The sequence below is a fragment of the Salminus brasiliensis genome, chromosome 19 (genome assembly GCF_030463535.1).
Source record: "Salminus brasiliensis chromosome 19, fSalBra1.hap2, whole genome shotgun sequence".
Classification (NCBI taxonomy): Eukaryota; Metazoa; Chordata; class Actinopteri; order Characiformes; family Bryconidae; genus Salminus; species Salminus brasiliensis.
This window is the reverse complement of record NC_132896.1, coordinates 12,400,868-12,545,046: the sequence shown is the minus strand read 5'-3', so window position 1 is coordinate 12,545,046 and position 144,179 is coordinate 12,400,868. Positions and strand designations below refer to the sequence as shown.

The 144,179-nt window shown below is 40.8% G+C and overlaps 5 protein-coding genes across 7 annotated transcripts; 3 read left to right on the top strand and 2 right to left on the bottom strand.

Moving 5' to 3' along the window:
* Positions 1 to 52,804: 52,804 nt before the first annotated feature.
* On the bottom strand, positions 52,805 to 59,039 carry kazald2 (Kazal-type serine peptidase inhibitor domain 2). Its single transcript, XM_072664076.1, has 4 exons — positions 58,553 to 59,039; positions 57,041 to 57,201; positions 55,605 to 55,752; positions 52,805 to 52,929 (listed from the first exon to the last, which is right to left on the bottom strand). Exons 1-4 carry the CDS (start codon positions 59,037 to 59,039, stop codon positions 52,805 to 52,807), a joined length of 921 nt encoding a protein of 306 aa, XP_072520177.1.
* Positions 59,040 to 68,610: 9,571 nt separating this feature from the next.
* aup1 (AUP1 lipid droplet regulating VLDL assembly factor) lies at positions 68,611 to 79,417 on the top strand. 2 transcript variants are annotated; one of them, XM_072663961.1, is made up of 12 exons: positions 68,611 to 68,812; positions 70,342 to 70,479; positions 71,312 to 71,462; positions 72,982 to 73,172; positions 74,782 to 74,854; positions 75,494 to 75,567; positions 75,832 to 75,898; positions 76,385 to 76,490; positions 76,929 to 77,072; positions 77,649 to 77,800; positions 78,074 to 78,162; positions 78,933 to 79,417. In XM_072663961.1, exons 1-12 carry the CDS (start codon positions 68,772 to 68,774, stop codon positions 78,970 to 78,972), a joined length of 1,266 nt encoding a protein of 421 aa, XP_072520062.1. In that variant the 5' UTR covers positions 68,611 to 68,771; the 3' UTR covers positions 78,973 to 79,417. The 2 variants fall into 2 exon arrangements, with proteins under 2 accessions (XP_072520062.1, XP_072520061.1); XM_072663960.1 differs by having other exon boundaries at positions 71,312 to 71,468.
* A 1,137-nt stretch (positions 79,418 to 80,554) lies between these two features.
* On the top strand, positions 80,555 to 83,249 carry tubb4b (tubulin, beta 4B class IVb). The gene is made up of 4 exons (XM_072663959.1): positions 80,555 to 80,692; positions 81,549 to 81,657; positions 81,754 to 81,864; positions 82,062 to 83,249. Exons 1-4 carry the CDS (start codon positions 80,636 to 80,638, stop codon positions 83,120 to 83,122), a joined length of 1,338 nt encoding a protein of 445 aa, XP_072520060.1. The 5' UTR covers positions 80,555 to 80,635; the 3' UTR covers positions 83,123 to 83,249.
* Positions 83,250 to 83,671: 422 nt separating this feature from the next.
* On the bottom strand, positions 83,672 to 105,228 carry loxl3a (lysyl oxidase-like 3a). Of its 2 annotated transcripts, XM_072663958.1 has the most exons (15): positions 105,026 to 105,228; positions 104,106 to 104,388; positions 102,994 to 103,157; positions 99,226 to 99,443; positions 93,995 to 94,184; positions 93,594 to 93,774; positions 93,164 to 93,318; positions 91,482 to 91,652; positions 89,851 to 90,006; positions 89,291 to 89,450; positions 88,273 to 88,516; positions 86,512 to 86,627; positions 85,317 to 85,453; positions 84,713 to 84,824; positions 83,672 to 84,211 (listed from the first exon to the last, which is right to left on the bottom strand). In XM_072663958.1, exons 2-15 carry the CDS (start codon positions 104,383 to 104,385, stop codon positions 84,138 to 84,140), a joined length of 2,358 nt encoding a protein of 785 aa, XP_072520059.1. In that variant the 5' UTR covers positions 104,386 to 104,388; positions 105,026 to 105,228; the 3' UTR covers positions 83,672 to 84,137. The 2 variants fall into 2 exon arrangements, with proteins under 2 accessions (XP_072520059.1, XP_072520058.1); XM_072663957.1 differs by lacking the exon at positions 89,851 to 90,006.
* A 6,530-nt stretch (positions 105,229 to 111,758) lies between these two features.
* kctd8 (potassium channel tetramerization domain containing 8) lies at positions 111,759 to 143,624 on the top strand. Its single transcript, XM_072663379.1, has 2 exons — positions 111,759 to 113,008; positions 141,754 to 143,624. The coding sequence occupies exons 1-2, from the start codon at positions 112,162 to 112,164 to the stop codon at positions 142,278 to 142,280; spliced, it is 1,374 nt and encodes a 457-aa protein (XP_072519480.1). The 5' UTR covers positions 111,759 to 112,161; the 3' UTR covers positions 142,281 to 143,624.
* The last annotated feature ends 555 nt before the right edge of the window (positions 143,625 to 144,179 follow it).

Sequence of the window (144,179 nt, the reverse complement as noted above, 5' to 3'; positions counted from 1 at the left end):
GTGTGTGTGTGTGTGTGTGAATGTGAGAATGTAAGGTGGCCATCAGTCAGGTAAAAGATGTCAGCATAAATATCTAGCTGCAAGTGAACCTTGAAAAACTGTAGTTATGTTGCAAGCTTCTGATGAGTGATGATCAAGAGACGTTTCAACAGAACCCAGAATCAAATGCAGTTAAAGGATGAGCTTGAGTCATCCAGCTCAACGCTTCACTTCTCAACACAAATATTCATTACGCAGAAATGTGCGCTGCCAGAAGATCTCAAGTCAACACACTGGCCTGGGTCAACGTGAGAAGGCCAAATACCAGCTACGCCTCTGGAGTTACCAGACTTCTGTATGTATGCTTAATGAATCAAATATCCAGTTCAAATAGCCTTTCATACTATGAACCAACACAGCAATTCAATGTTGCATTTAGCGACAAAAGTGTTAGTTAGGTCAAGATATTGGATGATCACCACCCCACAAAAGGTTCATGTTTATGTGCTCCAGAGAGTCCTATTGTATTGGCAATATTTCTGTGTTTGTGTGTGTGTATATTAACACATTTGTGTCAGCAGTGGGTGCAGCTCAAAGTAGCTGAATGCATTCATTAGAAGGGGTGTCCACAAACATTTGGACATTTGGAAAATTACACTGAATCCTCAGCAGCTCCAAAGTTCAGTAATGGCAAGGTCTGGACTCTGGGATGGTCGGTCCCTTGTTCTGAGAACCTAGTGTTTTTCTCTTCCTATACAAGAGTGGTCTACACAACAGAATTCCTGTGAGCTCAATTAAAAATGGCTTGGTGAAACCACTCTCCATAAGTAGCTTCACTCCAAGAGCTGAGGGGCAGTGCTTAGCTCCTTAGTAACAATGCAGGAACTTGGGAAGAACTGGCTACTGTTAGCCAATGAGTAGAGGTTGGTTTTTCAAATGGGAATGTGGTAGATAAGGACGAAATAGGCGTCTCTAAGTAAAAGGCACTTAGTGGAAGCTACAAGATGAGTAGATTCCACGGGTCTTAGCTTAGGAAGATTGTATGGCTGCCTAAAAACGAGTCAGCTACAACAGTGCAATTGATAGGGCATTAGTGTTAGGGCCAGGAGGAGGTATTCTCTTGCTGTCGTAAAGTACACTATTGCCAGTGCAGTTAGAGAACATTTGCTGTATATGGTCCATATATTATGATAACAAGGCAGACTTTCTCAGTATTTATCGCTTCATGTAGTGCTGGGAACTATGCACTTCTTGGCTCCTAAACCTGGGTCTAGATATCATTATACAATGTTTAAGGTGACTTTAGATAATCTTTTGTTATTACCAGTAACTTATTATATTACCAAAGAATAGCCCAGGAGTCCCTGTAGTTAAATAATATGCCTGAAATGTGCCTTGTCCCTTGTTGTAGGCAGGGGAATTGTCAGGGATTTTGGGCATCATGAAAATATATTACACTGGGCCACAGAACTCTAACAATTCTGCCAGAATCCTAACTTTCCCTACCATATGGCACACTGGCTTTAAGTTTAGATGGTTCTTGTAGCTACCAGTAGAGCTTAGAGGTAGTTAGCTTTCAAGCTACCGTAAAAAAGACTAGAGAAAATCGGACATCACTATGTGAAACTCAGTAGATTGAGTAACTACTGCTAGATCTGCAGGATAGCAATCAGGTCTTGGCTAAAGGCTGATATATCAGTATACAGTCAATTCAATGGCTAGCCCTGTATTTGTGGCCTACAATTCGTTTTGTTGATAGTCACTTGACATGGACGGACAAGAATGATGGTCAGTTGTAGTTAACCGTCAGTATATGAGCAGGGGTAAAGGTCCGGGGAGCAAGCAGTAGTTGTATGAGCTTGTAGTTGGCCCAGCAGCAGGGGTGCTAATCTGAGGTAAGTTGCTATATCAAGGCACGAAGGACAGAGCCCCTGGAGGACAGTTCCTCAACCTTTTCAACTGGTAGTGTGAAAGAGCACCAAGTCGTTAAGCTATATCCTTTCAAGAGGAGAGCTAGGACGTCTTCCATGTTATTCAGGTATTGCTAATACTGGATACAACACATATCGTGTCACCATAAGACTTTGTTCATATTAGAGGTCGGTTTAAGTGCAGAGACTCTTGCTAATGCTGCTAATGCTGCCTCTGGGAATAAAACAGGACTGGGAGAGCTACAAGAAAAAACAAATAGTAAACACAAATGATTTCCAAATCCAGAAGCTATTATTACACAAATTCCAAATTTTATCATTATTTTACACAGTGACCACTTGTAAGCCATGTAAATCTCCTAAACTGAAGGCAGTCCAAACAACCTCACTCACTGTTATGTTATTGGCTAGTGTTTATACCTGCACTCTCCCTCAGCAAATGAATGACAGCCAATGAACCCTTTGAGGCACTCGTGATGAAAGGTTTTGACTATGGAGATGAAAGTTTGTGAATTCCACACTACAGCACCGTCTCCCATTACAAAAAGAGGTCAATCCACTTGTCCTGAGTACACCGGAGTGGCGAGACCTAGGCTGTGAGATCACACTGGCCAAAGGGATTGTCGGCTTGCTCTGTTATGGCATTCATCAGCCATGTTTAAACACAGAATTGAAAAGGGCCACATTACAATCCCCGCAATCCAAGTCTAGTCTATGTGATTAACCGTTGGCACTGCTACCCACACTGAAGGCAGAGGAGTATGTGTCATCGTGGCCTACCGTGGCCTTTGGCTCATGGAAAGTTTTGGTGCCTTCTTCCACTCAGAACATTTGTAAAGACTTGCAGCCAGTGTAGCGTCAGCCTCACCTGAAACTCGATCTGCCACATCTGTGCTTTTACTCCATGCTCAGATTCCTGGCTACTGTAGCAAGAGGTCTGTTTTGTTCCACTGTAATGCAACTTCAATACTCTTCTGCCCAGCCCTTCCATAAAAATGTCAAGGAAGAAATATCTGGATTAAGCTCGAGTGCAGTGGCGTCCGTTTTCAACACGTTTGCGTGAAGGTGCCTGCTCCGCCAGCCATAGTTTGGCCCAGGAGGAAAATGCATTAGTTGTCAAAAGCAGAAAGGCTCAGAGCATGCTCCGGTAACCAGATACAGAATGAAGGCAGTGGTTTCGATATAAAGCTACTAGATTTATGTGTGGGTTTAAATTTGGCAAGTTCATTAGTCTCATGTTGTTGAAAGAGATGTCACAAATCCTCACAGGTGTTGTTGGACACTACCAGCATTCTCTTGCTAGAGTCCTTTCTCCCATACAGCTGCCACAGAACGTCACGGTGAGGGGATTAGTCATTCAAACTTTCTAACGTTAGTGCTGATTTCTTTTGGCTGAAACACATCACAAATATCCTAACATAGCACAAAATAGCACAACTGATATACAAATATTGACAAATATTACTCTACCAAACATTTGATTCATCAGATATGTATGTTATTAGCTCAGTTTTCACTGGTTGTCTCACTCAGTTTTCAATATAGTTCCTATATAGTTCAACTGCTGTGCATATCGCTGCTGTCCAAACGAAAAACCATCTCCATTTTTGTTCATTTTTACATGCAGTAGCTGGAGTTTCAAGATTTAGAGTAGGAATGACAGAGACTCCACCCTCCTTATTGCAGTCTGTTACTGTCAACTGGTAATGTCAAAGGACAACATGTGACATAATGTATAATGTTGCTTTAAAGTTGGCCTTTGTAAGTCATGACCATGTTTATAAACAGTAAAACAAACAAAAAACAAAAAGTATGTGAATAGACAGTACATCTTCATATGATGAAAACTGAATAGGAAAGGAAAATCATACAAAGGTCAGTATTTTCTTGACCTTTGTAGTACATTCTGCTCTGACTGCCATGAATGGACCCTTTAGTTAGAGTGGTCTGCATAGTGTCACGTGCTTGGCTCTGTCAGCCAACTCACCATTTGAATTTGTTACGTCGCCATGTCATCTCAGCCCCACCATTTTTCTTCCATCCCTCCAACCTCTTTGCATCTCTGCTTCCACCTGTCATGCCAGTGTGTGTCCCAGGCTTTACTGATGACAACCCACACAAACATGGCAGCTCTGCAGCTCTGAGAGACTGGTCTTTTTATTCAGGATAAGGGCCAATCTTGCTTCTGTGTGATGAATGAATAAAGTCAAAGTGACCATTAGTAGCCAAGTACTGAATTGCTTTCTTCCCTTATGATTAAAACTAGCTATGAAGAAACTCTTTCAGCTTTTTAAAGATGCATTGCTTTGTTCAATATTACTAGCCAGTGATCGATCCATCTTCTTTCTGCTCTTTCCTGGTCAGGATCGCAGTGGTCCGGATTCTATCTGGAATCATTTAGCTCAAAGCAGGAATATGCCCTAGACAAGGCGCCAGTCCATTCTAGGGTACCACACACATACATTTACTTACACAATTTAGCATAGCCAATTTACCTACCATGTGTGTTTATAGGAGATTTGTGATGCTAATTAGTGCACACACCTTGATTTAACATATCCCTTTGGTCACATTATTTTCAGGGGTACCATCACTTTTATCCAGGCCTGATTAATAAGTTTACTTTTTTATATAATTCTGTTAAAGCATGGTTCAAAATCAATGTCATTTTTCATTTTCAATTTTCATTTTTCCTTTTTATAGAATGTTTATTTATTATTACTTTTGTCAGAATCAAGTTATTTCTGTGACCAAGTTTACAAGGCCTAGCACGCTCAAAATAATGAAATGGCAATAATTGGAAAAGACAACAGGTGGTGACATGACTAAACCCCCACTTCTTCTTGATGTTAGTCACTTATGTCTTGGCTGAAAAATTCTGTGTAGAGCTGTGTAATTCATTGTAGAGTTGACACCCTTATCTAAAGCAACCTGAGTCATCGAACAGATTAAGAGTCGTTGAACATTTGGCTGACTGCTTGCAGGTGTGTCAGGAATAAAAGACTAAAAGTGGAAAAGTGCCAGAAATTCCTGAAAGAGATTGCCAAAATAAGCATATACTGTCTCCAAAATAAGGATGTGGAACAATAATGGTATGCTGATGCCCAGGCTGAAGAATTGAGAGATCATCAGTTGGAATTACGGTGCCAAGTGGTATCAACATGAAATCGAAGGCAATGTGAGGAAAAACAAAGTGAAGCTATACAAAGTGGAACTCCTAGGAGAACAAAAGAGGAACTTTGACCTAACCTAGATAGAACATATGTGCCAATATGCCAATATGTGGGAGAATTTACGTTTACATTTAGATTTATGGGATTTACAGAAGTGCTTATAGTTGTCCTGAAAATAGCCCTAGCTAGGCTACAGTGCAAAGATACCTCTGAGCTTAGATACATACAAATACAAAAGTCGGTACTGATACAAAGGTTCACAATACCACTAGATACATATCCACTATGCCAGATTCCTAAAAAAATTTAGTTTTGGCTTTCTCAGCCAACGTCAGGGTTTTAAGTCTGATGTCCGCAGCCTTATAGCTACAAAAAAAACACAGTAAAGATGTGGTTCTGCGTTCTGGATCAGTTGCAAGGGCTGGATGGTATGCAATAGGAAGACCGACCAGGAGAGATTTGCAGCAGTAGTCAAACCTTAAGATGACACAGGACTGAACAAGAACCTGGGAGACCTTCTTAAAGTGAGAGAGAGGGTCTAATTCTTCAGACAAGTCAGGTTCGCAACATGTTAAATGGTCATCCACAACTACCACAGCAAGGTGTATCGCACGTTTACTGGGATAAAGTGGATTAGTTGAATGACGCCCAACATTTAATGACACAAATGTTCAAAAGGCATAACACAGTTCCAACAGACGGGAATAATTAGAACATTAAGATTTTTAATTGAGTAATGTTAGGGTCAGATACCCAGACAGGGATTAAGCCTAGTCCTGGACCGCCTAGTCCTTTCAATGGGGAACTCCTTACTCAGCATGCTGCTAGGTTTAATCCCTGTCTGGGAAACCAACCCTGAGTCTTCTGAGATAAGGGGCATAGACACATACACACACACACTGTTTTTGAGTCATTTTAGCAGTTAATATGAGCCATGTACAAGAATGTAAACATGCTTTGATGCTTGACAGTGATTTCTGACAGTCTTTGAATTTGTCTCTTATGACTTTTCACTCAAGACTTGGCTTTTCATCAACGTTTAACCTGTAAGATACTGTATCAAATGCCCTGTTTTAGTACAAACACCTCCAACTACTTCTCTGAAAGTGTGGTCTTCTCTTAAAAGGAGCAATTACTTGCCATAGACCCTAAATCAAGGACATTGTTGTGTGACAGGAGCGGGTCACTGTCTCACAGTTCCTCAAGCACTCGAGCGTGAAGTCTTTCTTCACAGGTTTAATCAGGTCTCACCTCGATTGTACTCACTCCAAACCATTAAGCAATAATGAATTCAAAGACATTTCAACACAGCACAAGAGAGTGAGACACAACCAAAGTGCTGCAGTTCCACTGAAGTGAGAATCTTTGTCCTTCCCTCATTAGTTACTTAGGAAATGGCTCGATACTCATCTCCGCATCATCTCACAGGATGTGAGCAACCCTCATCCACCATCAGGACTTAGTTGATAGATGAGGCCTCACTTGTGCTGTGTTTTTAACTCTACATGCAACTTCACACGCCTGAGCCTGAGGGCTGTTAAGAGACATCTAAATACTACCATCATGGCTCTGTTTCACTGTGCTGGTTCTTAGCCACTCCAGTGTTGTTGTATCTCACTGCCATCTTCAGCTGTTTGCTAAGGTTGAGTTAGATTACCTGCAACCCCCTTTGATGCTATTAAAGATATCGCGTTTAAACAGATCGCTGCCGCTGATCCATTATGATCCTCTTTCCTGTTCATTAATCCAGAGTAACACCCCGGAAAAGGAGGTAACAATGAGAAAGCTGTGTGACTTGTGGGCAGAATGGAGAGCAAGTCACAGATAAGAACAAAGTACACTATGTCTGAAAGTATCAAAACACCCCAGCTATTCAGTTAATTCAGCCACTTCAGGGTGCATCCATCGCTGGACACAGTTCAATGGTGTACCCACAGCTTGTATAAGCTCCATAAAAAGGCCTTGCCAGTAGAATGAGATACTGTGAAAACCTACATGAGCCTAAGGCCACTCTGCCCAATGCCAGCTTTATGGGTATGAAGTGCTTCCAGCATTGAGCTCTGGAATTGTATTTGGAAATAGTCAGCGTTTGTAATCCAGAATCAATCATCAAACATCAGTACATGACTCCACTATGTTTTGGTGGCTGAAGAGTCAAATCCTCACAGCAATGTTCCAACATCTAGAGTAAAGTTCTCTCAGAAGAACAGAGGACTGATACTGCAGTGCTGATACTGCAGTGAAGGGGGAACAAACCCGAACTGAATACCCTTGCGTTTGCGCATATAGGGCCGATTTTCCAGAAAGGGACTAAATCTCGCCATGGACTAGGGTGAACTGTAGATGTACCAGTAGATGTAGATGTAGATGTGTTGAAATGCCCCATGTCCAAAAACAATGATGCCCAGGCAATGAAGATGTAACTGACGATGCTGAGAGACAAGTATTTGTTGGGTAATTATTTATGATAGATAGTTTGACTGGATTGATTAGAAAGTTAGTTTGATTGGTTCCTGTGACTTAACCAGCCATTTTGGGTTTGAAACCCTACAGATGGTTCAATGTTTTATACTAAATGTGCAAATGTTTGTGGATGTAATATGATTGTTTTTGCCAATAGAATAGGATACTCTGGAGCAGATAAACATGAAACTATTGGCACCATGTTGCCTAATGCCAGACGTGAGCTAGAGAGGTATAAAGCCCTTCAGCATTGAGCTGTGGAGCAGTGGAACTGTGTTCTGTGGAATGATGGTGCTTCATCCAATACTTTTGGGATAGGTTAGGGAGTTGTGGATGAGGTGAAGTAGTGATCATCCTACATCTTGACCTTACTTAATGCTTTTGTTGCTGAGTGCAATCAAATCCTCACAGCAGTGTGCTCCAACATCTAGCAGAAAGCCTTTCTTATGACAGTAGAGACGGTTACTCCAACAAAAGCAGGATGAATGATTTTTAATACCCTTGATTTCAGTAGAAACAATGAATGAGCAGGTGTCCCAATACTTTTGTCTATATAAAATGAATTGTTTAAATGTATGTTAATCATTCCTTTTAAGAATAAATTCAGAATAAAAAATCATGCCTCTTTCATAAATTCATAATTCTAAAAACTGGCTTATTGGTACATATATGGCTGAACAAATGAATTGATATTTGATGAAATGTGCATTATTAACATTGTAATATTGTATGATTATGTTGTTTAGCATCCACTGCCTACTGACTACATATTGTTTGGTGGAAGAATTTTTAATTCTGCTTATTATAATACTAAGTGATTTAATTAACACTGGTATATTTTATTATGTTGACTGTTGCATTATGCCAAGCAACACTTTATACTTATGATAAAATCTGGATTCCTGTAATATTTTGCTTTATTTATTAGCTGGACAGTTTTTAGTATTATTTGGAGTTACATCTCATTCCCTGCTTGGTCAGACATGTGGGCAGGCCATGTTTGGATTGTGAAAGGGAGCAGCTGACTGAGGCTGGGTAATGACGTTGATTTAATGCTGTAGTGTTTGGGAGTAGATTTGCGCTAATTTGTCTGAAATGTGATAGTGCTGCAGCTGCAGTTTTCCTGCACCTAAAGACGGCCCCATAACAGACTCATAAATGGGCATACACACACACACAGACACACACACACAAATACATCCTCCACACCCAACACCCCCCAACACTCATTTCCTACACCATGTAATCCTATGCATGACTGAAAAGGCTTAACCAGAATGCATTCCTCTACTTTAAGTTGCACCCTTTGCTGACACAGATATGCCTGTAGAGAAGTATTACCAATAGAGTAGGACTCTATGGGGCAGATAAACATGAACCTATTGGCTGAACTAATGCCAGGTGTGGGCTAGAGGGGTAAAAAGCATCCCAGCGTTGATCGGTTGAGCAGTGGAACCAGAGAGTGTGCTCTCTGGAATGGGTGGTTGGTGCTCCATCCAATCCTTTTGGGATGAGTTGGGGAGTTGGGGATGAGGTGATGTGGGGTGGTGATCCTCCAACATCCTGACTAATTTCTCACTAATGCCGTTGTTGCTGATAGCAATTAAATCCTCACAGCAACACTCCAAAATCTAGCAGACAGCAGGTTTCCTAATACTTTTGTCCATATAATGTATGACAAAGCCGTGGCAAAGCGCAAACAATAGCCCTTCAAGTCAACACCGAAGACACTCTGCGAAGACTCCCTGACTCACTTCCTCACTTCTCTCTCTTTCTGCTCCACTCATCTGCCAGCTTCTGTTCATTAAAACCTGTCAGTCATCTTGCTCATGCTGGGGTTTTGATTGTGGTTCAGCTGTCAGAAATGAAACACCTCGGCCGAGTGCTAAACGCTTCATCTCACAACATTGCAGCAAAAGTGACAGAGCTCCAATAGCGTTAAGCTATTCTCCCTGACCTGAAATGCATTTTCCAGAGGTTAAGCTGTGGCTCAGTGTTGTGGCACTGCCTGTCAGAGATGTGTTTTGTCTTCTCCTTTTACAGTGAGCTCCTGATATTTAATCACCTCTTAAATGGTCGAAGAAGGCTTCCCTCCAGAACCAGCCCGTTTTGTCGCTGACATTTTGCTGATGTCAAAGCGATCGCGGTCATTCCGCGCATCCAGAATTTAAAATAAACAAGACATTGATTAGGAGCTCCTCAGCAGGCCACGTGATAAAAAAAAACAGCAAAATCCAGATCCACACCATAAACTGATGATAGCTAGTTTGTTCGCTGCATCCATGACAATAAGGTGCTGTTTTTTGGTGAGTCTGCTGCAAGTGGGTTTAAATATAGCACTCTAATTGCCAAATGCAGCCAGAGGATGCACTGCAAGCATTGCGTGCAGCAGGGCTGGGCTAATGAGGCACCAGGTATGTGCAGCGGGAGCTAACGCGATTTAGCCCTGGCGCTCAGCGGATCCTATGGCGCGTAAGTGGCTATGATGGATGAGCCGGTCCTCTCACCCTTCTGATAAACCACACACACACACACACACACACACTTACACACACTACCCAGAACCTCTAGACCCAGGCCCGCCTGAGTGGTGCCGACCCTGGTGTGACATCACCCCGCACTGTGGATTGTTTCTGTTGCCTGTAAGTGCTACCCTTGTCTCCAGCATGAATAATGCAGCGGGCCTGAGCTGTTGGGGCTGGCCAGTTGGGCTAGCATGAGTGCTGCAATTAAGGCGTCACGGCCTCCTAATCGTCTGCAGCTCCGCTCACTGGGCCTTGGGGCAATGGATACTCTAGAGTCTGTCCTCTCAAGGGCAAGAGAAAATGTGGTTTTAAACAGAGAAACCAGGGACCATCTGGCAGGGGTGGGGTGAGGTGGGGGAGTGAGTCCGCTGTGGTAACTTGACCAAACATTGGTGAAGAGGAGATGGTTCCACGCGCACTGTTGTCCATTAGTACAGGGATGTTTTCAGAAAGCAGTACAGCTTTATCCCACTGCAGGATCTCTGACAGGCCTGCTGAAACCTTAGCATGGCGTAAAGGACGGCAATGGAGCAAGCAGAGATGAGGCACATGGTTTGAAGGTTTTTTAAAGCATAAGCTCTCTTCTACTCAAAAAAAATATATGGATGATCAATGCTTATCTCTGAACTTATCTGTCTGAACCTAATCTGGGTCTGGCTAATTGTATTATCCAAAAAACCTGCTCAGGGTACACCAGAATGTGACGCAAAACTTAAAAAAATTAAATCTACACTTCTGCAAATAAGCTAATATCGGAACAAACCTTAAGAGGATTCCTGTAGTATGTTAGCATCAAGCTTACAACAACATTTTCCGACCATTCTAGATAAACGACATCCCATCACCAGCTAGCTTCCAACCTTACCCTGAATGCAACAGTTTTTCAATAACGAGACCAGGCACTTAGCTGACATTGCTTTTCCCCACCATTTCAAACAACTGATTACATCCTGCTTAGATTACCTTTCACTTCCACAGCAAGTAACCTATCTAGAACTTCCAATAGTTACATTTTTTTCATGAAATCTTTTCATGAAATTAGTACACCCAATCATCAAAAACATGGTTAATTGATTTTTTTGGGTACGGCCTAATTGTGTGCTAATTACTAATACTTGTTGAATAGGAAGTATTCTTTACAGATAAAAGTGTCAATGTTGAGTATACTCAAATATCCAAGATACATACTCAGTCGGAGTGTTATGATAATGGCGGATATCAATGCAAGTGCTGCAGCACCTGCTGCTAAAAAACTTCAAAAAAAAATTCAATTAAAAAATTTCATTACTTCTTGTTAGTATAAAAGGGTTAGTATATTAATATTTTGTTTACTAAACTGCCAAACTTGCACAATTTAGATTAGTAATATAATATATACCTTATAGTAATTGGGACACAGTTTCAGTGATAGCACATCACGCCTTCAGTTCTGCTCATGAAGTCCTAGATAATGGGAAAACTCACTTGGCTAAAACAACCCAGATACTAGTTAAATTTCAATGCCGAGCTGCAGTGAAAATACACAAACTGAGCAGTGTCTGTCTGTCATGTGAACACATTTTGGTTCTTGTACTGTATTTTCATTTGTGTAAAAATGTGCACATTTGAACCAAGAAACTTAAATGTATTAAATGCACTTTCTTTGTTTGAACTGTATTAATGTAACATTTTCATCCAGTCTGATGTTGATCTTTTTATGTCTCTTCTTTAGACCTCAAGAGAAATTCAAAGGCAGTTGTGCAGCTTGTTTGTTGTCATCAACAGTGTTGCTCATTTAAAATGGAAATTACCCAAGTGAAATGATTTGCATTGGAACAATTTTGTGTTTCAAATTTCAACATGCAGTTCTGAGCTCGAAACAGTGAAGCCTTGTCAAACAAGGTGTTGTGTACCTCTGTGGAATTCTACGGAACAAACTGGGGCATTTGAGCAGGTGTCGCTTTTGCAAAAGATGTCAACAGTAGCATTCGTCAGTTACGCACGTTACGCACCACTTACATTTCAGAGAGCACAGGTACAGAGGGTGTCAATCATTTCTGTGGGTATAAAGCGGCAGGCTGAACCTTGGCAGGTTGTTCGGCTGTTATGGTTATGGTTTTCCACCATAATTAGATGCTACTTTTATTTTATCTCTTGCTATGCAGATGAAATCAGGAAATCAGGCTTGATGTTTCTTCTTTGATGTACATTAAAAAAAAAAAGAGGCTACAAAGGATTCTTTGAGTGATGTCACTACAGAACCAGTTTTGATTCCATAAAGAATCATGTTTGTAATAGAGACGTGTGAGTGTGAAGAACAACATGTTCCTGCTGAGGTTCCTTAGCAATCTAAAGGTCTTTATACATCTCTATTACAAACTTAGTTCTTTATAGAACCAAAAGTGGGTCTTCTTTAAAATTGCTCAAGGAACCTTTTGAAGCACCATTATTTATAGTGTATAAAGGACTTTTAATACTTGCCTGCAGATTAGTTGTCACTGGGCTGGTTACTGTATTCTAAAAGTCACAGTTCCCCATCAATACTTTCTTCTTGAGTGATAGGCCATGCTCTGCAACCATCTGGTCAATGTATCACTAAACTTGACCCGCTCTGTCCTGGGGCCTGACCTTTGCAATTCACAAATGACCTGTGCAGTGTGGCGAAGGTCACATGAGGAAAGATTATGATATAAATCCCACTATAGGCTGATACTATGTATCTGCGTAGGTGGACATTTGCTTTTACAATATATATAATTTCAATTCAGTGGTTATACATTTTTCTTTACTGAAGAAAAGGGGTTGTTGATCCCTTTGAGAAGTTTGAGAAAGATAGGGTGTTCATTGTGGTAACATCTGCAGGCTTTATCTAAAGTCTTCTAAAGTATGGTGGCTCATTATGACCTTGCTGTGGTTTCAATTTCAGGTAATCCAGTTTCTCAAAACAACAACAAAAAAATTTGTTTACTCACACAAAAGGTGCCATTAAGTGTCAGTGAATCTCAGATACACCCCCTGTCTTTCAACATATTAGCTGTGAAGTTGAGTCTATGCAAGAGGTGGGTAGAGTAACCTAAAGTCACGATGACGTAAAAGTGCTGCCACTTCAATGAAATGATGACTCAAGTAACAAAATACCCTACTTTCTTAAAAGTGAAGATGCTATAATTGGTTCTTTGAGTGATGCCATATAAGAACCACTTTTCCATAAAGAACAATGTTTGAATTAGAAATGTGTGAGTATTAAGGTCTGAAGAACAATTACTTATAAACCATATGGAATAAACCATATTGAAGGTTCTTCACATTCACACATCAAAATATGGTTCTATGGCATCGATTAAAGTAGTGTATGAAGAAAGTTTGCAACTTGACCAAAAATGAAAAGGTATAGTAAAAACCATGTAGTCAAATTCTAAGTAGACAAAATAGACAAAAGTATTGGGACACTTGCTCATTGCTATTTCTTCAGAAATCAAGTGCATTAGTTTATCCTGCTTTTTTTGTTGGAGTAATCACTTCTACTGTCCAGTATAGGCTTTCTTCTAGAATTGTGTTCAGCAACAAGAGCGCTAACGAGCTCAGGATCTTGGATGATTACAACTCCACCTTATCTCCAATTCCCCAGCTCATCCCAAAACTATTGGATGGAGCACCATTATTCTAGAGAACACAGTAGTTCCACAAGGCTCAATGCTGGGGGGCCTTGTACACCTATAGCCCAACCCCAGCATTAAGCATTGTGCCAGTAGGCTCATGTTTATCTGCTCCAGAGAGTCCTATTCTATTGGCAGTACTTCTCTACTTCTACAGGGACTAGAAAAGCTGTGTGTGTGCATTTGCACACCTGTACCTGCAATGGGTGCAGTTTAAAATAGCTGAATACATTCATTAGACAGGATTTACGCAAACATTCGGGCATATAATGTATGTTCAATATTATTATATGATCTTTTTTTGGAATGCCTTTGTTTTAAAATAAGATATTAACAGTAGCTAGAGCAAATTAGTCTAAAAAAGGTGAGTTAGCCCCTTAATAAGTACCTTTACGTACCCGTTTCAAAGGTAAGTGGAAATGAGTAATAGGTAGAATATTTTCGTCAGAGCAAATGGAGACCTCTGATCTCTTCCCAACAGGCATCGGTAGACTAGCCTTAATCAATGCTCAAGAAAAAGTATTAAATCCAGAACTGGGCAGTATAACGGTAATACAGCGTACAAAATGTCCTCCAAATGAGGACAGTGTTTTAAAATGATGGTCTGTCAATGTGTCAAATTTCTGTACATGGCCAAAAAAGCTCATTCATTCATGTATATTTAAGATGGCCACAGGGTTGGGGCGCTGTGGGAGCTCAGTGATGAAAAACAGGTAGGGAAAAAACAAGCCCACTTACAAGTCCCTAAGAGTTTAGGGACGTGCTAGGTGCAATTTAAAGGGAGAGCAAGCAAACCCGTATGAAGCAGTCTAATGAATCTGCCTGAAAAGAGCTGAAAACACTCTTAAGACCATTTGCTCAACCTTGTGTTCTGAGTTATGAGGCTGTATCCCCTGAAATGTGTGTGATTTGAGCCTCGGATAGCTGGAACATGGTCTGTGCTATTTAGCCTGCTAGTAAACTTATATAAGCCTAGCTGGCTGCTGATCCAAACACGGCAACACCAGTCGACTCGACTTTGCTCTTTCAGGCACAAGATTTTATCATCAGCACTTGCGTCAGTTAACAACAGCCGCACTGAGCTACCTGATAGTCGGTGTAGGCGTAGCTGAGCTAGCAAAGCGAAGGCAAGCTTGTAGCAAGAGGGCTACAGATCCAACAAAGATCTAAACGTTTATAAGTGGGGTTTCTGTCAGACAGAATCTGAAGTGTTGTGTGGTAAACATAATGTTATCATTCCAACAAAGCTAAGCAAAGCAGGTGTTGTCAGACTGATGGTTTAACATTTATTCGATGATTTATTTAAAATTGTGCTGCGTTCTCTTAGTTTGTGCTTAGTTGCCCTTTGAACAAACTAAATTTTGTATTTGATCATTTTTAGGTTTTAAAATAATGTAGGATGAGATGGTACTGAAGCCAACTAAAGGTAGAACCATCTGTGCTATTATAGCATCTGGTAATATTATGAGACAGTATGTCGATATGAAAAAAAAAGTGGGTAGGGCAACCTTTAGTAAAATAAAAAAACAGATATAGTAAATAGATATTTGTTCTCACAAATATTTAATTTGCGTTAAAGTGTAACAATGATTTTAAAAAGGGGCAAAGTACAAAATTTTACTAGTTAGGTACCTAGTTACTACCCACCCCAGATGCACAGAACGAATTTTAATAATTCCTTATTCAAAAAACATGATGATTTTTAGTAATTCAGTTTCTTTTTTTTATGACTTCTGAGATGTTCTCTGAGACACTTGAACAAAGCCGAGAGGCTTTTAATTAGACAGGAACACAGAGAGGGTGTGTGTGTTGGAGGGGGGGTATTTTCATCAAAAGCTGAAGAACATTAAAGATGAGACTTTAACCACCTCTTGCCTTATTTTCCTTTATTGGGTATATGTAAATATATGCTTAGAAAATTACAAGGACGGTTTGCATATTTCCCTCTGGCTACCTAATAGGTCCAACAAAATTAATTTGAATGAAATGCTGTGAAATGAATGAGGAAATAGCATGTTGCGTATGAGGATGATACACGGTTACTGCCTTCTTGTATATTATCTCAAGAAACACGCTGACAAGTCATGACTCTAAACAGTGTCTGAAGACGGGAAGCGTAATAGCATTTCATGAGCTTCTTATACAATTCCTCAGAGTGAAATAGATATCCAATAGAAATGTGAAATCATTTTTCGTCTAAAGTCATACGAAAAGAATTTGTCAGAGTTTATTAGTACACATAAAACGAGTTTATCACCATCATCAGCCATTGTTCCGGCCATAATCCGTGAAGCAGCACATCAAAGAGTAAACTACAATAACTCAGTTCTTAACGGTCAGTGCAAACAATGCCGAATCACATTAAATTTCATTGAGATTGCTGCAATAAAGCTTGTCAGACATAAAAAGGGGGCCTCGGCCGCCCCGGAAGAACCATTCAGCAGTGGCAGCAAACATGATCCATGTCTCAATACTGTCCTGAAGAGCATGCTGGGAGTCCAGCGCTTTAGCACCAACTAATTAGACCACCATAATATTAAGAGCTGCTGGAAGCAGTGCATCATGGGAAACGTTTACGCTATTAGTTCTGATGGTTCGTTGGAAATTTAATGGCTCATAGGAGTCACATGGCACAGGTTTCATGGCTGCAATCTCTGTCATTCGACTCCTCTGTTGATTCTTCATAATTTAACTGGGAGGGGGAAAAAAATTCAAATCATATGTAATTGTTACATCACAATAGGGAAATAAAGCAGTGTGCTACAAGGGGCTGCTCCAATTACTGTTCTCATTAAAGCAATTGAAATGACATGATGATATTATAAAACTCTAATGTGAAGGAGCGCTGAGGCCTATGCAGCAGTATGAGAGAGCAAATGGCTGAACGAACACACCATGGCTGTTGAGTGGGTGATATTTATATTCCAATGCTTTCAACAACTTGTATTCTTGCCTGTGGTGTTGAGACTCGGCCTGGTGTTAAAGCAACATTATGTAGAATTTTCAAAAGAATAAAGTTTTGTTATTGTTTTTTACCCACGTGCTGCCCAATTGGGATTGGCAATTACTCAACCCATACATATTCTCCCCCTATCACATGCAATACTCCCGACATTGGGAAGGAGAAGACCAACGCACGCCTCCACCTGTAGGGGGAGCCCATGAGAAAAAACACAAATTTCTGCATAAGGCTGCTTTAAGGTTCGGATATAAAACACTTTACTGTAAACCACTTGCTAGGGCTCTACAGGACCAATTCACAACAGCATCACCATGTATTTGCCTTTTTAAGCCCTGTATTAAAGTAATCTTGTGTGTGTCAGTGTGAGTTGTAGGGATTGCACATCATTTGTGTGCTTGCATGCGTATGTGTGTGTGTGTATTGCCCCTGTCTGCTACCAGGTTTAACGTGTCAATAGCTCCTCGCTTTAGTTTATTGATCTGTCCGATCCCAGCCATGTGAACTTTGGATAGGGGTGCTCATGTTTCCCCTGACAACTGTGGCCAATCTGCCGCTCACCCTAGTTTAGAAACCTCGGACATTAGAGAGGCCAGCCAGTCATCTGGGGAGCAGCAGGGTTTGTGTTTGTGATCTCTGAGGGTCTGAAATGGAAAAGGAGTGTATGTCAATAACATGGAGCCTACACTTTAGAGTCCTCACTCCATCCGGCATTCTGCAAAGCTTAGCTCAGCTCATTATGACTTCTGGAATGTGTAGCCCAGCAGGAGTTAGACAATAATGGTACTTAAAGGGAATATCATGGAAAACTACATTTTTGCACACTTTTTTAGTTCAAAGTGTACTATTCATTTTGGTAAAATAAGCCACAGACAATTTTCCTTGTAAAATGTGAGTGCTGTAGTTCATTTAGTCTATATTTGAAAAAAAAATTAAACCATTGTTTCTGTGAGACCACAAAAATATAATACAGTGACAATGTCTTATTCAGCCTACAGCAGTTTAGCCCTGCCTATTTACCTGTTTTAAGAGGTTCAAGTATGGCTCGGCTCGACCCGCCATCCCTCAAAATCCACGGAAGACAAGTGTCTAGGCTTTTTTCTGTCTTGGCACCAAAGTGGTGGAATGAACTTCCCCTGGGTGTCCGAACGGCCGAGGCGCTCGCTGTCTTGAAACACAGACTGAAGACCCACCTCTTCCAAAAATACCTAGCAGAATAGTAGAGTGGTCGTAGAGTGGTCTTAGAGGTATCTTTGAATTTTTAGCCTATTCAAACTAGCTGAGGTTATTCTTGAGTAAATATAAGATAGGGGATAAGAGTGTCTGCTAAATGCCCTAAAAGTAAATGTAAATACTTTATGATGCAGCCATTACTGACAGGCATTTAGTTGCCCATACACAGCTTACTTAATCACCATAGAAAAGCATTGGCAATAAAACAAGATGCTCTGGAGCAGCCATGCGTGAGTCTAAAGTCACAATGGCCATAGCTATCCAGTAGATCTGTGGAGCAGTGGAACCTAAACTTACTAATGCCCTCATGGCCAAATGCCATCAAATGCCCCACAGCAGTGTTCCAATAATCTTTGCAGGAGATTAGAGGCTTATACTGCAGCAAAGGGAAAATGAACTCCCTGTTATCACCCTTGATTTCAAAAGCAGCTCTGGAGAAACAGGTGCCTACAAACCTTTGCCTGCATAAACAGGCACTATGTGGCCCCTTTAAACTACAATTAGAGGAAGTTCAGCAGATCACTGTTTCTGTCCCATGCGTCAGGATTGACATGTTTTCCAATAAGTAATTGCATGTGTGGAAGAAAGAAGAAAAAAAGGGATTCTAATAGCTTTTATCTCCATATGAATGCATGAACACGTTGTATCACTGACCCGTTATTAACCCTCTTTCTGTATTTTGCAGAAAGAGAAGCATGTTTCAAATGCAAGTGTGTGTTTTTTTCTGGTAAAGAAAATAGGCATGTTGAAGCAAGATCTACTGTGATCTGTCCACACTTGATGAATGACGAAGGCCACCAGTCAGATTCACTTTTCTTGATTTCATTGACAAGCTTACAACATACTTGGAATGGAGATAAGTGTGTATACATATGTGTGTAGGCGTCCAGATCTCAATGTTAATCAACCATGCTGTAAACGTGCCAACAAAGGTTTCCTTGGGGCAGTACCACTGAATTTTGAGTGTATGTAAAGCACTGTTTGTAAGTTTAACCCCTCTTATCACACACTAAGGTGTATTACTCAGTAACTACAGGGACTTCTGTACAATCTTCTCTGATAATAGAACTTTGTAATAACACTTTCAGCCTGCCGGAGGGCCCTAGGCTGTTTAAGGTGTTTAAGAACCTCCACATAATTAAAAGTTCAACACCAATTAAGGCTTTTTTCCTTGAGTTCTACTTCCAAACCATTTAGAAAGGCAATTTTTCAAGCCCATTTTTACAAGTATGCTTCACAGTCACACACCTCAGAATTACATTGTTTCTAGTTGGAGTTAAACCACTGACTTCATTTGAAAACTATTTGGAGTGGCGGAAGATGAAACTGAGTCATTTGAAAAATGAGCCTCTGTGTAGAAGCATATGAGCCTGACAGGGGAGTGTGTGAAGAATATAGACATTAACAAGACGTCACACAGCTGTGGACATCCCTGAGACTGGCTCTTATAGAACACAATGCAGGCAGGAGCTTAGCTTAGGCCTCCTGGCTTAGGCCTGTTGTTCTGGTTCCTTCCTAGTGCCTTGGACCGAGGGATGAGATAGGAAAAGTCAACTGCTAGTTATGACAGAAGTGACCAGTTTATCAAATCAGTTCAGTTTGTGACTACCTTTAATAACCTCTAGCATGAATTATAGTCAGCATTTTATTACACTTTTAAGCAGAGTGAAGAATGGAGGCAGTTACAGTTATAATAGAAACAGTTGTAATCATAACAAAAATGATCAAAAATAAAATTTAAAATAGGTAAAGATAGTCAGAATGGTAATTTTCCTCTCGACCCGTCACACTCATTGTATCCCAGTTTGATCCAGGAATGTCTGCCATGTTTTAAAATACTCATCAAGCTTCCCTACCAGACTGGTTAAGAGTCTTTCATAAGGCCACTCAACTTACCAATAATTAATACCATAACCAATACCAATCACCACCTCTAACATTAATGCAAATGTTATGAAGCCCATAACGCTGCTTCAGAATGGCATAATTATTTATAATAAAATATTACATTGACCTCCAGAACTTGAAGCTTTTTTTGCTCCTCATAAAAAGCTTGCAAAAAATCTTACATTTAAAGGAAAATGATATTTCTGAGCAATATAATAATCTAGTTTCTTGAGTAGTCTTTCAATGGATGGTTACTCCAGCATTTTTCAGCTGATCAGTCTCCACTGGCCACATCGAGACTTATCTATTTGCTTACTATAAACAATAAAAGAACAGAAAATCCAATGACTTAATACAGATTGCCTTTGGAGGCCTGTTATAACTGAGTTGTGAATCAATGAGTTTTCTGTTATTTTACAAGTACAAAGAAATGCATCTTACTTATTGGCTGTATAACTGCATGTACCCAACAGATCTGGCAGTCAGAGACTAGGCTGGAAAATGCTGAAGCATTCTCTGTAAGAGTCATTGACAGATTCTTTAGAGACAGGAAAATAGCTCTTAAAAGCTGCCATAGAATGGAAAACTATATTTACCTTGGCATAGGTTTTTTATTGCATAAAACAATGAGAGCAGTGAAACGGGCCAATTCCAAAAACCAAAACGTACTTAACAGTTGTGACTCGTTAATATGTATGTCCCAAACATTTCCATACACCAGCATTGCTGCCCTAGTCCAAGATTTTATTGCTCCTAGGCTCCCTCTTTAGTTGGTAAGTGGAATTCACAGTTTGAGCCCTCCTTCGAGAAGGACAGGCTGGACTTTTCTGGACAAGCTGAGAGATAAAGAGATGTTAAACTGTGCAGTTGTGTAGCATGCAGAGCCCAGAGTATGCAACAATAGAGATGCTAGCATCCCTATTACACGTCGGTGGAGCATTATAATGATTTTAAATCTGTTATTATAAGGTAATGATGCTACAAAATGCTGCTTTAAATACCTCTCTCATTAAATTAAAGCCTGAAATGCATACAGTGAAACATGCAGTAGAGAGCTGAAGGACTGGGGAGGATCTATCCACGATTATGTCTGTAATTTGCAAATAAGCGTGACCAAAAGAGGATTGAGTGGAAGAAGAGCAGAATCATTTCCCCAAGAAAGACATGATTGATCATGTGGATGATTGCCCCAAAATGGGGCATCCAGTGCGTCTCTTAAAGACGTCCCCAGGGAAACATCATCCCCACCTCTGGCCACTGGCTCCTCTCAGTAACGCTATCCACATCAGAGACGTGGAACCATTGATTTAGCACTTAGCTCTCGCGTCCCATATGAGCGCTTATCATTTCTGGCCCCTGGCCAGAGTGAAGGCGTCAAAGTTACCGATCGATTCACCGAACTTTGAAGCTGCAGAACTGCCAGAAGGAGAGAAGGGAGGGAGGGTCAGATTTGTTTGCTTAAGTGACAGAGTGAAGGGTGTGGGGGTGTGGAGGGGATTAGGGTTCTAGGCAAAAGATTAAAGCAACAGATGGCATTTTCTACATCTTGGTCTCATTCAATGATAGTGACTTGATAGTAATCTCTCAACACTTCTCTGTCAAAAATGGGCTCCAAAAAAAAAAAAAAAAGAAAATCAATGGTAAAGAAATGATGGTAATTGTGTGAAGATATGCATCTGAAATGTTAATCAATGTGTCACAAAGCTGCACGAAGTGTCAAGAAATATGGTGGAAGGAGTTGTTGGCACTAGGGATGTTGGGTTATGAACTTTAGGTATGCTTGTTTTTGCACAGAGAAAGTCTTATTAATCTTTCAAGTACTTTTAAGATGGAGCGATAGTTATATCTATTTATTATTATCATTATATATACTATAAGAATAATTTGACGTGCAAACTACACTGACAATAATTGTAATTGCAAATCCATATATTAAATAGAAATGGTTGTATTTTATTGCATAAAAATTCAGACAGTTTTGTTTTTGTTTTTTTAAGAAACTTTAAATGACCACAACAAATGGGATGTCGCGGTTTTCAAGCATCCCTCCCCAGATTCAGCTCTTTATAATATTATAATATAATATAATAGCATGTGTGTATTTGTCAGTACTAAACTGTACTCCTACAGGAATCCTGTAAATGTTTTGTGGTACTACTGGTTTTGTGGTATCTCAATAGAGAGTAGGGCTAGGGCAGGATCAGGTATCAGTTCTGATGTTTCTCATATTATTTGGATTTAGCACCTCAGCTCAGACAAAAACCTGTTTATTTGTCCTTTGGCCTTACAAAAGACCATTTCATGGAGTTATTTTTGCTGTGAAAATGAAAAGTAGAAAATACACTTGATGCGTCCCATGTGATCTGCCTTACCCAAAGGCCAAACCATTGTGTATTCCCCAACATTGTGTATTGTTACATATTTAGTGAACATGCAGAAACGTTCCTACTGTCTGCTAACCTTGCTGTAATGTACAGTGTGTTGGCATCACTGTATTAGCACCTAAAAACAACATCCACTGCCCTTTTTCACAAAGGAGTACCACAGTGTGTCTGTACTGGAACGAAAACAGCACTTGTTTTAAAATAGCTGGGCGCTGGATAATGGCCTCCTGTTGTGTCTACATAGGGCCTGAGGCAGCAGTTTCTCAAGAGCAGAGATTTGTTCAGGGATTTCATGAAGAATGAGAGTTAATGGATCATGCAAGCCATTTGATGCTAAGCAACAATTCACACAAATAGACAGCGCTTCATTTTGTAGGAAATGCTCAGCCTGTATTTTCCTATAACTGATGTAAACTGACTGGCTTTTTGAGACCACTGTGGCATGTTATGAGCTGGATATGCAGTTGACAATACTGTGGTAAAGTCCTGATACTGTTACAGAAGATATTTATAACACTGCATTAACTCCCATCTATTATTCAAAACCACTTCTGCTAATGCCCTTTCAGAAGGATTCTAATGAAGTTTTAGAAGTTGGATCAAGATGACTTATAATGGAGTATTGTGTCATGTGTCCATCTTTTCATTTCGAAGGGTCTTATGGGCTGTATATTCAAAGCAGTACATGCTTTCTATCATTTTCATTTTAAATATACTACGCAGAAAAAATGTGAAGGCAGGTCAAGTTAAAAAGATAAAATAACTGATTATAAAGGAATAGATGTTTTGTTTTTAGTTTTTGCATGAATTTTGTAATCAGCTATGTATTTTGCGTTGAGCCAACTCAACACCACCAGTAAATGAGCTTCTTTATTTAATCTGTAGGTTAGAACTTCCACTATCACAGAATGTCCCCAGACTGGGAGGCATTTTGCAATGGAGCAATGGCCCTTGCTGGGCTTCTTTCACTTTATAAGCACACAGTTAGACTGATGGGCCAATCTAGAGCTCTGAAATTATGCTACATAAAAACACAGAGTAAATTGAGCAAATTTCCATTCTTTCTTGGACACAGATATGCACATGGTTTCACAGCTCTATAGTGGTGCAACTGTCTAACTGCCTGATTGCCAAGAGACACTGACTGTGTCTGAAACATAAAAGATTGTGCCTACTTGAGCAGTAGGGGCAGTGGTGGCTCAGCGGTTAGAGCTCCGGGCTGTCGATAACAGGGTTGTGGGTTCGATTCCCGGGCTCGGCAAGCTGCCACTGTTGGGCCCTTGAGCAAGGCCCTTTACCCTCTCTGCTCCCCGGGTGCTGGAGTTGGCTGCCCACCGCTCTGGGTGTGTGTGTGTACTCACTGCCCCTAACACGTGTGTGTGTGAGTGTGTGTTCACTACCAGATGGGTTAAATGCGGAGGACACATTTCGCTGTACACTGTACAGTGACAAATACGTGCACCTTTACCTTTATTCAAAGGCAGGATGGAATCAAGTCATGTCCAAATTGTATGTTTATAAAAAAGAAAAAGCTTAGATGTATACTTTGCTATTTTCAATGGTCCTCTTGGTAGTACTGACCTGACCTGTGGACTAGAGAAAGCTGTACAGTAATTTTGCAATTGGAACATGGTGCGTCATGCATTCTGGGATATCTAGAGCTCTGATGACATCCTGATGCATCCTCAATAATAAGGTCAAAACAAGAACACATCCGGGCATTCAGACTGTACTTGGCTAGATTTGAGCTTTTGAATGGAACAGTATTTGGGCTGCAACTGATGATGTTTCACAAGTCCACAGGAACACAAGTACAGACTGGAATGCAGATTGAGAATCAACCAGAGTTTGAGTTAGACAAACTCAATTTACTAAGTTACTAACTCTGTCATCAGTGGCACAATTCGAACAGTCCTTCATAAATATTATGAATAAAGAAAGAGAGAAGGCGAGATCACACGTTCCTCACAAGCAACGATCTTCATGTGACAACATGATAATAAGTTACGTCAATGTGGGCTTGGGATTTACATTTATGAGGGAAGTCATTAACCATGACAATCTCATCAGTGAAATGAATAGCGTGCAGAATGCCAAGAACAACCCCATATCCAATCTGAACATGAGAAAACACATGTGAGAATTTTGCATTGCGTTCGTTCCGAGCTTATGTTTAAAATTTTCACATGCTATTTCTTCTTAAGCGGCCTTACGTTAATTCACACGCAGGCTGCATGCTAGTGGCTCCAGCGTCCTGCCTGCTATCCAGTTCCCCAGCCTCAGCCCACAGCCATTACTCTCCATAAAGGATGATGAATTAAAGGCTGGTACGGAGAGCGGCTGCAGCGCCGCTGTCTCACTCCCGCTCATAAGAATGATAAAGTGCACTGCATCGCCCCAGAGCCCAAACACTGCACACGCCGCAGGGCTAAGGGATACTGGAGGAAATCAGGTTTGAGGAAGACGTGCCTTTAATCGTACAGTGTACGGAGTAAGTGCAGCCTTGAATCCCTCTTCAATTGTCCTGACTGGCTGTAAATTTTAAGGACATTTGCTTCACTGCCAGACTGTAGTGTATATTCTAAAAAAAAAAGTGACAAAAAAGGCTTCCCTGGAGAAATGCTACATAAGTCATGAATGGTTACTTTAAAAACTTGGTTCTTCAAAGGAAAGCTTCAGCATTGTTTTAACGTAATCTCTGTCTATATATCTATACATGAATTCCTACTGTACTTAGTAAAATCATAGAAAAGAGTACATCCAGTAATACTTGATGACTGGATAACTCTGGCCTTAATTATTACTTAATAATAATTGGCCTTTGTCAGGTTTATAAAAACTACAGAAAACCCATGTAAACATTTTACCCAAATTATTGTCCATGGTAAGTTATCACATGTTATAGATAAAGTTGGACAAAATACCAGAAACAGATAGAAATGCCTGAATATATTGAACACAATATACACAATACAATCAGTCACATATTTGGTCGCAATGCATAAAAGTAACATATTCCAAATACATCTATAATACATCATGATCAGGCAAAAGGGGAAAATTCCAATATTGCAACTTTAACATAACTCACCATTCCTCACTTTTAGTGGTGATTTTCAGTTAATAACACATACAGTATTATACGAGATTATAATGCCATGCACTGTAGGTGTAATCTCCCGGGGAGATAGTGGGGTTACAACCCCTACAGCAATGGCAAATCAGCTATACAACCTCTCAATAATTCATTTTGATAATAAGTATTTGGTAATAAAACATGATATATAGTCATGCACAGTATAATAAATGCTACTGTAGGTAATTTAGCAGTATTACTCATATAATAATTGTTGATTAAAATAATTCTGTTTCTCGTCCCTCCGGTTCTAAAAACTTAGGTTGAGCCCAGAGTGGAAACCTGGAGCTTAAACATTCTTTGGATTCAGAATGAAGTTCCTCCAACTGGCATGTCATATTAAGCTAGAATAAGAGAATAATCTGTGGTTGGCTAGCACTTATAGTTGATATTTACGTAGTAAAAACATATGCATAGATGCTGTGTCGACTGCAAGCTCTGACATGGTCGACCATATTGGAAAGGTCAGGATGCACTTGTAAACCAATTCACATGCATTGAGATACCATTAGTTCTCATGTTTAAATCAGCCCTACAGCCTCACATTTTTTGTTATATGTTCTGTATGTTACTGATTATTTCAACATCCAGTTTACACAGCATAACATTTGTAAAAACACCAACAGTTAGCTTTACACAAGCAAAATTCAAGTGAGGAGCCTAATCACAGTCATAAGAAGTGAAGTAATAATAAGACATACTTAGATTACATCTTTCTTCTCTTCAAAGTTTCTTTATGGACTAAAGGTTAAGGTTTTAAAGGTTCTCCTTTGACATTGTATGCATTTTACTTTTCTAGGCCATGTTGAGCAGTGAAGTACATCATCAACATGTACAGCAGATGTAGGTCACAAATAATCAGTTACCTGCCTCTTCATCCTTGGCATATCAGCTCTTTTAAATGTCTGTGTGTTTAAATCCTTATCTGGTGATTGGCACGTTCACAAGTCATTCATAATGGTCGCCCTCAACTGTTTTTACTGTCAAAGCTCTTTATAATAAATGATCTCAGACTCATCTTCTAACCATCCATCACCAGCTGAACAGTGCTTCCCTTCCACTAAATAGCTGCTTTATGCTATTATTTGTCACTCACATGATTAATCACTTACGATGTAATTGTCAGGCAAGCTGATACAGCTCCTATTAGCAAACGGATAGAGGTTCGTACCCTGGAGGAAACCTGGAGGAGACCACAAATGAAAAGTCTGTCATAGTATGGTGCAGTTTTTGGCGGTTTAGCACTAGTCTGTACAATCTAAATATGGAAGCGCTTTATTTTTTACTTTTTTCGCTCATCCCCATCCTCATTGCAGGAATCAGTATCCATTTACCTTTAAATGCTGGCAGTGATCTAATAGCTCAAACTGGTCTTAGTGGCTTGCCGTACTGCTCTTTCAAACCAGTAGTATCACCAGGCCACTACAGTGGAATAAAACCCTCTCTCCACCATTAGTGTCTCTTTGAAGCATTGCATCCACCATAAGCCTCATTCATCTTTGTCACCAACTGGAAACGTTTCATAACCTTGGAACTTGCCCCCTTTTTCACATTCAGCATTTTTTTTTTCATGAAAGGCTACGTTGCACACATGCTTTCAACCTCTGTCCAAGTGTGACAGTAACGACTGTCAAACTGTGACACAAGGAAGGTGGGTGACATTCTCAATTGGAGACAAATGATCTCTGCAGGTTTAAGTCAACACGAGCTAATCACGGCACCTCTTTGTTTGTTTTTCTTTTCATGCAAGGTTGATGTTCTATGCATGGTTATAAATAGCTGCGTGCTTGAACTTATATCCCTTTCGGCATCTAGTGAATTTCGACAAACCGAATACCTTTCTGTTCTTCTGCAGGTTAAATTCTTTTGGTCTTGGAATCGTAAAAGGTAGCACTTTACTTGGATGGTCCATTGTAGATGCCTCGTAAATGTTCACCTGCCATTCAACTTTGTCTCTTAAAGAATGTCTCTTAAATGAAACTGAACTCTAAGTTAAATGTAAATGATTGTCTATTGAATATAATCCTACATATAACTTTAACCCTTTAACCCTTCAACTTTAACCCTAAGATTTAGATTTAAGGTTTAGGTTAGGGTTTAGGGTTGAATCAAGGGCAAGATTAAGGTTAGGGTTTAGGGATGATTCAACGGTGAGGTTAGGGTGAGGATTTATAGTTGATTCAAGGGTAAGGTTAATATTAGGTTTAGGATTAAGGGTTAGATTAAGGGTTTAGGTGAATGTTAGGGTTAGGATTTAGGGTTAAGGTTAGATTTAGGGTTTAGGTGAAAGTTAGGGTTAGGATTTAGGGTTAAAGTTAGATTTTAGGCTTTGGTTAAAGTAAGGGTTAGGATTTAGGGTTGATTCAAGGGCAAGGTGAATGTTATGGTTAGGATTTAGGGTTAAGGTTAGATTTAGGGTTTAGGTGAATGTTAGGGTTAGGATTTAGGGTTAAAGTTAGATTTTAGGTTTAGGTTAAGGTTAGGATTTAGAGTTGATTCAAAGGTAAGGTTAAGGTTAGGGTTAGAGTTAGGTGTAGAGTTGCATTTAATAGACAGTCAAAGTACAGTTCAGTTGCATTTAAAAGGCATTCAGTGGGATGTTCATCTATGTATCAGGTGAGCATCTAGAACACATCTATAATGGACCATCCAAGTGAAGTAATACCTCAGAACGTCGATATGTCATATCAAAATGTTGTTGTGTGCCAAAATCAGCCACCTTTAAAAATAGGGGTTCTTAAATTGGTTGTGGCACGGATGTGCAGTTCAACAATGAAAGTAAATCACTTTTACTTGTGTAGAACCTTTCTTTGAACATTAAAACAGGTTAACACACCTTAATTACAAGAATGTATTTCTAAATAACCACCCACTGCAATGTTTTTTACAGGACAAAATGCAGTTCTTCCATGGCATCACTCCAAAATACCTTTCTATTCAAAAGAAGCTTTCACAATTTCAGCGTAAATCATTGGAACTTCTATAATACCCTCATGGTATGGGTGCTTATTAAGTATATCTTGAGTATTTTGTTCATTTTATGCCAAATGTTCACACAGCAGGTAAAATGGACCATATTTTCTTAACAAATCTGATGTTTTTTTAGGCTGTTCACACAACCTACACGCAAGTGTAAACGCACCCAAGACACATTTAAAACAAATCCAAATCTGATCACTTAAACCACTTCATGTCATAGCCATCCATGGTTGGGAATCTCAGCCAGCATAATTGGCCTCATGCTCTCTCTGAGTGTGTAGGATGGCCCTGTGTGCATCTGTTAGTGACATGGCATAGCTACTTACTATCATATCAATAACACTGGTACTGCTCTGCCATGCGTTGCTACTTCAGTGGTAACACACTGAGAGTAAGCTAGAGTGGCGTTGGCAACGCTGACACCCCAGTATCGCAAATGCTGCTTCACAAGCCATGTTCATGAGGCCCTGGGCCCTTCACATCTAAAAACTAGCAAATATTTGGTCTGCATCTTGAGGCTCTGATGGGAATGCTTGAGTCCTTTACCAGGCAGCGTGGTGTTGTATTGCAGTAGGCTACATGTAGTCATCCACCTTAAAAGTTCTCCAGAACAGCACAAGTTCTTTTAGGATACTAAAATCTATCAACAGTACATGAACCAGAAGAATGTTAGCCATGACATGAAGACAGAGAGTCATGTTTATTACTATCAATTACGAGTGAGTTTCCGTACAAAGAAAATGTGACACTTATAGCCCACTTATTAATCTTCATCAACTAATCTCTCTTTCTCACACACACGCTCACGTACTCTCGGGTATCCTGCGTATATACCGCATACCATTCTGAACATCCTCAATCAGCTAGAGAGACGAAGATGATGGATGAGTGTTTGGCCGCTTACTCAGTGTTGTGCATGTGTTTGCTTAAGCCTTAACTTGCAAATTCATACATCAAATGTCTTCAGGCGCTCTGGGGCGCTTTAACCTCTACCTTACCAAAACTGCTTAGCTGGCGTCTAATCCGACTGGAAGTGACTTATTTCCCCCAGCTAACAGACAGGAAGGAGCAAACGTACATTTAGATATCTACACGCAACAGAGTCACCCTAAGAGACCTACTGAGTGATGTTCCTCAGAGCTCGGAAAGTCTTTTTCATATCTGTTTAGACTGTGTCTGTGACCGCTCGCATCTTAAATACTTATCCTAAGTTAAATACTCAAGTTAAGTGGTGTACTTAAGTGCATTAAATGTAAGTGGCCGTCTTCATTAAGGATTACAGATGAGTGTTTTACAGCCATGTCAAAGTAATGAATTTTCTCTAAGATGTGCTCGTCAAGGTTACTATAGCAACAGTGATAAACTCATAAACTCATCAGGATAGTTCTGAGCTTGGGCTGTGCTTACAAAAACATTGGATAGTAACTGGCTATATCTGTGTACTTACATGTAGGTAGAACTCTTCCCAGTGCATCTGAAACACCAGTAATGATTGCTGTGGAACAGGTCATTATTCATATTCCATCCCACACAGCAACTGGACTTCAGTCTGACTACCCAGAGGCGCATTTGACTACCAAGTGTAAAAACAATCTAATCAGGATACAGTCCAAATACTATTTAAGTGAAGTGACAAGGTGTAAACATTTGCCTCATTATCTGGATTTCATTCAGGCTCCATCCCTGATGATGTCACTGCCATCCGTTATTGGGAATCCCAGGTAACAATTCAAAAGAGAGAATAATGCCTTCTGTATCGATTGTAGATTAAATAAATAGAGGATGTGCACTTGTGGCAATTTGCCCCATTAGTAGTACACCAGATTTTTCAACACACACCAAATATGAGTATTGTTTGCTTATGTGTAAAAACTCGAAATGAGAGACAACTTATTCAAAGAACCACTCGGGTCAGATCTGGAAGGAGTTCGGGCATTGCACTCCAGTGTTTACTTCCCCCTCAACAATTTTCATGACTTTCTGTGTGTGTAGACACACTCGATTCATTCACTAGACCACTGGACCACTAGTCCACAACACTCCCACAAATGTATTTGTCATTGCATATTGCAGAAAACCTTTGAACCACCTAGAATACCATGACAACCCCCCCCCCCCCCCCCCTCCATATTAACAACCCAGGGATGCTATAGATGCTAAACAACACCAAGTAAACCACTTGGAACAACCACTTGTTTTACTTTGCTCATTTCAAAAATGTATATTGCCTTAAAATCATGGTACCCTCTTTTAGATGGGACTAGACACACATGTATTCAGTAAATATATGAAATAGGTGGTAATATCAATACTGTGCTGTACATAATATAGAATTATAAATTATAAAAAAAGAATAACAATACTATTCAATATTGTTGTCATAAAGCCAACAGATAATTATACAGTTTTGCAATGATCATCAATCTTCAATTTCAGTGTAAATTTGCTAGTTAATGTTAGATATATTTTCAACAGAACTGCAGCTAAATCATTACTTTGTTTTTACTCAGTATTTACGTATGATTTACTTTTAAAGATACCACATATACAAATTGAGAAGTTGACCTCAGAACATGACGACACACCTACACCACATCACATAAAACTGTCTTAGTCTGGAGAGTGTTTAATGTGATTCTCACTCTACTATTAGGCAATTATCTTTGTGCTAAAAAGCTTTTGGGAAACCCAGTCATTTTCACTCAGTGTCCCTAGTGTCAACTTAGCCATGTAAGTCCTAAGCACCCCACGCAAGCAAAATGCTAACAGATTTGTACTTTTCAGTTCTGTACTGTATTTTGATATGATGTTACTGATATTTTAGGGATAAACAATCTTCATTTTACACTGATGACACCATCTGTTCTGCCCCCTGATTGACCATCCCTCTGACTTTTAAGGGGAATTTGCATTAGACCAAGTATACATCATATGTCTAAAGGTTTAGAGGCAACCCTTCTAATGAATGCATTGAGCTACTTTAAGTACTTTAAGTACACAGATGTGCTAATGCACACACACACACACATCTTGTCTAGTACCTGTTGAGAGGTATTGTCTATAGAATAGGACTCTCAGGAACAGATAAACATACCAGGTGTGGGCTAAAACAGTAAATAAAAACCCAGCATTGAGTTGTGGAGCAGAATGGCGCTCCATTCAATACCTTTGGGATTTGGGAAGTTGGGGATAAGGTGGGGTGGTGATCATCCAACATCCTGACTTCACTAACACGCTTGTCACTGAATGCTCACAGCAATGCTTCAAAATATGCTTCTATGCTTCTAGTAGAGGTGATTTAATACTTTTGTCCATATAGTATGCATACAAAAATAGTATCTAACAGACTTAATAGATGTTGGATGTACTCTAAGTCCCACTGCAGTTCTATTAGTTTAAGCAAAAAGTCAAAATATTATAAAATATCAATAGAATGGCCACTGCTGTACTTCGGAGAATGGTTATTTATGATAACTGTCATGCAAAGACCTTCTCCATTTCTGCCATTTTCACCTTTTTTAGCAGAATGTGATTCTGGAAGTTCTTCTTTACGTTGTGTCAAGCATTTCTATTGTGACCAACAAAAATGCTCCAAAAATGCTTTTTCCTCCTTTTCTAGTCGCCATTTTGGAGATACAAGTTTTAAAATGTTAACTCCAGTGCTATCACTTTTCCCTGCAGGCTGAAAAATGATTGATTCTATGTTGATGTGATATCTATAATCAACCCTGATTCCTGAAATGGAAATGAGCAGGACTCAGATCTTGTCAGTAGTATACAGCCCTGATGTACTGCTTGTTTTTGGCTGTGCTACACAAGCCCTATAGCCATCCCTTCTGTCTCTAGTTTGGCATGTGTTAATAATCAGTGGAGTGATGAGACTCAGGACTGTAGAGACAAGCAGAGTTCGTTTAGTCTACAGACTTCCTGATGACAGCGGCCTCTACCTCCACTCTCTTCTCGACGACAGATGCAAAGCCTCTCGGGATGCGGCTGTCTGTGGCTCATGGCGAATGAATCGGAAAGGGAAGTCACTAGCCATATTGTGAGGGACAGTGTCCGCATGGGCACTGACAGCACGTCAGTGATAACGACTGAGGAATGAGGATAGCATCGCTATCCACACAGGCGGGACGTAACCTTGGCTGTCGGTGGACAAACTGAGCTGGCAGTCAAAATAACAGGAGCAGCCTTTCACAAGCATTCCACTCAAAGCAATACACAGTGCTTGAAGACGTAGCCTGGCCTGATTTAACACCGGAAGAATGCTAATATCCTAGCTTTTTCAAAAACGGATTTCATTTAAATGATTGGCTGTCTCGTGCTTTTGGCTGTTAAGGTGAGCCGCCGTTCAGCCAATGAAGTTTCGAGATGTGATGTGTCGTAATTGGTTGTCTGCATGTGTCTGTTTTCCGTACCTGTTTTCCTTCCACCAGGCTCTCCTAGCATCCACACTGTCACAACACAGTGCATGTCTCCACAATGAAGATGGATTACCCTGCCGACACGACGTTGTGGGGGAAGGGATGGATAGAAAGTGAGAGAGAAAGCCACAGAGGAAGACAAACAGAAAGAGAGGTGTTTACGACATGGAACGCAGGGCAAAATCTCCTTTATATACCTACTAAATCCCTGTTTCTAGAAATGGCTACGAGTAAAAACGGTAACAACTCCGACATCAGGCCAATTATGTGTCTTCTCTGGTGCTTCCTCACTCATTACTCACGACCTGTGCCCCAGCATGTCGTGGTCATGTGATCGGATTACAGTGTGGCCCGAGGCGTCGAGAGGGCATGCTGGGTAAAAGCAAGATGTCCAATATTTCAGAGCTGTAGGAAGAGCTTTCGCTGACATAATCTGGTCATTTCTCATTCAAGCGGTGTCATTCTTCTCCTGAGGATGTTAAGTGATGAAGGGCAGAAGTCTCTGGGGCTTTTGTCCAGATGGACCATTTCGTCGCTGACGTAAAAGAACCTCGTACCTCAGTAATGTTGTCAACTTTATAGTACGAGAAAACCCATAATAGGCTAAAACAGTTTAGTGCAGGACTATTTTAATAGGCCCAGTCATCAAGAAATGGTCGCAAAAATGTGTAATAAAATAAAAACAGGAAATACACCGTAATGACAAAAGTATTGGGACACCTGCTCATTCATTTTTTTCTTCCAAAACCAAGGCTATTGAAAAGTATAACCTGGGTTTTTTTTTAGAGTACCCATCTTTGTTGTCCTGGTTTAAGGCTTTCAACTAGATTTTCAAGCATTGCTGTGAGAATTTGAATACATTCAGCGGCAAGGGCATTAGTGAGGTCAGGTGGTCACCCCACCTCATCCTCAGCTCCCCATCTCCCAAAAGTACTGGAAGGAGCAATGATCATTCCAGAGAACAGAGTTCCACTGATCTGCAGCTCAGTAGAGCTGGGTAGCTTTATACCCCTCTAACCCACGCCTGACATTAAACATGATACCAATAAGTTCATGATTATCTTTTTATCTTCATCTTTTGGTAGTACTTCTCTACAGGGACTAGACAAGCCTTGTGTGTTTGTGAGTGTGTGCATTTTAAGTAACTGAATTCATTCATTAGAAGGAACGTCCACAAACATTTGGACATATAGTGGTTTAATGACTGCATTACATCTTTCTCTGCACTCCTAAAAATAAAGGTGCTTCAGAGTATGATGCCATTAAATAGCCACTTTTTTAATTCTGATAAAACCCACCTTGGTAAATGAGATGTAAGAGCGTGAAGAACCTTTAAAATGGTACAATTTTAACCTTTAAAAGTCCTCCACACTCCCACATCTCTTTACCAAATCAAAAGTGGTTCTGCCATGGAATTTTTCCAGGAACCCTATATAGCTCCCTATATAGCTTTTTAAGAGTAAATGCATCTCACATCTCTGGCTTAATCAAACTGGATATCTTTAGACATTCATTTTATATACTAGTCTAAAAAATGGAAACATCATGTAGCTTATAGGACTGTTGCACAACCATCTTAATAAGCATTATTGAGGTACCATAATGACCACCTTTAATATACAAGCAATTAAGACCTATAGTCCCCAGGGGCTCCATGGGGACGTGCCCATTTTATACAAGGACTGCATCCCCGGTGAACAATTTATATAGTATATCATCAATATACAAAAACCTTACATAAGTCTGGTGGCTGTTCTTTACATTGCGTCAAAATGTCATGATGATTGGACCAATAGAAATGCTCTTTTAACAGTGACCTCTGATGAAACATAACACCTTTTTCCCTTCCCGAGTCGATATTCTGTAGCCGTCATGGAAAAACCTCAGAAATCTCCAAAAATGACAGCTTTCTGAGGTTTTTCCATGACAGCTACAGAATATAGTTTAGTGTGTACAACAGTATACTCAAGATACCTTAGTGTGGTAGATGATGATCGACTCGCCTCTGCCATCGCTCAAGCTAGGAAGTGCAAATCAACAGAGTCACAGTGCTCACAGTGTGCTCACACACGCACTACTTCGAATGCCTGCCATGCTCTTATTTCAAGGCCATAATAAATATGAGACAGGGATTTATCATATCGCTGGACTGTAATGTGATTCAATTCATTTCCTGACTCACTGCTTAATGAAATGGAGTAAACATCTCAGGCAGGGTAGTTTTCAGTTGAAGCGACGAGGAAATTAGGCCCTGATGGACAGCAGTCGGGCCTCGCTCACGATCCAGCCCTTTTATTTACGGCTTACCGGAGTATTTTAGAGGAGTGATGTGGAAGTGTCACGATGCTGTTAATATTTAGTGGACTGCATTTCGAAGCCTCTGCAATGATGTTGGGATCAAACATAACATGACAAGATGCAACTCAGCAATTGCCTTCTCTACGGTTGGGGAGATTGCTGGCGAGGGACGATTGTGATTGTGGCACTGAGAATTTTCTGAGAGAGCAAGAGGGAGATGGCAAGAGAGAAAGAGAATGAGGGAGAGAGAGAGAGAGAGAGAGAGAGAGAGAGCAGCTTTTAAAAGGATTTTGTCGGTTATTGACTGGTTGCACTCTTCTGCTAATAGCCATTTAAAGATTATAGGCCTGCTGGTGGAAATCAAGGCCTCCATTGTTCTCCTTATTGCATTCTGGCAGATGGGGGCTGACACAACAACACTCTGCCTCCCTGCGGGCACGCTCACTCCGCACAGCCCTCCATCAGCACGGCTTCTATTGAACCAGCCCTAATAACTGCCCATGAATTATTAATCTACATGTGATATTGAAGGCCAGGAGGAGGAGAAGAGGACAGGAGGAAGGAGTGTGGAGGGAGGGGGGCAGTAGAGGGGGTGTGCGTTGAGATTGGTGTGCAGGTGCCGTGCCGGAGGATCTGCTGGTCCAGCCCAAAACACTCCCAGGGTGGCTCTTTCTCGGAACACGGCGGGCATTCCGATAACGGAGCCTAGCTGAGATAAAATATATATTCATTAAATGTCAGTGGGTTGATGAAATGAGAGCGATCCATTAGAGGCTGGCCCGGGCAGGAGCGGCAAGGGCTAATGTTTCCCGGTTGTTCGGAGGGGCCGGACCGCTTTTAGTGTGGCCAATGGTGCCGCGGGGAGCAAAGCTCTTCATCTGGGAAGTTGGGCTGCCAGGGACTACTGTTTAACATCAAGCAGGACAGATGATGTGGAGAGAGAAGAAAACAGCCCAGCTTATATTGTGCTCCTACAGTAAATCCATCAAAGGATTTTTGGGACAATTTTACAGTAAGGTTTCAGTTTGCTCCATGAAAGATTGCCACTATAAGACATTATCTGGGTTTGAATTATTCCTGTATTCCTCTAAGGACTTTTGCACTTTTCACATAGTTTCGCAAAGTCATCAGAGAATATTCCTCCTGAATTGCATGGCCAGTGGCAATGCTGTTTTCATATTCCCCACGATTCCAAATTAAATATGCACGCGGTTTGATGAATTTGATTTTCTCTCAGTCCAAATTTAGAGGAAAATAATGAACAACGCCTGAAGAATCCTCCGCAAATATTCATTATAAAAGAGAAGGTTTAATTGCTCGAAAATGCAATTTCCTCTTAATCCCTCTAGTTGAGATGGGCCTATGAAGAAAACATCCACTTACTATCCACTTCCTCTTCTACAGACTTGGGACTAATAACCCACAGTATTTCCACAGTGAACATTAAATAGCGCTGTTTCACTGCACTACACTTTTCCCAGATTCTATTGATCAGTTAAGACCTTAAAATAGAAGAATTTCTACCTTCCTACCAAAGCGATCTCTGGTTGTCAGCCAGTGGAAGACTCCGTGGGTCAGACAGTTCTACTCTGTCAGCAGCCACTCCAGTTTAAAACAGCAGCATGGGCCCCAAAATGTTTCCTCGCTTAGGCTGGCTTTGGGTCAGTGCCCACATCTCACCCTATCCAGAGACAACGCGAGAAAGGAAAACTTTAATAACAGCCTGGAGTTTAGCCAGAGTCAAGACAAATAGCCTTGGCCCCCGTCCAGTGAAAACACGCCAGTGGTTCGCCACCGCTGGCATTGTTGCTCCCTTTTTCACACTTAAAGGGGAATTCCATTGATTTTTCAAAATTCCTGTATCACTCACTCATTTCAATGTTTCTCGGGGTGCTTTGGTGTTAGATGCAGCATTCTAAAGTAGGTGTATAGTGGTGGTGTCAGAAACCAGACCAGTCAGAGTTGTTTAATGGCTAAATGCTACAAATCTACAGTTATTACACTTATGACTTATGGTTGTGACTATGTTGCCTGAAACATTGTTTTTTTTTTATCTGTTCATAGCAGAGAGTTACATTCAGGGTGTTGTTCAGGGTCCCAAAATAAATAATAGCACTATTTTCAGATTTACCATTGTTTGTCCATTATCAAAACTACATATGAGACTTAAAAGGTGAGTATAGGTCCACTGGTCCTTTTTACATGAATAATAGGCCTTTATTTGTGACTCCTCGGTTCTGATCACCACCACAGTTAAGAAATTAGAGTGTGCCCCATTTCAACAACAAACCACTCTAAAATGACCTTACCTACATCTCAGTGATGTAAGTTATGCAGAAAGTGTGGCAAATTAGAGGCGTTCCCCTTTACAGTAAATGTGGCATGGTCATGAGGGGGAACAGAACGAAGGAAGGTGGTGTGAAAAAAAGGTTAGACTAAATGAACACGGCATGTTTGAAAAAGAGCAAGAAAGAGGAGTACATGCAGGTATCTAAGACCTTTTCAAGCGTGCCTGGATGAACACCACTGAAGCAGAGAGAAACCTTGCATGATCTGCCTACTACATGCCTGGCGCCATGTCTTTCTTCCTTCTTGCCATCAGTGAAACATTTGAATGTCCTGACAATAATATAGAAGCACTGAATGCATGATCCGATGCAAAGTACTTCTGTGTAACCTTTTTTTTGTCCATACACATTTGTGTATGTCACTGCAAGAATGAAGGGTCGTGTCATACTAAGCTGTGCATGTTAAGCTTTCGGTGCAACTATTTAAATATGCATCGTGAGCTTCTCTGGAAAGGCAAAAGGTCAAACGTGCTGCAAATGCAAAAGAACACAACAGAAAAACATTTTGAATGGGAGGCTGAGCGAGAAAGGGAGGGATGCCTGCAGGGCAGATGAAAAAAAAAGCACCCCAAATAAGCGTGTAGGGGAGGAACCAGGAACCAGCTTCTTCAAAATGAACCATCTGGGTACATGAAAGAGGGGGAGAAGGACAACAAACAAAAGCATTGGGGATGCCAATGTGTGTCAGAGCCCTCCTCTTGTCCTCTATCAGGGAGCAGGAGGATTGAGGAGAGGGGGCGAAAGGGGTCGAAGAGGGTAGACCAGTGCTTCTGTAAAGAGGGAGAGCAAGAGAGAGAAAAAAATGAGCGAGCGAGAGGAAGAGAGAGAGAGAGAGGGCTGAGTGGTGCTTGTGAAAAGGCTCGTCTCCCCCAAGGCAGTGCTCTCAGTGCCAGAGGAGTCACAGGGCCCTGCAGGCTGACAGTCATCCAGCCTAATGGGCCTGGCTGTTTACTCTGCAGAGCTGGGAGTGGATTAGAGGGGTAATTAAGGTTAATGATCCTGCCGCTACGCTCGGGTGATCTGTGCTCAAGCACCGCAGGCTACATGCTAATGCTAATGTTAAGCCCCAGCCACAGAGCCGCTCACATTGATTTAACACTGTGTCGGGCATTTATTGACCGCTACAGAAAACCGAAGGCCAGCGTCTACGGTTGTTAAAGCGTAACGGTTTATTTGTCTTCTCATCACTGCCTGACCAGCCATGGCTGGTGTCTGACTGGTGTTAGTTTGGGGAGTCATTCAGTTTAATCCCTGCTGCTTAAATTAATTAACAAAAAAGTTTTAAGCTTGTATGGCTAATCGAACAATATGGTTTGCATTATATGTTTTACATCTTTATTTAATTTGTAGATAAGGCCAGAAAGGATATCCTGAAAGAACACGTTTAAAAAATCGTTTCTGAGTGGCCCAGTGTGCACTTGTGTCACCGAGTCCATCGTGATTTATTTAATCAGGCCACATATTTCTGTTCAAGCTCTTTGTAGTGACCGTGCGTAGCTGGGTTTTGCTGACAGAAACTATTTGTGATTCATTCTAGACTTATGCCACGTCTATTCCTTTAAAGCAAACATTTCTGGCTTTCATAACATGTCAAATATCAATCGATGCAAAAGGACGCTGTCAGAATAATTAATGCTTCTTTTATGCAGTTTTAATAGTTTTGTTTGAAGTCTGCATAGCAGACGGCCCATATTCCCCTCCAAGATATATGAGAGCACAATGGGAGCGGGGCCGTCTCCATGGATATAATCTTTGGCATAAATCATCTTTAATGTAACCTCCGTTATCTAATTATGCTGCATTGCATAGTACATGTAACAAAAGGCCTTTTTCCCTCTCTGGAAGGAAACATGGTCGTTTTTCACTGTATAAACTGATCAATTGAATGGGACACCGAAAAAATGAAATCTGAAGCACCCATTTTTTTGCTCTTACTCCTCTTCGGAACGCCACAGTAATAGCAACAAAGTGCTTTTTCGTCAAAAGCCTACTTTCCGCAGATGGAGCGAGGGCTCAGGGCAGCACATTTGAGCGTGTGAATGACAGGACACATCAGACCTAAGTGAATTATGGCCCTGTTAAACTGGGTTTTAGTGCCATCCATGGCAGACACATTTTCCTGACTTTTCCTGTAATTTTTGAAAGCCTTTTTGCTGTAATAAAATATCACTTTTTTCCTGCATTTGTGCATTAAACGTCCATCGTCTTCCTTGCCTTTTTCCGATGATAATCGCATTGCGCCTCGCTTCCCCCTCCAACCTTTGAGCTCCCTACGTTGGATCACTTTTCTCTCCTTCTATGAAGATGACACTAGGACCTGTGAACTCTCTCTCTCTCTATTGCTTTGTCTTTATGTCTCGGAGGCCCTCTGTGATGATGTCATTGTCCTGATGCTTTGGGCGCTCCAAGAGGCTACTGCAAAAAAAAGCAAAAAACAAACAAAACAACCCCAAAAAAACAGTGCTTTAATGTCCCATAATCAAGCTCTCTCCACAATGCCCTGGGACCAGATCCTGCAGCTTATGCCTCACTCTAGGCCCTCAAATGGTCTGTTAGCCCCTTGCAGCTTCTATTATCAGTGGTGATGTTTCGTAAAGCGCTGATGTCCCCTCCAGGTCCTGTTACAGTAAGAACAGAATGTCCTCACCTCTTATAACCCACGGCCTCTCACGGATGCTACCCGCTGTTATTAAGCTGTGCAAATATGACAGCTGGCGAAGAGGCGACTGCTGAGCCATTGAAACCCAACTGTGGATGGCAGCAATCAGACTGGGCCTAATTGTTTGCAAATGAGAACTGGAGATCATTAAAAAAATGGCAGAACTGATGATTACTGCTTGAATGATGCAACTTAATTTCCCTTGCTGTGCGATGAGCAATCAGTATTGCTTAACAACTGGTTAGAGTTTTTACTGATAAGCATTACTTCAGTCGAACACAACCCGCGTCGAATACCCCATTTACCACAGCATCCTGCATTGCACTCGAACACAGAGTGTGCAGTTTTGTTGCCAAAGGCAGCCAAGCATGTCTATCTCTATCCTCAGCTCCATCACCTGCAGTCGCTTCCAGATTCTATTCATCTTGTCAGCATGCTGTTGTCACTGCTCCTGCACTCAACTCAGTCCAAGCGTGCTCTGGGAGAAGGCTTTAATTACTGTTTTTCTGAAAAATGCAGAGCAAACCGTGCTTGTGGCGTCAGGCAGCCCACCATTCATCTCCAGAAACTGAAGGAAAGATGTTGCAGGAAAGGAAAACCTCACCCTTAATGCCTTGGGATAAAGTATGTGTTTCTAAAAGGGCCCATATCATGAAAAAAACACCACATTTTCCTGTTTTTCCAGAATAAGCGTATAATGCAACTCAGTGTACCAGCTAATAAATTGTAAAAGTTTCAAAACCATTGAAAGACTGAATGAAAAACATTCAGTCATGACTGCCCATGCAGTTGCACTCAAAATTAACCAACCGTTCAGCTGTTTGCTATAAACCAATCATACAATACCAATTGAAATCAATTAAAAGCTCAACACAACTAATAGAATATGTACTTTCTTAAAATCCAACACAAAATACCACTTATAATGATGACTGCAATCTTAACCCTTCATGACAAGTGTCTTTAATACTGAGTGGAGCACCCTTTTGCTGTAAGCCTTATGCACAGCCAGATAGCAGCTTATCTTAGCCTATTCCTCGTGGAAAATGGCCTCCAATCCACTAATATTCTTGGGTTTGCGTGCTGTAACCACCTTTTTCAAATTCCTCTGAGGTTCAGGTCAGGTGACTGTGACGGCCACTCGAGAACCTTTGAGGACTTCTTCTGACACCAAGCCTTGGTGGACTTTAAAGTATGATTGGGATCAATGTCCTGTTGGGAGGCCCAACAGGCTTCAGCTTCAGTAGACACAGAAGACAAGACATTTTCTTCTAGGACTTCTAGGACAGAAAGTATCACAAGCCACCACCATGTTTCACTGTAGGCAGGGTGTTATTTTCAGCATATGTTTTTTTTCTTCCTCCTCCAGACATACCACTCCAGATATATAGGCCCAGAAAGTTCCAGTTTTGTTTCATCTCTCCGTGAAACAGAATCCCAAAACTTTTGAGAAACTATAAAACAAAACTGGAACTTTTAGAGTAGATTTGGGTCAGCAGTATGTCTAGAGGAGGAAGAATGAAGCATATGTTGAAAAGAACACCCTGCCTACAGTGAAGCATGGCTGTAGCTCAATGAGGCTCTGGTGGTGGGATTTGAAGAAGGCGGTTACAGTACGGAAACCCAAGAATATTAGTGAACTGGAGGCCATTGGCCATTAGGAAAGGGGCTAAGATTCTTCAGGAATGCTTCCGGTAGCTGGTATATGGCTATGCATCATGTTTGCAGCGGGTCATAACAGCAAAATGGTGCTCTACTAAGTACTAAAGACGCTGGTCATTGAGTAATTCTGAGACGGCAGTCATTAAGAGTGTTATTTTGTGTAGGATTTGGAGAAAATACTTGATGTGATGTGTTAAGCTGTTTAAATGGGTGTTGGTTGATTGGTTTACTGAAAACAGCTGAAAGATTGTACATTTTGCTAATAAACCCAATTTTCAATAGGGGGTTGAATAATTTTGAGTGCAGCTCTATAAAAAACAGACTGGTTTTGTGATGTCACATAAATCTAAGCATTTCCCACCTATTCAGCCAATGGCAGTTCAGTCCTGCCCATTCATATCGAAGTTATAAGGAGTGTTTCAGTCCTGGCAGCTTTTTAAATAAGGTTAAATAAATGGCAGTCAATCCAAATAGAATACATGTAGCAGTCTTAAAGGCACAGTAACAACATGCTTAGGGTACACAAATATGCAAATAAAAATAAATTACAAACTAAAAGTAGACTGAAGGTAGACCTCAGCAGTAAGGTGCAGGGTATGGGCCTTAAATGCACTGTTTAAGCAATTTTAGCTTAAGGGCAGATTCTGTCATGTGGTTCTTTGAGTCAATTTTGAAATGTAGTATCTGTGCAGTATTTCCAAAATTATTGCTGACAGCCTGGATAGCTGAAATGTAGCATTATACAACACACAATACAGCACATGCAATGACAATTACAACACACTACAGGCTATAGGAGTTTGTTTACTTAACAGTTATTACTGCCAGAATGTAAGAAGCATGAATATGCCAGATCTTATTGATAATTACAGAAATTACAGCACCTTTCCAGGTTTTCTAACCTAGCTCAAATTGGGGATTTAAAAGATACACTCCAGCTATAGTCACCTGCATCTGTAGCCAACATTCAATTACTGTAGACAATTAATTTGACAAAGAACAGACAATCCGAGAGCACCAGCTGACTCAAAACATACTTCTAACCAGAGCAGAGAGCGGGTGTTCCTGTGATAAGTGTGTTTTGAGGCCACAGGTATTCTGGTTCTTTTTCTAAGATCAGAGAAACCTGTCAAAACTATCGCATTGAACAATCAACCATATGCAACAGAATGGGTTGGAAAACACTGGAGTATTTAATCACAGGCAGAGGAGTCAGATTTAAAACTTTGGAAGGAAAACTGAAAAGCTCTGAAAAATAAAATTTAGGCCAAATACATAAAAGGTTCATTTCATGAGAAAAGGGTTTTGCTCAAATGGCAGAAACCGCAGGCCGCCTGTGGTGGAACACGCTGGAAGGTTTTGTGTCAGACTGGGCCGATGCTTCATTATGTCAGTGGCAGTTGCTGCAGGTGTGACTGTCAATTGCCTCCCATCTCCAAACCCCCCCCATGGCATCCTCCGACCGCTGACAGCCACATATTGAAGGCTGCAGCATCCCACTCTCGTCACCATGGTCACCGCACCTCTCTTACCTCCAGCACTGCTCACGGGTCTGGCAGCACCACCAGCAGCTGCTGGTTTAGATCAGAGAGAGACAATAAACAATGAAACACACCCACATATCACCCTCCCAGTGCCTCTCTCAGGGGATCAATATGCCTGTCAGTCATCATGCTCCTTCATTTGAGTAAAGCAAATGCATGTGTGATTTTAATAATGGTCTGTCAGGCGAGTAAACAGCATACAAAGTGCCGCCTTTAGACACCAGGGTTGGGTATATATTTCACTAGAACCAGCTAAATATAGCTCCATAGCTGATATAGATGGAAACACTTTCTTTTAGTCATTAGCAGCACTGTAATTAGCAGCACTGTAATTAGCAGCACTGTGAAATTATAGAGCTATCTAAGAACAAATGTTGACATCATATGTGGACACTTGTTTGAATTATTGTATACATCCTTTGGAGCCCTGAAGAACCTTTCCTTGGATGCACTCTTTAAAATAAAGGGTTCCACAATATTCTTGGCTTGAACGTATAGGTTAAGGAAAAGCGTTTAACATCACATTACGTGGAGGTTCTCCAAAGCTGAAAATGGTTCTCGATCCTCAACGTTGCTTCAAAGAACCATCCAATGAAAGGTTATTCAACCCCTTGAACCCTTGACTTTTTGTAGTTTAAAGTTCTATCTATTATTATCAGATCTATTATTCTAGAAATGTAATAAATTATTGGAGCTACATGTGCAAGAATTATGTAATTAAGTAATGCACCCCTTCAAAACAGCGTTCTTCAGGGGTTCTTGTTTTTCAAGTTTGAAAAAAATGTCTTTTCACATAATGAAATCATTCTATACCAATCCAGGCCATTTCCTAGAACCATAAACTCTTGACAATGGGAGTTTTCAAGGGTTCTTTGGTAAAGACAATGGTGCTATGTCAAACCATGTCAACTTGAAGAACCATTTGAATGCTTAATGGTTCTTTGCTAGGTTAAAAAATCCAGAATGGGAGAATACCTTTTGTAGATGTTTCTATACAGAAAATAACTTTTACAAATAGTTCATATACTCTAGCACCCAAAAGGTTTCCACTGTTGTTACAAGCTGAAGAACCCTTTTCAGCACCATACAGTCGTAGTGTACTTCTAACGCTTCAAATAAGACTGGTTAAACTATTTTCATAAAACATTTTTCAAGTTCAAAGAACCTCCACAATGGAATGGAAGCATTTCCCTAGAACCATACACTCATACGTGAAAAGGGTTATTTTGTGGTTCTTTAGTAATGACAGTGGTGGTATAGACCATTAAAAACCATTTTCATGCTTAAGTGATTCTTTGGCTGGTTAAAGGGGTTCTTTGGAATGGAGGGAACCCTCTTGTAGATGGCTGTATGTAGAAAAGAAACATTAAAAGAGTTACAGTGGCACCACAAGGGTCTCACAATTGTTACAAGCCAAAGAATCCCCTTTGAGGGCTATATAAACCCCCTTTAGTTTAAAGTGTATTATTTCTGTGACATTGTTTCAAAGAACCCTTTTTTAAGGCAGTAGGTAAATCATCCTTGTAAAAAAAAAAGGTGAAGAACCTCAACATAATGGAAACATTCTATGATAATTAAAGCTTTTCCCTAAAACCATACACACTTACAAATAGAGTTTTTCGGGGGTTCTTTAGTAAAGAATATGGTGCTATGTAGAAACCCGACAGCTAGAAGAACCATTTGTTCCTTACAGGTTTAATGGCTTCTTCAGGATGATACAAAGGTTCAAAGAACCCTTTTCACTGCTGTACTGGACTCTTTTTGCTTGTGTATGTTAAAAATATGATCAAACATAGGGACAACTGCCTGTAAATGTTCTTGATCTCGAGGTCAGGACTTCCTCACTGTACCTCTAGGAGGTGTTCCATCCAGGTCACGCAAGTGAACAGTCGGAGCTGCAGAGATGATTGCGCTGGAATGAGAACAGGAAGGAGATGTATTGGTGTGGACGATTGCTGAGCAGCCACTGCACACACTGGCAGCCCCTCAGCACCATGTCTATGAGCTGCACAGACAGAGGGAAATACCTGCATCAGCCTGGTAATCAAATCCTGCCCTTCACAGGAAAGGCTAAGTGAAAGATTCCCTCTCAGGGGAGAAGACTACAGGAGATTTCATTCTTAAATGATACAATGCTGCAAATGGAAGTTTGATTGGCTATTTGTACACAAGGCGAGAGGTCTGTGCTCTCCTCGTGTTTTGTGGGAAAAAAATAAATAAATAAGAAATGAAAGGAGAAAGAAGAGAAATGGAGCCAATAAAATGTAATGGCACACAGATGCTCCCAAGAAACTCAAAGCCTATTACAATTAAATGCTTAATTTCCTGTAATATAGTTTGATTATAGTGCATTTCTTTGCATATGATAAACAATGTTCAACAGCCACATCATACATAGTATAGAAATACACAGCATTATTATTATTATTATTATTGTTGTTGTTGTTGTTGTTAAATATTGCTGTTGTGTTATTATTAGCAGCAATGACATTTTACATTTTTTGGGTGTTTTGTTGTTTTGTTGATGATGATGCACTGCTGTGTTATTAGCAGCAGTGGTATTATAATAATAATAATAATAATAATAATAAGTATTATTATTATTATTATTATTATTATTATTATTCGTTGTATTGCTGTCATTATTATTAATATCGTTAGCATTTTTATTATTGATATTGTTGTTTATTGTGTTATTATTAGCGGGTGTGGCATTGTTTTATTATTATTATTATTATTATTATTATCAGGTATATATAAAGTTCCATCACCCTAATCTCCATCACATTAAAGCGCGTGCGTTTTTAAGTGTTGTGTTAATAACATTTAGCCCCTAATGAAGCGACCCTGTGCGTTAAAGCTGGGGGACTCGCTCGTGGCCGAGCTTAAACGCGCTTTCCCCAACTTTAATAGCTGCGTCTGAGCTCGTCCTGGCGCGCGTAAACAAAGCACTACATCATCCTCATCAGCGGCCTAAAGTCATTTGCACCTCACACGCGCGGACAGTAATAACCTCTCATTCTCTCGTTTGTCAATTAGGAGCAGGGCAGGGGAGGCGCGTCCAGCTGAGAGCGCGCAATAACGCGCAGCTGGGCTGGAGCGAGCGCGCGCCTGCTTTATTACTTCGCGACAGAGGGAGACAGAGACATATTTCACTCATTGGGAACTTAATGAGGGCGCCCCGGATCCATAATGGAAATGCCAACCAACGGCGGAGCGGAGCGGAGCAGAGCAGAGCGCGCTTCCCGCCGCTGTCCGTCTGCGAGGGAATCCTAGAGCACCACGCGCCACCTGACGGCCAACACACACACACGCACAAACAAACACACACACACACACCACCAGCATTACTGCGAGCTGCGTGAGCTCGTGGCGGACGCCGAGACTGAAAATAAGACATAGATAACTCTCGGTTACACACCCAGCCTTTATTACACACACACACACACACACACTCACAACCAACACACAGCAGCAGCTCAGCAGGGTTAAACACACTCCCACAGCAGCACTGTAAACACAACACAGCATGCACAAATCAACACCATACACACTACAGTAATGCCTACACTATCATCAGAACAGTGATGGAGAATCTCCACCTGCAAACCAGACTGGGAGGACGCAGACATCTCCACACCGACCTCCACCCTGAAGGAGCCTCCGCGCGAAGACAACAGCCCACAGCTGGGAATAACCCACAGCTGGGAATGTCATTCAGAAATCACCAAGTTATCCATAAAACAACAGAGATAAATGTACAGTTCTGTAAAAGAAAACATCTTAATGATGTTAAAAACGTTTCTGACAGGAAGCTTTTATATTAATTACTTCATTATTAATGAGTGTATATAATGAATTTATTAAAATTGTATTTTTACCAGATAATTATAAAACGATGTATATATTATTCACATAATTAATTATTTTATTAAATATATATTTATAGGTATTTAAATAAATAACTGTAAATGATGATGAAGATATGTGAGTATAAAGAGCCATTAAAATCTTTAAACCTTTAAAAGGCTTTTTACTCAGGATGGTTCTTCACTTGGTTTAAAGTCAAGAATGTTTTGCTTTCTCCTGTAAAATATACAGAATATTTTGGAGATATATTTGACACAGTCATTTGGACAGCAAATATCTGTCCATCTTACCGAATATTAAAATAAATTCAAATAAAGAGTACATGGTAATTTGACGTGATTGTGCTCTAGCCTAACCATTCCCAAAAACTCTCCTTGAGGAAGTTCAGTATTACAGTGCCCGTCCAACATCTAGTTTATTTGATTAGTCTTTCATTAAAGTAAAGCAGTTGGGCTACTGATAGAACTGAAGAAACCCCCACAGTTAGTAATAACAACTTTACTACGACTAACATCCACCCTTATCCTTAAATCCTGAAGCCCAGATGATTCTGGTTATTTGCATTTATCTAATGTTGAAACACTGAAGACTGACTGGAGATAACCACACCCTCACACTCTCATTATCCATTTTACAAATGTATATTAATTAATAGTAATGTTGTAAAACATGGTAGCAACTTTAACACAAATCCAAATTTGGAAGCTGTAATGGACGTTAATTAGAAAAGATTTTCTGATATATATATATATATATATATATATATATATATATATATACCACTCAGCCATAACATTAGTACCACTGAAAAGGTGTTGAAAAACATTGCTTCTCTTTAGCAGGAAAGTCGGGCAAGCATGGACAAGTACAAGCATATGAACCACTCTGGCAAGCGGTAGATTGTGATGGCTAGACATCAGGCTGGTATTGTGAGGTTTTTCTTGTATACAGTGGTCAGTATTTACCACTATATACCAGTGGTCCAAGGAACCTAAGGCTCGTTGATGCATTCCATGGAGGCCCCACCTCATAACTTAGGACAGGACTTAAAGGATCTGCTGCTGACGGCTTGATGCATATACCACAGAACATGTTCAGAGTACATATATATACATATTTATATTTTCCTGTTTGCTGTTTCCTGTTTTTTTGTGTGTGTCTATACACACACACACACACACACACAAAAAAAACACACACCATATACATATATTAATTTTTTAGCCACACTTCCCATACATTTCCTAAATTTTACATATTGGGGGAAAAATACTTTTGCGCACATGACATTTAAAGCTTTGTTTTGCAATATTTTAAATGTGGTTAATAAGCTGTGATTATGCTGTAGAATGTGCAGAAGTGTGCTCTCAGTAGATACTTTTTAGACTTTTTTACACTTTCATTTAGTTGTGATGTAACTTGACCAGGGGTGCCCAAACATTTGCCTGAGACTGTATTTACATATTTAGCTCCCACACTCAAAATCCAACCCTCTACACTATAAATAGTGTTTTTTTATGTTTTTAAAATACCGTTTTGTTATAACGTAAGAGCATAATATAATCGGACATAACAGCAATGAACTTCCCCAAATACTCCAGGCACCTGAATGAACATCAGCTCAGTAAGTAGCAGACTGACAGCTAGCAGCTGTATGTGAGCTTATTTTCCTGTGGAGACTCTCAGGATCAGCAGTCAATATCATCTCTGTCCATCTCTCCTGTGTATATTCACGGTGTAGTCTATCGACCAGTGCATATTAAAATGCCTTTCACAGACTGTCTGGATGGGGTTCATTAAATGGGCTGTTTTTCCAGAGTTCTGTCGCCTACGACATCATTTCCCTCTTACACTGTCCACCCTAGATCCATCATACTGTTGATGGACCATCAGAGGTGGAGAGTCATCAGTTACATGCATTATAATGGATTTAGATTTATTGGACTATTCTGCCAATAAACAGGCTAACACTTTTACTTTCACTCATACAAGTGTGTTTGTGAGGAACGTACTGAGGAACATGCCAAACAGATTGACACCAACTCCTCTTTTGTCTTTCCAGTGGATTTCCACTGATTATTCCAAATTTAGGTGTGAATTTCCTGTTTAACAACAGCATTCAAACTGTTTTTGTGTGAAATACTCCATTCTAGAGAAACTTGCCCAGACGGATTTCCTCACAGATGTCTGAGGAAGCTCTTTATGCTTCCTAAAGCTACATTACTGAAAGCTAATACACAAAAGGGTTACGGATTCACGGACGCATGCCTGAGACGTTGTTTTAGAATAGTCTGGAAATAATGCCCACTATTTTACCAACAGCATGTTGCGTAGCTTCACATAGTGAATAAAGTCAATCATGGTAAAGACATCCAGTCTACAATGAATTATTTCACAGCTAACCACTCTGAATGCTATGACGTGGTTAGTGTAGCATAGGCAGCAACAACATCACCATCCTCATTTCCCACTTCCCCACATTCCTCAATTCCCTAGCCGGCAAAGCCAACCACATCACACCAATACGAGACCCTGGCAAGATTCCTAACATTACATTCAGTTATCTGTGTACCAGTACGTCCCTTGGCCTTTTCCAGGGGTCTCTCATTTTGTCTGTTTTTATGTAAACTACCTTCTTGGATCAAAATTACACTCCTAAAGATCACGGTGTTACAAAAGGGAGCCATAAAATAAGGTTTTGGTTCCATACAGAAGCATTTCTGTAAAGGCGCTGTGAGTGTGAAGAATCTTCATATTGATAAAGAACCTCAAACCTAAAGAGTGGAGCTGGCTTGGTGTGTCTTGGTGTATTTCTGCATTGTTTAAAGCCCATTTTTCCTTCAGTTTCAATGTTTGTTGTCTTTTCCTGCACTCCTCCACAGACTGCCCAGTGGCTGGAAGCACTGGTCTCAGACTGCTCTCACACACTAGGAACATTCTCCTTCTCAGTCTCCAAGAGTCTCTCTCTAGAGTTAAAATAGAGTAGTGTGTGTGTGTGTGTGTGTGTGTGTTACGGGTCGAGCTCAGTAGCCGGTAACCTAACCCTGTACTTTATTGAGATGTCCAATAATAGCAGCTTTCTGACCATGACCTTTGGCCCCGGCTGACCTCTGCACATGGCGTTACCGGGCAAGGGCAGCGGGCTGTGCTGGCCCTCCGCCTCCGATCCCAACAGCGCCAGGGAGGGAGTCATTAAGCTGGCTTTGAGGAAGAGGGCCAGGGGAGAGCTTTAGCTTCAGCCAAACAGTGCCCTGAGAAAGAGTGTCCACTCTAATATCCACAGATACAGTTACATGGAAGTGAGAATGAATCATCTTTTAATTGCATTCTGCCCCTCCCCTCCCCCTTTGGTCTCTCTATCATCCATTACCTCCCTCTGTCTCTCTCTCTCTATAAATATACAGATATACATGCACAGAATCTCTTTCTCTCTCTTGTCCATTCCTTAACAAACATCCTTTGGAGAATAAAAGCACAGCATTTTAGCCCCGGGATTTGTTTTCAATGAACCACTTTGGCAGACAAATTCGAGAAGCACTTATTTTGAAATGATTTGTTTATTTTAAAGGTTTCAGAAGGATCATTTACCTGCTCGCTAGCTCAGCCAGCCACGGAAAAAAGCTCACCTGCCATTCGTTTCTAAAAATAAAAGCCGTGCTGAAATTGTATATAAGCATTTAAGAAGGGCAGCGTTGCTTTCTCACCCTGTATCTCTCTCTCTCTCTCTCTCTCTCTCTCTCTCTCTCTCTTTCTCTCTGAGGAGCCAGCGGTGTTGAAAGCTAACACCGGCCTGCATGGCCGTCTCCATTTTGCTGTTGTCACCTATCCGAGCACTGGTGAGCTATCACCTGCACCGTCAGGATCTCGCCCGAAACAGATTGAATTCTGATTGATTTCTGCCCAGGAAAGAGGGGAGAATTTAAAGGTCTTCCTTCTTAATTGGGTATTTGGTGTGTGCTGATGAGAGGACTGTGTGCGTCCCCGGGGATCCTTTATGGGGCAATAATGGCGCTGTGCTACAGCTTCGGCTGCTCTCTCTCTGCAAGGCCATAACCCCGCATTTGTTCTGAGTGCTTTTCTATTATGCATTGATAGTTGAGTATCAATCAATACGGGAGAGGGAAACAGAAAACCCAGCGAAACCAACTTCTTAAGTGTAAAACGCCTCTTAATACCGGAGCTTTCAAACAGCTTAACCTGGGCTGGGTGCTGGGCTAGGTCTTTTTTTTTTTGTCTCTCGCACGAGATGGAGACAGAGACACTGATGGTTTATTCAGTACAAGGGGAGGTGCTATAGCTATCTGAGCAAATTATGAGCTGGACAGCTATTTTATAACTGTCAGTAAGTTCATGGAATCAATACACAGACCCTGTGGTAAACAAAAAAGCTACATGATTTGTTATCATTTATATAAAAGTATTGGGACACCAATACTCAAGGGTCCCAATTAAGTGTTGTTTTGTGTTGTTCCTTGTCCAGGGAAGGCTTACTACTACATTTTGGAGCACTGCTGTGAGGATTTGCTTGCATTCAGTGACAGTACAGTGTTAGTACGGTCAGGATGGAGCACCAACCATCATTCCCGAGGACAGAGTTCCACTGCTCCGCAGCTCAATGCTGGGGGGCTTTATACCCCTCCAGCCCACGCCTGGCAATAGGCATGGTGCGAAAGTTCATGTTAATGCTCCAGAGAGTCCTATTCTATTGGCAGTACTAGTTTTATTTGGATATATGGCTTATGTAATCAAATGAAAACCTAAACTACCCTTTTCTTAATTAAAAGACTGAGATGTTGTTTTAAAAACATTGCTAGCATTTCAAAAAGTGCCATTCACTCCTCAACCCATACAGTCAACAGTAAAGCATTCTAAAATATAAAGGGAGATCATGATCACATTAAAATTATCTGTGTTTTTTGGTTTTTGGTCCATAAACACACACAAACCACAATAAAATACAAGGAATTCGTTGGATATTGGCACTTCAACACTACTACAGCCAAAGCCAGTTAACTACTACAATTAACAAAGCTTACGCCTTCAAATGGGGCAGTGGCAGCAGTGTTAGCTTGCATGTGTCTCCTAATTGGGGTATATCACCAACTACAAAAGGATGCCCAACCTTACAAATCTCTGGTAATGCCCCAGCCATCTAAGTCTAGGCAGCATAATTGGCCTCTCTCTCTCCCTCTCTCTCTCTCTCTCTCACTCTCTCTCTCTCTCTCCCTCTCTCTCTAGCCATCCGTCTCCCACCTATCACTCAGCACAATGCAAGCATCTACTACTTGACGTGAGAGAACTGGATACTTAGCATTCTCCTCCAAGTACACTGAGCTGTCGAATGACGCTCTGTTAGACACAGTTAAAAAAGATGCGGCAGCTGGCACTGTGTGATGGAGGAGACCTAGCCAGTGGATTGAATTGAATGTGACTGATTTATGAACTATGAAACTATTAGAACTATTTGAGCATTTCATGCTGCAGAACCTGATTTCTGAAATGATTTCTGTCATAAAAATTAAATCAAACTTTAAAACTGAGTATAAAAATTTAAGTATTTATTTACAGTGCTCAAACAATATGTACTTACTCAGATAAGACATCAGAAGTTATAAAAGTGTTTAAAAGTGACGCTATAAAGACTATTTTTCAGACAGGCCTGAAATGCTAACAAAACATCATAAAATGAATTTGTTTTCTCATATTTTCAATTTCTTACAAATACATATATCCACTTGGTTGTCCCTCAAAATCTTCATCATCTTCATTCCCGGCCTCATTGACGGACGTGCGGTGGGCTTCGTTTTTCCTTTTGGGAAGCTCTCTGCCTTGTTGAGATCCTGCGAGAATAGAAAACAAAAGTACTGTATTAGTGTGTGCAGTTGAGCAGATGCTCTAAAGGGGCTTCGATACCCCAATGGACAGCATTTTCAATCGAAAACACTGGAACCATTTAAAGTGTATTCAGCTCGGCCCTACAAGGAAGTGTTTAATTTTGTCTCCTCAGAATTCCTATACTTTGTCCCAAACATCTCCCAGGCCCTATACAAAGCTCAGCCTGCACTGTGTCCAGAGTCACCTTTCTCCACCACCAATCCCAGAGTTCATTGCGAAGGGGACATTCCGGGAAATAGCAAAGGGGAAGGAGGGGTCTGCCTGTGGCTCAGATAAGACAGGGAGACTAGAAGAGCAGACCCCCAAGAGAAAGAGATAACAACCAGACAGTCACAGCAAAGGCCTGCCACATAATACACAACCCCCCCCCCCACTCCTTTCCTCTGCGTCTCCTCGTCCAAATCGCCCCCATCTCCATCCCTTCTCGACCTCCTGTCATCACTAATGCTGCGTTTCTTCAGGAGAAAGCCGGTGACTGGTGTAAAGTTATCTGCTGTTCCGCAGGCCTTCTCGGAAAGCCAAGTTCACCTTTACTGGTGTGGAGATGCTGTGTGCAGATAGTTGTGGGCCGAAATCGATTGGCTCCCACTGTTGGTGCTCATGCATGTCTTTCTCTACTACTGCGCAGACCACAAAGAGTGGACGCAACATGCCATTGATACTGGGGCAAAGGACACTGTGCACTGACATTTTCTTTAAAAGACAAAGAAAGTGCTTAGGGTTTTGCATAGGCCAGGAGTTAGTCAGACGTTCATATGCAGATTTGCAGTAATTTTGTCAGTGTCATAAAAGAGCTTTGGTCTGGAAAATGGTAATCATATGAGAGAAGGAGAAAAATATGGTAAATGTGGTGTGAAGTAAAAACTTAATGTACATTCATGTGACATTCAAGACTTTTCCTTTTTTCCAGACTTTGTATTTTTTTCCGTTTTTATCATAAAAATGTCCACACAGTAAAAAAAATGATAGATGGCATTTTCTCATTGTGGAAAAACAATTTAAATTTTGATCAAGAGGCAAAAACACAAATTCATATGCAACTACAGTACTGCAAAATATCAAAATATACATATAGTCTTAATTGCTTAATTATTTGTGGAGTGTAAATAAGTGAACAAAAAATATATAATGTATATATTACACAATGTGAATGTGCAGAACTATGTGTGTAGAGCGATGGATTGAACTGTAGGTGACTCTGAAATATCTGGAAAGAGTCCAGTGTGAAATAAAAATGAATACTCTGAATAAATGATAAATGAATATTTATCTCAGAAGTACTGGTCATATCTTAATTACAGTATATTGCAGTATATTATGTTTATTGAATAAATATAGACTAAAATATGTGATAATATGTTTTAAAATACTTTTTTGTATTTTACTGAACTGTAAGTTACTGAACTGTAAAAATGTGTTTACACATTTTAATGGCAGAATGTATAGAAAAAAAAGCTCTCAGTAAACATACATACTCTTTGCTACCCACTTGCACTTGTAAATAAAATGACAAAAATTGCTGAAGTAGCTATAAAACTACAAGGCATCTTATCAGGTATTTTGTAGGTAAATTCTGCAAGTAAATTCTGTGGGGTGGACAGTCTGGGCTTACTTAACAGGACATATTCAGAAACCTATGTGTAAATATAATATTCAATAATAGCTCTATTTTTACTGAACTCCCTGCCTGGTGTGTTATTAACATATTATTAATTACATAATATTATATTTAATATAACCAACTTTATTACCAAGTCAAATGTCAATAAAAAATACACACAATCAGCATTTTCTGACTTCTAGTTCTGCTTAATGATACAACATGAGTTGGGTAAATTACAGTCTATTTCCTCTTGCTGTTCACATTGGAAATCATATATAAGAAAAAAGGCCACACTGTTCTAAAGTGTAGTTCATGGCTAATTACTGAATCCTAGAACCTAAAACTTTTCTTTTAGGGTTTCTGGAGCTTTTCTTTTCATGGGATGTACTGCTGATTTTATTTTTATTCCAATTGTTGAGCATGACCTCTACAATCGACCATGACAACACCTTACACACGTACAATTAGTATAGATCATGAATATAATTGTATTGTATTAAAAAAAATATATATATATATATGCTGAAAATGGTTCAATGGTTCCCAGTTTAAACATATTATAACACATTATTTCTGAGTATTTTTGTTGCTTTCTAAGTTTACAAAATACTAATTTTGCATAACATTTTTTTTATCTACAAAGCAAAAAAAACAGCTTACTGGAAACTGGAAAGGTTGCCTTAAAGGTACAGAGGACCCCTTTCACTTAATTTTATTATTTTAATGCTTCATTATGTTTAAAAAAATAAAAGAGATACATTACTAAATATGACATCCATATGAAAAATGGGTTTGTTTGTATTTAGATTGGCTTATTGGGTGAGAGAGAGAGTGTGTGTGTGTGTGTGTGTGTGTGTGTGTGTGTGTGTGTGTGTGTGTGTGTGTGTGTGTTTTGTTCATATTAGTGTGGGAGACCAGTTCGTAAATGTCTGTTTTCTCAGGCAGTTGACCTTTGACACTGCTTGCTAATGGCTGTGTATGCATGGGTGTATGTGTATGTGTGTGTATCAGACATACCTTTGTGCATAACCCGTAATCTGGCGGAGGCAGACACCTCACCGAAGGCGTTCCTGGCGGCGCACGTGTACACCCCCGCATCGTCAGGGCCGACCCCGTGAATCTGGAGCCAGCCGGTGAGCTCAAAACGCCGCGGGCCTCCTCGCGCCTGTAATTACACAGAAAAGCAATCATCCACTGTGTGTATCACTAGCTGTGTGGCTACATGAGTATATATCTCCCTCAACACTCAGTGAAGATACAGCAATGTCAAAACTAATACTTAGCAGCTACTTTTGAGTGATATCTCACCCCTAATTACAACACTTACAGCATGTCCTGTAGAGTTGCACAATATAGACAAGTTTTGTTTTGTGATATACAATATATTAAAGTACAGTGAATATCTCTAGCTATAACATAATTAAAGGGCCCATATGCGACATTTTCTTGTGTTGTATTTCTATATTTCACTATATTTTTAACTTTTTTATGTGGCTTTACATAGCAAAAACAGTCAGGAATCAGTTTTACACAACATTCATTTACATGACATCACGTTGCAGAGCCTTTAAGACTAACATATGTAAATGGCCTCTGTTCTAAAATGCTGCTCAATAGTGTTTCATAGCAGCAGTCTATGCTGAAATACTTCTTCTAATTTTAATGGAAATTGGCCAGAGTAAACTGCTACAGGCTGAATAGGCATACATATGTAAACGCTTTGGTTTTGTGACAAAAGCAATGAATTGGTTGTTTACACAGCTATATAGGACTATATGAACTGAAGTGAACACAAATGTTTTGAAATTTCCACAATATTTACATTCACATTAAACTATATAATTATGGAAAGCAGGAGAAACTCAGCTTGCATGATATGGGCCTTTTAAAGTTTTTTTTTCAAACCTCTGTCCCAGTTACTGATAATTGCTAATCTCAAAGTTTTAAATAAGTTAAAGGGCCCAGATGATGAAAAATGTCCCTTAGTTTACTGAAATAAAGAAGAGTTAAGGAATCTGAAAGCGTTGTTTAAATTTTAAAACCTACCACTCACTTCCTTACTGTTTATATATGGACAACAGGCTATGGAAATGGCTTGCACAAATTCACTGGTTCTCAGATGTAACAAGAATCAACTCATTTATAGATATCAGTCTATTCACACTACTATAGATTAGTTCAACCCATTCATACTGCAATTCTGGAGTGTTTCAGCTATGAGTGTTGATGAGGCACAATACAGGGCAGCCAATCAGAACAGAACTCGTTTGACCTATCTTATAGGTGCAGCAACAAAACCAAAAAAAATCGAATTAATATTGACCATTTCTGGAGAACAAAACTTTACAATCTTTACAAGTGTGACTTCATTAAAAATATAAAACACAAGAAAAAAGGTGGGCTATGGCACCTTTAAAGCATTCTGTTTATTTTGTTTATGTGTATGCACATACCTGTATGGCCCTGCTTGAATCATCAGCGCTAAGGAAGACGCTGTCCCCCTCTTTCCTCCACTGGATGGATGCCAGTGGGTACGATGAAACCTCACAGGAAAGGAGGACATCACTTCCCTCCAGAGTAATAATGTCACGTGGGGCATAGGTGATGATTGGCTCTGCAACAGTTAACAGAAGACAGATATCTGTGGTTAACACTGCTTTATAAATACGCACGGGCGTGCATCAAAATCAGGCTCCCGTCTACTTGGTGTTAAGTGAGCACTCTATCATTTCACAAAAAATCAATGTCTGCAAAGAGGCAGAGTTACACATAGGACCGGGGAAATTTACACACACACACACACAGGGCATGCACATCTACTCTTACAGGCTATATGGCTATATATGGATACATACTATTGAGACAAAATGTGCTTTAAGCATTTACATCCATCAGTATTGCACGATTCACGTACTGGGGTCAGTGTACAGCCTATGTATCTCTATTAAGTTAAGCAGCAAGCTGTACTAAAGCTTTCTTACTGAGGCTTTGTATTGTTTATGAGGTTACAGCTAAAGTTTGGACATGAAACAATGAGGCTACATTATGAAGGGTTGTTTTCAACCCTTACCAACCCATACTGCAGCTTGTTCTTACAGTTACTGACTGGCAGAACAGCCGGTACAGAACCAGCCAGTTATGGAACAGCCTCTTTCCCCAGGCCATCAGGCTGCTGAATAAGCAGTGCCACCCAGAGCATTGGTAGGGTGACACATGCTCACACATCACACCTAGAACTACTGAACTCACATGGACGAGCTCACACTCACCCCCCTAGCACATCCTAAGTCATGCTGTACTTTATTGTACAGTAAGTTTGGCTAATTTCTCACTGTATACTGCATCCCAGCCACTGATTCACTTACCTTTATAGTGAATACGGTAAACTCAGGGTCATGCCTGTTATATAGTCGGTCTGTACTGTACTTTACGTATGTGTAGTGTACACTGTGTGTCGTCATGTATGCATTGGATTATAATTGACCCTGTGTTATAATTGTTGTAAGGGACCTAAAGCACCTATGATTTTCACTCATACATGTGTAAATGTGATGTGACTATAAGTGATTAGAAATTAGTTTTATTTAAATAAATAATGTAACTTTTCTCTCAACTATGTTGCTTGTTCTAATTTTGCGGGTTAAAAGACAGGAAATCCTGACTAAACAAAGGAGGCACTCTTCTTACAGAGACAGCAAAACAGTTACTGCTTTTTTATGTTGCTGTTTAATTTCCAAGAAGGCCCATTTTGATGGCACTAATCTCACTCTTATAACTTGGTAATTAACAATGCTAATATTCATTGATTACTATGTAATTACTGAATAATAAGCCTAAGGATGTGATAGCATAAAGAAAAAATGGAAAAAATAATGATCGCTACTGATTTGCTATAACCTCTTAATGCATTTTAAGCAGTATTTTTAACTGTACAATACACTCTGACTTCAGGTTTATACACTTACTTGCTTTGCAGGGTCCATGGTGCGCCACCGTGACCTTCTGCCGCTCGCCTAGCCTGCGCTGGGCCGCCCGCAGCTGGCACACATTTTCATATGTCTTCCCATCTGAGCCGCACAGCATCTCCTGCTTGCTGCACACACACACCGGCTTAGGCTCTTCCTTGGCTGAAGAGTCCTTCCGTGAGGCTTTACAACGAAGGCCCTCAGCACAGCGCCCAAAGAAGGTGGCCCCGGTCCAGGGTTCAGGGTCACACAGCTGACCCTCTCCATTCCCACACTCCCAACAACACCCGCACGGGTCACGGACTTGCCCCGACACGCAGCTCTGGAGCAGCCTGGTGTCCGGGCACTGTTCGGGCTGGCACTTTGTGGGGCAGCGTTCGCCAGGCCGCATGCCTCTCTGCCAGTCTAAGTGCCTGAGGTGTTCCAGTGGAAGAGGCTCAGAGAGGCAAGCTAGCAGCAGCGTTAGCATTGCTGTCAAGAACACCATTGTCTGCTCCCGGGATCACGCTTGTTGACAAACAAGACGACTCCTTTTGGCTTGAGCAAGTGAGTGATTCGGAGATTCTCCCTGTGCCTCAAACAGCAGGAGAGCCTTTCATCTCTTGGAGAACGCGATCTGTCGGACGAGCTCTTGACAGAGATGAGTGATCCTTAGCAGGCTGTAGGGCCTGCAAGTCCCAGAGTGCCGGTGTCAAGAGTTGGCCAAAGGATTCCTGCAAGCTAAGGTAAAGCAGCTTATCTGCTTTCACTCTTCCAACCTAAACTCTCCCTATAAACAGACCAGAGAGACGTCTGTCGGTAAACGCTGGCCCAGACAAAGAACGTGGGGGGAGAGCTACAGGAAGGTGTGAGGAGAACTGAGAACTGTAAAGGCAAAGACTCCTCTTAAATTGCAGGGTGCTTCTCGAAGAAAGGTGTGATCTGTGACCTCCAATAGCCAATCACAGTCTTCTGTTAGTGGGGGAAGGGGTGGACGGGCACTGGTCCAACCCAAATGTAAAAGTCAGCAGGAAAGGTCATAAATTCAGCCCCTACACACCTGGTCCATGCAATGGCTCGATTACCTGCACGCCCCAGGGGGTTTTCAGGTTCAAATGGGCTAGGAAAACATGACTCTGTTGCACAGTCTTGCCATGACCTGTGCTCTTTTTTGGCTTAGATGAGGGATTCGTTCAAATGGATCATTTGAGCTGTGTAAGCACTGGTGATTTCAAAAAGCAGGCCCAGTAAATTATAACAATCTTCATGATGAATGTTTTCAGCCTAACATCAGTTCTATAGCTCTTGAGGTATTCAAGCAAACAAAGTATAGTCACTAAAAAGTAGCCTGAGACATTTAGCCTCTTTTGAACAGCACTAAATTCTGTCAATAGACTTTATTCAGCCAAGAGTAATTGAGAACGCGTTTAGCCCTCCTCACACTAATCTCTGCATTCTACCTGCAATTCTCACCTCTCCACGTTAGCGCAAAACAAACAATTATGGGGCCATTAAGGGCCCATTGTTAATTGTAAATAATCCATCATTAATATTGATTAGCTGCAGTGAGCACAGCTCATTCAGCGCATGCCTCCTAATGAGTTGGTCTTAGAGGAGCTAATTGCTTCAGGCCATCTCAATGGAGCTCTGGAATGAATGGGTTATTTCAATGCATTGCGAGGGAAAGCGGGAGGTAGCATTACACTGAGCCATGGTTTAATATTATTAGTTTTTGCTAATAATTAGTGTTATTAACTAACAAGATGATGAGATCAGAACAAATTAGCTCATGAGAACATTTAACTCATTTGTAATGTAAAACAAACACACATGGTATCCCCCTCAATGCAAGGATTGCTGCTCTCCTATATCTACAGAAAAGATATGTAGGCACACAAACCACTAATTTATTTGCAGAAACATACAGGGTAAGTGATTAAATGCTTTTGCCCTCAAAATGCTCAAGGACCTCTTAACATTGATCTTTGCTGCTCATAGAGGTTGATTTTGCCTGCCTATTAAACCGGTGTGGCCATGATCTTAAAAAGCTTTCTTCTTATTAAAAGGGACTGCATTATCAGTGACACGAGACAGACTTTCACTTCAGTCTAGGCCTATCTGGCTGTAAAGCAGTGAAACGCTCAAATGCTCAACAGCTGTTTGCAGTTCTCAACATATTCTTGACAAGGAGGCAACAAAAGGCTCATCACCTTCTGCTTTCTGGGCAAGCTGATGGTGTTTTGCTTCCACCGACAAAAGTGGTGCTTTGAACAGACATGATTAAAGTGTGCTATTTGGCTGAATGTGAATAAAATACATCAAAGGGTCAGTTGGTAAGTATTGCATATATATATATATATATATATATATATATATATATATATATATATATATATATATATATATATATATATATATAACCTTCTTAACTTTCAATAGAAGTCCATGTAAAAAGACTTAGATTTAAAGATTTCTAAATAATTTATATATCACTTTGGAGCATTTCTATTGTTTCCACATTGGTGCCACAAAGTAAAGGAAACTGTCTAAAACTGAAAAAACACAAAAATTTGAGATACAGGTTTTTGAACAACAGTGATGATTTTTTACAATTTGTTTCTTTACTTTTGTCGTTTTTACTGGCCAATAGTAATTTGTCAAATTTCAATAGGAATGCTTGACTTAAAATCTTTTTCTCTTGGCTTCAACTGAATGTTAAGCATTCTTAAGAGCAAAATTCTTTTTAAAACCCACTTTTCACCAGTGCTTTTTAATAAGATTTGTTTAATTTACGAGGACAATAGGTTCAGGAGGCTTTAATTTACTAGGACGTTTTGTTCAGACTTATCCTAAGAACAATTTTAAGGTATTGGTGAATGAGGCCAAATGATATCAACAACAATTCACATTTAGAAAACCTAATTTGGCCTCAAGTAATTTAATTGGACATCATATCAGTCACTTTTCATTCAGTTGTCTAAAATGTTTTGTTTATTTATTTTATATTTTTATATATTTTATATAATTTTATATAATTCTTTCTTTACATATTAAAAAAGGGTTTTAGTACAAGGGTTGTAAAAACTCTCTATAGTAGATGGTTGGCTTCTTTTGATTCATTTTTAAATGGCCAGCCAATGTCAGAGCAATGAAGATCTATGGCATCATCTCATCTTCTCCTTCCTCTGTCACCCACCCCCCGCCCCTCTCTCTCTCTCTCTCTCTCTCTCTCTCTCTCTCTCTCTCTCTCGCCTCTTATAAAAGCAATATACAAGGAGGCAAATAGGAGGAGCAGCCTTACAGTCGTCGCGGAGCCTCCACAAATTCAATTCTTCTTTTATAACAATGTCACAGAGGGGAGGTCACAGATGGAGCAAATGCTTGTAAAACCATGAGGGCTAGATGCTGTATAGCACATGAATTGCAAGTGTATTATGGTTAGCACAAACTGGGGAAAAATATACCTAACTCCAGGGATTTTTCACATTGCCCTACAATGACATAAAGGCCTTAAGCACTGTACTGGAAGACAGATGGAGTCTCTACAGGTTTTCTTGTGGCTGATGTGAATTCAATTCTCATTTCCACTAAACATGAACTGACTGTTTTTGATGTTTTCATTGGTCCAACTTTATATGAACTGTGTCTAACAACCGTTTAGTTACATAATAACAATTCATGTAATAACAATGTAGCTACACTCTTAAAAATAAAGACACTATAAATGGTTCATTGATGATATAGGAGAACCACCCTATGTTTATCATAGAGATGCGTGTGATGAGTGTGAAGAACCTTTAAAAGGCTCAAAATACTTTCTCTTGATGCAAAGGTTCTTTAACAATTTAAAGATCACATCTATACTATAACAATGGTTATTTTTGGAACCAAAAGTGGTTCTTAAATGGCATCACTTAAAGAACCTTTTGTTGCACCTTTATTTTTTAGAGTGACAAACATAGCTGTTATGGGGCATTACATATTTACACATGCTTATTACACCAAAAACTTATTATTGTTATTTTGACTTATAATTACACAAGTGTATCCTAAGATCTGTCATATAACTGTAAAAGTAAAAGCAGCAGTTATATAGCAGGACATAAATATAATTATTATTAATCTATAATTATTACACAGCTACAATCACATATGAGTGAATCTGCTGTTACAGCTGTTGAGATACATTTGTGTAAATGCAAGAGTGGCTACTTCAGTGTGTATTTACATAAGCTATACTACTGTAATCCATCTGTAAGAGTAAATCCATCACCAGTGGTTACGTTGTTATTGTCTGGATTATTAATGTGTAACTATACAGTTATTACAGACACTTAATATGAAAAGGGCCCTTATCATTTGATGGACTTCTAAGGAAAATGAGAAATAAATTCAGCTGTGAAGGCCAGCTTTTTCTGGAGGATTTAAAAATGTAAAATCGCTCCACAATGACTGTTATTATCTGGGAATTCCAAACATGAAATGCCATCATTTTCTTTACACCACTTTAAAAAGCCAACTCCCTTTTACAACATGTAAACACTTCATGATGTATGGACCGATATAACTGGCCCAACAGTACTCTGAATAACATCTTGCTACAGTAATATGCATGTGAAATTATCACTGAAAAGATATAGGGCTGGTTTCCTCAACAGGGATAGGGACTAGGCCTATTCTACATTTAGCTCTGAAAGGAGAATTTCCGGAATAGTTGGATTCAGAAAGCCAAGTAGTCCACAACTGGGCATAATCCTAGCCGAGAAACTAGCCCATAAGGTTTTGCTACAGCAGTGATTTATGGCTCACAGAGAATATTGGTAGTTTTGCTATTTCACTGTTTGTTAAATGAGGCCTATCTCTAGACATCAAGCCCATTCACATGTTGTGAGACAGATGTAGTTTAGAAGAACAACACACAACAATTCCAGATGGCACTTCAGGGAGGATACGTTTGCTTCCCATTTTCTTATTCGGCATCGTTTCCTCATCTGAAATAGATCATCATTTCATAGCAACTCTCCCAGCCGCCTCAGCCATTAGTCATTATTATGCACATTGCACATGGCTATATTCCTTCGCAATTGATTTAAACTGCAGCCTTTTCTTGTTATCGACGTTAGCCTCACAGCATTGGCCGAGGTTTAGGGGTTCTGCATGGACCCTTCTCGCAAACTGCACAGTATGGTACCACGGCTAATCTGCAGATAACTGTTGACGCTGGATGTTTTAAGTGCATCATTCATCTTACTGGTCCATTAATCATATCGCTATATAACAGGTAGATCTGGGCGGCGCGTGTGGTATTTCCCAACAGTCACACCTAATGCCTAGCTCGAACTGAATAATTAAAGTGATTGTGTATACAGTAATTCATTTGAAGTGCTCTCTCATTATTTGCCCACCCCAGGGAAGGGTTTGAGCGGGAAACAATGTACCATGAAACACTGTTAAATAAATAAATAAATAAAATAAGCACTCCACTTCATCCTAATGAGGCTTAGGGAAGATCTACAGCTCTTTACAGCCATTATGCAATTCTTAGACGGCATTCCGCTCTCCTAGATAAGGAAATTGTGAGTCTGTCTCTGTGTATATGTGTGTGTGTGTGTGTGTGTGTGTGTGTGCATGTAGGCAATGGTGGAAAGTGCCAGGAAACCCATCTATCTATTTCATGGTTATGTAGCTCTGTGCGGTCATGCTAGTTTACGTCATCTGTTCTGTTTTTGCGACTTTAGCTTCTGCCTAAAGCTGTTTTGACAAAGCAAATACAGCCTTAAAAGTTACACCAATCAGCAATAACATTACAAATATTGACGTTAAGTGAATTATAGTGATTATCTGGTCACTTGCAAAGGGATCAGTGGAACTTGTAAAGGGGTGGGATAAATTAGGCAGCACGTGAACAGTCAGTTCTTGAAAATGTGTTTTGGAAGCAGGAAAAATGGGCAAGAGACAAATTGGTTGGTGAAATGATTGTTAAATGATTGGGTCAAATGACACAAAACAGGAAGATGACAACTGAGGTTACACACAGTGCTCAGCCCATTCCCTTCCCTTAAACTCTACTCACCCTCTACATAGCAAGGTCAAAGCTTCTTCAGAAATGTTACGCAGGTCTTGTGGGGGTTTCTGGTATGCGGCGCTCAGTACCTGCCAAAAGAAGGCCCAAAGAAGGACAACCGGTGAACCGGCAACAGAGTCACGGATGTCCTGTCTGGTCTAATCCCACCAAAGGCCTACTGATCATGCTGGCTATGTCTTGCGGAGTCCATATATATATTTGGTGGCATGATGGGGGGCATACAAAATACTAGTCAGGTGATTTCCCATCAGTTGAATGTCACCATTCTGCAAATGACCCAAGTATGGCCTCATGAGCTGTCTGCTGACTCAAAATGACTGAGCATATAACAATTCATTTCCAAATAAATATGTAATCATTTGCTAAACTCTAAAAACCTTTCTATCATTATTTGAACTGTTTTGCAAAAAAATGCTGGCTATTGCAGTTAGTTTCACATAATGTATTAAACATTTCCAACTGTTGGTAATGAGGAACACACATATGGCTGATGAGAAACTAGACTAAATGAAATTAAGCATTTAATCTAGGAGAGTGAACATGGATGAGCATTATCAAGCCAGAAAAACACCATTATTGGACTCCAAGGGGCTGTTAGATCCTCCTAACTGTCCTGTCAATACATCTGTCCATCTATGTAGGCTACATGTTGATTTATCTACAGTAAATCTGTCACCAGCCATTCATGTTTCCATGCATTTATAATCCACCACTGGTTCCATGTCTCTCTGCCCATCACTTGAAAAAGAGATATTCACTTTTTGTGTGCTGTTCATACCAGGTTAGGTGAAGATCTCAAAGACAAGACAAAAGACAAATACAAGCACCGAACATCCTTGAAACACTGTCTCCCAGGCACGGCTGCGGCCCAGCACCAAAGTTCTACGGTTACACAAACTTTGCTTTCGCCCGCTCTCAATCAAACCCCTTTCTCTTCGCCTGCCATCTGTTCCACAAGAATCTGTTTCACTCTCCGAGCCAAGCCTAGCCTTTATTGGTCTTAATGGCGCTATCAGCTGAGCCGCCAAACCCAATTACTGCTTAAAAAGGGAGGCCACCCCAGCTAATCATGGCCGTCTAACCTGATTTGGCTGTGATGAAGAGACGGGATAAAGAGCAGTTAATGGAGGGAGAATGATCTCACAAATACAAAAAACTCAATTCATTTCTCTGGGAGGGCAATCTGTCCGATTCAGCTCTAATGGAGTGGAGTTTCATTAGACTCAGGGTCTAAGCAGCCGTCCCATCTCCTCTTATCATCCCAATGACAAATACTATCAAATATGTGCGAGTCGTCATTTGAGTTGAGTCTGGAGAAAAAAACAAAAGCTCAGATTTCTTTTTCAACCTGTTTATGTATCAACCAGCCAGAGAGCATGACTACATACAGTTGAAAGACTGGGATTAATAGGGATAAGGTGAAGAAACACAGCTTATGTTGAACAACATGGCCAATTCAGTGTGTTTTCACAAGCAAACCACAAAAATATGAAAAGCACAATAGTGTGTATGTGTGTAAACAAAGATTACCACTGATGTCTGAAGCCTGCACGACCCTTTTCCCATACACAAAGCCTTTCAACCAGAAGGTTTGCACAATTCTACCTTAACCTGATCATGTGTAACTTTTAGAGCACAATGCTTTTGACACACCTATCTCATTCATACAGTGTGTAACGTGTGGATGTGTGCGTTCACCTGAAGACTCAGATGCAGCCAGTTTGTTTCTGTATACCAACGCTGCGGCGTGAGGCAGAAGGGCAGAGGGGCAGCGTTGGCCTAGCGGAGCCGGGCCAGGCCGTACAGACGGACATTAGGCCAAGCTGGAGTTAAAATCCTATTAGTTTGAGTTGGGAATCGGATTATCGTCGTCGAGAATCACTCGTCTGGCAACTAGGGTCTAATTTGCGCCAATCAACGGCAATTATTGAGGGGAAGGGGAGCCTCTATTAGGGAGGCTCATCCACTTAGGCTAATGAATGGGGCAGATTCAATCTCTTGCTGCAGAGACATATTGGGGAGATGCAGCTGGAGGCGAATGCACTGCACTGAAGGAGCACCGCTGTTATTTATCAGTGCGAGAGGAAAAGGGATGGACTTCCTTTGGGGTGCGTGCCCCTTTAAAAGAGTTTGCAGGGGCCTCTTTATGGAGGCTACAACGGGCTGGATATCCACTGCAGTTAGGCCATCATGCACTTCTTTATTACATAACACAATTTTATCCATGTTTACCAATGATGGCTCATGGCCCACCTTTTATGTTCAACAGGGAATTATACCAGGACAGGAATTTGTCCTTGCTTCTAGTTAGGCCTAGAAGAGCTGCCATGGTGTTTTTGATGACAGAGGAACACTTAGTTAAGGGGATATGAAAGATAATTGTGCCCTCTAGTGTGTGAAAACTGTCAGTGTGTTTCAAGTCAAGTCAAGTCAAGTGGGTTTTATTGTCATTTCAACTACATACAGAGTACACAGTGAAACGAAACAACGTTCCTCCAGGACCATGGTGCAATGTAGACAGTGCATACAAAACACAAGTGAAACACAAACAAACAAGTGCGGACAGACAACACAACACAGTACAGACCAGAGAATAATAAATAATTGCAGGTAGTGTGCAAATTGTGCAATGTGTAATAAATAGAGTCCAGTGAGGTAGTAAAGTAAAGTTATTAGTGCAATGCTTTGTGCAAAAATGCTTCCCCTTTTTTCCTGGGGTAAATGGTTGGAGAGAGAGAGAGAGAGAGAGAGAGAGAGAGAGAGGGAGAGTGTACATGTACCAGAAAGATATCAGTTCAGAAGTTGAGTTGTGTTGAGGAGTCTGATGGCTTGGGGGAAGAAGCTGTTGCAGAGTCTGGTCGTGTTGGACCGGATGCTGCGGTACCCAAATCTCAACCAAATCTCAACCCAAATAAGGCACATCATTCACATGAGACACATAAGACAAACAAGCCTTTATTATGCATGTAGGAGTAGTTGTAGACTTCATGGAGTGAAAAGGGAAAGGGTTTCGGTCTTCAGAGTCACATTTGTTAGCAAACCCAAAGCTAAAGCTGACCATACGTAGCTGTGTCTTATCAGCTCCATACTCAATGGATTTGCTTGTCTTGTAACACAAACAACCAAAAAATGTATTGATAGGTTCCAGAAATACATGCTATTTGATGGTTTAGAGACCCCAATTTAAAACATGGCTGCATTCAGTGGGCTTTTGCTGGACATGGAGGCTCTGCGCAGCCTGTTGGGAGACATTTATGTAGGCCGTAATGTGTCCATATGTAAATTCTGTGAGTTTATTAGCTAGCATCTTGTGGAGCTACAGGGCCTTTCTGGGGCATGTAGTATCAGGGTTGAATGTAACATGGGACAATGATGATGTATGGATTTCTTCATATGTACACCTATTTTGTGGTCAAAGAGCTTTTAATGATTTAAGCAAACATCAGATTTTTTCATTATCACCTCTAAAAAGTTTGAAAATCATCATTAACCTTATATTTTTAAGAATTTGACTGTTTTACTATGTTATCACAACCTCAGTGTGGGTGAGGTCTCAGCACTGGCTTCTCTAATAAAGGTACTAGCACTAACGCTAGCGCTAGCTGGGCTACGCCTGCGCTTCAATTGGTTGAATATGGACATTCATCATTAGGTTAAAAAGAATAAATAAATAATACAATTTTTCTTTTTCTCGTATTAATATCCTTCTTCGGCCAACTAGAATATTCGCCATCGTACACAAAGACCTAGCTAGCCACATTTGAAAGTGCAGGGCGCACTCCTCGCCGCTAGATGTCCCTCTACAAAAACAAAGCCGTGCTTCAATAAGCCTGAGCTGTCCTTTCGAAAGCTGGGGTGCAGTGAAATCAGCCCTCCTGAGCTGATCTGAGAACAGTGTCACATTTCTGCCCCTGCGGCTCAAATGGGAGTAGGGCTGTTTGGAGCTGGTCCTGCGTCAGGGTAAAGGGCACACACAGCTATACGGGGAGCTTTTTCAATATCAAGATTTCAATATGGCGACGGAGGGAGTGCAGATAAATAATACAAGCTAACCAGGCGAAGACACGACCTAATAACAAGTGTTAACACCTTGCAGAATAGCATGCAGGAAACTAACCGACCCATACTGACTGAAGCGTACAGAAAACTGGCATAATGGAAACACGGGGCATAGAGCAGATGTTTGACTTCCAGCGGTAAGATTCACTTTTAGCATCGATGCTAGCTAGTTTTGCTTTTAGTGAAGTAGCAGCAGGCTAATCCAGTGAGCTAGTTAGCTAGCAGAGGATTAGGTCAAAGTGAGCGATGCCAACGTGTGTATTTACCTCAGTCTGCTGCAGCGGTGACTGTTTTTACATGCCATGTAGATCTAAGGCCAGTAAAACACTCCTAGGTAAACACCTCACTGGGAGCAGACAGGTGTTGTCAGATTGCTAATGAACGGAAATAGCTAGCTAGCACTAACTAGCTATAGCGAACTTGGCGAACGACCCTTCATTTCGAAAGTAGGTTATCAGTCCAGAGGTTCGGTTAATGGCGAGTTAGTAGTAGTAGTAGCCGTCACCAAACTTGTGGATAAAACCTAGATAGCTAAGTTAGTTAGCACTAGTAACAAGACAGCCTCTGACCATTCAGATGGACAATCATGAGTAATCCTGTAGATTTAATATTGGTCTCTTGTTAACACGTGTCTAGAGCCTGGTTGTTAGCTAGATAGCTCAATTCTGTAGATAACTGGTGCTAGTTTTTTTACTACACATGTAAGCTAGCTAGCTAATATGCTATGTATGTGTCGTTAGACTTTACATTTGATGCGCTGTGAGACTTAGCTAAGTTTCTTCCTAGCCAGCTACGCTATATGTCCCAATGTTTACGGACACCCCTTCTAATGAATGCCTGCAGCTAATTCAAGATGCACCCATTGCTGACACAGATGTGCAAATGTTCATAAACAGCTTGTCCAGTCCCTGTAAAGAAGTACTGCCAGTAGACTAGGCCTCTCTGGAGCAGATAAACATGAACCTTTTGGCACCATGCCTAATGCAAGCGTGGGCTAGAGGAGTATAAAGCCCCCCAGTATTGAGCTGTGGACCTGTGTTCTCTTGATTCATGGTGCTCCATCCAGTAAACACCTGGTGATCATTCAACATCCTGATCTCACTGACGCCCTTGTCGCGGAGTGTGGTCATACTCACAACAGTGCTCCAAAATCAGGTTGAAAGCCTTCCCTAGACAGTAATCACAGATACTCCAAAAGCAGGAAAACCCTGAATGAGCAGGTGTCCCAGTACTTTTGTCCATACAGTTTAGTGGCCCTTTTTTCATGGTTTCATGGTTTGGTTGACAGTCATTGTTGGCTACATGTAATAACATGTCAATAACACACTAGCTCATTTAGATGAGGTTTTCAGGGCAAATCTTTGTGTAACTTCTGCATAACATCAGCGATGCATTACTGCATACTTAATACTATTACTTGTAACAGTTGCAACTCAATGCAGACAATATCCTTAGTAGACAATATGGAGAATTTAAGAAGCAGCTTGACTATCAACACAATCAGAATAAGAACAGTTGCATAATAACAGCACAAAAACACCAATGTGCAATGCTGTGGTCAGGAAGACAATGGCGCTGTTTTTTTCACTCTTTTTACTCATAAAGCGATGTGACTCTAAAACCCACACTGTTTTTAGTTTATAACGGAAGTGTTTGTCTTTTCCAGGTTGCCCAGTGATGGTGTGATCTTGCTGCTGTTGCTGCTGTACTGCCCAGTTGGCCTTTGCTTGATGTTGTTGCGAATATTTATTGGCGTCCATGTATTTCTAGTGAGCTGTGCACTTCCTGACAGTTTTATAAGAAGGTGAGTAGAGAAGAATAAGCAGAATAAGAATAAGTTTTTTTTTTTTCCTCCCTTTTCAAGCTCAGCTAGCGTATTAAGCCTATTGTAGTTATTCGTTTCTGTTTAGGGCTGGGTTTTGGCAAGTACATTATCACAGTTGTATTATTATGTGTAAGCTAACTCACATCATGGTGATTAATTACTGTAGTATTTGGCAGTAATATCATTAGTTAGTTAATGTTTATTTTACAAAAGTTGCCACACATACAGCCCTGCAGCAAATCTGCATGTCACCGAATAACCTACCAAATGGTAGCAAATAAAGCAACAACACCAGTTCTTATTTTTTTGAATTTACAGTAATATTTACAGTAATATTTGTATTTCCAGATTCAGGTACTTCCTTTTTCCACCATTAAACCCTTCTCCCTTAGCCATTCGGCGCTGAAGCAGCTGTGCCAGCCTAGGTTTTCACTTGAGCACATGGATGGGTCATGTACTAAATGCACTGCATCCCTGTAAACTATATATTTTAAGCAGACATTCATATTCATAGTGAATTATGGAAGGTTAGCATAGGGTGAGAATTTGTATAGTTTTTTATTGCATTGAATTCTCGACCCTCACTCTCCTGCTGAAATGCAACAGAAGAGAGTCGCTTACATGCCTGCTGTGGTGAAAAAGACTGCTGAATACAGGGGTTTCAGTGGGTTACACACAAAAGAGGAAACTGAATATTGTTATTTTTGTGATGTAATCATGTTTATCATTTTCATTAAACGCTGTAGGTGCTTTTTCAATCACATTTTACTAATCAAACATGTAACAGACTGTATTTTTCCTTCTGTTTCAGATTCATAGTACGAGTTATGTGCTCTGTATTAGGTCTGCATGTACGACAGAACAGCCCTCGCTTAAGGGACAAAAGCGTCAAGCTGTACGTCTGCAATCATGTCACTCAGTTCGACCACAACATTATTAACCTCCTTACCTCCTGCAATACTGTGAGTGTACGTCTGTGAGAGAGTGTAAACTGTGTGTGCGCATGTATGCTCTTGTATATCCACACTGATTTTTTTTAATTTATTTATTCATTTTTTTGTTTGTTAACGTAGTAGAATCAGTCTCTTCGTTTGCTGTTGTGCGTCCTTGTCTTTTGGGTTTCTGTAGACACAGCATTGATTTACTCAGTTGTTGTCTTCACAAAGAGGCCTGTTAGTAGCTTTGCAGCTGGGTTGACTTAATGTTAGGCTAGAGTCCAGTGATTTTGAATCCCATTGTCTTTGTCTCAGCACATCAGAGAGTTGACTTGGTTGTTGTAGAAGAGACCGCATACTCATCTGTGTGTTTTCTCTGTGCTAATTTTCAGAAGCTTTCTATTTTGCTATTGGTTGTTTAAATGCAAAAATGTTAAGCTTCCTTTTCAGTGCTGTGTGTATAGGTCTTGCATGTCTTTAGGGCAAAGGGGTAGAAGATTACATCATTCCAAAACAACCAGTTATTTCAGTTTGTACAGGACCTGCCAGCAAAAAGCTGTCACCATTGTACATAGTGTGATTATGGCATGCACACTTTGCTTTTTCATGCTAATGGCAGCCATGTCCAGTTGCCTGAGCTGAAATAATATTTACAGAAAAAACATGTTCTTGGAATTCTTGAGTACTTGTCAATGAGCTGCATTTTGTCACTTTTATAGTGGTTGATTTTTTCTTTCTGACAGAAGAGATCCCTGAGAGTCTGGGCCTAAGCAATGACTGAGGCGTTTTAAATGAGTTGATGGTCACTGGTTGAAATATGAATGGGATTTTTTTCGCCATTCTAAACGTGACGCCTGTTTACGGATAAAGTCCTTTATCAAAAAGAGTCCGTCAGCTTGCTGGTTACACCGCAAGCGAAGGAGGTTTAATTATATTCTGCTAGTGGAGAAACACCTGGTCCTGTGTGACTGGAAATGGATACCCGGCAGGGTTCCAGAGATGACTGCTGAGCGAACAGACTTGCCTAAAAGGATTTTGGCTATGATTAGTCAGTAAGTTGACTGGTGGAGGAACAGCCCAAGCCTAAAGGAATGGTTAGGAATAGTCAGATTCATTTGATCACACAAGATCTGATCTTAGACTGTCACCAGTCTTATCTTTTGAAATAAACACATCTGTGTATTTATTTGTTACCCACAAACAAATGGATGTAGTCTTTATCGGGTGGGCGAATTAGTTCAGTCAATTTAAGTCCAGTGTTACCTCAGCACACTGTGTTCTGATTCTGTGCACTAAGATCCAGTTAAAAGGCAGAAAAGTACTACAAATCAGGATGTTTTGGACATACTAATGTTCCATCGTTAGCTTAAATGTTTTTTAAAAAGGCTGTCCAGACCGTTTTACTAAATTTTGTTTTAGCAGCATGAACGTAGCATCTCCTGTTGCAAACCAAGAAACACAGTCAGATATGAAACACTTCTTTCTGCTGTAGAAAATGTAAATGAATTAGTTCTTTTTCTTGATCTCCTACTTCTTGTTTTCCCAGCCATTGTTGGAGGGCCCTTCAGGGTTTGTTTGTTGGGCCCGGGGCTTTATGGAGCTGGGTACTGTAGCGGGCAGAAGGGCTGAGCTGGCAGAGACTCTGCGAGGGTACTGCTCTGCTCCTGAAGCCCCGCCTCTACTGCTCTTCCCAGAGGAGGACACCACCAATGGCCGTGCAGGCCTCCTCAAATTCAGGTAAGTGACCAAGTTGATGATGGTAATATCTATATCTTGTCTTTAAAACAATATAAAAAAACCTTTATTAAATGTACATTCTGTAGTAAGGGTGGGCAATCCGTGTACTCAGTTTGATGATGCTCGATATGCATCTCGATTAGGCATGTTCTTTCTGACTAATTTTGATATGAATTATTTTAAAGTCAACATTAAAAACTTTATTTACTGACATTTACACATACATGCTCCTTACTACAGTAGGGTGATTTCTGTGTGGTGAGCTTGGAGCAGCACACTGGCTAGCACAGTTTACATAAATAGTTGAAAAACCAAAGTAAACATAATCATGCCATATCATTGTATATTCACCACAGAACATGATCTGATCGCCAGGTATAATGCCAGGCTCTGGAGTACTGGAGACTGTCTCATGTTTCTATTAGGGATGTGCAGTGGTACTTGAGTACTCGGTATGGTGCCAGTGTTTGAGTATTTGTCAGACTTCTTTATGGGAACATTTAGAGAATGTTCAGGTTTATGCTTATTGCTAACAGGTCCATAGAATGGGACTGTTTGGCATGAGCACATTGTTAAGGATGTGACTGAGTTTCCGCAGCTGTAAGCCGCACCCTAGTTGATGGTAGCTAGCTGTTAACTGCTCTAGCTCTTGTTAAATGGGTTTACTGAACACTGAAGATATGTTTTTCTGACAAGCTCACATGTTCACACATCATCCACTGAGACAAATTACCTTGCATAGCATATAACGCTGTACTGGGGTTGGGGTAGCTCAGTAGCCCCTCAGGGGAAGTCTCTGTTAGTCATTCGATATAAACACCTACCAATTTTTCTCAGCTTTTTATAAATAATTATCACATTTTCAAATGTTCCTGTGTGCACTGCGAATTTGTTGCACTACTGAATACAGCATCTAAAAGTACTACAAAGTTCTTTTTCAGCACTTTTCATTACCTCTTTACAGTTATTCAAATATTGTCATTAGTCAGAATGCACCGCCCTCGTTTCTTTGCAGTTTATTTCTTACCTCTGTTATATACTGGCTGTTGTTGGTCATTTTTTGGTAAAGTTTTCTGTGGTCTAAGCTTGAGCAAGTACAAAAAAGTATGATTCATTTCAGAATGGCTGTGAAAAGAAGGCTCCATTTGACCATGCTTAGGTAAGGTCCTTGGTGTAAGAGCTCAGGTGATTAGATGCCGAGCTGTCCTGGGATGGCTGCCAGGCCCTTGCTAAGCTGCTCCAAAGCTGCCCACGTCCGCCTGACCACCAATTAATCACACAGTGTGAAGCTGTGACTGGACAGTAATGCAAGCTTGCTCACTGCAGTCTCTGCAGGTGCAAAATGGCTCAAAAGCCATTGAGCTTATAGCCATCTTAGCCCCTCCTCTTTCCAGGGTGGTTTTTGTTAGGACTGTAACATGACAGCCTCAGATCAATGGAAAAACTGATCGTTCTGCAAAACCAAAGACTTTTTTTTTCTCAGATGTTACAAAGGAATGAACGGAGTGTTTTTATAGTATGAACAAAAATTAATATCACAAAGACATTTCTGATCACTGCACATCTACAAGAAATATCTTACATGGTCTGCCTCTTTCTCCTATTCCAGCTCCTGGCCTTTCTCCATGGCCGACTCCGTTCAGCCTGTGGCCTTGGTGGTGAAGAGGCCACTCTTAGCTGTGGTAATTATTAATGTTTTTAGTAGCTTGCCGTTCACTTGGTTATGTGTTCTCCTTCAGCCCTAGTGGAAAGCTGCATGTTCCAAACAACTGTAATCTATCAATTATATATGAAGTAGAAAAAATTTAGCTTAGTTAAATTGATACTCTAAAGTGCAACTGGCTTTACCATTTTACAGTGTGGCTCGTGCTGCAAGTTAGTCGAAAGAAGTTGCTTGTGGGGCTCCCACAATCTAACCCTTTCAACCCCTCTTGCTCCCCATAGCATGCTCACAGAGGGCCCTTTCTGTAAGCACCTGCCTCATTAGGAGGATATTTATAGAAGCCTGCAGAGGCTGTTGATAATAAGTGACACACTGTAGAGTTGCTGAAGGTCATCAGATCAGATGGTGAACCCTTTGCCATTCTGTTCTTTCGTTCTTTTCCACTGCAGCAAATGTTAGCTATCGCTGCTCGTTCTGAAGCATGGTGTCATTAGTGTAGTACAACTGGAAGGTGGTATATACAGTACTGTACAACACAGCTTCACTGGAGCAATACATTGATCGGCACCAGCGGTCAGGGGAAGGGCAGAGAATTTCAGCTGTCTGCCACTAACAAACAACTTCCCTTTGTGCCCATCTCTATTTTCTGTCCTCTTAGAATGTACCAGAGTCTTCATGGCTGGCAGAATTGCTGTGGACGTTTTTTGTCCCATTTACAGTGTATCAAGTAAGGTACTACATATTATTGTCTCTCTTACTACTGGTGGTATTTATTTAAATTATGCTTTTCAAAGTAATGGATGATTATTTATTATTGTTATTTATCTTTGCACACGTTTTCATTCAGACAATGCATCATTTGCAAATCTATTTGCTAGACTTAATCTTGACAGTTTCTTGATTATATGAAGAGACTGTTTTCATTTGAATATGTAAACAATTAGTAGTGCTTATTTTAAACTCCACTTTTTCTGGTTCTTCCTTAAATACCATCAGGTGGCTTCTTCCTGTGTTTAGACAAGATGGAGAATCACATCAAGAATTTGCCAACAGAGTTCAAGAGGTATGGTGTTCACTTGTGTGGTATGCTTGCATGTTTAAAAATGCAGTAGATGAATAAAAATAAGAATAAGTAAACTGTAGACATGCAGTCTGTTTTACAAATTATAGTTCCTCAAAGCAGCACAATGAAGAATTTTTACAAAATCTGATGTTAACTGTAGGCCAAATCCCTGGAAGGGACTTGAATGGATATTAATGCAGTTGATACTTCTTTTGTTTGATTAAATATGATATGTTTAAATGGACCATGATCTTCAAGTAGAGCAGAATTCAACAGTGGTCATGTCTAAACCTCATCTGTGTACTATTTAGATTAGTAGTTTAACCGAAAACTATTTGAAGGCATCCTCTTTTTTGAAGGCATTTCTTTGTTGTTTTTTTGTGCTAACCTTGTATTGTGCAAACATTCAGATCCAGAACTTCAAATGAAGAGTGGCACAAATAGGAGTATGTCTGATCTTGTTTTATCTTTTGTTCCTTTATTCAGCTTCTGGCAACTGAGCTTGGTGTGGTCTCAACACAGATCACCAAGGCAGACAAAGCTGAGCACATCAAAAGGAAAAGGCACACAGTCCCACATGCCACACACTCGAGTAAGTACAGATACAGATTTGATGGTGGGAAGCTGGACGCTGGAGTGTACTGTGCTTTAACGGACTACATATGGGCTCAATGCAGACTGATCTGATTGTTTACTGCTAAACCTCAACTGAAAGTATAAAAGAAGAGCATATTTTACAGGAACCTTCTACACACTTATGGGGAGGGACAGTGCAAACACTTTTATTTGCTGCACTACATCCAGTGAAACCGTAGTAGTTATGCTCTCTTTGTAATTAGAGTGTTAGTGTAATTTAAGTACTGACTGTATCCAAGACATGCTTGTTTTTCATGCTAACAATGTTTTATTGTTATCGTGATAAATTATTATCCACCTCTGATATTTCTATTCACTGATTCTTTGGTGACATTAATGATAAGGGTGTGTGTTTTTGTTTTTGGTTTGTTTTCCTCTTCCTCTTTATGTCTAGATTTGGGTGCCAGACCTCGCACCGTGGCACAGGGTTTCCTAGGTTCAAGCCCAGGGGCAGAGGATCCCAGAGTGGTGCGTATGGCACAGCAGGTGAAGGAAGTGCTACCTGACATCCCCCTTAGTGTCATCACCAGAGACCTGCGTAAGTCATTCTTTGATTTCTCTTACAGCAGCAATTCTCAAAAACTCAAAATTCTCAAACTCAAAGACTTAACTTACCTGCCTGTCTTCATTGTGGGTTAATTATACATTGGTGTATACACTATATGTCCAAATGTTTGTGGACACCCCTTCTAATGAACGCATTCAGCTACTTTAAGTTGCACCCATTGCTGAGACTGTATTGTCAATAGAATAGTACTCTCAGCAAATATACATGAATCTATTGGCATCATGTCTAATGTCAGGCTAGAGGGGTATAAGTCCCCCAGCATTGACCTGTGACGATGTTCCCTGGAATGATGGTGCTCCATTCAGTACTTTTAGGATGTGAGAATGAGGTGGGGTGGTGATCATCCAACATCCCGACCTTGCTAATGCACTTGTTGCTAAATGCAATCAAGTCCTTACAGCACTGGTTCAAAACCTAGTAGAAAGCTTTTCCTGGACAGTAGACACAGTTACTGTTATTGCTCTCATAGTATGGCTCTGTCTGTTTTATGAAATCATCTTTATCTGAATCTTAATATTCTTGCTCTCCTGTGTGGTGTCCATGTAGTGCAAACAAACTGTGTGGATGCAACTATTACCAACCTGCTGGAGAGCACTGAGCAGTATCACACAGAGCCTGCAGAGGGTGCTACATCAGGCCTATCCCGACCTCTAATCACCACCACTCCTTCTGTTGCTGCCTCCCCACCAACTCTAAAGGTGACGACAACCTCGCAACTAACTAATTTAGTCAGGAACATGTCAGATGTTTCATAAATACTAGGGTAGCACTGATTATACGTTTAACTGCATGTTAGTTTTGCTTAGGGCTAAACTCTGTTGTGGATGATCTCATTAGAAACAACATGTCTACAGTGTGTTTGAGCTGAGGCCTGAATGTCTTCAGAACTTTCATGGCATGTGTGTGTATATCCAAGTTGTGTGTATTTGGCAGCCCGCATAGTTCATTTCTCTTGTTTATTCAATCTACAGCCAGCTGCCAAATCTTTTGAAAAATCGCCAGTAGACAGACACATGTCTCTACAGGACAGAAAAGCGGCCTTGTATGAGTATGCACGAAGGTAAGCCCTGAACATCTGATGTTAACAAGGACATATAGTGTGATTCAAAAAAAAAAAACCTGGTGTTCTCTACCAGCTCCTGCTGGTCTTTAGTGTGACTTCACATTGTCGGTTGATTAGCTGATGTTACATTTAATTTATTGAACACTGACACTGTAAAATAAATCATCTAGATTATATTCCATGGTTGAACAGGGCAAAAGTGAGCTAGCAGACATGCTAGAAATTGCACTTTGTCAGCAGTAACAGTTGTGTAAGTAAGCGTAGAGCCATTGGCGCTCTGCCAGTGTTTATTTCCACAACACCATGAACTTGAATAGGTGAGTTTGTCTTATTGGCCAGGTCACGGCATCCAGGTACTGTAGTCCAGGTCTTCAACTGGACTGTATTTTTAGATGGTGTTATTTTAGCACATTGTTGATGATCCGCTACAGCATTTAAAAATAATAAGCTTTTGTACGAAAGCTATCCTTTTGTAAAGCCCACAGTTTCGTGAGATTACTTCCTGCTAGTCATGATCTAGAAGGCAGGCACCAACACATTCTCAGAACTGCAGGTTGGCAGGTCAGCTGTGAGCTTTCATATTTACTGGAACAGAAGGGGGCCTCAGTGAGGAGGGGTGGAATTATCCCGGTATTTTTGAGGAGTGAACACATTAAAATAACTAAAGCTTTAAGAACACACAAGAACATTTATCCAATGATTGAAACCAACAGAGATCAACTGCCAGCTTTCTCACCTGCTGTTTTGTCCTTGCCCCTTCTCCTCAGACGTTACATTGAGAAACATGGACTGGAGGAAGACTCGTGAGCTTGGACAAAGCACCGTCCAAGGACGTGTTTAAGGAGAGACGACCGATTTGACACACAATGTTACCCGAACAAGGCGAAGAGATTGTTGCATTGACTACCTGAAATATTTGTGTTATCCAAACATACAGATTGGGGATAAGTTGGACTTCAGTGGATTTTTTTTAATCCTCTTGCATGGCAATCATGCATGCCTTTTTAATTATTTCTCTCTGCTAAAGAAAAAAAAAAAAGATTATTTTGGTAAACAATTTGTACTACACCCCAGTGACAGTGGAACATCTCATATTATTTTTATAAAGTTCAGAATTCAGAAGCGGGGGGTTGGCATTGTGTGGTTCAACAACAACAACAAATAAAAAAACAGTTTGAGGTTCTGTTGTAAGGATATGTGTTGATTCAGTATCAGCTTTTAAAGACATTAAAGATCATTTATAAATGCAAAAGGTCTGATTGATTGTGTCCCCTACATGTGTAGCTGGGTAAATGTAGTAAATCTATGTAATTAATCTGTCAATTGTGATTTTTATAAGCGACATAATATGCAGAGGACTGATGAATTCCTGCTTAGAATGGTAAACATACAGCCATGTTAAAAACAATAGGCCATCCCAATATTTGTTTTTTTTTTACATATTTAAACATCTGAACATTTTGTCTTCATTTTAGCAAAAATGGGAGATGGTAGCAATATAACATCACAAAAAACATGTTTATGTGTGTGTGTGTGTGTGTGTGTATGTATATATATATATATATATATACACACACAATTATTTTTATTTATTTTAAAACATACTTAACAGAGAAGGTTTCTAATTATTCAAAAAATGATATATTTTTAAATCAGTTCATCCAGACTCCCACACATCCAGTCTTCTTTCTTAAGGAGCTTTTTATATCTGGCCATGGTGACACCACTCTCTTCAACAATCAAGTGTAAATCAAACTAATGGCTGAGGTTTAAATAAGACAGGCTCCTAACCATCTTTTATGTGCTGATGTGCTACGCATGATACTAATTTTGGCCATTTTAAGTATGGATACATTTGGGAGTGTCCTGGCCAGTTCCAATAACATTTTTACAAATTATTATTCAAATTCAGATACATTTGATCTGTCCAGTCATGTTATCTCCATCACTTAGTTTTGTTCAAAGGACAAGCATGTGCTCATATGTTTAAATATGTTGAAATAGAAAACCCTGTGGCCTACATACCTATTTGACACACACTAAACAGACAGGCTCCACACTGCTCTGGCCGTTGTTTTTACCGCGAAATATGAACATGAGTTGGAGTCGGGGGCGGGGGTGGGGGCGGGAGGGGGTCCGAAGAAACGGTCATTGCATGTTGAGCGCTCAGGTAAGATATGAAAAAATTTGAAAACTTTGTTTTGACACTCTTTGCCAATCAGTGACCATATGTGTTTCTTTAGCCAATGGCCGTAAATTGTGTCATGAGGCTCCTGACAAGCGCCCACCAATCAGCTCGGAGCGAGGGCGGGTGCAGGACACGGAGCGACCAATGGGAATCGAGGAAATCTAGGCTATGCCTTCAGACTGAATAAGTAGGAGCACTTCTCATATTACTGTCTCATTGTAGCTGGGCAGTGTAAGACCGGGGGTTTCTTTCAGCTAATTTATTTGTTCTACAGCGAGAAAAATGAGGGAGATCGTTCATTTGCAGGCTGGACAGTGCGGCAACCAAATTGGTGCCAAGGTAAGAAACGAATTGTTGTTGTTTTTTATTCTTTTATCGTTTAATCTGATTTTATTCAGCCTGGCTTTCTGTACTAACGGTGTCTACTGAAATTGGCCCGCCATCCCCAATAAGGCCTTGGTCTATTTTAACTCGTAGGGATTTTAATGTTGGCTATCGATTATAAATTCGACACGTTTAAATATGTCATGTTTTTCTTTTCTTTTTTTAATAAGCTGTAGTCGAATAAAAATAGACTAGCCGTTCAAAAAAAAAATGCAACAAGTTGGCTCCTGAAAACAACCAGCTAGGGTAAAAAAAAAACATTTAAAAATGTTAAACCGTCTGTACAAGCTAAAAACGTGTGAAAAGGCTTTCTTTGAGCCTCTGTAGCTATTTTTGCTCTCCGGAAAGCGGCTTACTGTGCATGAACTAATGGTGAAACAATGCGGGCTGCTGAAGGGTGTTGGCCCTGCGGCGCGCTGTCGTAGCTAACATGGCCGGTTGCATCTGGTTCAGCTCATGGAAAAGGCGCTCAGCCGGCAAGACCGACGCCCTGCGGAGTTGGCGTGTCCTTTAAGCCGTCGTTCATGATGTAAAACCAAGTTTTGGCTCATGTTTTCGTTTTAGATGGTCTTCCGTGAGCTTGCTGCGCAGACAAAAACCAGTCAGAGCCGGTCGTGTAAAATGGCCTCAGTGACTTGGCAAACTCCATTTTGCCTGAGCAGCGCCTCATACCGTTACAAGCGACGACTTGTTGAAAGGTTCTCGTTAACGGGGGCAGCAGCTCGGTTGAGTCTCTAACCTGCTCTGCGTTTATTAAATGTTAATAAATTTATTTCTGGTCTTTAATTTGAGTTTTCTCTTCTGTCCTCAGTTCTGGGAAGTGATTAGTGATGAGCATGGTATTGACCCGACAGGCAGTTACCATGGCGACAGTGATCTTCAGCTGGACCGAATTAATGTCTACTACAATGAGGCCTCTGGTGAGACTTGACTCGGCCCTGATGGTTATTTTATTTTTATTATTTTCAGTATTTAATTCCACATTCCAATGTTTTAATATTTTTACTGGTTTCCAGGTGGCAAGTATGTCCCACGTGCTGTGCTGGTGGATTTGGAGCCGGGTACCATGGACTCGGTGAGGTCTGGACCTTTCGGACAGATCTTCAGGCCTGACAACTTCGTTTTTGGTAATCATCATGGACTTGTTCTGCGTCAACTCATTTTTACTTCCCCGAAATCTAATATGTCTGCAGGGCATTGCAGTCAAATTTAGAATGCCATACTCATTTGAATACCCGAGTGCTAGCTCAGTTTGCATGTAGTTCTATCTTGTGCCTATCATGTTTGCATGAAATAAATAAATGAATGAATGCTTCCTTTGCAGGCCAGAGTGGTGCTGGTAATAACTGGGCTAAGGGCCACTACACAGAAGGAGCAGAGCTGGTGGACTCTGTTCTGGATGTGGTCCGCAAGGAGGCTGAAAGCTGCGACTGCCTGCAGGGCTTCCAGCTCACTCACTCTCTGGGTGGTGGCACTGGCTCTGGCATGGGCACCCTCCTCATCAGCAAGATCCGTGAGGAGTACCCAGACCGCATCATGAACACCTTCAGTGTTGTACCATCTCCCAAAGTCTCCGACACAGTTGTGGAGCCCTACAACGCCACACTGTCGGTCCATCAGTTGGTTGAAAACACAGATGAGACGTACTGCATCGACAACGAAGCCCTGTACGACATCTGCTTCCGCACACTAAAACTCACGACACCTACATATGGTGACCTCAACCATCTCGTCTCCGCCACCATGAGCGGTGTCACGACATGCTTGAGGTTCCCCGGTCAGCTTAATGCTGATCTGCGCAAACTGGCCGTCAACATGGTGCCATTCCCCCGTCTGCACTTCTTCATGCCCGGCTTTGCCCCTCTCACCAGCAGAGGTAGCCAGCAGTACCGTGCCCTCACTGTCCCAGAGCTCACACAGCAGATGTTTGACGCCAAAAACATGATGGCTGCCTGCGATCCACGACATGGCCGCTACCTCACCGTCGCCGCCGTCTTCCGTGGCCGCATGTCCATGAAGGAGGTGGATGAGCAGATGCTGAATGTGCAGAACAAGAACAGCAGCTACTTCGTTGAGTGGATCCCCAACAACGTCAAGACTGCCGTCTGCGACATTCCACCCCGTGGCCTCAAGATGGCTGCCACCTTCATTGGCAACAGCACTGCCATTCAGGAGCTCTTCAAGCGCATTTCTGAGCAGTTCACGGCCATGTTCAGGCGCAAGGCCTTCTTGCACTGGTATACAGGTGAGGGCATGGATGAGATGGAATTCACAGAAGCGGAGAGCAATATGAATGACCTTGTGTCAGAGTACCAGCAATACCAGGATGCTACCGCAGAAGAGGAAGGAGAGTTTGAGGAGGAAGGAGAGGAGGAGCTGGCTTAAATTGATTTGTCAGTCATATTTTTCCATGTTTTTCCTTTCAGAACTTTCCTTTTTGTCACTTTCTCACTGTGTTTGTCACTTGCACTCTAAGATGTACCATTGTAAGATCAATAAAATATGCAGTTGATGACGTCTGAGCTTGTCTTTAATTGTAGTTTAAGCAGGACTCCTGAGGTTTCTTCAGTTAAGTCCCCCACCCAAGTCTAACGACATTCACAGTAGCGAGTTAATTGAGACACTTACATGGCAGCATGTTGTGCTCAAAGAACCAATGGTTACCCTGAAAAATTAATGACTCTAGTTTCAGAGAACTCTTCTCTGAACTTCACTGGGTACTGAAACAGAACTTGCTTAACGCATAACAGAGAATGCACCCATTTGAGCTCTAGTTGTGCATCCAGGTTATATTAGTGGAGGATTGACTTGGGTTTAAATTGAACTAATTGGATTAGAAGACTTAATTGAAATTAAGAATCCAGCTCTGCAAAAAAACAAACTGGAAGCTACTGAACTAGGACTTGAGGACAAAAACTAAACCAAAAGAGCAGGTTGAAAATACAAATTTATCTGCATTTATATTGCAATCAGTACATTGACATTAAGTCTCTTAACAGGGATTTAAGCTGATTTTCTTCCAGTTGGAAACCTGACTGTAGTCTGTTAAAGCTCTTAACTGGCCAGGCCTGTGCATGAGGAAGTGCTGTTCTCTTGTGCATTTCCCTTTAGCTCTTTCCTCTTATTCAAATGAACAAAGGGCTTATCTAAGCTCCTTTCAGCATGGCTCTGGTAGATGTAAGCAATCTTCCTCATCTAACTTTTAAAAAAAAAAAATTTGTTAGTGACTTGACCATGATTAAAAGCACCCAAAGGCCACTGCTATTTAAAGTGGGCAAGGAGACCTTTCAAATCAGGACTTGGTGGTTTACAATGGGAATAAATAAAGTAGTTAAGTATATTATAAAGCTGTTCATTTCCCAGAGTGGCTTAGAGTAGATCCAGGGATTGTCTGTCGGTGTTACGAGATCTGGTTATTTAGCTGCCCAGGATAAAGTTCAAACTGCTTCTCTGCCTCCTCGCTGTAGGAATCACCTGGAAAAAGAATGGGGAAAAATAAGAAACTGGCCTGGCATTCTGTAGAGGATGTTAGATCTTGTTTCCGCCTGGTATCTGGATCGTATCCTGATAAGATTTTAGCCACATGCATTTACACAGGGTAGTCAAATGCCACATCTCCTGTTAGTGAGACTGAAATCCGATGGCTGTGTGGGAAGGAATATGCAGATCCGCTTGTTGTGTGGCAATATTACTTCTATTTCAGTTGAACTGGGAGGGGTTTTGGTTGTGGAATATGTGATGGAGAGACATTGGATGCGTTTACGCTGCTATAACATGGCTCAAATGCGTCTCAGACCTCCTCCTGAAGTGTGATTTTATGTGGTTTGGCCTTATCCAGATACAACCCTGATACTCAAGACGGATAAAGTGATTTGTACAAAAGTATAAATTCTGGAAAGCTTTCGGTTTTACTGGATACTGTACAGTCTATGAAACTGCAGGCATTTGTGTGGAGGTACTGACATTATGACTTACCTAGATGGCATTTGTGCAACCAGACCCTATTGCCATCATATTTGCAGTTGCAGCGCATGGCGTTATTGGTGAAGTCACTCTCTGCTACCTCAAAGTTGGGGTTTATTACAACCTGTGACAGAGAGAAGCCATTATCCAAAGGCAAAGTAAGTAAGTGCTGTAAGTAAGTCTAGGGTCAGCTGAAGGAGAAAGAGCTAAAGGAAATAAATGACTGTGTTCTTGATCAGTTTTAGGTTAATCTTAATCCTGAATCCACCCAACAGCACCCCCTTCCCCTCCCCTTCTGTATACTCAAAGATTCATTACCACAGAAAATCGACTTAATCCTATTAACTGTTTGATCCTTAGATTCTTAAAAGGTTGACTGTACAGTTGCAGTAGCTTGTGTCTACCACAAGAGGACAGTCCATTAACATCATATTTAATACAACATTTTGAGCAAAATGTTTGTCAGTGGGGTCCTATGGGACCAAGTTTGGCATAGTTATGTGGTTCAGCGCTACAAAAGTAGAACCTACAACAGCAAAGAGCGAAGTCTCTGCACGCCGAGACGTCTTGATAAGATTGTCAGTGTAACTCAGTGTGCCTTGAAGTGAACGTTCACCTGAAGTATGTAGTTTCCTGGTTTAACATCACTGATGTCAATCCACTGGCAGTCAATGTCATGTCTGTAGGTGTCCCAACAGCCAACTGTGATGCCCTGCTCACCAAAGTTGGCACACTCGTATCGTTTCGAAATACCTGCTCCAAAGAAAAGAGGACATTATAACATTTGCTTCCCTTTTTATTGTAGACAGCTAACCTGACTAGGCAGATGGAGATAAACATGGTCTGTGACCCAAACGACACTGATGAGTGTGTTGGCAATTTTTCTGAATCGTAAAGTGGAATTCAAACATGATATTGAGGGCACTACAATGTCCCACAATGCAGTCATAATTTATAGTAAACATCATAGCTCGCTACATGAGCTGAATGTGGACTAAAATGCATTTTAAGTCTTGTTACTAAGCAACAGAGTTGATTTGCTCATATAAGCGAAGATGATATAAGGATGCGTCCCAATTGTGTACTATAAGACAAGTGTCAAAGTTGAGCATACTCAAATATCCAAGATACGTACTCAGAACCGGTCAGTTCAGAAAAGGGGGAGGGATCTCCTCACGTCAGGAACAATTATTTGTAATGTATGTTAGCATAGCAACACTTTATCACTTCCTGTTAGAACAAAACTGGTTAGTACTAACCTGCCCACTATGAAGATTATAGTATAGTCTATACCTTATAGTATTAGTGTGTAGTACACAATTAGGACGCAGCCATAATTAGGGGCCACTGAACACTGTGAATTTCAGATATCTTTCTATGTAGTTTGTTAATGGTGGGCTTATGTTTCTAAGCAACATATTGCTCAAAAGGAAGTAGAGATCCCATTTTGGTCACTGCCATGGTCTTGGTGCATTCGCGATTCCCTCCTAATTTTGGAATGGTCCCCAGTTCCCTAAATGTACTCAAGCTTTCATTATGGCAGAAAATCAGTCAAGTCAATGGACTTGATCCGTTTAGTAGGGCTCCTGAGTGGCCCAACTGTCTAAGTGTTGGCCCTATCATCAGCTACAGCCACATAAAGCTCTCCCAGCCGTGGTGGCATTCTGATTTAGAGTTGGAAGGGGGGGAGGCTGCTGGGGTCCACTGAGATCTTTGTATTCATCTTAGCCCAAATAGAACCATAGAAGAATCAGAATAGGATAGAATCACTACTGTATACCACTACAACCATACTGTAACCTTCGCCTTACCCTCATGGCAGTCAGTGTCCTCCAAACAGAAGCTGGCTTTATGACCATCAGCCACTTTAGTGCCGTTGAGATCCAGCAGATCATAGTTGGTAAAAATGTCCATGCTATGATAGTGCCTGTAAGAGAAAACCACACACATACTCAATAAGCACTTAGCAATAGCCTTTATGATCATTTCCAGATATAAATCTAGACCAAATCATTTTTCATGTTAGGCTACAAATGGTCATAAGACATCTAAAATGTCAAAGAACCTAGGGGTACGTAGCTCTGAGCTGCTATGTGTTTTCTAGAAGGAAATTAAGAACACATTATCCTGGTAACATTCAGTGATGTAGGTGGGGAGCCGAACCCACGGAGTAAACACTGGTCTCTCTTTCTCTCTCCCTGGCTTGAGGCAGAAGCTAGGCTCTGTATGTCTCATGACTTCCAGCACACACCAGGTTTTCCCATTAAGAACTGCACAAAGCATAAATTCTGAGTGACCTAATGCATGCTGGGAGACCTGAGTGGATTTTGGAACAGTAGTACCGGTCACCACACACTGTTTTCGGCCCGTTCTGGGCCTGTTTCTCTCAAAGCAGCTCTTTCCAAAAGTAACAGATAGAAAGATGTTGAATAAGGTTCAGAGTACATAAGCACATGGTCAAATCAGTACAACAGCTGCCATCAAAACAAGAGCCGTCCCTGTGGGAAAAGACACCTACTACAAAGAAACAACATTGATGTGTGGTAGCCTAAACAGTTCTTCAGTGGTTGCTTAAACCACAGCAATAGTCCTTTATCAGTAAGTTATTATTATTACTATATTGATATTAGTATCACTGTCTTCAGTATTAGTACCATCTGCATTTCTGCTCATACATTTCCCTGGATTTACATCTGAGCAGTGTGTAAGGAACAGAAATAATGCATTCATGTTTCTGCATGAAGGTCCATGCACTGAATTTGAGCATTGTAACGTCTCAAGCACATTTGCAGGCGTTTGCTTTGAAGTGAGGTAGGATTTAACTGTGACTAAAAGAAACCGCACAGACCCACCACATAGGCAGTAACTATCATTCACCCTATCAGAGGGTCACTCAACACTTTCTCTCTCAAATTCTAGTACATTCACCCCCTCACCCTCTCAAATCCTAGTACATTCATCCCCTTGCCCTCTCAAATTCTAGTACATTCATCCCCTTGCCCTCTCAAATTCTAGTACATTCACCCCCTTGCCCTATCAAATTTTAGTACATTCACGCCTTTTCCTCTCAAATCCTAGTACATTCACCCCTTTCCCTCTCAAATTCTAGTACATTCACCCCTTTCCCTCTCAAATCCTGATACATTTACCCCCTTGCCCTCTCAAATCCTAGTACATTCACCTCTTTCTCTCTCAAATCCTAGTACCAAGCACAAGCCATAATTGTCAAACTGCTACAACAGTCTGAACAGTCCGGAAAACAGAAGGGATTTCAAGCTGTAAGGTCACTACAGTTTTCTTCATGCATTCGTTTCTTTCCCGGTTGCCAGATTTGCGATTATCCCATCAAATTCATGTTGTGTGAAAAAGCATTCATGTGAGACAATGATGAGTTTGTGGGATCACTGATTAATCTCATTCATTATTTAGAGAACTAATATATAAAGTTCTTTTTATCCCCCAATTTTTCTGGTTAGTTTACGAGCAGTCATCATGTCGCATCTGGTAACCATGCACTCATAGGCAGCTAGCTGTGACATCAACCCAAGTCATGGAGAAAGCCATGCGTTTACCTATGGCATTCATGCCACACCCAGGAATGGCGCCCCAAACGGGGCCGGAAGTCGGCTCGTCCCACATTGTGGATCTCAGAGGAGAAGCGAAGGAGGCGGCGGTGGCCATAAGGCCAGTTGGCACTGACAGCAGATTTAGACAGGCAGTTCTCTTCTGCTGCACAATAAAGCAAATGCAGGGGCCGGTCTTCAATGTACACACTCTTCTCCACCAGAGGTGCATTCAAGACCAGGTCCGATGCCGCTGAGAATTTGGGAAAGAAGGGGATGATATGAATGTTTAATAAAAGCAACAGAACATTTACTTAAGACCTAAATACCTGTGTCCTTCTATATCCTCTAATGTGTTGACTGACTGACTGTGTTGTCCCTCCCTTTTACAATTTACCTAATTTAAACTTAACAAAATAGATATTTAATGTTAGTGTGTGTATCTGAACAATTATTTTAATTGCAAGTACACCATTTGGACAAAAGTATTGGGACACCTGCTGATTCATTGTTACCTAAATCAAGGGTATTATAAAAAAAAAGTTGGTCTTGCCTCTGTTTAAATCTCTACTGTCCAGGGACAGCTTTCTGCTAGATTGTGGAGCATTGCTGTGAGGATTTGATTGCATTCAGCAGCAAGAGCCCTGTGGGCTCTGAATGTTGGATGATCACCACCCCACCTCATCTCCCAACTCCCCAACTTATGTCAAAAGTATTGGATGGAGCACCATTATTCCAGAGAACACAGTTCCACTGCTCCACAGCTCAATACTGGGGGCTTTATACCCCTCTAGCCCATGCCTGGCATTAGGCATGATGCCAGTAGGTTCATGTTTATCTGTTTATTCTGTTGACAATACTTCTCTACAGGGACTGGGCAAGCTGTGTGTGCATTTGCAGATCTGTTCCAGCAATGGGGGCAACTTAGTGTAGCTGAATGCATACCTTAGACAGGAATCCAGAAACATTTGGACATCAGTGTATTTGGAATTAGTGTAGGTGTGACTGGCCAGTGTGTGTCACTCACAGTCTGAGCAGATAACCCCAGCAGCAAACTGAGCTCCTGCTCTCTTACAGCTGACCACCTGATGGTGCTGACAGTCGCTCAGAGTCATCTCATCTCCACGACACTTCACCCCACTCATCACCATTTCGGTCACATTACTGCTGTCCCAGTACCACGTTTCCTTAGCAACACAGAAGACATCAAAATACAAAGATTAGGGGTGTTTCCAACAGTAATCTCCAGACAGTGAGAGATGAAACCACCAGGAGAATTTCACAATACTGAATTCCAGAGTTGAGTTAAAAAGTCTAGTTGTGTGCAATTTGAGAAGAGCTAGAGCTAGCTAGGGGATGTTCCTATTCAGCAAACCTTTCTAAGTTTTGTCGTAAATGATCACAATCATTGAGCAATCCGTCTTTGTGAAATATACCCCGGGAGTTATGGAGAACAGATCCATGATTCTTCATCGTTTATGTTGTGTGTTACCTGGTTTTTCTACAATCCCATAGCACTAGTGTTTGTACTGCATTTACAAAATGAACAGTAATCTACTCTACTGATACAGTAGTCCTCTTACTCACTGTGATCGCATGCAGGGCATAGCTGAGGCCTAGCTGTCTGCAGGCCACCATGGCCTCTTTAGTGGTCCATCCATCACTGCACAAAGTGCCCCATCTGGACCCAATCTGAACCTCCAGTCTGCCCTCATAATCCGTCCTGCCCCCGACCATACGGATCTGCACACAGACCCCCACTGCGAGGACTAAGCATGCAAGCTCTCTACTTCACTATCTCAGGATAAGACAGACAGTCCACAGTTTTTTTAGCTCTATCCTAGTGCCACTGGACCATGTATTCCATATTCATGGTTACTTGGTTCAGGTGTGTTAGGAGTTGGGATTAAGCCAAAGCTTGAACAATCTAAAGGGCCTAAGAGACACTGGACTGGGAGACATTAACCATACTGTAGTCGAAAGTCAGGAACCACCCAAATGCACTATGTGGACAAAAGTATTGGGACACCTGCTCATTCCGTGTTTCCTCTGACATCAAGGGTAGTTTATGCTGCTGTTTGAGTAACTGTGTCTACTGTCTAGGGAAGGCTTTTTTAATAGATTGTGAAGAACTGCTGTGAGGATTTCACTGGATTTGGCAACAAGAGTGTTAGTCAGGTCAGGACCCCACCTCATCTCTAAATCCTTAACTCATCCCAAAAGTACTGGATGGAGCACCAACCATCATTCCAGGGAACACAGTTCCACTGCTCCACAGCTTAGTGCTGGGGGGGCTTTATACCCCCCTAGCCCATGCCTGGCATTAGGCATAGTGCCAATTGGAGGTATACTATATTGGCAAAATGTCTCTACAAGAACCAGACAACCTTTGTGTGTGCGCATTTGCACATCTGCACCTGCGATATGTGCAACTTAAAGTAGCTGGATGCATTCATTAGAAGGAGTATCCACAAACATTTGGACACATAGTGGATATGGGTGGTTCCTGACTCTAGACTCTGTCCATTCTCTAGCTTGATGGTTAGTATAGCGTAGTCAGTGTACTTGGCAGACTGGTGTCCAAGTTCCCCACCTAGGGCACAATATACCCGTAAGAGCACTTAATCTAGATTTTTATTGCTACATTCATCTATCTATATATCTATTCGTGTATTTGCTAGATTTTACATATTAAAATTAACGTGACATATACACGCGGTTATGGCACGTTGTATATGTGATATAATAGTTTTTTTCCAAAAACAAATTGGGACTGTACTCTCAAATTAGTTCATTAGAAACTTAGATTTAACTTATTTTAACTTACAACAATAAGTGAAATTTAACAATTTCTTACTTGAGGACATCAGGGATGCCCTTACTCTCTCTGGAACTCAGAGATCAGGGTTCCACAACTCATCCCTACACTCTGTTATTACTGTCCAGCTGCTGTATGACTAAATACTGGTACTGTTTTTTTTTTTGCTGTTAAACATCTCAGTAGTGTATTTGTACAACACACAGACTGCCATGCTCATTAAAATCCAGCTCCTACCAAAGTTCAATTCAAACCATAATCCAACACATCTGAGCCTGCTTACCAAGGTCTTCAAGTTCTCCTGAACATTAGAGCCAGGTGTGTAAGATTAGGGTTGGAATGAAAGTCTACAGCAGCTGAGCCGGGCACCTCTGGTGTAATACTCTGGGAGTTCTCTTACGCTGAGGCCGCTGCTAGCATGTCCCAGCCCCAGCTGCCTGCAGGCCACCATGGCCTCTCGAGAGGTCCAGCCGTCCCCACAGATCAGCCCCCACTGGTCTAAACTACTGGCATTAGGGGCCTGAAGTTCCACGCGCCCCTCCAACTGCGTACGCCCCCCGGTCAGCCGGATCTGAGATGGTGTTAGAGAAGAGCAGCGAGGGGCAGAGAAAAGCAAAAGGTCAAAAGTCAAACAACTCTCGACTTTGAACCATGAGGTGAGAAGTAGTTAAGCGGTAGTTGTTCAGAGTTGCAGCGTCTTCAGCTATTCGCCATGTCACTCACGTGCCTTATAATAAGCATTAATGTACAGTATTTGCATACTGTATACAGGAACCTGTTTCAGTAGGCTCACTCATTTGATCACAGACAAACTGCCACTCTGAACAGCTCAGTATAAACTGTTTGCTCTCAAGTGTTAAACCATAGCTACTACATAAAAGTAAAGCTCTGTACTACAAGCTTTTATAGTGACAGTGGCATAGCATATATAAATAGACTGGAAGGAATGCATTAGCTGCAAATAAAGCAGGTATTATCTTCAGAAGCATGTTTTTAAATACCATATATAAAAAACTTTGTTACAGTTCTAAACTCTTTTTGTGTTAATCCAAATGTCACCTCTTCGAAATTAAACTGTATATGAGATAGAGACCCTGTTTACACCTGGTCGCTTCACATGTCTTGAGTATCAGGGTTATGGATAAGACCAAACCGCATAAAAATGTAAGTGTAAACACACCCAACCCTCAATACCAAGCTGATCACTCAAACCACGTCAGGAGGTTGTCTGAGATGCATTTGAGGGATTGATATTTTGTTATAGCAGTGCAAACGCGTCTCTCCAAGACACACACACAACAACCAAAAACCCTCCCAGTACAACACCAGTAATAACTGGAGTGAGTTTTGAAAGTGAATTTGCATATTATGTCCCACACTGCATTTAGATTTCAGGCTGACCAACTAGAGGTGCAATTTCACTCCCCAGTCTAAATGCACGTTGCTAAAATCTCATCAGGATACAGTCAAGATACTAGGCCCAAGTGACCAGGTGTAAACAGGGTCTTCGTTTTTCAAAGCTTGATTTGGTTAACAGTTACTAAAGTACAGCAATCTAATGTATTCTTGCAACGTCAACTACACACTCATGTCTTTTTAACCCAATTCATTTCCAGGCAATTCTAGTTCTTCAAATGTATTTGAAGTTGTGATCATTTATTTAAAAAAATAATAAAATGTCTTTATTTCTTATTTAAACAAAAAATCATAATCATAAAGAACAACTAAAAATGGTGCGGATAATCCATCCAGGAGAAGAAAACATATCTTTTTATTTTCTTATTTATTCAATAACTTTGGAAATATGTAATATATTATAAATTATATTCATTTTTTATGTATGTTACAATTTTCTAAGACAATAATTTATTTAATGTATTTTATTTAATGATCGCACTGATGTGTCAAAGGTCTTAAAAACTGATTTTCCCCTTTAAAGCCAGGTAAAATATATATATAGGGTTCATTGTGCATCTATTGGTTTCCAGCTTTTCTTTTGTATGAGAACATTGGCTGACTGGACAAAGTGTCCTACATACACATTATTAATCTATGAGCTCTGGAGCATAGAGACTGTCTGACCGTTTTCTCAAAGCCCATATAAGGGACGTTGCACTTCACAGAGGCATCTTCCATGTGTTTGCAGTTCTCAGCAGTAATGCTCTTATGTGGGCATTTCCACAAGCTCTTCTCATCCCCACGACACTGCACCTCATTCATGTAGATAGGACCCATACCTGCAGAGGAGTTACACAGCAGATTCAATCTGTTTTCACAGGCAAACGTTCCAAGTGATCTTTGAATAACTAAAATAATGATTATTCTGGGATCAAGTAAAATGCCTGTAACTCATTACTTACTAACTTTAAATTTGACCCCAGGCATTTCAAATATGACATGGACTAAAAACAGCACAATAACTGCTAAATCATTATCACACAAAGGCTCAAAGATTCTGTTTTTAGTCACAGACCAAAACGCCCAACAGGGCAATAGTAAGAATGTTGCCCACCTTGGCCCATGCGAGCCCCAGTTAGAGCCTCTTTAGCTGTACCGAACCCCAGCTCCCTGCACACCACGCTGGCCGACTGCAGGTTCCAGATGTCGTCACATACTGTGCCCCATTCAGAGCCTTTCAGCACCTCAACTCGGCCTTCACCAGCACTCGCGCCACCCTTCAGACGCACCTTAGACTGGTCCACAGGCACAGAGTTAGTACTGTTTTCAATATTACATGCTTATTGTTGTTGTTGTGTTGTTACCCACTATACTACACCAACTGCATGACAACATTTGTGATATATCTAAACAGTATTTCAGGGTTTAATAAAGCTGGCATGAGACAAAATCATCCCCATTGTGGCCTATTTCCAGAGACACAGTTTTAGAAGACCTTTTAAATGTTGGGCTTACCACAGGATTTACTTTGGTCTTGCGCCCCCGACCTTGACTAAACTGGGGCCCCGGCACACAGCTGACCACAACAGGTCCTCCACCAGGACAGGGGGAGCTGGTGTTCTTACTGAACTCCATGGTGCATGCAGAGAGATGAGCCTCATTCCCAGTGCAGGCCACAGAGTGAATCCTATACACACTGCGGTGACTACAGAAAGAGGATGTATACGGCTAAGTAAGCATATCCACACAGAACATGTCAATATAAAGCATTCTTACTATTTTTATGGTAACAATCGCTAATGCTAATGGACAGAATGAGACCATATAAAATATTTGTAGCATATCTATTGAACAGCAAGGAAGGAAGGAAGGAAGGCCTAGAGGCCTATGCACAGCATTTCACTTTTAATTCCATCATGTGTAAGACTTATAATGTCTTTGGTTAAATAAGTGTGAAAAGATGTAATCTACTCATTCGACGCGTTTCTGACATTCTAGCAGAGATTGCTGACCTTCCAGTGTGAGTTTGCTATTGAGATGGTTAAACTTTCACTACTATAAAATAAGATAAGCACTTTTCACTTTTTAATTATAGTGGGGTTAATGTTTTTTTGATATTTAAAGAGCCCATATGATGGAAACTCACTGTTCTTCACTTTTTTTGTAGTATGTAAACATTTTAAAAGATTCAAAATCTACTGTACCATTCACTTACCAGTCCAAACTGCCCATATATGGTGATTAAAGCAGCATTATGTAAGCAGCCTGAAATATTACTCTAACGCCTTAGTCCACATGCTTCTTTCACTTCAATGTCGGTTCTGTATCTCTCACCACTTCCAGAAATACTTCAGGGGTGGCTCAAAGCGTGCATTACACTTTCTGACTGTAGAAGGAGCCCAGAAGCAGGAATTACAAATTTTCCATACTGCTGCTTTAAAGCCCCTGGAAACATTTTGATATCCTGTTTTTGTACAATACTAAACTTGGGTGTTAAGTGAAGTGTTCAACAAAGTTTCAATAGAAAACACAAAGTACAAATATGAAACTCGCCAAAAAGAAATCATCAGACCTCTCTGATGACCTCTCTGGCGTGATCTTAATATTTATAATTAAAAATTTGTTCACGTTACTATGGCAGCACACAGCCTCGTAACAGAAAAGTTGCGTTTTTAAGGTTTCTCTTTTGAAATGTAGTTATGATTGAGGGTCCCTCACTGAGGGATTTGTCCCTACTGTCCGGCACCCATCACCTTTCTGCTTCAGCAGTTGGCTATGTGCTGTGCCAGTAGGGCAGGGTAGCGGATCTCCCCGGCTACAGGACTGCACAGGGACCCCCTGTCCGTCCCAGGACCCTGCAGTGAAGTATAGAGGCGACGGTCGCTGGATATGAGGGACGACAGGGCACACTCAAGCTTTTGCATGCCAGGTTTAGCTCTTGCCTTAGCTTTAGCCTTAGCCTCCCTGGTTGCTCAGACTTAAACAGAGGGTAAAGCCATGTTAGCCTTGAGCCTTACGTCCTATAAATTCCATCTATACTTTGTTCACATGTCTACGGCAAGTCTGTGCAACTCTCCACCACCCCATCACCTCCCTTTTAACCATCATCTATCATTTTTGACTCCACATGACATTCTTTCCTCTCTCTTACAGTCTTAATCATAAGCTGAAGCAAAAATTAAGAACTTAGGAAGACACACTTTGTACACTTACACTAAGGAGGAGCCAGATTAACAGCTGGTTTTGAAATGATTAAATTGTGATTCAATTTATTTTCATAAAAAAATATAAGGAGTGTTTCATTTTAAAACCAGTGTTTTCATTATAAAACCACACAACTGTTCTAAGTTAACTTCAGGAGAAATATACTTAAAAACATAATACACAGTGTCATAAGCCATATTAGTCACCATTAAAATACTCTAACAGAGCTTAACAGCTGACTTCATTTCTAATTAGAAATCAGATTCATTTCTTTTCAAACACTACTTTCTAATTCTGGGTTATTCAAGAAGCTTGTCAGGCTCCATTCATGTCCAACACACCCTAAAGGCTCTTGACAGGCTCAGACATACAGTGGAGATGGCATAGCCATGGGAAGTCAGCTATGATTTAACATTGCTCTGCAGTGTTCTGAGGTAAAGTTGAGTCACTGTGGTTTTCACACACCCCTGCTTACCTCTCATGCACGTGTATGTGTGTGTGTGTGTTGCCCACAGCTTTATGAACTCCTTCACCTCCAATTCAGTCTGTAAGTCAGGTGTGTGACAGAAAGAAATCAATAAAGTTCTTTAAACCATTTTCTTGTGAAAACTTGTTCTGCCTCAGACCTCTATATTTCTAAAGGAGAACAGAAATTGATCTACAGTGCTGTGAAAAAATACCCAAATGATTTTCCTCTATTTTTGCAGAAAAATAGAGGAAAAAAGATTTATTAGCGAAATGTACAAATTTTCAGCCGTTTGCGATAAGACCAATTGAAATAGCTCAACGCAACAAATAAAACTGTGCTTTCTCCAAATCATACCTCTTAAACCTCTTAAAGACATGCATCTTTATGTCTTAGCAGAGCTCCCTTTAGCTGTAAACATGATGCATAGCCAGACACCAGCTTTTGGCAGCGTTCCTGAGGAATCTTAGAGCATTACTAATCAGTAATGGCCTCCAGTTCACTAATATTCTTGCTGCAACCACCTTCTTCCAATCCCATCAAAGATTTTCTATGGTGTTTAAGTCAGGCGACTGTGATAGCCACTCCAGAATCTTGCAGGACTTCTTCTGAAACCAAACCTTGCAGGACTTTGAGTAGGCTTGATATCAATGTCTTGTTGGAAGGTCCAATGACTCCCAAGCTCCAGCTTCCTCACAGAAGGCATAACATGTCCTTTCAGGATTTCCTGATACTTGATTGAATCCATCTTGCCCTGCACAAGCTGCAGGTTTCCGGGAAGCAAAACAATCCCAGAGCATTGATGGTAGGCAGGGTGTTTTTTTCAACTAGCAAAAGTTCTAGTTTTGTTTCATCACTCCACTAAACAGACTTTCAAACCTCTTTTTAGACCTGTGGTTCAGCAGTATGTCTGCAAGAGGATGAATGAACCATATGCTAAAAAAGAACACCCTACAGGGTATTAGGGGAATTAACTGTGCATGCTAATTGTATCGAAATGCTTTGCATTCAAATATTCAATTCTATGTGAAAAATATGCAAACTGCTAATTTTGCATGAGAGAGCATGACCTTTTGACCTAATGCACAACAATAGGTTTTAAAAAGAGCAACGTAACCTGCCAAATATAATCAGAATTTAAAAGCCACACAAAAATAAGTGTCAAATCTGCAGTAGTTTTTGTTTAGTCAGTTAATAGGCCCTGATGCCATGCATGGTAAGCAAAAATAAAGTGCTTTTGGCAGAATACTGTCTCTTAATTAGTCATACAGACAAATGGCGGATGTCTATTTCTGGAGCTTAATGATGAGCATTTGTTTTTTTGCTAATGCACAGGTCTTTGAATGAATTCTCTAGGGCTCGAGTCTCTAATGCAAAGTAACTGACTCAGTGAGTTCGTAGAGTCGATCAGTCTCTCTCTGTTTTTTTCTCTCTCCGCCCCTTCTGTATACAGTCTTTTCCCGCTCTGTGCGCTGCCTGGTTCTCTCACGTGTGCTCAGACTCGTCCTCTATCACTCACAGACATGGTCTGTCTGTCACAGCGTTCACTGCTTACATTTTACCATCTGGTGTGAATCTGTAACACTGTCTGCTCTCTGACGTGGACAGCTGTTTCAGAGACAGACAAACAGTGAGAGATAGAGCAAGAAATAAAGAGATACAGGGGCTTGAGGTGGACTTGTTCATAAAACAATGAAATGACATCAATCAGTGTTCAGAGTTCAGTGCTGCTAATGTGTATCAGCAGTGTATCAGCACGCCAATTTCACAAAGCTTCACCACGTCTTCACTGTTAATGAAAACAATCTTTGACATAATAAAGTGTTTTATAGAATCACGTTATGTTGGAGAGGGACAGGCAGGGTGTTTTATGGGTATTATAACATGATTATTATTATTATTATTATTATTATTATTTGACCAATTTTAGTATTACATATAAAAAGCTAGAAGGTATAAGTTTGCTGGTCTTTTTGAATTGTTGTGTTTCCATCCCTACTCCTGCTTACACTTCTTGTTATGTATGATTTGTCGAGTTCAGTGTGAAAACTGACAATAAATATTGTTGAAATACATTAAATTGTAATTGTAAATCAATTGATAAATAAAATACAAAATAACAAATACATGAAATGTTGATAGTCATTATGATATTTTGGACCTTGGCATGAGGTCCTCTAACTGGACTTTATTAAATGAGATTATTACCCAAACATATTTCTTATACAGAGCTAATATAGCTTGGTTGTATGGCCAAACCCTTCAAAACAGTCATTTCTGGAAGCAGTTCTAGGATTATGTAGTATAATGCCTCATTGCAGAGAGCTACCGAATCCTGAGATTTTCCATCATAACCACACACATATGCACACACACACACACACACACACAAATATGGACGGCTCTCAAGTGTTTACATAAATGCCTTTTTCAGATGCTTTCCATAACATAAACAACCACTCCACAACACATTCTTCACTGAATTAAGACACACACTTCAACACAAAAACAGAAAAAAACAGACCAGACTTTGGGTCAGACAACAGGCAGCCAGCAGCAAATTAGGTGTCTCAGCTTCTAGGAACCCTTCACTGGCCACAACTATAAAACGCATTTTCAATCATCTGCACAGGACAAAGTATGCTGCTACAAAATTCTTTAGGAATGCCTTTGGCAAGTTTAACTCTAAATGCAAATATAGCCTACTGTGCTGTCAAAAAAAAGCTTGTTATGCTCCTATGTGAAGGAATGAAGGCTAGAGGCTGTCCCATAGGATGGTACCTCTAAAAAAGCATGCTTTACTGCAAAGGTGAGCATTTTCCAATGATTACTCTGTTTGCATTTAATGTCTTAGATGTTTCTGGCTGGGCAGTGATCATAACTCCAGGATGAACATTCAGTTCGCTGTGTATTGACACCACCATGTCTAAACACAACCAAACTCTGTCTCCAAGCAGCATCTCCTCCAAAGATGAAAGAAATGACACACCTTGGACTCAGTCTGTTGTCATCTACACTGCAATATTTAGGTCAAAGGGAAAGTGCCTAAGCGGCTGTGTGTGTGCAGATCTCCTACCTGTGCGGCCTCTTTGCAGCATTTCTCTCTGAAGGGAATCCCATCATGCCGCAGACCACATGAGAGTTCCTGGCGGTCCAGCCGACATTGCAGATTTGACCCCAGCCATCATTGTATTTCACCTCCACTACGCCTTCAGTAACTGGCATTCTGGCAGCGTGGGCAGCAGATAGGGGGCGCAAGCGGACCTCCTCCATCCTGTTCTCATCCACCTGCATCTGAAACACCCAATGGTTACTGAGGGTGGTAATGAGGTAGAGTAGCAGTAGTATAACCCCTTCTGCTCAGTGATGTCCAACAATGGTTTAAGCAATTTGCATAGGAGCGAGCAGATAAAGATTTGAACAATCACTGTTTGCATGAATTTAATCTTTTTTCCAGATTAAAAGTCACACATACACATATATACGTATTCTGACAATGACTGGGCAATATTTGTAATCTTGCCTCTGTACACCATCTCAAAGGATTTGAAATAAAGCCTGATTTAAAAGCCTACTCAGTTCTGGAACAAGAAGATTCGACTTGTAATGGAGAAGGAAAGGAAAAGTTCATGATCCGAAGGAAACCACATCATCTGTCAAATATGGCAGAGGTACTGTTATGGCATGGTCATGTACAGCTGCCAAAGGAACTGGGGCACTGATGTTTATTGCTGATGTGACTGCTGATGTATACTTTCTGAATCCAAGTTTAAAAAAACTATAGTAGTTTGTACAGTTACTTCTGACCTGGTGAAAATATAGAGAGTGTGCAACAATAGCTGTAATTCCTACACAACTGCAGATGAATTCAAATTCATTCACATCCTGACTGCTGCAAATATAGTACCACTGTCCAAATACTTATGGATCAGGGTAATACTGTGTGATACAGCAGAATTAGATATGGAGTAAAATATCTGTACTCCAGAGTGAATACACGCTTATCTCCAATTACAACACAGTAATATCCATGAAAATGGAGGCACATTCTTTCACGCAGCACTGACGTAAGTAAACCAGGCTTATTAAAACCAGGCTTCTTTAAGCAGCCTGCAAACAGATACTTACGAATGGAGACTGGTAGTCATATGAAAATTGCCAGGTAAATATGCAATGACAGCAAGACAACATAACTTAACCCAAACATCATTATCATGCATTTGGACTGCAGCAAGGTTTTAAACCTTTTATCAGCTTTAGAAAAGAGGAGCAACTGTGCACATGTGCAAGGAAGCCCAGGCGACAGCAGCGAGTACATGTGGATACACACATATGCACGTATGCACACTCTGTCTGCTGAATCAGTGCCGTGGAATGCTTGTCCTTGTCTGAGCAGAGAGCGAGAAGCGTTTCCTTTAGGCTGCGTTTGGTTAACTCCAATCCAACTCATGTGAAATCCAATCCAACTCATGTGCGCATGTGTGTGTGTGTGTGTGTGTGTGTGTGTGTGTGTGTGTGTGTGTGAGTGGAAAGGGGGTGGTTAGATTGTTTGTGTGTGTGGCTTTCTGGTGAGCATGTATTATACTTTTTTTCTATTTTGAAATCTCAAGAGCAGAAAACAGAAGCAAGAGTTTATAGTTTGATATAGTTCCTCTTAGTTCCTGTTTACTGGAGACACTTCAAAACACAACCGAGCTCTTTTTAGTGTTTTGGACATTTTGCTGAGTCTGGATCTGAAATCTTTCATTTGCAGCATTCCAGTCTACGTGGACACAGTTGTGTCTGTGTGCGAGTCCAGTGTTAGACAGCTGTTTCTAACAGCCGTCTTGAGATCACTGCGTTCTTTCAATCTTCCGGTACAAAGCTGCCCACTGGACAGCTGAGCACGGCCTCTTACACATCTCTCCCCTCATTGAAAACTCTGCTCTCAGACTCTCTCTCTCTCCCTCCCTCTCTCTCTCTCTCTCCCTCCCTCCCTCTCTCTCTCTCTCTCTCTCTCTCTCTCTCTGAGTTACAGGTTTCAGAGTTTTAACAGTAGGAAAATTGAACAGATTACAGTTAACATCTATATGAAATACAAACATATCTATATGCAATTTAGGATGTCCGTTGCTGATTTCTGTGTAGAACTGTTGGCGGGTCTCTGTGTATTTTGGGCATTCTGTCAGAAAGTGAGGTTCTGTCTCTGTTCTATTTAATTGGCGCTGCTGGCATGTTCTGTTTTCTTGAGGAACCCAGGATCTCTTGTGTCTGCCAGGCTCCACAGCCAAGCTGTGCTGACTTAGTCCGTACCTGGTCAGCGTGGTCGTTTTATGGCCAAATAACACCGCATTTTACTCTGTGATTTGGTGGGAATTTCCTAATAGGACTTGTATTTGTCTCTGGTGAGCTGTAACTGAGTTATTCTGATCAGATTAGTGATATTCTGGTTGAGGACCAACATCTCCCTTCCCCCTTTGCTCTCTTTCATTTTCCCTCTGCTTCGGCTTTGTGCTCTCTCTCTTTGCCCCTCTCTTCTCCCTGTTGTTTTCTATGTCTCTACTTTTACTCCTCCCTTTTCCTTCTCTCTGTCTTTTCCCCTCTCTCTTTCTCTTTCTCTTTCTCTCTGTCTCTCTCTCTTTCTCTCTCTCTCCTCGCTCTTTTTCTTTCTCATTCCCTTTTTTTTAGCTTTTACTCTCTCTTTCTTGCTCCTCCTATTTCTTGCTCTCTCAATCTGTCTCCCTCCCTCTTTCTCTCTCTCTCTCTCTCTCTCTCTCTCTCTCTCTCTCTCTCTCTCTCTCTCTCTGTCACATTTTCTTGTCCCTGACTCTCTCTCCCCCCTCATTCTCTTCCTTCTCTCTCCCCCCGCATCCTCGCTCTCTCTCTCACTCTCTCTGAAGCCAGTGTTCATACAGGCAGATCATACGAGGTTAATTTAGAGCAGAGCCTGTGGCCCGCACTGTTGGCTCCAGCACAGAGCCCACCCCACACCCCCACCCTCTTTTCAGCCCGTGGGCTTCATTCTGTGCAGAGAAGAGGAGGAAAAGAAGAATGAGCAACTCTCCCTGAGACAGAGGGAAACGACTCCAGACAGTTAGAGACAGCGGGTGGAAACGAGAGAGATTTAAAACCGAGGGAGAACGTGGGGAAGGGGGGAGGTGGCATGAGTGAGAGTGCGTGAGAGAGAGGGGTGAAAGAGAGTGGTTAGAAAATAAACAGGGGGTTAGTCTGCACTGCAGACTGCACGAATGAATGAGCACATTTCCCCAGAGCAAATGGAAAAATCACTCAGAGTGAGAGATTAAAAAGTTTATTGCCTAGGAAGTCACTCATGAATAACTTAACCGAATTAGTGATAGAAAATGGAAGGCTAACTTTTCTGTAAGAAAACAATATGCAGAGTGTGTGTTTTCTCTGAACTGAGACGCAGCCGTATCCTCAGTTTGTAATGTGCCTGTAATCATCAGAGGGATTCAGTCAAATAATGACATGGCTTTGACAGAACTGTCTCCATTGTTCTGTTTTCTAAGAAGCTAATTACTTGCCTTAATCACATCAAATAGCTCTTCTCAGAGCACAATAATTGGTTTGGGCATGTGAAAAAAGCTTGAAACACAAAGTGCTTGTCTTTTACTGTTCAATGTGACATGAGCAACATGTGTACAGACTTACACTAAATACAGACATCAATCAATGAAGTGTGTTTGAATAACTCTCCATGTAATGGATTTTCGAAAATAATAAACTCCCAGCTTCTGGTCAAAGGCAAAAGACAGCATCCTGACTGGGAATTCCAATTCCCGGTTACTTTGACTGTACATTCCACTTCATCCGTAGCCCCTTACTCATGGCATATTCAGCTTACCTCAATGATGTTGGAGTCCAGGAAGCCGGGCAGTCTCTCATCCTTACAGATGACCCCTGCATCCTCCTCATGAGTGCAGTCGCTGTTGCCCCAGCCTCGAGACAGACACTTCTCAATGCTGTTCTCAGAGCCTGAGCACATCACGTTATCCAGCCATATCTTACCTGCACAGACCACCATGTACAGTCACGTGAAAAAGATTAGGACACTCCATATAGGCAGTTGATCCTCATTTGAACAATTCTGAGAGATGGAATTCATGTACTACACAAAGAAAGCTGAAGAAAACACAGCTGCAGATGATTAGAACATGGTAGGGGAGGATTCTGGAGGAGCCTGTCTTATTTAATCCTCAGACATTTAGTTTGATTTGTTCTTGATTGTTAAAGTGAGTGGTATCACCACGGCCAGATCCAAAAAGACTTGTGAGAGCTTCAGAAAGAAGGTTGGAGATGCATATGAGTCTGTGTCTGGGTTTTAAAAAGATCTCAGAATATTTAGGAATCAGCCCTTCTACTGTCCACAAAATAATTTACAAATGGAGAACAACAGCCCATAGCCAGGTCAGGCCATCCTAGCAAGTTCAGTCCAAGAGCAAACAACACAAGATGCAGAGAGAAGTTTCCTACGACATCATAATCTGATTACCAAATCTTACATAATCTGCAAAAATCAGAACACATGCATATAAACACACTCAATCAGGTAGCTCTTGCCACAGTTGATGTCAAAGTATATGCATCTACCATCATGGGATTTTCATGGCAGTGTTAAGGAGGAATCCTTCAAACGCTGTCAAAACAAACATTAGGGCAAAACTAAAGTTTGCCAGAGAACTCCTCGACAAACACCAGGACTTCTAGAAATATGTTGCTGTGGACAGATGAATCTTGAGTCTTGCCCTGCTGTTTTTTGTTACAACATCTCTTTGATTCTTTATAGAACCAAAAGTGGTTCTTCTATGGCATCGCTTAAAAAGGTAATAAGTCATAAGTACCTTGATTGAGTGTATAAATGTGTTGTAAAACTAATAACAGTATCATCACTTGTATCTCTGCAATTCGAACACCTTAAGGAGAACATTCTTGGTACGATAGTAAGGCTTTACCAACCTGTGCCTGCTCCATACTTGGCGCTGTGTGACCAGCTGAGGCCCTCCACAAAGCCCAGATGGCGGCACAACACATGGGCATTAGACAAAGTGAAGTCATCGTCACAGATCGTGCCCCACTCGCCGTTATAGAAGACCTCCACCCTGCCCTCGTTGTGTTTGCGCGGGTAGCCGGCCAGACGGAACTTTAGCTGGTCGTGTTGAGGAGGGGACGTCTGGCACAAACAGGAGGGGAGCCACACACACGCCAGAATCACCACTACATGCTGAGATTTACCCATGGCCTGAGTCAGAGAGAAAATGTGCATGTGAGTAAAGGGGAGAGAGATGGAGAGAAGAAGCATCCAGAAGAGCATGATTAACCACAGTAAAGTGGATCCAGGTATTATTGGGCATTAGGTATTACAGGACATTGTGTTTTATGGACTATGAAACATAAGTCATGGACAGTCTATATCAGTGCACATTTTCCAAACATTTCCTTCCCCCAACACATCTGATCCAGCCCATTGGTCGAATATCAAGCCTCTTTTAAGCTAAATCAGATGTTCTGAGGCAAGGAAACTGTGCAGGACAGGTGGTCCCAGAGTTCAGTACCACTGATCTATTTGATTCAGTTCCCCACCAGCATTACTTTTTAGTCCAGTTAGTATATTAACACTACTGTTTTATGTTAATCAGAAAAATCTACAAATCAGACACTATTAAGAATATTCTGAAATTGGAATAGTGTCTCGAAATATCTTATTTACCTAATGATCTGTAACAACTGAACTCCCCTTAACTTTTTCCCTCAACAGTAACTTTTGGTTCTGTCCATTCATCATTAAAAACACACTTTAACAGCATCATTTTTACTTACAATAGTTAAATCATCAAGAATGACCTTAAAATAAGAGGATGGTGCACAGTCCATCTTACCTGCCTGTAAAGAAAGTTCACACCTGCAGAGTTTGCCTGGTGTCTCAAGGAAGCCTTGTGGATTCTCTCTAACCAAATCAACAAGATGTTGGACTAATAAAACCTCCTTTTCATGAATCCGATCGGTCCTGCTGGCTTTCAGAGCAGTTGGGGATCCATCGTCTAGCCAGAGAGGAGACTAGTATTGGCAGAGTGGTCAGAGAGCTGGAGGGAGGCAGGGGTTGCTCTGGGACTTTGGTGAGGCTCACAGTCTGCTTTCAGCTATTTATAGGGGGAGGCGCAGACTGCTCTATACAGCAGAAACATCTTGACAGCAGCTCGGATGAAGTCTTGGCTTGAACTCTGGCTGTAGTTTGAACAGATTGCCAGATTGTTTCTGAATACACGTGTGTGTGTGGGGGGGGAGATTGGGGGATGAGATGAGGTTGGAAGAGATAGTTATTGTATAATTTGCACTGGAAATGCAGTGTGAAAACGTGGTTTGCGGTTTCTACATGTTGTTTTAAGTGGAATGATCTAGAAAATGGTGAAAGATATAATAGAAATTAGGCTTGTGCCTGATTATAGCGTTGCACAACAGAACTCAAGTAGAACAACAGAAGAACAGCGACATCTGCTGGACGTTGCAGCACAAACGCAAAAAGGTTAGCGTGTGTGTGTCCGTGAGGAGCTAAGAAAAAATAAATGCATAAATGCAATCAGGCGACGTGATATTGTAATATTTTCCAAGAATCAACCCCTTCATAATTTGTTAACATTAGCACTAGCATTGTTTTAGTTTTAGCCGTTTGTCTTTTTTACGAGTAGGATATTTGATTGGACTGGAGGAAGACTGTGAATAGTTTGAGTAGATTTTCTTAAATTAACATTTGGACGAGCTGGTATTTCCCTGAATATGTAGTTTAAATGGTAGCTACTATCAAAAACTGTAGAAAAACAGGACTGCCCATCATCTCTCAGAAGTGGAGCCACCACGGGTCTAGCGCCTCTACTGGCTGGTCGCCCATCTCCAAATGTTTCAATGACAAAACAGCCCCTTTTCCATCTCCCGTGTCTAATCCTGACAGTTAGCTAGCTAGTTTCCCCTGTGCTAATGTTGGTTTTCTCCAGAAATCAGTTTTTCAAAGCTTATTCTGCTGTTTCGTAAGAAGATGGGGTTACACTTAGACATGAAGTGACTGCCAGCCTTGGCAGGGCCTGAGCTGTAGTGCAACAGTCAAGCAATTAGATCCTACTATTATTTATCATTAGCTTCTCGTTACTGTTTAATTTAGACGTTTTATCAGTCACTCTGTACAAAGTTCTTTGCAAACTTTGTCTGATCCTCGTGTAAAATAGTTAATGTAATCTTATTTGCTAGCTAGATGTTAGCCATCCAGCTAACGATAGTGTAGTTAGACGTGCTGGCTCAGCAGCTAGTATTGGTCCTCGGTCTGGACCAGCAGTCCCACCAAATGGTTTTACTGGTCCGGAACGAGTCAGGTTTGATGGAAGCTCTAATTTGATGGAAATGTGAATCGTTTGGTAATAAAATGTTTGTTAACCCCCGATGAGAAAGCACCCCTAATCTCTCTTCCTTCGAGCTAAACATTCAGTTACATCTGAAGGTATCTGAAGTGATCTGAAGCATGATTGAAATCTCTCCAGCTACAACTAACTAAGAAGAAATAAAGAGATTTTGTGAATGTGACCATATTCATCTGATCATTTTTACCACTGTAGTGGCTACATTACTGGAACAGAGACCCAGTAGAGATCTCGATGAGCTTATATTATTTTTACAAAGGTGTATTCCCTGATGCTCACTGTTTAAGAACAATGTTTTGATCAGTGATGGCAATATTAAACATTACCATTATCTTTGTCTTTGCAAATAATACATCTAATGTTTTTTTCCCCCAAAATAAAATTCATACAGAGGAAATATTTCCATGAGGATCTAGTGCACATAGAAAATCATGCTGATTCATACTACATTACTGAGTAGTTATTCTTAGTGAATTGTTGAATCGATCTGTGCTTTTTGCGAATCAAAAAACAGCTGGATGTGATGTGGAGTATTTTACTGTTCAAAGAAAGGTGCCTCATACAGAGGCCTTCAGACTGCGCCGTAAGTCTAAAGGCCGCCTAAGAAAACGGGGCGTGTCTAACCAAATGAGTAGGCGTGTCAGGATCCGCCTCTGGTCTCTACTGCGCAGACTCGTTGCACATTTCACAGGAGGGTAAGACGAGGACGAGTTCTTGTGAAGGAAGTATGTTAATCTTTCTTCACAAATACTTACACAAATAGTATGTTAAACTGTGGTCAGTATTTGTACTATTTATTTTAATTGTTTTAGTTGTTTATTTATTTTTCCTTTAATTCAGTAATGTCATACTTATGAGGCCATTGTAGTTAGCTGAGTCCTCACCCTGGTTTGGATAAGACACAATGCTAATGTAGATGAGAGTGAACTTTCTAGATAAGTCGTGATAAATATAAACAACAGTGGCAAACTTCACAGCTCATTTCCAAGGCATATTTAGTGTTAATCTGGCAATAAAACAATTGTTGGTTTTAATTATCATACTTCATAGGTTTATTTATCATACTTAGCATGAGATGATGCTATCAAACTTAATCCCAATTTGAAATTCACAAATGCAGGACCGGAGTGTGTTGATCTGTTCTCTGTTTGTAATAAAAAAAAGGCCTTGTGGAGCCAAGGTGGTCCCCAGATATAAGTGTCACGCTTCATTTTACCCTCAGCGAGCTTTTCACCATTTCCGCAGTCTCCTTAGCCCCCTGGAACAGCTTAACAAGTCATACTAATGTCTCTTTTTCCCTCCTTCATTTCTCTCCCAGTGTGAAATGATCACAAAAGCGATCTTCAGAGGCACCAGGCTGGCTTCATGTGACCCTTCCTCTCTCCAGGCTGCTTTGCCCTCTGAGCAGTTAGACAGGCAGGTAGGCTGCTCTCTCTGATCAGCTCGTCTTCAATCTCCTCACCCTGCTGAGGGAACACCAGCCCTCCGGCACACAATGCTCATTTACAACCATCTTTCTCTCTCTTTCTCTCTCTCTCTCTCTCCCTCACACACACAAAACTCTGTGCCTGTTTCTCATCCTGACTCCCTATCTTTCTCTTTCTCTGACTGTCCATCTGTACTCATCACTCAGGGTCTCTGCAGAAGTCTCGTTTTGTCTGTGGATCCTGCCTCACAGCACTGCAGAGTGGTGGTACCGATGGAGTTTGATCCTTTATTGGAAATGTGCTTCAAAGGCTTAAATGTCCCTAAAAATGCACAGTGTGTAAATCATGAAATAGTGTGAACATCCGCTATTTTAAGTTGCACCCATTGCTGACACAGATGTGCAAATGCAGACACACACACAAAGCGTGTCTTGTCCCTATAAAGAAGTATCACCAACCGAATAGGAATTAAATAGCAATTTTCAGTCTTTCATCTGCAGAGAGATATATGACTCTGATATTATCGGAGAGTGAGAAATGAATTTAGGCTCTCATATAGGCCCCTGCTGGTTAAGCTGGTTGTGGGCAGTGCTGAAATACTCCTTCTGGTTTTGTCCAATCTCACACATACGTGAATACACACTGGTTTAATTTCCACACTCTGTCGAGATGAAGAAGAACTGCGCAGGTCTTATGGCCCCATAAAGAAGACATCACGAGGCACCAGCATGGCATGAAGACACATTTTGACATTCATTGTGTCATTGGCCATACACCATTACCCCTGTCATCGGGAAGTTTGCCTCATGAGCAGCGGCTCCGGAGGGTAGGTCAATGTCACTTAGTCTGTCTCAGAGCTGTAAAGGCAGCCATGCATACATCCTTAAGCACCTGGAGAGCAGCTATCGAGTCAGCCCCTCGCCTTACCTCCGAATGTAATCATGGGGTTGGAGTGCGGCACGCGCTGCAGAGTGTGAGAGCGCTGATTGACTCGGAATTGGATGTGCGAAGAAAGGATAATCAGCTAGCTGGGAAGAAGTGATCACGTTCAGTCGTACGGCTTCACTGACAGCCCCGAACTGGGCTGATTTTCTCTGCTCCCCTATTGGCAGTATCAACACCTCATCTGCTGCATAGCGAGCTGTGCTGAGCTGTGAGGACATAAGGTACTATTTTCCACCGTCTCGAGCCCCTTCTGTCTGATTTTAGCTCACAAAGGACATGGCAATTAGCTGATGAGCTGAATGAGGTGTGTTAGAGTGGGGGAACACTTGAACGGTGCATATGGGGAGGTGGCAGGTGGGAGAGCCTGCAGATTGAAAAGCACTGCAGTAAAGAGAGGGAGAGGGTGTTGACGGAGAGAAAGCAAGATGAGGATGAGTAAATTAGTTTTACGTAATAAGGGTGGTTGCTATGGTGTTGTTATGTGGTTTTGTTGATATCCCTGGAGGTTGCTATGGTGATGTTAAGTAGTTGCCATGGATTGGCCTTGTGGTTACTAGGGTGTTGTTAGGTGGATGCTTAGCAGTTGCTACAGTATCCCGGGTGATTCATTTTGAGAACCAGTGTGAGAGCTTAGGGCCTAAGGTCACTCGACCCGTCCGTGCTTGTCGGCTGAGTCAGCATGCCGACTGTGTCCCGAGCAGTGAGCAGCGGCCTGCCACAAGTCATTAGGTCAGATCAATTAGCCCATCCTCAGCCCTCGAGCAGATATCGGCCACCTCTTCTCACTGCTAATAGCCAAGCGGACAGTGGATTGAGAGCAGATATCGACTCGGCATAATTACCTCTCAGTGAATTAACACAGCCAGGAGGAAGGAGGAAGGGATCAGCATTGAAAAAACAAGGTGTTTATTGCTTGGTGTTTACGCTCTGAGAAGCTCTTTAAGGCAGGACTGGGTCCTTAATGCGGCACTGATAAACGGCCGGCCACTAAAGGTGTCAGGCTGTCGTGCACCATGTGCAATCCAATCTGCGCTAATATAGGCGAAGAACTTGGATGGATTTCACCCTACGTTCATCAGAACCGGTGAGTTTACTGTTGGCTGAAAATGGCTTGCTGACGAAAGTGCTCTGCAACTTGGCAGAGGTTTTCTCACATGCACTAAGTGTGTTTGTGTCTGCAGAGCTGGTGGTTTTCCTTTGGGAGTCATTAGTGAGATGTTGCAATGTTTAGCATGTTACCTGGAGACAGTACTCAGGTGAGATTGCTGAGCAGTTTTCAGGATTAAGGGAAATGATGCTGATGTTGTATTAACCTGCACAACACATTTTATCCAGAAACAGCAAATCATGTTCTTCCACATCAAGTGCAGTCTCATGCCTGGTGGCTGGTGACATACGTTTGCTCGTGGTTATAGATTATTGCACTGTCACAACAACATAAACGCCTCTATTTGAGAACCCTTAAAAGGGAATTCTAGCAAAGTTTCCAAATTCCTGCATAATTAAACACAATAAGATATAATCAGGGTTGTTGAAATTGCTCCATACCACTACTTTAACATACATTCAACTTTACTTAAACTTACCATGCAGACCTGCACTGGTCCACTGGTATTTTTGAGCAGCTAATAATATGGGCTATATAATAATGTTATAGACCGGATTCCTTCTTTGTGAGAAAACGCTTATGAAGAATCTTAACACCAAGAAATTTACAAGAAAAAAGAGGTTTAAAGATTATTTTAAGAAACTTGCTGTTTTCTCTTGTAGATTGTTTGTAACATAGCATTTCATGCTGCATTTTGCAAACAATCTTCACAACAATCTAGTTAAATTAGGCATTAATTCAGCTATTTAAAATGATAATTTTAGAGGCTTACCTTCTAAACCTGGTGTAAGACAATTGTAAGGCTATTGTGATGTTGAGAAAATATTCAAGAACATTTTTTAAAATTCAGATTATTCTTAAGAGAAAAGTCTGTAAGATTTTATTCAAATTGATTTCCATGTGTGCTAACTCCAGAACCTGACCACATGAAGAACTGTGGCCATTTTAGGATAAGATTTCCCATTTTGTTACATACAGTACCACCCCGTCACGTTTTATTGTAAATATGGCTCCTGTATCTAAATAAAATGCTTATACTTTTGTAAAAAGGAATTGATGGTTTTGGATAATAAACATTTTTATTAACAGCTTAGAAAAAAATGCTGAAATGGCACCTGTTTTGTAAAATAACTTTTTATGTTTTGTATAAATTATTTATCTTAACTTTTACTAAGGTGAAGCTAAGAAGAAGTCACTCATTATTGTAAATGTCCATTAGATGGAGCTGTGGTATATTGGATGTAAAATGGTCTCAGTAAATGTGTGCTGTGTGTATGTGGGTGCAAGTGTTTGTGTGTGTTTAATGGTTTGGCAGGGATAATGTGCGAAAAACAGCTAATCTGCCTTTATTCTCCAGGGAATATCACATTGCGTGCCTGTTTTCATCGTCGCCTGTGCCAGAACATGAATAGAAATCCAACTTAATAAGACACCAACTGTGTGACTCACACAGGCAATTATTTTACACCGCTCCCCCAAATAGAGCTCAATGTACAGAGGAGCTTATTAGGTTCCATGCTCTACTCTTCAGCAGCTGTCTGAACATCAAGCTATCAGTATATGAATGCTTTATAGGGGGCTGTAAATAGTGTTGGTTGTTCTTTATAGTGCACCGCTGCCCCTTTAAAAGGTGGAGCCATCAGGCTGCTCTTGCTCTCCTCCCTCACTCTGCGCATGATGTCATTGTGGCTTCCCCCAAAACCTTGGACAAATGATGTGAGGTCTCTCAGTGAGGCTTTACTCTCTCTCTCTTTCTCTCTCTCTCTCTGCATCTCTCTCACCCTCCCACTCCTGCTCTCTTCTGCTTTCTCTCTTCTGCTCTCTGAGTTACTGCTGCTGAAGGAACTTAATAGTACCCTGTCTCCCTGTCTTCATCTCTTTGCTTCTCTATCTCTCTCTCTCTTCAGCAGAGATGTACCCCCTATACCTCAAACTTCTGTCCCTCAGAAGCCTCACGTGACCTGTGTAACCTTTCCATCCCGTTCATTTTCTTTCCTCTCTTTCCCCATGGATCGTCACCCCCCTCTTCTTTGACCTCCTGCGTGCCTTTTTGCCGGGGTTTCCTCTACCACGGTTTGCCGCCCCTTTTTCTCTCCTCCTTCCGTGCCGGGACCTTCTGCGGCCGGACCATGGCCATGAAGGAGACGGTGCTGCCCATCAGCGAGGTGACTGGCGGCCCACCCTTCCCGGAGGTGATCGAGCTGAACGTGGGTGGCCAGGTTTATGTGACCAAGCGGGCCACGCTGCTGAGCGTGCCGGACACTCCGCTTCATGCCATGTTTGCCCGGCGGGCGCCCCGAGAGTTGCCCCGTGACAGCCGGGGGCGCTTCTTCATCGACCGCGACGGCTTCCTCTTCCGCTACGTGCTGGACTTTCTTCGAGACCGGCAGCTGGTGCTGCCCGAGCACTTCCCGGAACGCGAGCGGCTGCAGCGGGAGGCTGAGCACTTCCAGCTGGGCGAGCTCCTTAGGCTGCTGGGGCCAAGAGTGGCCAAGCAAGGTTCGCTTAACGACGAGGGCTGCCAGAGTGACATTGAGGAGAGCTCACAGAGCAGCGAGCTCCAGCTGGGACGCACCGGTGGATCCGGGGCTGCCTCTGTCCCATCCTCGTCCACTGGCCTGGATAAGAGGTCAGGGTTCATCACCATAGGCTACCGTGGCTCCTACACCATGGTGAGGGACAACCAGACAGACGCCAAGTTCCGGCGTGTGGCGAGGATCATGGTGTGCGGCCGCATTGCCCTGGCCAAGGAGGTATTCGGAGACACCCTGAACGAGAGCCGTGACCCTGACCGCCCCCCAGAGAAGTACACCTCACGCTTCTACTTGAAGTTCACCCACCTGGAGCAGGCGTTCGACCGTCTAAGCGAGGCTGGCTTTAACATGGTGGCCTGCAACTCCACAGGAACGGCCGCCTTCGTCAACCAGTACAGGGATGACAAAATTTGGAGCAGCTACACTGAGTACATCTTTTTCAGTAAGTAATAGAAGCATAAATATCTGATCTCACATTGTTTCCATTGCGATTCTTTAGGAAACAGTCCAGTTCTTTGTGAAAGTTTTGAGTATCACCACAGTTGGTTTTGAGCTTAAAAAACAAACAATGCTTCCAGATTGATCTGGGGGGTGTGTTACACCAGGGTCAGTTGCAACACACTCTAATGATACCCCTGTGGTAATTTACCAACCTGGTACTTAACTAATGGGTTTTTTAAAAGCTTTGTAGCACAGAGATGATTCGTAAAGCAGGGACATCACCAAACTCTGTAGGACTTCAGCCCTCTAGAACAGAACTGATGACCTCATATCAAATTAGTAGCAGAGTATAGACACTATGCACGACACACCAAGCTTTTTCATATCTGAGTGTAGCCTGAGAATGAGGACACACTTTATTAAATACTATTCAATTGCAATCAGTTCTAATTGGATGTAACACTTTAAAATCAGTGCCATTTAATTTGCACCTGAAATTAACGCATCATGATTTATCAATGCATTTTCATGACTCTAATAAGTAGCCTTTCTGCCTGACATCTCTTTCTCTCTCTCTTTCTACACTTCACACACTGAGTCTCTTACGCCTCTCTGCAGTTTTCCCATCTCTCTGCCCCTTCCCCACCCCCCCTCCCCCTTTTTACTTTTACATATGTATAGGATCCCTGTGAGTTTATGTTGCACTGCGGTGCATGTAAATGGGTGTAATAATTGGAGCACTTTGCGCCTTGGGCCTGAATGAGTGAATGTGGATAGAAGCCCAAAAATTACACCAGCATCCCACACAGCAATAGTTTTACTGTGAGTTGCTGTCTCTGCTTTTAACAGTAAGTGATGTTCCTCTAGTCATCATTTGTTGTCAGCATACTGGTTTTGCTTACTTCAGGTATGCCATTTATTGTGTGAGGTAAGCATCCTTTTGTACCCTGGCACTAGCGCTGTATAACACATACATATAGTATGTGGTAGGGCTGGGTGGTATTGCTAAAAAAACAACCAAGAGTGTGAAGAACCTTTTAAAAGCCCAAAGAATTGTCACTTAATGTAAAGGTTCTGTACCAATTTACAGGTTCTTCACACAGGCATCTCTATTACAAACATGACTCAATGAAAGTGGTTCCATATATGTATGTATAATACAAAAGTATTGGGACATCTGCTTTCTTTTTCTTTTCTGCGGGGTATTAAAAACAACTTTACCCTGCTTTTGTTGGAGTACTTGCCTCTAGTGTTCAGGGAAGCATTGCTGGACCTGATTGCATTCATTGCTGGACTGCCCTTAATTGCATTCAGCAACAAGGATCATCACCCAGCCATATCCCCATCACCCCAACTCATCCAAAAAGTATTAAGTATTAGATGGATTGCCATCATTCCATAGAACATAGTTGTCTGTGTCAGAAGTGGGTGAAACTTAAAGTGACTGAAAGCATTCAATAGAAGGGATGTATATATATATATATATATATATATATATATATACATCTGTGTGATATGATATGATTAGCAGGTACAACAGATCCACGCCTCATTGTTGTGGTTAAATCTCAGTTCTTAAGCTCTGCAGCTTTCAGGATCTTTCAGATGAGCAGCCTGTCCTTATACATACATACATACATACATACATACATACATGAATGCATGTGTGTGTACATGGAGCTGTGAGGCTGTGGATCTGCACGGGTGTACGGAATGATAAGCCAGTGTGTGTAGACTGACAGCAAGGAGGCAACGCTGATAAAAGGTGTGCAAGTGATTGACTAGAAGGACGCACAGCAGTGGTCTTAAGCAAGTTAATAGAACTTCGGGACTAATCCCACCACTGCACAGCTTAGATAATGAGGCAGGTGTGTGAGTGTGTGCGTTTGTATAGGGGGGCATGTGTGTGCCTTAAGCGATGCCTAATGAAGATAAAATACCCCTTCACCCAAGCCACTAACAGTCCTTACACATCCTCTCATTCTCTCTATCTCTCTCACTCTCTAGCCCCTTCTCAGCTTGTAAATAGAGCTCTCCTCTTGGCACCCCACACCCATTACCCACTCCCCTCCTCTGTCAGACTGTATTGTAAGGTTCACCACTGTGGATGTAGCGTCAGAGACAGGGACAAGAGGGAGCCAACGCTTGGAGAGGAAAAGAGCAGAGGAGGGCAGTCAGAGAGGGAGAAGGGCAGTGAAGAGAGAGAGAGAGAGAGAGAGAGAGAGAGAGAGAGATTGAGCAAAGGTATGAGGACACAGAGACAAGAAGCAGCTCTCTAAGGGAAAAGGAGTGTAAAAGGAGAGATGAGATCAATAATAGGGAAAAGAGAGAGGGAGAATGAGGGAGATGGAGGAGAAAGATAAAGAAAGCAGAGTGGAATAGACAAGCGGGAGAGACAGTAGAGACTGATGGTGAGTAAAAGGGCATCAGCAGTTGCAATTCAGGCTAAGCTATGGCTAAAAGTCACAGGATGGCAATACATGAAACTCATTTCAACAGCTTTTAAGTTTTGTTCCTCACAGTTTCAAAACACCAGCCGTGTTACAGTGTGTAAAGGTTCCACGACAAATGGAGCAACAAAATCGGTCTGAAATTACTTATAACATCACACACCATCTCACACAAATAAGCATGTCCATCATATACTAAACTGGAGCTGAGGAATCTGGTTGTAGTTGTTAGTTCAGAACGTAGACAACCAAAAATAGACCATTTTCAAATATGCTCTTTCCATCCCAGCCCAGACAAGAAAGCCACTGTGAATATTCATCCCCAGCCTAATGAATACTTTCTCCAAATCCCTGATTAACCACTTCACCATGTTTGTTATTGATCTGGTTGCTAGCAGTCCTCATCAGTTTTTGTCTCACGCTTTGGAAGCAATTCCTTTAGACTGTCACGTGGTTAAATGTGGGCTACATGGTTAGCTGTATTGTGTGTTTAGTGGTGTTCGTTAGCTCTGCTGTGTTCTGATACTCACTGTACCGGGCTAAGTGATGTATTCTCAAGAGGGGTAACCAGTTAGTGGTGTTTAAAGTTTTTTCTCCGTTTCCCCCGTGGGCTGCTTTACCCTGCATGCACACCACAAATTCTGAGGGGAATTGTCCTGTAAAATTACTGAACCCCCAAAAGTATTAGTCCTCTATGGATTCTAGAGAGGTTGTCTTGCCGACTGTTGTTGCGCTTCACCTTCGTCAGTAGAGCGCTTTTAAGGTAAAGAGAACCTGTGTTCTGATAACATTTTTTATGCAAAAGGAAAATTATGGCTAAACTTGTGTAGCATGCACTTACCCTTACTCTCCCTTATTTAAATCCTGATTCAGATCTTTACTGATAATCACATTGGTGTGGTTACAAGAGAATGGCTAGACTTTGGTTCGGAAAATCCAGTACTTGTCCAGTTTGTATTATTTTCTTGTTTAAACCCACTAATTACAGGGTCAAATCAAATGCGGAGACAGGTCAAATCAAATGCGTTGCACCAATTGTAGTGGTGGTCCCCAACCCTAGTCTTGGAGGCCCACTGCTCTGCGCATTTCCACTGCTGTAACACGACCACTTTAACTTAGTAAGGACTTATTATTGAGTAATTCTCACCTACCCTGTAACCAAACAAAGATCCATTCAAGCATCCATATGGTCCTTTCAGTTGGCATAGTTATATTTAAAAAGCATTGCCTTTACTAAAGAAGGCAAATGCCCCTTTCAATTTAGCAAGTAAAGTTAAACATCATGACGTTTTAATAGTTATCATCATGCTTGTATCATCCAGGCATTCTACAGAGGCTAATAGCGGGGGAACGAGAGAGAGAAAGAAGCACCATGGTGGAGAGAAGTCAGGGGGGACCACAGCAGCATAGGCCTGTTGACAGGCTTGTCGTCTGTTTTTAACGTGATGTGCGTTTGCCTCACGGGAGCACCCTACCCCACTCATCCTCATCTACACCCTGTCAGAGTAATGATAGCTGTCCAGAGAGCTCAGAGGAAGGGCACAGACTTGTTTCAGCATGTCAGAGGTGGTTACAGCATAGGATAATGACTGCGGCTAAATAGCGACAAAATTGTCCCTTAATGGGGCCTCAGGAACAAAAATATACAGGGTCTGAAGGTGGATAATCAAGCACAGTGTCCTGCTTCAATTCCTCTCTCTCTCGCTCTCTCTTTTACAGCTTTATGTGTGAAAAGAAAATCCAGATTAAATATTTCAGAGAAACTTTTATAAGCAGCATGAGTCTTAAGCTTAAGAAGTTCTCCATTTGACACTGTTTCTGCATATTTCTTCTTATCTGCACAGCAGTGCACTGCATATTCGCTGTGTAATCTTCTGGCTTTGCCCAGTGACACAAGCTTTAAAAATATGCATGGACATTCTGGTGGTGACAGTTGTAAAATTGAGAATGAGTAAAATATTTGTAACTTCATTATAAGGATCTGAGGATATTTAGATGTGCTTCACATACAATCATAAAAATAGAAGATGCTAAACAGGTTGTTTGGAGCAATTCCATAAAGGGCTGCAACAAACAACTATTTTGTTAGTGAAATAATCTATTGATTATTGAAGCAAAAAAAAATGATTATTCGGATTAGGAATCACGTAATTACCAAATAGCACTCTTCCTGTCAAAACCAAGGATGTGCAAAGTAGCAACAATAAAATATGACAAAACAAAATCCCTTTTCCCTTAATCAGTTTTTGCATAATTTTCAGTCTGATTTTTAATTTGTATTATTGACCTTTATTTCTCCCGGAGCAGGACAACTCTGAACCTGTTGTATACAGGAAGGTAAATGGAAATGATATACGTGTTGGTGTGGCTTTTTATGTGGGAAAGAAAAATCAGGCCTCATCTGATCACACTGGGGACGCATTTTAATGACAAGTGTAAACAGAATCGGGTCAAAGTAGATTAAGATACTATCCAGACACTAAACACATGGCAGGTGAAACTGGCTTCATGTTATTTCTTCTTTCTTCTCTGTCTCTGTCCTTTATTAAGTACTAATTATGTAAAGCTGCTTTGTGACGACAACAGTTAAAAAAACAACAGTAAAAAGCGCTATACAAAATAAATCTGACTTGACTTGACTTGACCCTTTTTTATTAGTTTAAAGGTTATTGAAACTCACAGCTTCTGTAGAAAAATGTGTCTTTATGAAACCAAAAAGGGTTCTTTTATGGCATAAAACCCTTGGTAGCACCTTTATTTATAAGAGTGTCTGTTTATTAATGTCTCCTTTGTGACCCCAGCCACCAGTGATGGTAAAAAAAAACTCATTTTAGGGCATTCTCAGAAAAGCACAACATGGTTTCACACAATAAACAAAACAGCCTCAGTTCTTAGGAAAATATATTACATGAATTTTAGCTCTTGATCAAACAGGCTAAGCTAAACAACTGCAATTAACTCTTTGCAATTCCATTCTTTGCCATGCCGCTTTGCCATCAGTGGCCAGAGTTAGAAAGGGCACAATTGGCAGGGCTTTTTTCTTAGTGGGTAGACAGTACTCTCTTTCCTCATCACTCTTAAGTGATGTTGGTCAGCACTGGGAGTTATGAAGGGGTGAGAAAAAGGAAAATATTAAACAAAAATAATCTGCTGTGCATATTTGAGCATGTGTTTGTATGTATGTGCGTGTGTGCGAATGAGTGGGTGTGTCCTCACCGCAGCAGCATATTGTCATCTCTCATTATTATTCCAGTTGACTGACTGACTGGTTCATGTTGGTGAGCCTCATGTCTCTCAGGGCCAATCTAAACTCTTGATTGCCTCTCTGTCAGAGAGGAGACTGACAAGTAAATCCCTGTCATCCGTCAGACATGTTCATCCTGCAAGTCTCTTCATGCGCCCTTATGAATAAAACTGCAATGGTTCGGGCAATTTCACCACAGGTGATGCTCGCTGGTCCTCATCACAGCAAGCGCCCTCAAAAGTCAATGACCTTGTCTGTTTTCCTCCCTTTTTTTGTCGGCGGTGCCATCGCCTACATTTTCTATCTGAGAAAACAAATTGAAATATAGAATTTGCTGTGATTGTCAACCATTTCAGTTTGTCAGCACAAAAGGAAATTTGGAGAGGGGGGAACAGCCGATTTTGACAGCCTCAATAATAGCTTTCCGCATTGCTTACCATGTATTATGAATGTTATCAAACCACTCTGACCTCTAATTTACTTTGCTCCCCATGCTCCAAAACTGCTCAGCCCACTTCACGCAGAAATATTAAACAAGCAGAGCAATTTAAGTCTTTGTTAGCGCAGACCAAAGAGACAGCAGGGTGGGTCAAGGCTGTGGATCAAAGCAGACTGAATATTCATTAGAATTGATCCCCCTTTTCAAAGGATATTAATGCGACCACTTGTTACAGTGGCAGAATTGATGCATGTACATAAATAATGTAGTTGGATATTGATGCAGATTGTTGATGCTGAGATGTGTAAGTACTGATGGTGCTGGATGAGCGTGCTTTGATATAGCAGCAAATAATGTTGCCAAGAAAGGTTTTGAAAAAGTTCTCCGGAGTATAACTTTACTGTAACTTCTCAAAAGGGAAGCAAAGAAAGAGCCTAATCAAATTTATCAGCATGCTATATTTTACATAGTAAATTAGCGTAGGGCTGCCCCCTTAAAGTCGACGAGCTGAATCATCAGTCGGCGATCCATCAGTCGACTGAGATTCTTCAAGTTGAGCAGTCAACATTATAAATAACATATAATTATGAATAATATATTTGGATATTCTAGCTGGACTATCTGCCGTTCAGTGTTGAGGCACCAGTGGTGGTTCACTGTTGAGGCAAGCTCAAGCTGAGAAGCTGAGGTGGATGGGGTGCTAAGTTACTTTACACCTTCAGAAAACATCTAAAGTATGGAGGCATTTTTAAAGGAGAATCCTAACAAACTTAAATGCAAGATCCTTTTGTGAGAATTTGCTCATCATTCAGCAACATTGAACCCGGCAAACCACTTAAAATGGGTAAGTTGCAATAGGCGGCCATTCTCATTTACGTTACATTTACGTTTAAGGGATTTAGCAGGCACTCTTATCCAGACTTACCAAAGTGCTTCAGTGTTTACTAAGAAAATATCCATAGCTAGTTTGTACAGGCTACGATCCAAAAGATACCTCTAAGCTTAGACGCTGCCAAATTCAAAAGTCAGCATGGAGACCGCAATGCTCAGCATACACATTACCTCATGGAAGAGGAGGGTCTTCAGTCTGCATTTGAAGACAGCGAGCAACTCTGCTGTTTGGACACCCAGGGAAATTTTGTTCCACCACTTCAGTGCCTGGACAGAAAACAGTCTGGATGCTTGTCAACCGTGGATCTTAAAGGATGGCGGGTCAAGCCGAGCCATACTTGAAGCTGAAATGGCTCTTGGTACAGATCAGTTTTTGACCGTTGCCAACAAGTACAGCGGGGTTGGTCCATTTCTTGGCTTTGTAAGCTAGCGTCAGGGTTTTGAATTTAATGCGGCCAGCAGCTACAGGAAGCCAGTGAAGAGAACTCAGCGGAGGAGCTACATGGCTGAACTTTTGAAGACAACATTAAAGACAACCCATACTGCTGCATGCTGGATCAATTGCAGGGCCCTGGTGGTGCGCAAAGAAAGACCAGCCAGCTGGGAGTTGCAGCAGTAAAGTATTGAAATGACGAGACAGAACAAGCACCCGGGTGGCCTCTCTAGAGAGGAAAGGTTGAATTCTCTGCATGTTGTAAAGGAAAAATCTACATGACCGAATGAGCCAATTATCTGGGCAGTAGTAGGCTGATCCTGTTAAATAAGGGACTTCTACCCCTTAACACAGATAGGCTTATTACACACTAAGGCGCATTACTCAGTAACTACGGGGACTTCTGTACAAATTGGTAGGACTATTCTTTGGTGATACAAGTTTGTAATAATATCTCTACCAATGTCCAGTACTTTGGCTTATTGCAGCAAAAAATGGATTTTAGTCTACAGGACTGTCTACAGGAGTTGTTTCCAAAGGGCAGCAGGCTTGTTTAGATGTTCCCTCAAAAACTTAAGGCACAGAATTTTGTATTGAGGACACGTGAGGACAAGGTTTCTTCTATGAAGGTCACATTTGTGCAGGTGCCGCTGCACAGCAGAACAGTGCAGTGTTTCTCAACCCTGGTCCTGGATGCACCCTACCCTGCACATTTTAGTGCTTTCCCTGCTCCTAACACACCTGATTCTACCAATCAGTTTATTAACAAGTCCTTTCAGAGTTGCAGGAGGAGTGTTGACCCCTTCAAAAGCCTGTGGTCCTCCGAAGGGCCGAAAGTATTATTTGAAACTCCCTGTAGTTACTGAATAATTTGCCTTAGTGTGTAAAAAGCCTTGGGGTGTTACGGGGTCAAAGCAGGGAATCTACTAAAATGTGCTTCTTGGACCAAGGTTAAGGAACACCATCTTTTTTTTCTTTTTGCACTTTCTACAATCAGAAATAGTGACTATTAAACTATATATAAACTAGTATAGTTTTAGAGCTCTGTACATGTTGCACTGAAATTTTCGGAAATTCTCTGTTTTAACCAGAACAATAACTCATCGAAGTGTCATCATAACAGCCGAATTGTATATCACGTTTTACTTCCATATCATATGGTGCTAACAATGGTGCAGACCGTTTCGAAAGGCAGCGGGATTTAGAAGGACCTCTAATCAATCAAAACTTCATTTCAGAAAACGTTAGAGGCTGTCATTCCTCTCTGATAGCTATGACAAAAACTCACCTGAGTTCACATTCATTCTCCGCTTTTCCCTCGAGCTATGAATATTCAGCTAGTAAAAATGTGTCTGTGACACGGGTGCAGACGATAAAGAATGTACTACGATGGAAGGGTAGAGAACATGGGAGCGGAGGATTGTCTTTGGGAATAGAAACACTGAAACAGCACAACAGAAGAGTTCAGATTGCTGCTCTATGCCCTCCCAAGGGAGACATGAATTATTCATAGGACACACGCTGACATGGTATTGTATTGATATTTATGAGCAGCTCTGTAGGCTTATCTCTGTCTACATTAGAGTATGACAGGTATTGTTATGCCAATATGTCTCCTTAGAAGAGCATATTAGTTTGGAATGACTGTTCTCTACGTGCTAAAGAGGACGTAAACGTGAGTGCATGTGGCTGGAGTGAGGGGATGTCATGGGGGTTTAGTCAAATGGTAAATATGACTAAAGACGTTTGCTGTTCTTCATTGCTCAGTGTAAATATGGTATGGATATATATATATATATATATATATATATATATATATATATATATATATATTATGATGTTTTATCCATGATGTTTCATAAGACTTTTTTAATTTTTGTGAGTTAATGTGCTAAAACCAGTCAACATGATTTTTTGCATGGCCATTCAGTGGCACTACAGTGCAGCAGGTGGTGTCTGTGTGTGTGTGCTTTACAGTTCCAGGGTCCTGAAGTTGTGGGTTCAATCCTCTCTGTGGTTTTTGTCTATGGGTTTCCTCCTATCTCACAGAAACATATGGTAGGTAAATTGGCTATGCTAAATTGCCCCCTAGGTGTGAGGTGAATCTGAACCCGCCGCGACCCTGACCAGGAAGAAAAGGATAAGAAGACTGTACCCAAATTCAAAAGGAATAAAGAACGGCTGGAAAATGAATTCTTTCAACTTCTTGTCTGCTTGTTCCTGGTCAGGGTCATGGTGGGTCTGGTGCCTACCCAGAATCATAGGGTGCAAGAAAGGAATACCCCCTGGACAGGGTACCACACACACCCATTCACTCACACCTAGGGAGCAATGTAGCATAGCCAATTTACCTACCATGCAAAGCGAGGATCAAGGCCCCTGGAGCTGTGCGGCACACAAACTACATTTGGCACCACCATGCCACTCTCTTACAGTCTTTGTAATACTTTAAAGGGTGTACTTTATTGTCAATGCGGGGGAACACGAACTGCCATAGGCTATACACTATATGGACAAAAGTATTGGAACGTCTGCTCGTTGTTTATTGTTTCTTCCGAAATCAAGGATATTAAAAATAGTTTATGGTGTTTTTTGTTGGAGCAACTGTCTCTACTGTTTAGGGAAGGCTTTCTAAACAGCATTGCTGTGAAGATTTGAATGCATTCAGCAATAAGAGCATTAGTGTGGTCAAGATATTGGATGGTCACCACCCCACCTCAACTCTCCAACTTATCCCAGATGTACTGGAGGGAGCACCATAATTCGAGAGACCAAAGTCCCACTGCTCCACAGCTTGATGCTGGGGGGCTTTGTACCCCTCTAGCCCATGTATGTGTGTGTCAGCAGTTGGTGAAGCTTCAAGAATCTGCAGTCATTAGAAGGGGTGTCCACAAACATTTGGACATATAGTGTATGTTGGTTTTTGTGGGTCACAAACCAGTGTTTTTTTATGTACCACTTTTGAGCCTCAGTTTTCATATATGGACTGTTTAGATTGATGGGTATCTTTTGAAAATGAGTTATAAAAAAATGTCATGCAAATTTATGCTTTCTATGAACATGGCGCTTTAACTGCATAATTCTGAAGCCTCTCGCACAAAGAATTAAATCCTCTCTTTTTTTTGGATGCAAAGAATGTGGAAATGGCTTTAAAAAGTGAAGGCAGCTGAATGTCTCTTTTCCTCCTATCATTAAGCGCACAGAGATAAGAAGCATCTCATGGGGCTGCAGTCTTCAGTGCTCATCACTTCCAGTCTGCTGGCTCAATGCTGAGATGTCATTGGACAGCAATAAATTTGCAAAACTGAAGTCATTTAGGAGATGAAGGAGCCAAATCGTGTGTGATCGCCTGCCTTCTGTGCATGCTCCTCACCTTCTGTTTAGCTTTACTTTCTTTCTGTCCCTAAACAAGGACTCAAAAGGTCATGTCCGCTGTAGTGTCCAGGGACAGCGGCACAGAACTTGGGCCAAAGACAGTAAAAAATTGCAGTGCCAGATAAGCTACGGCTGCGGACCTTACAGAAGAACATTTGTTCTTATGGGATTAAAAACTGGTGTTGTCAGCCCTATTATCTTAGTATTGCAGACATCTATATCAGCACCAGAGCAGAATTAGTTTGTGGAGATGTATGAGACCCTACTGAGTCAAATCACAACCACCCAACGGGGCTGCAGCATCTCTGGCCTGTAAAGGAGGAATTATAGTTTGCTTTGTGTTTTGGGTGAAGGATAGGATTTTAGGGACTGTCTGGAGTTCTGTATTACTAGTATTCCATAAAGCAGCAAGATAAGGCTGGCAGTATGAAGAGACATCACAATATGGTTTCCTGAGCATATTGTGCATATCGTTCATAACTAGAAAAGTGACCAGGTACATGTTTCACTACATAGGAGCATAATTGTTGAATTTTCATAGTATTTTAAACTCACTTGTATTTTTTATCCAGAAAAATGTATATCCAGGCATTTTTAATGGAACGGGTTCCGGATCCAGTTCCAATCCTTTTTTGTTGTAGCAAAGCACACTCTGACATCTTCTGGGTGCCTTTATAGCTGCTGCAGGGAGGAACATCTCAGAAGGTACAGAAACAGCAGCGTGGAACTATTTTACAGTGGATCATGAGAACTTGTGAACTCAATATCTGTGGTTCTTGTGCTTTGACTGTTTATAGCATTGTGCTAACAGGTTTTTAGCATGTTTACAGACAGCCTTCCACAAACCCTCTGTTGTCTGCGACTATTTTGTCAAAGAAGTACCCTAGACAGTGTGCAGTTGTGACCCTTTCAGTAAAAAACACAAATGAAGAGCTTTATCTTAACTTAAAAGTGTGATAAGTGTTGGCTTCTAATTCTAGCTTTCCGTTCCACCTTAAATAGTGCAGCAGTTAAGGTGTGTACGTTTCAAAAGCAGAACGTAACTGCTGCATCATTTAAGGTGGAATGGAAAGTTTGGGTAAGATGACAACTTCAGCTTAGCTATTAGCGCAGAGCCTTGTTGTAAACATGATGCAGCAACAACAGACAGTACACAGACACCAGTTAAAAGCATTTGTTAGTAAAAATTTTTTATTTCTTTTAAAATGTTTTCAATTTCAAATTTCTACCTATTTTTTCCTCGATTTGGATCGGCAATTACACAATCCATACATATTCTTCCTTATCACATGCAATGCTCCCGACACTGGAAAGGTGAAGTTCGACATGCCTCCTTAGACACGTGCACAGTCAGCTATCACCTCTTTTTCCAAACTGCCGGCAATGCAACATCACCGGGAATCCAATGCGCTCGGAGGAAATTTGCTCAGGAGTGACGTGGGGAGAAAGTACCATCTACCCTCCCTGGATAGTGAGGCCAACGATAGCTAGCAGCATGACCGGGATTCCAACCAGCGATCCTCTGGTCATAGTGACAGCGCCTTATTCTGCTGGACCACTCAGGATCCCATTTGTCTGCTTTCTGCCGTTTTTGTCCACAGACTCCCTAAGACAGACTGGAAATGCTCTGTTCTACTTACATGAGAACAGTGCTTCATTCTTCGGTTCTAAACCAGCTCTAAACAGCGCATTCAGAACCCAGAGGGGGAGGCTAAAGCAAGTGACAGACAGAAGTGTTTTGACTGCAGCGTTTCAAAGGAACTGGGAGCTGAATGGTCTGGTAGGTCAGCCAGACTGAATGGTCGGGCTGAAAGCTGTGGGGCTGTATTAATTATAGAAACACAAAGATCAGATCTGATCAGTATCAGTCAGCATTAAGATACTCAAATGCGGCCCAAATAAACTTGAGTGGCACATCCCTAATTGTGATATATTGAGTGTCCTGAAAATATTGTGATTATATGTACATAAACAATATGATGATTTCTACCATATCATATGTTCTGGATTTTAATCACAGAAATGAAAACAAAAACTTACTGTATTGTATGTACTGTATGCTGCTAAATAGGTAGCATACCTTAAAGACCTTTCCAAGATTTACAGAGTAGCTCTGTGTAAAGAATGAAAGTGTTTCAACCTGAAGGTTCAGTCTGAGCACGTCTGGCTCATAATGTCCACAGTGTCATGCGTACAAATGCCACCAAGTCCAAGAAGAAGCTGAATGTTGTATTTATGTAACCATATGTAGCCCACAGTTCTCACTGTACTTACTCACAGATCTGCTAGACGTCTCAGAAAGGGCAACATAATGAAGTGTACCTTTATCTGAAGATGCTTTTGAAGATGCTGTTGTTGGCTTTGTGATATATGTCTACAGATGTCTTTCTCCTGAGAGAAAAGTGAGGCAGGAAAGAGGTGGAAATAATGAGCGGCTAGTGATCAGTGTTCAGTGATCTTTCCACTCGGGAAACAGTCATTAGTGCGGGATGATTTAAGGTGTGCTACTCTGTACCCTCTCATCAGAAGTTTACACTGAGGCTATCCATACAGCTTTTTGAACGTTAGACCGTTGGAGTGTAAAGTGTCATTAAATTCATAACACAGTTTGACACAATATGGTGGTGTTTCGCCTCAGCAGGTTTTTTAATACAGCAAAAATAATGAGTGACTGAAAATGTTACCATCCTCCTTTCACTCTTTAAAAGTGAGCCCTGACTACAGGGTTTGTTGCACTCATAATAAACTTATCACTTACTCATTCTGCATTTTGAGTTATAGACAGTCATTCTGCAGTTTGAGTTATAGACAGTCATTCTGCATTTCCAGTTATAAATACACATACTGCATTTTAAATAATCATCATGCATTTTGATTTACAGAAACACTGCATTTTGATTTATAGGCACACATTGCATTTTGAGTTATAGGCACACAATGCATTTTAAGTTATAGATACATTTTGCATTGACTAATAGACATTCTGCATTTTGAGTTATAGATACACATATTGCATTTAGTTATAGACACATGCTGCATTTGGAGTTTTAGATGCATAGTTCATTTTAAACTGTTGCATACATATTGCATCTTGAGCTATAGACATACATACATACATACTGCAGTTTGAGTTATAGACACATTACATTTTACATTAAAGACATTCTACATTTTGAGTAGTTGACTTTCATACTGCGTTTAAGGTTACAAACACGTACTGCATTTTAAGTTATAGATGCATAGTTCATTTAAAACTATGGATACACACTGCATCTTGAGTTATAGACACACAATGCATTTTAAGTTATAGACTTACTGCATTTTGAACACATTTATAGGTAGTTATAGGCAGTCATACATTGGCGTTATAGACACGCATTGCATTTTGAGCTATAGGCACATCCTGCATTTGACCTTTAGGCACACACTGCATTTTGAGTTATAGACTGCATTTTGAACTTTCAAAACACATATTGCATTTGGAGTTACAGGCAGTCATACTGTATGTTGAGTTAAGTACATATATTACATTTGATGTTATAGACACTTATATTGCATTTTGAGCTACAGGCACGCTAAACATTTTGAACTATAGACACATACTGTATTTTGGATTGTATACACATATTATATTTTGAACCATAAATACAGACACTCCAATGTCCAACAAATGAAATGTTTTACAGCTGAGACATCCCTTACACAGACTGACCCCAGAGAGGATTTGTTCACCGTGTACTTTAGGAGCTGTCAGTATCAGAATCAGAGAATCTACTTATTTCTTAAACTTAAACACCACCATGGCACTCATCAACATTCCAATGGAGATGGATGTGTTTTTCCAACCGTAGAATGAGATGATACGCTGCCGTCATGCAGATAATGACCCTGCAGGCTGCTTCCTGCAATTGTGTGCTGTGAGGTTTGTCAATTAAATAAGGTTTGCAATCCTTTCATTATATTAGATAAGCATAGCTGGGTTAGGCGCAGGGACGGGTAGTAAATTGGCCATGCAAAACAAATATTCCTAGCTCTAGATTGTCTTCTATTGTATTGTCTTTTCAAAGCAACTTAACTACAATTGAACAAGCTCAAATAGGAGAATAATACATTCTAACAACAAGTTGATTCATTCCAGAGATACAAGGAATTCTATAGATGTTTTGGTTTCTTGTTTAATAAATGAAAAAATTTTGTTTAATTCATGAACTAATTAATCCTGTCTTTTCTTATCCAAGCTTTGAATAAAAACATTTCTTAATGAGCACAATTCAGTTATATTAAAGTGGCAGTGCCTCAAAGAAGAAATTCTTTTTCAGTGACGCGGTAGCAGGATCAGAGGGGAGCGGAGGATCACATTGGGTTATAGCCTTGTTCATTGAGTGCAGTATTACGGTCACCTGCTAAAACACATTAATTGTGTTACATGGTTCTTTAGTCAGTGGAAGTTCATTTTTAATGAATATAGACATACTGCATTTTGCGTTATAGACACACTGCATTTTTAGTATACAGATTGCATTTTAAGTTATAAACACAAATTGCATTGAGTTATAGACACATTCAACATTTTGAGTTATAGGTGTCATACTGCAATCAGAGTTATAGAGTTGCATATTGCATTTTGTGTTGTATACAAAGTACATTTTTGGAATTTGCAGTTTACTAAATCTTTATAGACAAAGACAATTAGCAGTGGAATTTCAAGTCTATCATGTTCCACAGCAAACTGACCAGAATTTTCTAAATAATAATATTGATTTATGTTTTAATAGATTGATTATTACAGTGTTTACTAAAGATCTTGTGAATAACCATGATAAAGATATAAGCAGGCAGATCTTTAAAAATCCAGATGCATGATGTTAGATCCTTCACTTTTGTCTTTCTTGTCATGTTACAAGGGAAGATTTATGAAAGGTGGATACATTTTCATGTTAGTCAGGTCGGTTCCTTACTGTTGAAAACGTTTAAGTATAGGGCGCAGCCATGAAGCTTCATAGTCAATACACACCCTTTGACCATTTCTTAAGGTGACTCTGAAAAAAAAGATTTTTTAATTGCATTTTTAGCTGCTTTAATGTTTCCAAAATGGAAGTGAGAAAGTATCAGTAAGAAAGACATTAAGTTATTGCTTACATATATGCAGGTTTTGGACAATTATCAGGGGTTTTCTGAATATCCCTAATAAGATTTCTGTGGACCAGGTTTGTTGTCTTCAAACAGCAGACAGCTACTAAAAATTGTAAACATAAATAACACTGTAGTGTTTTATAGTTTTTTCTAAAAAAAAACTTCATTAAAAAGTAATTGCATATGAAAAAAAGATATATGAGCTATATATCTTTGTTTACTATTTTACTATATATCTTAAAATAAATGTATTTTGGTGATATATTTGTTTATATAGTTTGGCATTTTATTCTGAAATATATTTTAAATGTATTTTGGAAAGAAATGCATTGTCTTTTAAATGTATTTAAAATTTGTAAATATGTCCATAATTTTTTATATGAGATGTCAGCTATTACTTTACTTATTCTTGAAACACTATGAGCAGAGTGCTCTTTTAAACAGCCCCTGAAAAATATCATCTTAAACATTGTAATAGATTTATGAATTAATTTTAATATTAATAGGCCTAAACTCTGCCATTTCAGTAATTAAGGACTGGCATACAAATTATTACTATTAATTACAAATATATTAAGTATTGTGAATCATTGTGAAATCTAATAATTAATAATATATTTCTGTTTCAGTAAAATTCTATATGTTGGACATTATAAGATTCAGTTGCAATTTTAGAATAGATGTTCATTTAATGATTATTAAAGCAATCATGTTCCACAGCAAACTGACCAGAATTTTCTAAATAATAATATTGATTGATGTTTTAATTAATAATAATAATAATAATAATAAGATTGATTATTACAGTCTTTACTAAAGATCTAGTGAATAACCATGATAAGGATATAAGCAGGCAGATCTTTAAAAATCCAGATGCATGATGTTAGATCCTTCACTTTTGTCTTTCTTGTCATGTTACAAGGGAAGATTTATGAAAGGTGGATACATTTCCATGTAAACTCTGCCATTTCAGTAATTAAGGACTGGCATACAAATTATTACTACTAATTACAAATATATTAAGTATTGTGAATCATTGTGAAATCTAATAATAATAATATATTTCTGTTTCAGTAAAATTCTATATGTTGGACATTATAAGATTCAGTTGCAATTTTAGAATAGAGGTTCATTTAATGATTATTAAAGCATATACAGTTTAACAAAGTATTAAGTTTATTTCTATCAAGATAATAAATAACTACAGAATGAGAATGATTTAAAACAGGATTAAGATTATTGCTCAGTAGTTATTTAGAATAATGATGAACTATTTGTATGCAACCAAGTATTTGGTTAAGATTTTAATATGAACAAATATATAATTTATTAGCATGAAAAATACTGGTTAATAAAATATTATTGACTGTTAGACTGCAGTAGTTGTGTGTCACTAGTAAAATGTTGCAGTGCAGTGGTTACGTTGCTATTTATCAGAGCCTGCTATAAAATGTTAATGCTATAAAACCATGGGAACAAAGGCAGTAGAGCAAAGATACATACAATAAAACTGGAATTCAATATGCACAACTAGTCCAAGCAAAAGAAACCAAATACACTTACTTTTTGGGTTGACTTTGTGTCCCTTGTTGTTGGGGGAGCTGGAAATATCAAGCATAGGGATGTTTACTGGGCAGTAATGATAGTATCATGTATAAATAATTTAAAAGGAAAAAAAAACACAATAAAGGTTTTAGTGTTGTTTATTGGGTCTGCATAACCATGTTAAGTAAAACCATCCATGTTTAGAGTAGGCTAGTGGTCAGTAAGTGGTAAATGTAATACAATCTTAAAACCTTGTGCCATGTACTGTATACACTTACATACTCATATTATACATGTACAATAACACATTATGGGGAAAACTCACTTGGTCTTAGTTAGATCTGAGTCAGGCTCTGGTTCTGCAAGTCTTTTTGGCACCTCTGTAAAAGAGCCATTTCCCACATTCACTGTTGGCAGGAAATCATGACTGAGAAACAGTGATCTCTGATTGTCACAAATGCATTTGTGCTTGTGGAACTGTAGTTGCTAAAAGCCCAATGAAATCCTCATTATGTGCCTTTTATACACAGGTATGTTAATACGTAATGGGTTTCGGAGAGAGCTTCAAACTAAACTAATAGCTTCAAATTAAAATCCCCTCTTTACACTTACCAGTTGTGTTTGCGAAACAGAAATATTTAATAGGCCTGTGTGTTGAATATTCGTCAAGTGCTAGATGGTCATCAGGCTTATTACTGTTGCTCAGGTGATTTTTTTGGTATGATGGGTCTTCCTTATCTGTTGAAACACAACAAATAGTGTGAGGAGATTTTTGTCAGGAGATCAGCCTGACAACCTTCTGAGATAAAGCCCATTTCTCTGCCTGTGATGCGACTATGAGCTTAATCAGACGTGCTGTGGGTCACATCTTCGGTTTGCTTTGTTCAAAATAATCAGTTTACATAAATGCTATTTTAAAGAAGACCAGAGGCTGTAGAAATTTCAGATCTTTAATTTTTCAAAGACGTTAATTAACCTGACAGGTCCTGGGTTTTATTTCCTTGTGTTAAATATGTGAACAACGACAAGCTATGATCAAGCTGCCAGCAAATCTATTGATTGTTGTAATATTCATTATATATAACATGTTGTAACATACACTGATCAGCCATAACATTAGCACCATTGACAGATAAAGTGGAAAACAATGATCAGCTGTATCTACAGTGGTATCTGTCAATGGCATATATTAGGCAGCAAGTGAGCAGTCAGTTCTCAAAGGTGATGTGTTAAAACAGAACAAATGGGCAAACACAAGCATCTGAACTACTTTGATAAGGCCCAACTGGGTCAGAACGTCTCCAAAAAACCTAAGGCTCACTGATGCAATTCATGGAGGCCCCACTTCATAGTTTACAGGACTTAAAGGATCTGCTGCTAACATCTTGGTGGCAGATACCACAGGACACCTTCAGAGGTCTTGTGTAGTCCATGCCTCGAATGGTCAGATCTGTTGTGGCAGCACAAGGTGGACTAATCAAAATTAGACAAGTGGTGCTAATGTTATGGCTGATCGGTGTGTATGTGTTGAATATTTTACATCAGGTAATTCACAGTGACAGCATGGAATGTATGGAATAGATGCCCAAAATACCTATCAAGTGTCATTAAGTCAGTACATTTCTCTGGGTAAATAGAAACACTTACCCTGAACTGAAGTGACTTGCATGACGAGAGTTTGAGTAAGAAACCATATGATTAGCAGGAAGGCCATGCCACTTTCCCTAAAGGTCTTCACACTGTGAAATAGGTTCAGGCTAATATTAAAGCACTGAAGCTTGTTGGAAATTCTTTATGTAACCAAGGCTTGCAGCAAGGGGCCTCTAACCAAAAGAGCGTCTAATCTAATCTTCACTGAAACTTCCTGTGGGGGTATTGGTTTTACATGCTTATGTGAATGTAAAATGGAAAAAAAGACTACACTAATGACTTGTCAGCAGTTAGCTGGGCTAGACTTGTGGTGAAATTTCTTGGGCAATCTAAAACGTAAGTACTGGTAGGCGTCAGTCTGCATACAAATAAATCAGTAAATGTTAATGGCGCTTTGCACCAGTGGTTCAGAAGAGAAAATTGAGAGTTGTCAGAGGACACTGTTTCCCAGTTTAGCCTGAGCGTGAATGTGGCCGCAGATGGAGCTTTCTATGAGTTCAATTACTGTGAACGCATTAGAGAACACAATATGTTTACACAGTTTTGCTGCGCATTATTTCTAGGACATGGCTTTGGCCCCCAGAGAGAATTATTCTAGTGAGGACATCTGCCGCTCTTCAGCACAGGTTATAGACTCCCCATTAGCTACTGCAGGCAAACAGTACCTTCAGCTTCAGCTGTTTTGCAAGTAATACAGTGATCTACAAAATAAGCACAGTTATACAGTTGTATGTGTGTATGTGTGCACTAGCATAGTGCTTGTTAGTGGCATTTACGGACTGTCTCTTCCATTGTTTTTGCACACACTGAAAAAAAAAGAGAAAAACATGAACTTAACTCCCTAGACACATTTGTAGGGACTTCAGCACTGGCATTTTTTCAGATGCACATCAATCCACACTAATAGCAGGAACTGATTGCAGGACGTTTTTTGAGTTAACTCATTCTTTTTGAGATTTTGTGCTGCAGCTGAAATTGCTAAATATTTTGTAGGATACACTATATGGACAAAAGTATTGGGACATTGTTTCTCTAAAATCAGAATGATTAAAAAGGAGTTTGCTTTTGTTCCCCACCTCATCCACAACTCCCCATCTCATCCCAGAAGTAGTGGATGGAGCACCATCCCTCCACAGCTCAACGCTGGGGGGCTTTAAACCCCTCTAGCCCACACCTGGCACTAGGCATGGTGCCAATATATTCCTGTTTATCTGCTCCAGAGTGTCCTATTATATTGGCAGTACTTCTCTACAGGGACTAGACAAGCTACATGTGTGCATTTGCTTATGCATTCATTAGAAGGAGTGTTTACAAACCTTTGGATGTATAGTGTATTTAGTCTGTATCCCCTCCTCCTCTGTTTATTTGCATCTGTAGGTCAGAACCTCTCAGTTGTGCCACTCTAGAGCTGTGAAGCCATGTATATTTCTGTGTCCAAAGAGAAGTGAAAGGGAAAAACTACTCACAACTGTGCGCTTGTGTAGTGTAATTTCACAGCTCTGAAATGGCCCAATGGTCTAACTTCTCAAATGGCCTGCTTCTCAAGTGTAAGTTCAAATCCCAGCAAGGGCTCAGCGCTCCATGGTCAAAGTTAAGGAGTCCAAAAAACACACGGAACATTTTTTGCAGTGCGCTTAATAGTCAACATCCAGAACTGAGTTTCTGACCACCCATATGTCACATATGTTTGAAATGCTCAGTATCCAGGCAAAGCAGTAATCAAAGTACAGGAATCTCTTGCTAATGTAAAGAATGACAAAATCATGCTCATAGATTTGTAAGCTCACCATTTATTGTAAGCACACCTTTACGTCATCTCAATACAGCACTCTTCAGGTATTCGCCAGCTGAGAGCAGTTTCTAAGCGGGTGGCCTTGCAGCTGTCCTCCACACCATCTTAATCCTGTGTTTCACCCAACGGGATTACAGCTATATTGAAAATGCCTATCAGATTTTTTGCTCTTTTTCCCGTCTCTTCAGTTCTTCTGTGTTTTTTTTTTAGGCTTGTGCAGCAATGCTCTCTGCATTCCAATTATAGATTGGTATCACATTCAACCTACCTTCCCTCCCTTTTTCTTTCTTCAGTAATCCATGGTCCCTTAGCAAAGGTCAGGAGGCGCTGGGTTGTTTCAGGGTAGCAGTGGTGAGAAATGCTAAGCAGCCAAGTGTGCTGGGAGGCCTCTGCCTTCCATCCTTCCCCCTCATCTTAGCCCAGATGCTTGCTAAAATCTTTTGGGCCATCATCATCCTGGAATCAGAAGTGATTCTTTTCTGTTCTTTTAGTAATCAGCCTCAGTTTAAGTGGAATCTGAAGAATGTAGTGGTCTCATTTACAAATACCATCGTTATTTTGGTACTTCCTTCCTGTGTTCAGCATAAAACATTACCCAAGATCAAAATCATAATAAAACCTCTAAACCAATAAAATCTCTGAATTTTTAAACTTCTAACTAATGTCTATGTAGGCTCGGTTTACCAGACAGGGAATAAGCCTAGTCCTGGAATTCTGAATAGAGAGAGATCCTCCACTGAAAAGAACATATAGTCCTGGACAAGGCTTAATCCCTGTTCAGGAAACTGACCCTCAATGTATTAAAATTTCTTTGACATAATTTTCGACGTATTGAATTTGACCTATCAAAAAGAAATAAATCTGTAATCCTGAGAAGTATTTTTCCATAAAATGTTACCATCTTTTTTATTTAAATTCAAGTCTTTTGACTCTTTTAACTTTTGTGGGGCATATCACATCATAGTAATTTTACTGGGTTTTAGGTGTGCCACCCCCCCGCCAAATAAATTAAGTAAATTTAAAACATTAAGTAAATTAAGCCAAAGCTATGCAAACCATTACTATTTGTCATTACTAGGATTGGGAATCTCTTGGCATCTCACAGTTTGATATGATTATGATTCAGAGGGCTGTGATGTGATCATAAAACTATTATCGTTACCCCCGGATGCCTTTTTTTTTTCAATACAGGATTTATTTTTTCTTACTGTGTGACTTTACTTGGTTATTTTACAGCAAAGTATTTATAATGATACATAATACAGTTACTTCCGTATCTTTTTTTTAATAAAACAAATGGAAGAGATGTGGCACTTTAACTGGAAGGTTCTGCAATGGAGCTGCGGTGGCACAGTGGGAAACAGAGGGCAACTTGAGTGCTCGCTGAGAGGCTTCACCCTTTCTCAGTTGAGTGGAAGCTTTGAGCTGTGCTTGCTTGATGATCCTTTGGTTGGCAGCAGTAAAAAACACCCAGTTGTAGTTTTTGCCAACCATAGATTCATCCATTCGAAGTCTCTGTTATGTGCACACCCCAGACTGTCCAGGCACTGCACTTTCACACTTGTGAGTTCCACGTAATATCAACATTACATTATCAGTTAGCATTTAGAAAATTATTATAATTATTATTTAGAATATTATTATAATATAACCAATTGGATTGGTGGCATTTTAATGACATCTGCAACAGTCACTCTCAGTCAGGCACAAGATATTGAAGTCAAATAAGTGACTAATTTACACAGAGAAACAGTCAGTCTTTTGGTAAACAAACAAATGCCAAGCTTACCTCAGCTAACATTACTATCCTAGCGCTGTACAGCTCATATCTTTCAGCGCAAAAAACAGCCAGTTCACAGTGGAGGAAAGATACCATATGTATAAAATGGATCTAAATATAAAGTTCACAAAGCTTGTTGAGCTTGAACACTTGTTTTGCAGTCTAGTTTCAGTGTATTTCATCTGTCGGCAGGTCGGTCAGCTGCCGCTGCTGAAAAAAAAATCCTGAAGGAAACACTGTCCATAAAGAGATTAAACACCAAATAAACATACCACAGGCCTCACAGAGGCACAAACGTCAAAGAAATATATCCTTAAGAAAAATACTCCATGTCAATTGATCCAAATCTGAGCACTTTCTGTGCACAAAAAAGCAACGCTGATAAGCTAGTTAGGTCAAAAGAGCTATACCTATACGAGAATAATTCTGAACTACTGCTCTGCCATTACAGACTGGTGCAGGATTTCGGACGTTCCTTGACTGAAGGTCTAATCACAGAGGACTGTTTGATTCTTAGAGATTTCCTTAGATTTTTATATGCTTAATGAGTTGTCTGTGCTGCTGTGGAAAGACCTTCTGTCTTATCAAGCTCTCAGAGCTTCGGCTTGTTTTGTCTTTTTTTTGTGGAAAGCATTCTAATAGCACCTCTAAGCCTCTACCTCTCTGTCGAGGCTAATTGGACCTCTCACAGTGACTAGATGGGTGCTAATTTTATGCTCTTCCACTAACATGTTGCTGACAGCTACCGATAATTACCGTTTTCATTAGTCATTATCATTCTGTTAATGAATTTGGTTTTCCGTGTTGTGTATTTGATGTTAGCAAAAGTAAGCCTGCTTGTATGAAGCAGGTAGGCAAATTCGTTTCACTCCAAATGGGTTGTAAAGATTTTGCTCAAAGAACATTTGTGTATAATTGTCAACACCAATACTCACCGATTCTGTGAAAACAATTGTAATGGCTTCTAGAGTGGTCCAATTACAAATACAATCAATTATCAAATACAAAAAGGATATCACCACCTAAAAAATAGTTTTTTAATTGATTTTTTCAATAAATATCAATGGCTTAAATACTTTGAGAGAAAACACAGTCTTTGAATGTTAGGTCTAAACACAAATACATACTTTAAACTCAATTCTATATGTACAAAGTACAGTAGCAATGACCATGTACAGTGTACACATAAAAATATACCTACATATCAGGGATACATGTATGACTATACTAGTGGACAGATTATGCCAAAAACGACCCATTTTAATCCAATTTAAAACAACACCCGAAAATACACTTAATGCAATAAACTAAAGTTTATTTTAGTTAAAACAGCACACTGGGGAAAAACAAGTGGAATCTGCTGTGTTAAAGATTTATTAGAACACCCTTTTGCTGTAGTAACTGCTTGCCCAACATAGTACGTTTTAAGAATGTGGGATTAAGGGTTAGTTGTCAGCTTTGCAAACTGTTTGGGAGTGTTATCGCCAATTCACCCAGGCAGAAATGCTCCATGTTGTTCAGGCTGGTGAGATGTGTCTAAAAAGTTTTACATAGTGCATAGCACAGATTTTCGGTTGGATTGAGATCTGGACATCAACTTGTCCATTTTAAACCATTTACCTTTTTATTCTTGTTTCATTTTAATTTTCAAATTTTGTTTCCACAATGCATCAGGCTTTTTTAGATGTTCTTTTGAAAACCCCTAATGCTGTATTTTGTGATGAGGACATAGTATAACACTGATAACTCAAATATGAAGGTGGCTACACAGTAGAATAGTGCACCACTTAATAGTACTTAATAGTCTGGTCTTGCTTTGTCTTTCTAACAGTCCTCTGAGCAGTTCTCTCTGTAAGTTTATATAGTCTCTTGCCTTTTGTTCCTCTTAACAGCCATTTCTTAATTATGTTACAAACTAAGGAAATGAACCTGACACCTCTTTATTTATAAAACTTTGAAATTTCCTCCATCTCCTGCCCTTTTCTCTAAGATTTTACTCTTAAATTGTAGAAAACAAAAATGCTACACTAGTTCTGCTTAAAATGATGAAAACAACTTTTGGAGATTCAGTTCATCTCAAATTCAATTACCTATTCATAGTGACAGGATTTTTAACCTCTGTCTGATTATCTTTCCCTCCATCCAGTTATCCCTATGGATATGAAGCCTTGTTTTCGTCACAGTAAACAGTGTTGAGAAAGAACATTGGCTATGTAAGCAAAGAAGCACGATTTATCAGTTCATCTTTGCAGTGCCTGTTCCCGGGTTTATCCGTGTGACCTCAGTTAGAGCTGAAAGGCTGCTGAGAGTATGTTATATGGAACAGGATAGATCAGCTGCTGAGGAAATACTGTCTGTTTATGAACAGCATAATCTTCCCACAAACCCAAGCATACTTTACTGTTCTCTAGGACCGCTAGCGGACTGAAAGTGTTATTACAAAGTTCTGTTACCAAAGAATAGCCCCACCAGTTTGTACAGAAGTCCCTGTAGTTCTAGTGTAATAAGCCTTGGAGTGTTAAGATGGTTAAAAAGACCATACTCTTAAGCATTTTAACTTACCTCAGGTGGATCACAAGTTTATATCCTAAGCTTTAGTTCGTTTTCTATATTTTTTTCTGGAATAAAACTAGAATAATAGAAAGCATTGGAAATTGCATTGTCCTTCTATTGGCTCCAATTCTCCAGGAAGAGCAGAGGGTCATGTCTATGTCTGCAAGAAACTGTATGTGTAATTGTGTGTGCCTGCCCTTCTGTATGCCTTACATACTTTACATGTTGACTTACATGTTGGCAATATATGAAACCCCTGCCTCTTTGTGTGGTGTAGTGGCCCTGTGAATGAACATGCATTTCACAGTGTGAGGTAATCTGTGGGTCTACATGTGTAATTGCTTTATGTGATGGAGCTGCAGCGTGTTTTAACTGCTCCACAGCCCCCGAGGCACTGATGCTTACTGCTACTGGAGAGACAGTAAAGCAAAGAGAAATGAGCTATTATGATTCCTCTGAGATTTAACATCCAACTTCACCCTGTGTTTGCTAATGGGTAGCTCGCCATATGGCCGCTAATGGCAAAATGCTTGCTTTCAGTCCATCTAATCAAATAGACCAAAAAGTGGACGTCAAAGCCTTTTATGTCCTTGCAAAGTGTGTAGGTTAATTCAGGATGGCCACACAGCTGCGTCATTACTCTGTGGGGCTTTTGTTGCCAGACTTTTGACCAAACAAATGAGGTTTAGTTGCAATGCAGTTCAGTTCTTAGTAAGGTGTGGAGTGTGTGTGTGTATTGTTTGCAAGGGGATACAGTGCATTTCTTCGATTTACAGCAGTGTCAGCTGCATTCTGTTAATTAAAGAGTTTAAACACTGTTTGAACACCAAAAGTCACACAAGCTCACTCTCAGGCTCAACTTAGCCCACACCACCATGTTCAAGGTCATATGATCCACTCTCAGCCCCTAACCTAAAGGGCCTGTCTACTTGGTCATATCGACTGAGAGATAGCCTGAGCTTTTGGCCAGAGAGTTTTTGCGTAATTCTTTGACTAATCTGACTTGAATGATTTGCTGCCTATTATTAGCACCTACATATAGTACTATACTTTACTAATGCTTACAAGATTTAGATTATTGGACAATTGCCATTGGTTCCCAAAACCATCACCATCATGGTTACATTAATGTCAGCACATAACTTTTTCCCCATTATCCTGTATCTTAGATTCAAAATCTAAGCTTAACAGGCCTGTTGTCATGGGGTTGTTTTTGTTGTCATGGTTACATTCCTTATAGATTTTGGGGCGTTTTCTCACTGGCGTTTTTCCCAGGACCAAGGAGTGCTTGCTCTGAGAGTTCGGTACATTTTGGTCAAGTGTGAAAGCTGAGAAAGTTTCTGGGCCTGGGAGGGGTCCAGAGAACTTGCGTGATTATGTCACGTGACCGCTTCGACTTATCGCATACATAGCTTAAAAACCTTCTCCTATAAGACCGGCTCCTTGTTTGCAGGTGTTCCTGCACAGTCAAGTGCAATGACTGCAAATGAAAGTTCTGATCTTCACTGCTTGAGTGTTTGTATCCAAGGAAAATACTGAAAAGTGAACCAGCAATAATGAGCCCCTCCCCCAAACAAGCCCAGAAACATGCAGATATGTGTAATTCGGTAAAGTGTCCTTTATCTCTGTAGAACTAGAATTTTTTTAATCATCTAGATTTGGGTTTAGCACGTTCATTGGAAGTGTGGACTGTAATGAACATTTATGTGTCTCTGTTTATTGGCATGCTGCATAAATTCCTAGCTAGGTGAAACAAATGAGGAAAGGGATAGGCCTCTGTTCAAGCCCTTGTAAATGTTGAGCTGCTATGGTACACCTGTTTGAACTTGTTGACAAGTTATTATGCTATGCCTTCCTCCTGCCTGACATTTCTTTTTAAAAGTCAAATGCCACTATGAGAGTGTTCACGTCTGTTGGGAAATATATGATCAGCACCATTTTGCCAAGGTTGTTTGTCGCTTGTGGGAATTCCATTGAAAATGTTTCACACATGAAATGTACCATTGCAGAGCACAAGCAGCCAGTTGCATGTTCTAAACTTTGGAAGGATGTAGAAAGTTGTAGAAAGCTGGAGTTCAGCCAAGTGCTAAACCTGCTAATTAACTACTGAATAAATCAGGTACATTTGAGCAGAGAAATGACCAAACTGTGCTGGACTAAAGCCCATTATGATTAAAATCAATGGCCCCTGATCTAGAGCTTTAACTTTAATTCTCTGGTAAATGTTAACAGTGATGGAACACTAGACCCCTTTAACTTACCAGCAAAATCCCCAAGCATCAATCTTAATTCCCAATTTGGAACAGCAGGTGTCCCAAAGTATGTAGGCCTACACATGAATCCTATCTAAAGTGTGCTCTCATTTTATGAAAGAGGGCAGAAATGGGCAGGAACTCTCCGAGGAGACTGGTTCGAAGCTGTCATTCAAGGCAAGGAGGCATAAGCAAGTATCAGACTAGAAACCATACAGTTCCTTGACAGGCCGAATCTTATTCGACTGAGATTATGGCAATTGATTACTGCACTAGTTGGCTTAGACGGGACAGCCGTGCAGTGCACAGATGTCTGCTGGTGCTGAATTTGGGTCCCAGCAGTATGGTGCCCTGCCTCCACTGTGCCCTTAGCAGGCATGGTCAGCCTGGGGGGAAAAAACTCGCCATCCTGCCTCCCCTGTGCCTGGATATCAGCATCTAATCACCAATTAGCAGCTGCATATCGCATTAAGAGGTGCACTGAGGCATGCGATTAGTAGCCTCTTTCTCAGCTCTGCACAAACTTAGGGTTTCATCACTGCAGAGTAATGGAGAGATAATAGAGAAGATTAGAGTAGGGATAGTCTTGTGTCCTTTTCTTTCTTTTAATTTTTTGGGGGTTAATATTAAGCACTAATGTCAGACAGACTATGCAGTCTTGGGCTTAAAAGTCATTTGAATGGAGATTGAGGTTTAGGTTAAGCCTGTAAAATAGCACCATATGCATTTAGTGAAATGGAATTCAGAAATGTCGCTTTACATCTTTTCTTTTCTTTTGGCCCGTTATCTAGTTAGTTGTTTGTCCATAGCCTGTTTTCACACGGTTGACTCGGTTCATGTACGTAGTGTTTGTTTTTAGGTTGATTCTTTCAGCCTCTCTGCTCCTGTGCGCCCCAACAGCATGTACCTGCTGTGTTTGTTTAGGATCGATTTGCTCTTTTGTTCTTCTGGTGAAGGGAATAACAGGAATGATTATTATGTACATTATGGTCTCACATCTGCGGTATCTCTGTAGCAACACTTGACTCAGTTCATGAAGGACTTGATAAATTAGCTGATGCATTGGTGTGGTACCTCTTAGAAATAAAGGTGCTTCAAAGGGTTCTTTGAGCAATGCCACTGAAGAGCCAAATACAAGGGAATGTCTTGAATTTGTTGTCCGTGGTAACGCTACACACTTCTTAATCATTTTCCTGTTTCTGTTTGCAGGGCCTGCCTGCAGGACAGTGTCCCCCAGAGCGGAGTGTGAGGAGCCCAAGCCTGAAAAGCTGCCGGATAAGGGCAGCGAAAGTGGAGCTTCCCTCAACGAGCTGTCCACCTCTAGCTCTGAGACCCACTCCGAGGCAACCTCACCCCAGGACGGAGGCCCTGTCCTGGTACAGCGTGGGGAGGTGGTAGGAGGGTCCCTGGCCCCCTGTGGAGCCCTTCACTCAGTCTCCCGGCCCCCCAGTACCCTCACCCTTGGCAGGCCACCCAAAAAAGGCTCCTCCGTACAGTGGATGGAGCTCCCGGATAAGAGACGCAACAGCGAACTCTTCCAGTCCCTGACCAGTGGAGTGGGGCTGCGGGAGGGCGGCGGAGGAGGACTGACGCGGAGGAAGACTCTGGAGAGACCTAGCGCCGAAGAGGAGATGAAGCAGTGCATCCGGGATTTCCGCAAGATCAAGATTCCACAGGCATTCCCAGAGCGGAAGCGCCAGTGGCAGTCGGAATTGCTCCAGAAATACGGGCTCTAGGGAAGCACTGCGTCAGAATCTTACTGGGCTGAATTTTCATACAGTTATGGAATTCCTTCCATCAGTGACATTTGGCAGAGAAAAAAACATACTAAATCCAGTTATTACAAACATTCCCATTCAGAGCTGAAAGAGGATACATAGCCATCTACTCAGCTTCGTGGTGACTGAACTTTTGTAAGCATGTGGACTACATTACATGTTCTACCAAGCCCAAATGACATGTTTAACCGCCCCAAAAAAACAGTTAAACTTAGGAACATTGCCAAACTTTAAATGAACCAAATTAAGGGGCTTCTAGTGACCACAGAATTGGAATTTGTTATGTTCCTTTATATAGGTATTGAAACGCTTCCATATGAGGAAGTACAGGGTTAATGTGTGTGTGTGTGATGTTCAGTTCCATTGTGCAAGTCTATACCTCACATTGGATTGCCGTGATGGATACATACATACAATGAATGCTAGTTGCCTCAATTACATAAAGTTCAAATGTTAAAAATCAGAATGGCAGAATCAAAAACCACTTCATATAAGAACCTGAAATGATTTTAATGCCAGTATGATGAACTACCATGAGTGGATTCGTATTTTACTATTGGACGACATGTCACAGCTGTCTGGTGTCAGCTAGGCCTATAGGGCTATGACTATTTCACTATTTGTTATGTAGATTCAGTTTGTAAAATGATCTGTGTACATTTTTTGTGAATCTTTCTAAAACTATGACTGCATATGGGTGATTACAGAAATTACAGCAGTTGCTACCAAACTTAAAAAATCTTGACGGTGAAGCATCACAAAGTCTTAATCTTTAGGGCTTTGTAAATACCGTACCTCTTCATAGAGGCTTGATGGAGTTGTGTGGTGTGTAGTGTTTGCCGGTATGTCTAAAGCACAACAGTAAATGCTGGACTGAGATGCTAAATTGTCTCTTTCCAGGGCACAGGTTTGAGAAGCACAAGGCTAGAGCTGTCTCTGTGAAACCGTAGTTGCAGCTGCAGTATTACGAGCAAGGCTCTAACAAGAGCTAGTGTTAGTCTATTTTATGCTGTAAAATAAAAGAACTAATGGTTTTGTTTTCTATCAGTTGACCTCTGTTGATTTGCCTCAGTGTTCTGTAATAAATCATGTCGTGTTAAAAATGAAAAAAGAGAAGAAAAAAAAAGAAATTTGTCTTCCTGGTGTATAATTGAACCTTAAAGATGCAGTAAATTAAAATAAACAACAGCTTGATATGTGGAAATGTTGGAGTACGTTCCCCCAAAACATGAATACCACTGACAGGTGAAGTAAATAACACTGATGGTCTGGTTTCAGCGGCATCCTTTCAGGGATGGATATGTTAGGCAGCAAGTAAACAAGCTGGAAAAGAAACAAGCCTAGGAATCTGACAAGCAATCTTTGACAAGAGCCAAATTGCTTTGGGTCAGAGCATCCCCAAAACATTAGGCAGTCCTGTGCTGTGTTTCCAGGTTATGCAGTGGTCAGTACCTACCTCACCAAGTAAGGACAACCAGTGAACCTGCAACAGGTCATTGATGCACATGAAGATCCCACCTCACAACTTAAAGGATTTAAGAGATCTGCTGCTAATATTTGATTTGCCAAACAGCGCAGGACTGAGTAGCCAATCTGAACAGTCTATCCAACCAGTCAGTTTACATGCTTCAAGTAGCCAGCCTGAACACAAGGATCCAGCCAATCAAACTGCAAGAATCACACAGTCGATCAGAGAGCAAGACTGAACTAGCCAATCAGCACACAGCATTCAGTTTGCCAACGAGAGGACTGAACCTGGCCAATCAAAGTGCAGAATTAAACTAGCCAATTAAATTACAGGATTCAAATAGTCAATCACCATGCAGAGTTGATATTGCCAATCACATTTATTCAAGG

Coding starts and splice junctions, on each gene's coding strand:
- kazald2 (XM_072664076.1), bottom strand. CDS start 59,039: ATGGTGTTCTTGACAGCAATGCTAACGCTGCTGCTAGCTTGCCTCTCT. Junction 55,753..57,040: donor ATTCAAGCAGGGCCATACAG/GTATGTGCATAC, acceptor GTGTAATTACAG/GCGCGAGGAGGCCCGCGGCG. Junction 52,930..55,604: donor ATTACGGGTTATGCACAAAG/GTATGTCTGATA, acceptor CTATTCTCGCAG/GATCTCAACAAGGCAGAGAG.
- aup1 (XM_072663960.1), top strand. CDS start 68,772: ATGGAAACACGGGGCATAGAGCAGATGTTTGACTTCCAGCG. Junction 68,813..70,341: donor CAGATGTTTGACTTCCAGCG/GTAAGATTCACT, acceptor TGTCTTTTCCAG/GTTGCCCAGTGATGGTGTGA. Junction 71,469..72,981: donor CCTCCTGCAATACTGTGAGT/GTACGTCTGTGA, acceptor TTGTTTTCCCAG/CCATTGTTGGAGGGCCCTTC.
- tubb4b (XM_072663959.1), top strand. CDS start 80,636: ATGAGGGAGATCGTTCATTTGCAGGCTGGACAGTGCGGCAACCAAATT. Junction 81,658..81,753: donor CTACTACAATGAGGCCTCTG/GTGAGACTTGAC, acceptor ACTGGTTTCCAG/GTGGCAAGTATGTCCCACGT. Junction 81,865..82,061: donor GCCTGACAACTTCGTTTTTG/GTAATCATCATG, acceptor CTTCCTTTGCAG/GCCAGAGTGGTGCTGGTAAT.
- loxl3a (XM_072663958.1), bottom strand. CDS start 104,385: ATGGGTAAATCTCAGCATGTAGTGGTGATTCTGGCGTGTGTGTGGCTC. Junction 94,185..99,225: donor GCTGCAAAGAGGCCGCACAG/GTAGGAGATCTG, acceptor CTCTTTCTGTAG/TCACCGCAGTGTGTATAGGA. Junction 84,825..85,316: donor CAGGAAACTACATACTTCAG/GTGAACGTTCAC, acceptor TCTCTGTCACAG/GTTGTAATAAACCCCAACTT.
- kctd8 (XM_072663379.1), top strand. CDS start 112,162: ATGGCCATGAAGGAGACGGTGCTGCCCATCAGCGAGGTGACTGGCGGC. Junction 113,009..141,753: donor CACTGAGTACATCTTTTTCA/GTAAGTAATAGA, acceptor TTCTGTTTGCAG/GGCCTGCCTGCAGGACAGTG.